Source organism: Pipistrellus hanaki (assembly GCF_964339955.1).
Source record: "Pipistrellus hanaki genome assembly, chromosome: 2".
Lineage (NCBI taxonomy): Eukaryota > Metazoa > Chordata > Mammalia > Chiroptera > Vespertilionidae > Pipistrellus > Pipistrellus hanaki.
In genome coordinates this window covers 197,910,962-198,046,675 of record NC_140504.1, presented here as the reverse complement: position 1 = coordinate 198,046,675, position 135,714 = coordinate 197,910,962, and the positions used below count along the sequence as shown (strand labels likewise).

Below are 135,714 nucleotides of genomic sequence, written 5' to 3'. Positions count from 1 at the left end.
TCATCATTGATGTTTCTATCTCCCCCTCCACCCTTTCCCTTCCTCTCTGAAATCAATAAAAATATATTTTTAAATAAAGTTGCCTAGAGAGTTCCCAGCTTTATGTTTGGGGGAACACAGTTATAAGGTGTCTATATAAAAATCTATATAAAATAAAATGCAGTCCTTATCATTGGCCCATGCCCAGGAGCTGCTGCTGCTGCTGGTTCATGGCCCACAAGGTGAATAGCAAGGGTCTTCCCCAGGCCTACAGTCGATTGACTGTGACAAGAAGAAAAACAGTTCAGATGTTCTAAATTAAAATCACAGTGGCTGGCCCTGACCAGTTTGGCTCAGTGGAGAGCGCGTCGGCCTGAGGACTCAAGGGTCCCAGGTTTGATTCCAGTCAAGGGCATGTACCTTGATTGCAGGCACATCCCCGGTGGGGGATGTGCAGGAGGCAGCTGATTGATGTTCCTCTCTTGTTGGTGTTTCTGACTCTCCCTCTCCTATCCTCTCCGTAAAAAATCAATAAAATATATATATATTTTAAAGGTTTTTTTAATATATTTTATTGATTTTTTTTTTTTTTTACAGAGAGGAAGGGAGAGAGATAGAGAGCTAGAAACGTTTAATGAGAGAGAAACATCGACCAGCTGCCTCCTGCACCCCCCCACCAGGGATGTGCCCGCAACCAATGTACATGCCCTTGACCGGAATCGAACCCGAGACCTTTCAGTCCGCAGACCGACGCTGTACCACTGAGCCAAACCAGTTTCGGCTATAACATATATATTTTTTAATAAAATAAAATCACAGCGGCTGGGGAGTGAGAGCAAGAGAACAGTTACCCTGCTAATAGCTGTGGCCAGCTCTGACAAAGAAAGGACTCCTCACGTTCCCTTCTATCTGTTCAAATTTAGGGCTAATTTCCAAGCGGCTATTTCGGGGATTATTTTTTTAAAAATATATTTTATTGATTTTTCTCAGAGAGGAAGAGAGAGGGATAGAGAGTTAGAAACATCGATGAGAATCATCGACCAGCTGCCTCCTGCACACTCCCCACTGGGGATGTGCCCGCAACCAAGGTACATGCCCTTGACCGGAATCGAACCCGGGACCCTTTAGTCTGCAGGTCGACACTCTATCCACTGAGCCAAACCGGTCCCGGCTATTTCTGGGATTATTGACCCCTAGGCCCTCTGCTTATTTACACGTGAACTTTCCCATCTGCTGCCCACAGCCAATCCACAGGGGGGACCCTTCTTCCCGGCAGACTCTGCTGAACTGGCCCCAACTGGCCCCACTTCTTCCCGGTAAATTCATTCCAGCTCCTGGGAACCTGTACTGGCTGCTCCCTCTGCTTCGAACTCTCCCTGGCGTGTCTGGTGCCTGATTTCCCTTCACCCGCCAGGGTCTAGCCCTCTCCGCTCAGGGCTGTCTAGTGTGCCCTCAGCTCCCCCCGCTCCCAGCCACCCTCCTTCACATCATCCCGATTCTTCTCCTCGGAGCGTGGAGCACAGTCTGCCGTTATTTACTTGTTTATTTGTGTGCGAGGGTGACCTGTGTGTCTGACCCACGACAGACGCTGAGGGAATGCTGTCCACATAGATATGAACAGACTAAATAAGCTGGTATCGGGAACAAACACCCCCTCCTGCTGCCCCTCCAGGGGGAAGCTGTTGTGCCAGCCACTCATGGAGGACTCGCCAGGGTAACATTTTCTGCCTCGATAGGGTTGTTGTCAGGATGAACAAGTGAAAGAACTTTGACTGTACATTGTCCCATAAACATTAGCCATTGCTACTATTTTTTAAATATATTTTTATGGATTTCAGAGAGGAAGGGAGAGGGACAGAGAGAGAGATAGGAACTTCAATGATGAGAGAGAATCGGGGATCAGCTGCCTCCTGCACGTCACCACCAGAAGGATTGAGTCCCAAACCTGGGCATGTGCCCCGATCAGGAATTGAACCATGACTTCCTGGTTCATAGGTCATGCTTAACCACTAAACCACAGCAGCTGGGCTAGCCATTATTATTATTATTACTATCATCATCATCATCATCATGGCTTCGGGCAAAAATGAAACCAGGGCTAGGGATGACCCTTAAAAGAGCAGGTAGTTTCTGCCTAGAATTCACTTCCTTTCTTCCCCCCTGGCAAACTCCTACACATCCTTCAAAACCCAGCTCGGATATTATCTCCTAGTTTTTTTCTGATTAATAAGAGTTTATTGAGCCAAAACCGGTTTGGCTCAGTGAATAGAGTGTCGGCCTGCGGACTGAAGGGTCCCAGGTTCCATTCCGGTCAAGGGCATGTGCCTTGGTCGTGGGCACCTCCCCGGTCGGGGTGTGCAGGAGGCAGCTGGTGGGTGTTTCTCTCTCATCAATGTTTCAAGCTCTCTATCCTTCTCCCTTCCTCTCTATAAAAAATCAATATATATTTTATTGATTTTTTACAGAGAGGAAGGAAGAGAGATAGAGAGCTAGAACCGTCAATGAGAGAGGAACATCGACCAGCTGCCTCCTGCACAACCCCCACTGGGGATGTGCCCGCAACCAAGGCACATGCCCCTGACCGGAATCGAACCTGGGACCCTTCAGTCCGCAGACCGACGCTCTACCACTAAGCCAAACCAGTTTCGGCAAATATATATATATCAATATATTTTTTAAATATATATTTTATTGATTTGTACAGAGAGGAAGGGAGAGAGATAGAGAGTTAGAAACATCGATGAGAGAGTCATCGACCAGCTGCCTCTTGCACACCCCCTACTGGGGATATGCCCGCAACCAAGGTACATGCCCCTGACCGGAATCGAACCTGGGACCCTTCAGTCCCCAAGCCGACGCTCTATCCATTGAGCCAAACTGGTCTCGGCAAATATATATTTTTTTAAAAAGAGTTTATTGAGCACTTTATGTGAGACCAGCTCTGGGCTTGGCTCTTTGATTTCAGGAAGGGCAGGGGCTGTTTTCCCGGGGCTCAGCGTGCAGAGAAAGCAGACCATGACCCAGGGTGAAGGGCATTCTGGAGGAAATCATCCTCGGATGAAGGAGCGCTCCCCGGCCTAGATGGGCACAGGGGACCTTGCAGAAAAGGTGGGCCTGCTTCCTCGGAAGCCTAGTCTTTAAATTTCACTTCCTGAAAGCCTCACCCCATCACTGGGAGGCCTGCCCCCTTCTTCCCAAACTCGGAGGTTCTGAGAGGTCCATGACCTGGCCACGCCCTCCCGCGCCCTCGCCAGTACCGGCTGTCTGTGGGGCGGCACTGCTCTCTGGCGCCCCCAGTGGGCCGCGTTGGAACTGGGGCCACCAGTACCCACTCCCGCCCGGCTCAGGGCCGATGGATACAGCCCCGCGGGCTCCGGCGGCTGCGAACTCAGAGTCCTGTCTGCCCGGTGGGGCCTCGGACCCTCGCGTGGCGCATCCTTCAAAGTCGCGATGTCGCCGCCTCTCCTCCGTCCAGACTGGGAGGCCGTGGGCGGGGCAGACCCCACGGCCGGGCAGGTGGGCGGGGGCACCGCGCGGGAGGGGCGTCGCCGGCGGGTCACCCGGAGGAGGGCGGATTCCTGGGGAGGGGGTGCGGAGAGCGGTGGAGGCGGGGAGGGAGCGGGGCCGGTCCAGCCGCCTGACCTTCCAGGGCACCCCGGGGTGCGGGCGAGGCCGGAGCGCGGGCCCCGGACCGACCTCCGCCCGCCGCCTGCCCATCCCCCGCGCCCCGCGCCCCCCGCCCCGCGCCCCCCGCCCCGCGCCCCGCGCCCCGCGCCCGAGCCCGGCCCGCTGCGCCCGCCCCTGACGGCCGCCGCCCCGCGCGGCCCGGCACCCCCGCCGGCGGATGTCGGGGGCCATCTTCGCGCCCCTGGAGGGCCCGGGCGCCCCGGACGCGGCGGGCGGACACCCGCTCGTGTGCCCGCTGTGCCAGGAGCCGTTCGAGCGCCCGTGCCTGCTGGACTGCTTCCACCACGTCTGCGCCGGCTGCCTGCGGGGCCGCGCCGCCGACGGCCGCCTGGCCTGTCCGCTGTGCCAGTGAGTCCGCCCGGGGCCCGGGCCTCTCTCCGGGGAGAGGGGCCGCCTGGGGGGACCCAGGGGCGGGGCGGGCCGGGCTTTGGCCCATGCTGCAGGTCAGATCCGCTGAGGTCTGGGGTTCCCGCCCTGGGCTCCCACAGAAAGTCAGGGGCCAGGGTGGATGTCACCTCCGGACTTCGTGCTACTGGAGCACCCCAACCGAGACGGCGCCAAACCCTCACTCAGGGGTCCCCGAAATCCCCCCCGGCCCTCACTCAGGGGTCCCCGGAAATCCCCCAGGCCCTCACTCAGGGGTCCCCGAAATCCCCCCGGCCCTCACTCAGGGGTCCCCGAAATACCCCAGGCCCTCACTCAGGGGTCCCGGAAATCTCCCAGGCCCTCACTCAGGGGTCCCGGAAATCTTAGGTCAATAGGAGCAGGGGATGCCTGCTGGGTCACGGGGCATGGCCGTAAACTCCCCGAGGCCCCGAGAGGGGCTGGAGGGCGGACTCTCGCCTGGTCATCCCAGGTCCCGGCCCCTGAGCTCCCAGGACTCGCCCAGGACGGGGTCAGAGTGGGCAGTGACTGGGATATTTATAGCAGATGCCAGCCTGCTGGGCGGCACCCACCCCCCACCCTATTTTTAGTTCCCGGCTGGAAGGTGGTGGGGGGTAGGGAGCCTGGGGAAGGGGCCTCTGATCTGGCTGCACCGGCTCCGCAGACACCAGACGGCGGTGAAAGGCCCCAGCGGGCTCCCCCCGGTGGACCGGCTGCTGCAGTTCCTCGTGGACAGCTCCGGGGCCGGCCTGGAGGTGGTGCGCTGTGCCAACTGCGACCTGGAGTGCGGCCTGCAGGCAGGGCCCGGGGAGGCGGGGCCTGGGCCTGGGGCGGGGCCTGGGGCAGGCAGCACGCCTGGGAGGGGAGGGGCGTGGGAGGGGCAGGCAGGGGGTGGGGAGGCAGGGGCCCCTAGGAGGAGGCAAGGGCGCCAGGATGCTGGCGGAGTGTACCCATCAGGGGGTCCTCCACCACCTCCTTAAGTCACCCCGGATTCCAAATGTAGGCCCTCCCTTACCGGTGGGGAGACAAGAGTGACCAGCCCACAGGCAGGTTAAGGCTACTTACTTTGGGGAGAGCTTCCTGGTCCCCAACTCAGAGTGGAGCTGAGAACCGGCAGGGGAAGGGGGGCTCACTGCTATCTGGGCAGCTGTGGGCAGCCCCCCAGCCCTAAGGGAGGTGGGGACTGTGTGCAGTGGGGCGGGGTGACCCTGCCCTGAGTCTGAGGAAAAGCACAAGGGGCTGGGGGCCCAGGGACTCTGGCGGGGGGGTGGGGGAGGGTAATTTCCAATTCCGGGAGGACGGCCCTACAGCTGGGAGGAGGGGGTGCGGGCCAGTGCTAGGACGGGTATGACGACCAGCTGGAGGTAAGGAGAGCAGGGAGGAAACGCCCTTGAATGCCAACGTCAGCACTTGTGCCTCAGCAGCCATTGTTGTGGTCAGTGCCATGCTGCCGCCTGTCCCTGCCCCAGACTCTCAGCCCGGGTCTGGCCTGGGAAAGGGAACCAGCAAGCCCTCACCCTTTTCCCCTCCCAGCCACCTCTGGCCCCCACGTGGCCAGGGCGGGCACCGCCTTTTGGCTATTAATGAGGGTGACAAAGAGGTCTACACTCACACACACACCCTCACACAAACACACACCTTTGTTGTAGGTGAAATGTTTTGCAAATGCGTTTCTGCCCTCTCTCCAACTGCATGTAACCGCCTCCCCTAGCCCATCCCAGGCACCTGTCCCATAGGGAGCCTCGTTCCGCCTCTGAGTCTCGGGGTTCTCATCTGTAAAGTGGGTACATTACAGGGTCTCATTGCATGTAAGCGCCGGCCGGAGCTGCGCGCCGCCTGGGCTGGGACTGGCAGGCTCCAGACGCGCAGCGACCGCCATCCTGCAAGGCGGGACGGGCTGAGGCTCCGGGCGGGGGGCGGGGGGCGGGGGGCGGGGGCTGAGCCGGCGCCGGGCCCGCAGGACGCGGACACCACCTACTTCTGCAACACGTGCGGGCAGCCGCTGTGTGCGCGCTGCCGCGAGGAGACGCACCGCGCCCGCATGTTCGCGAGCCACGACATCGTGGCCCTGGGCCAGCGCAGCCGCGACGTGCTGCAGAAGTGCGGTGAGTGCGGCGGGCGAGGGCGGGGGGCGGCCGAGAGGGGGGCACGGGCCGGCCCGCCCCAGCCTCACCCCCTCCCGTCCCCTCCCCAGCGCTGCACGCGGAGCCCTACATCATGTTCTCCACCGACACCAAGGCGCTGCTGTGCATCCGCTGCTTCCGGGACATGCAGGGGTGGGTAGGGGAGCGGGAGGAGGGGCGCGGGCGAAGCTCTGAGCCGGGCTCACGGGAGGCCCCGCAGGGAGAGCCGAGCGCACTGCGTGGACCTGGAGTCGGCCTACGTGCAGGGCTGCGAGCGGCTGCAGCAGGCGGTGCTGGTGAGCGGGTCCCTGCGCCCCCAGGACGGGGTTGGGGCGGGTCCCTGCGCCCCCCAGGACGGGGCTGGGGCGGGTCCCTGCGCTTGCCCCCAGGGCTGAGGCCGCCCGCCCCCAGGCCGTGAAGGCGCTGCAGGCGGCCACGCGGGAGGCCATCGCGCTGCTGCAGGCCATGCTGGAGGAGGTGCGGCGCAGCGCGGCGGAGGAGGAGGCCTCCATCCACTCCCTGTGCGGCAGCCTGCAGGTGAGGGGGTCCGGCAGCCACAGGCTGGGCAGCCCCGTGGGCGGTGACCCCGGTGCCCAGACAGAGGGCGCCCCCCAGAGCCCTTGTGGAGCTTCCGGCACCCGCAGGGCAGCCGGCCTTGAACTCCCAGGGGTGGGCCACAGTGGCCGGGAGAGTTCAGAGGGAAGCCGGGGCGGAGGTGGGTGGGTGGGTGGGTGGGTCGGTGGGGAAGGCAGGGGAGACAGGAATGACATTTATGGGGAGGGTCCTGGGCTCTCAGGCAGGGGGCGCTGCAGGGGGTGGGGCTGGTGTTGGAGAGGGCACCGGCCTAGCCATGTGGCTGGCCCAGGGAGTGGACGTGGTAGGAGGGAGGTGGGAGGGGGCCGGGCTGGGGATGTGGTCAGCGCAGCCTCCCCTCCAGGACAAGCTGGCGGAGAGGAAGGCGCTGCTGCTGCAGGCTGTGCAGAGGTGAGTCCCTGGCTTCCGCCCTGCCCCTCGGCGCCACACCCCTGGCTCACAGCCCCGGCCCATTCCAGGGAGCAAAACACCAGGTGCCCACCATGAAGAGGGCAGGGGGTGCAGGGCACGGCGAGGGGAGAGTGCAGGGGAGGTTGCTTCCAGCTGATGGGGTGATGGGACCCTGGGTCCGGCCCCCTGGGGGTGAGAAGCCCTCCCCCTGGAAGCTGAGGCCGCTGCCCCTCCCCCAGCCAGTATGAGGAGAAGGACAAGGCCTTCAAGGCGCAGCTCTCCCAGCTGGCCACACTGCTGCCCACCCTGCAGGTAAGGGACCCGGGCGCGGGGCTGGGCACTCTGGCACAGAGCGCCCCTCCCAGGCCGGGCACCGAGCAGTGTCCCTCTCGCAGGTTCACCTGGTCATCTGCTCCTCCTTCCTCAGCCTGGCCAGCAAGGCCGAGTTCCTGGACCTGGGCTATGTGAGTCCCCAGCCCCTGTGGGGCCTTCCCCTCCCACACGGGGCCTCCCAGGCCACCACCGAGGGCTGGCAGCCTGTCCCCTGGAGGCTGGACCAGGGTCGCTGGGCTCACCTTCCCCTCTTCCACACCCTCACCCACAAACTGGTTAGGCAACAGCTGATCCCATTCTAGGGGGAGGGTTTCCCACCCCCGGCAAGGGGCAGGACCTAGTGGTTCCATCACCCCCACCAGCTCTGGTGTGGCTCAGTGGATAGAGCGTCTGCCTGTGGACTGAAGGGTTCCAGGTTTGATTCTGGTCAAGGGCATATGCCTGTTTGCAAGCTTGATCCCCAGTAGGGGGCATGCAGGAGGCAGCCGATCAATGATTCTCATCATTGATGTTTCTGTCTCCCTTTCCCTTCCTCTCTGAAATAAATAAAAATACATTTAAAATAAGCCCTAGCCGGTTTGGCACAGTGGATAGAGCATCGGCCTGCTGACCAAAGGGTCCCGGGTTCGATTCTGGTCAAGGGCATGGACCTTGGTAGCAGGCTCCTCCTCAGCCCGGGTCCTGGTAGGAGGGTCAGGTAGGAGGCAACCAATCGATGTGTTTCTCTCACATGGACGTTTCTCTCTGTCTTTCCTTCTCTTCCATTCTCTCTCTCTAAAAAAAAAAAAAAAAAAAAAAAAAAAAAAAAAAAATCAATGGAAAAATATGCTCCGTGAGGAATAACAAAAAAATTTAAATAAAAAATACACCCTAGATAATAAAATCCTAATATGCAAATTGATAACCGAAGAAGTGACCAGCTGAACAACTGGTCGCTATGATGCACACTGACCACCAGGGGGCAGACACTCAGCGCCGGAGCTGCCTCCTGGAGGTCAGTGCGCTCCCTCTGGGGAAGCTGCTCAGCCAGAAGCCGGGCTCAGGCTGAGTGCAGCGGTGGTGGCGGAGCCTCTCCCGCCTTCGCTGCAGGGGGCAGTAAGGAGCAAGGGGTCCCAGACAGTGAGAGCCCCTGACTGCGAGAGGGATGTCTGACTGCCCATCTTAAACGGGAAAAATCGGGCCTAAGCCAGCAGGTGGACATCCCCCGAGGGGCTCCGGATTGTGAGAGGCACAGGCCAGGCTGAGGGACCCCCACCCCCAGTGCACCAGGCCTCTAGTATTTAAAATAAAAAAATAAGTAAAAGGACAGCACAGCCTGGAAGGCCAGTATAAGCCTCTGCTCCCCCAAAGGGCAGCGTCTAGTGGCGTCCAGCCACCCAATCTTTCCCTTGAGGCCTTCCCCTCCCTATGATCCTCTCACCACGCGTGTACACACACACACACACACACACACACACACACACGCTCACACACACACTCACATACACACACACGTTCACACACACACACTCTCACACACACACACATACACACACACACGCTCACACACACACACAAACACACACACGCTCACATACACACACACACACTCACACACTCACAGCCTGAGCGCCCCCCCCCCCCAGGAGCTGATGGAGAGGCTGCAGGGCATCGCCACGCGGCCGCACCGCCTCCGGCCCGCGCAGAGCAGCAAGGTGGGTGCGGGCGCCGGTGAGGGGTGCGGGCCGCCCCCATCCCCCACCCCGGTCCTGGCTCAGACCGTGTCTCCGCCCAGATCGTCAGCGACCACCGCGCTGAGTTCGCGCGCTGCCTGGAGCCGCTGCTGCTGCCACCGGGGCCGCGCTGCGCTGCGGGTGCAGGGGGCCCCAGCACGTGAGCGACACCCCTCCTGCCCCCCTTCCTCCCCCCCCCCCCCCCGCAGGGCTCCCCGGAGGCCCGGACTGGCTGGGCGCTGCCACCCACCGGGAGCCCGGTCAGGGCAGGACTCTGTCCGCAGCCTGGGCGCTGAGGGCATGGCAGCTGGGGGGGGGGGGGGCTCCCCCAGGCCGGACACCGGGAAGGAGTGAGGGGAGGCTGTGCCCAGGGCCGCGGGGGCCAGCCTGACAGTCTTGTATGGACCCTCCACATTGATCACCGGAGGGTTTAACATCCCCTGCGGTGTCACTGGTTCTGGGTGCGGATTTGCATCCGCTTTTCTGGGGCTCCCAGGGTGGTTCTGGGTGCAGTCTGGGGGGAGGGGGCTGGGGCCTGGGGGAGGGGCGGGGAGAGCCGCCCTCCCAGCCCCCCACCCCCATCTGCCTCCGCGCTGGCTCTCGCCCAGGTTGGCAGGGGTCTCAGGCCCCAAGGTGCTGGTGCCCAGCTGCCCCTCCCCGGTGGGGAAGCTGCTGGGGTCCCCGGTCCAGAAGCCCACGCTGCACCGGGCCATCGGCACCAAGGTGCTGCTGGCGGAGGGCGAGGACACGCCCTTCCTGGAGCACTGCCGCCGCTACGAGGACTCCTACCGGGTGAGGGCCTGGGGCCGGGCGGGAAAGGCCCTCCCCTCCTCACGGAGGTGGGGGTGGTCGGAGGGGTGAGTGGTGGGAAGCCAGCTCTCCTCTGAGCCCCGGGAGGCAGGGCCTGCGGGAGCCCCAGGCGCTCATGGGAGGCCCGCCCGCAGCGCCTGCAGGCGGAGATGCAGAGCCTGAAGGACCAGGTGCAGGAGCTGCACCGGGACCTCACCAAGCACCACGCGCTCATCAAGGCGGAGATCACGGCGGACATCCTCCGCAAGGCCCTGCAGGTGGACGCGCAGATCGCCTCGGAGTACGCCTCCGCGGAAGGCATGAGAGCAGCCTTCCAGGAGGTACCCCCGCCGAGGACCTCGCTCCCGGCGCTCACCCCTCAGCACGCACACGGCGCCCCCGAGACAGGAGGGGGAGAAGAGGGCATTGGCTGGTGCCCGGGGAGGGGGGAGGGGGGAGGGGGGGCGGGTCTTTGCTGCCTGGAACCCCGTGGACTGGCTGGGGTGCCTGTGGCTCTGGGTAGCTGGGGGACAGGAATGCCACCAGTGGAAATTCCAGCTCACACCACACGCATGCTCACCCTACTTTCTCTTTCAGATGTGGGCGGAGGCCTACCAGCGGGTGGCTAACGAGCAGGAGATTTACGAAGGTCCCAGGCGGCTGCTGCTGGGGGCACCTGTCCCGGAGCTAACCCACGTCCCGCAGGGCAGGAAGGCAGTTACCCACTAACCAGACACAGGAATCCCCATGCTCTTCCTTAGCCCTTGGTTTGGCCTCCCAGTTGCTAACTGGCCCCCACACGATGCACCTGGGGCCAGGATCCAGTGAGCAGAAGGCCCTCCCTCTCAAGTCTGACTCCGCTCTTTAAGGAGCGAAGTAGTGATGGGAGTGGTTGGGATGTTGCAATGGTGTGAAGCTGGGTGTGTGTGTGTGTGTGTGTGTGAGAGAGAGAATCTGGAGGCAGTGAGACCCAACGCTCTGGCCTTGGCCCCACAGCCCAGCTCTATGACCTCCTCCAGCTGAAGCAGGAGAACGCCTACCTGACCACCATCACCAAGCAGATCACACCCTACATCCGCTCCATTGCCAAGGTGAAGGAGCGGCTGGAGCCCAGGTGAGCGGGGTGGGGTGGGGGGTGTCCTCAGGGGAGCCCAGACACTTAGAATGTGTGGGAAAGGTGCCCCATACCAGGAAGAGCCCTCCATGAGGCCGCGTCCTGAGGTTTGAGCGGGGCACCTGGGTGGCCCAGGTGCTGGACCATCTGCCAAAACACAGAATGAGTGGGTTGCCCTGAGTTCCTGCTTCTAGGCACACGCTCTCCCGCCCTCTGGCTCTCGCGAGTGGGTCAGAGCAGAACACACTCTATGGGGGAGTGGGGAGGGCCCTCCGCTAACCCAGCAGGACATGCAGAGCGCAGACCTTCCTCTGTGCACGGTCACTCTGGACAAGGAGCCACACCGGCTCCCAGCACCAGGCAGGAGCTTCGGAAGGTGTTCCAGGGGCAGAGGGCTCCTCTGCAGGTCCTCAGTGTGCCCGCCTCTTCAATCATAGCCTGCAGGTGGCTGGTGGTTCTTTGCATCCGGTGCACAGGAGTCAGCCTGAGTTCTCCATCCATTACGCTCCTGGGGACCCATTTGCCTCATTCCTGCCAGATCTCCTGTGTTTTACATCTCATTTGCCTATTTTTTTTTCTCTGATTCTGCTTTATTGGCCTCCTAGCACTTTTTAAATAAATATATTTCTTATTTTTAAATATATATTTTATTGATTTTTCACAGAGAGAAAGGGAAAGGATACAACCAATGTACATGCCCTTGACCGGAATCGAACATGGGACCCCTCAGTCCGCAGACTGATGCTCTATCTACTGAGCCAAAACGGTTTCGGCTGCCTATTTCATGTTTTTAAAAATATATATATATTTCATTGATTTCAGAGAGGAAGGGAGAGAGATAGAAACATCAATGATGAGAGAGAATCATTGATTGGCTGCCTCCTGCATGCCCCCCACCGGGGATTGTGCCTGCAAAACAGGCATGAGCCCTTGGCTGAAATCGAACCTGGGACCCTTCAGTCCACAGGCCAACACTCTATCCATTGAGCCAAACCAGCCAGGGCCCTTGAGTGTTTGAGTTTAGCTCTTGTGCAGAGTGAGCTTCAGGACACGCAGTGGCGGCTCTGCTTCCTCTGCAGGTTCCAGGCTCCCGCAGACGAGGAGTCAGAGCAGCCCCAAGACCCGGGTGACGCCAGCACAAGCGACGAGGCGCAGGCCAGGTACGCTGCCTTCCCGCCCTGGGCGGCCGTCAGCTCATCCAGACACTCCCGCCGTCTCCGGAGGCCTGAGTGGGGCCTCCATGTGTAAAATAGGGGCCAGAGAGGTTTGTAATCTGGACAGTGACTCGCAGAGGACGGATGTGACTTTGATAGACGTGACCCACGTTTTCTAACCTTCAGTGCATGGTGGCTGCCGGGCCCCGACACCACCGAGAGCCGCCAGCACTCGGCCTGGCTCCTGGGCACTCACACGTGTGGCTCACGCCCAGGGGGCGAGGAGGAGCAGTGACTGGGGACCACTCTGGGAGCACTGCTGCCATTGGAGCCTTGGTGTTGGCAAACACTGCCGGAGGGAGGAGAGAGGGCAGTAAGACAGGCACAGGCACGGCGGGCTCTCCGCCTTCCCTCGGGGTGAGACGTGCCACGGGGTGGGGGCAGAGAGCGGAAGTGGAGGGTCAGAGCTGAGAGAGCCCGGAGCCCTGGCAGGTCTGCTGCCGTGGCTGGAGACAAGGCACGCGCGCGCCCACACACACACACACACACACACACACACACACGCACACCAGGCGCCACGGTTCGTTCCGATGCTTCAGGGGAGTGAACTGAGCTGCTGAGAGCCGAGCTGCTATGTCTGGGCAGCTACCTCTCCTCATAAGTGAACTCACCCTGAAGGCGGCCATCGCTCTGGCTCTGATGATGCGGTCGCCGTGCGGCCTCCTGCTCCGAAAGCCTGGGCCGGGTGGATGCCAGTGCTGGGCACGGTGAGGCGGGCGGCAGGGGGCGCCACAGGCTAGAGCTCACGTCCATGATCCTCCAGGAGTGACCCGGTGTGCGGGGCGGACAAGAGGGAGAAGACCTCAGAGCCGAGAGGGAACGGCCGGACCGCGCACGGCCTCACGGAAGAGCCTCCCCTGCAGAACAAAGATCCTCACAGACCCAAGGCGCAAACCGGGGGTGACGCCCCCCCGCGGAGGGAGCGCCCCGCCTAGCGGATGGGGCTGGTCCGGGGCGCGGCCTGTCAGCAGGTGGGTGAGCCGGGCCTGTGAGAAAAGCGCGCTCCCACCGCGATGTTTCACCAGGTGAAGGGGGATCGCTTATCGGCAGTAACACCCAGAAACTCTCCCGGGTCCTCATTTCAGTCCCGTGTTCATGTGACACAAAGTCTTGGTGCTCATCACGGGGACAGGGGATGAGTCCTAGCCCACATGGTTGTTCAGTGAAGGGACACCCAGCCCAACTGGTGTGGCTCAGTGGTTGAGCATCAGCCTATGAACCAGGTCACAGTTTGATTCCGGGTCAGGGCACATGCCCAGGTTGTGGGCTCTGTTCCCAGTAGGGGGAGTGCAGGAGGCAGCCAATCAATGATTCTCTTGCATCATTGATGTTTCTCTCTCTCTCTCTTCCTCTTTGAATCAATAATAAATATCTACACTGATAAAGATGCAAATTGACTGTCCCTCCATGATGCTCACCAGCCAATCAGGAGTGAGGACTCAAATTAACCCAACAAAATGGCAGGCTAATTTGCATATGCAGGCACGGAGAGGAAGACAAGGCTCCACCCAGGCGAAGACTGAAGGCTCCACTGTGGCCGGACAAGCCTGAAGGCTGAAGACTTGGCTCCGCTGCACCCCAGGTCCTGGTGCCGGAGGAGAACCGGTGCCAGCAGCCAGGGGAAGGAAGGCCTATTGCACAAATCTTTGTGCAATGGGCCTTTAGTTTTAAATAAATAAAGCAACATCCAGCTTCAGGCCTCTCCCTGGCCCAGCCCCTCCCCAGTTCCTGTGCTGCCCTGTGTCAGGATTACTGGCGTGCCCGGAGGGGCAGACCGCTCTGACGAGACTCCATCCTCAGAGGAAGCCAGTTTCTCCGGAGTCACAGCTCCACGGTTAACCGGGTGCCACTGGGATGTTCTACCCAGCAACCTGAGCACTGCTCAGCGAGGGAAACCCCGTGCCGGCCTCCTCCCTCCCAGGCGAGGGCTGGGCTCCAGAGCAGGTCCGAGGCGGGCTCCCCCCACAGCTCCGCGGCTCCTTCGCAGGCTGCTGCCTGCACCTGTGCTCGCCTTCTGCTGATTATTGAAGCAGATTCAGCAGCAACTTGTCTCTGCTAGCTTCCCATTCCTACACAGCACCCTTTCTGCGAGAGGAACGGAATGTTTTTTTATTTACTTTTTTTAATTTATTTTATTTTTTTGATTTTGTACAGAGAGGAAGGGAGAGAGATAGAGAGATAGAAACATCGATGAGAGAGAGTCATCGATCAGCTGCCTCTTGCACAACCCCCGCTGGGGATATGCCCGCAACCAAGGTACATGCCCCTGACCGGAATCGAACCCGGGACCCTTCAGTCCCCAAGCCGACGCTCTATCCATTGAGCCAAACCGGTTTCGGCCGGAATGTTCTTTAAAACGGAAAGTTGCCCTGGCTGGTGCTGCTCAGGGGTTAGAGCATCGAGCATTGGCTTGTGCACTCAAGGGTCCAGGGTTCAATTCCTGGTCAAGGGCACACATACCTGAATTGCAGGTTTGATCTCTAGCCCGGGTCTGGGTATGTGTGGGAAGCAACCAATTGATGTCTCTCTCACATCAACGTTTCTCACACTCCCTTCATTCTCTAAAAAACCCCAAATCAATGGGGAAAATGTCCTCATGTGAGGATTAACACACATAAAAAAGGAGCATTAACCTACAGGACCTAAAATTTAAAGTTTTGAGGCAAATGTGCCTGGAAAGTGGCATTTTAAGCAAATGCCCATCTCGTCAGAGGTTCCAACAGCCAGTGGCTTTTCTGCACCAGCTGGGCTTGCAAGTCAATATGCCAACCCCCTGGACCTGCCGCCTCAGGGTCTGCTGTGCCTGTGCCAAGACCTCGGGAGCCTGCAGGGAGCGAGCGCCGGGCACCACCAACTGCTCGGAGGCAGGACCGCAGCGCGGAGGGGAGGACATCGGCTGATGCTGTAGGGCCTCTCCTCTCTGAGCCGAGCGGCAGGGCCTGGAGCGGCCACACCCACACAGTCACACTGTTCTCCGTAATGAAGCCGAGTACAGTTTTATTTCAGATTTGGAAAGAGTATCAGTTTCTGTGAGAGAAAATCCAATTTAAAATATTTAAACATTTCTGCGTGTAGAAAGAAGAGTAGAAGAATTACTCCAGGAAGTTCTCCTCGCTAGGCCGGCTTCCCCAGAGCGGCCGCCGGTGGCCGGGCTGGGATGGCCAGTGCCCAGGCCGGGAGCTCAGAGCAGGTCCCACCGCGCGGCGATGCCCGGGCCGCCCACCCTGGCCACGTCCCTAAGCAAACACGGCGGGAGGGGGCAGCTATCTAAGGCAGTGGGTGGGAAAGTGCAGAGCAGGGACAGTGGGTAGCATCACGGTAACAGTGCACCGTGATGGAGCGACTGTTACCGAAGATGAGCTGTGGCCCAAGCCTCACTGTGCCACGCCTATGGATGCGATGTATTACTGGTCTGGGAATATTCCCGCCAGTCATCCCCGGTGCCGAAAGGCTGGGAGGGCCGGTGGCCTGCACTCTGAGGCTCCAGCAGCGCACCGGGAGGGCTGTGGGAGCTGCCTTCTGCCTCCCGCCCGGCCGGCTCTCCCTCGCCTGTGCGCTGCCTCACAGCGTTATTCTGCGTGGCGCCTGTGCCCCCGTAAGAAGCCGCAACGGGAGGAGAACTCTCCTGGCGGTTTAATTCCAGGGCAGTGGTATGGCCTTGGCCCAGGGAGCGTTGGGTGGGGGGAGAAGTACCCAGACAGCCTGCACCTCATTAACCTGATTCCCTGCCCTGCGGGCCGTCCTGCTACATCTGAGAGGTTAAAAATAACCGACAACCCAGGACCGGATGAAAGCCAGCCACTTGCCAAACCCTGTCCCTCCCAGGCTCACCTTCTATCCCGAGGTAACCGCAGGCCGGCCGCCCGCCCGCCCGGGATTGCAAAGGAGGGTGCCATGTTCTCCCCGCCTCCCCCTGCCCTGGAAAAGCCCAGCAGAATGCCAGCCCCCAGGCCTGAGCCCCTGAACTCTGGCAGGGGAGGGGAGAACAGATCATCACACAGCCCCCCCCAGAGCTGGGGCCCTCAGAGCCACTCTCGGCTGCTCAGGAGACAGATCCCCGGCCCAGGAAGTGTCATCAGATGTGGCTCCACGCGGCAGGAAGTTTACCTCAAGGAGCTGGGGGTGGCTGCCCACCCCCCGCATCCTGCAGTCCTAAGCGGAGCTGACCTCAGCCGGCGCGGCCCGGGGAACAGGCTGGCCGGACCGGACGGTGGCGTGGCCGTCTGACCACACGCCCTGCGGAGGCCCAGGGCGGGGGCTGGTCCTCACACCAGTCTGCGAACCCGCACCTCTTTGGTACATACAATGACGGAAGGACGAATGAGGCCGTGAAATCTAGAAATGAATACTATTTGAGTTGGTAAATGCTCTCGCACACACATTCCGGCATCTGGTACTGTGAACCGAATGTCCTTTTTGCGCAGGCTCACATGGCACAGATTCCAGCGTCCTCTGTCACCTAAGCGTTAAAAACGTGGGACGTTCTTCTGAGTCTTCACAACACCCCTGAGGTAGGCGGTATTGACCCCATTCTCGATGGGGAGGTCTAGGCACGGAAAGGTAGTGGCTCCTCGGAGCCGGGGGCCTGTGTTCCGTGGCGGTCCGGCTCCACATTCGCGGCCCGGCGCTGCCGCCGCCCTGCGCAGAGGGATCTCACAGACCACGCTCCTGTCTAGTCCAGGTTAAACGAGGGTCTTCACAGCTCTGTGTTTAGGCTCCTACAGACAGCCACTCTCCCTGAACTGGAAAGACAAAGCTAGGACTGACTCTCGGTCGGGACCATCTGCTCTACGTAAGACTCTCCCGAGCCGCCTGCACTGTGTGGCTGTGCGAGCGCTCACACCCCTCTGGAAGCCCGTTTGGAGTGGCAGCAGGGACGATGAAATTGAGAACAGAACATAAAAACCAATAGTTAATAGATTTGAATCAAACATAAAACTACACACGGTGGTAAAGGAAGAATAGACCCCAATGGGCACAGAGCAGCACTTCCCGTGTGTGACCAGGCCTCGCACAGAGCAGGCATCAGGAAGAACACATCTCGGACTGCCTGCCACCGACGGCAGCCCCACCGGGGAGACGGGCAGGGGCCCGGGGCACCTGGTGACACAGCGCCGCCGGCCTGGGTGTGGATGCTTCCTCTCTGCCAGGTAAGAGCTGGAGCTGCTGACGCCGAGCAGTCATACAGACAGGTGTGTAAATAGGATGACTATGTGGAGCGCCTCATCAGGACGTGTCTTTAAAACTGGACAGATGCTCATGGCCCACGGAGGATGGGATTGAGGAGGTTAGGGCTGTGCTGCTCGTGTTCCCGTTAAAATGTGTCTCTAATACTAGAAGGCCCGGTGCCCACGCCCCTTCCGGCGGAAGAAACCTGATTCTGAGTACGGGGTCCACCTCCCCGGGGCAGGGGGCTGGTTACAGCCCAAACCTGGCGAGGCCTCACGGGGCCGCTGGGCCCTGCAGCCCGGCTCGCCTGGCGCACTGCTGACATTGCTATTAATCTGCTCCTAGTTCACCTCATCCTCGTCCCACCTTGATTCAGCCGGAGAACAGACTGCTCAGGGAAGTTGGGGAGGGTCCTTTGGTCCTAAGGCCTCTGACCTTTGGTCTTTGGGGATGTCCCGAAGAGGAAGTGGTGAGTATAAAGTGGTTAAGAAAATCCATCCTGCACCGCGGCCGGCGGAGGCCGTTCTGTCCGGCTGCGCAGAGTGGAGGCGCCGCGCCAAGGCCCCGGGGTCATAGCTCCACCTTGACCCCCTTGATGAAGGGCAGGCCCGTGGGCACCCGCTTCTTGTACTCCAGGTACTCCTCGCCGAAGAAGTGGATCAGCGAGATCTCCTCCTCCTCCGTCCGGTCACGGAAGAACCGCCACACCGTCAGCGCGTAGCCCACGCCGCAGATGGGGTTGCAGAGCATCACCTGGTGGGGACACGGGCTGGTCAGGGCCGAGAGACCCACACTGTGCACAGGAGCGGCACCTGCTCGTCAGACCCACAGGACTCCCTGCCAAGGGCCCAGGAGACTCTCGAAAAAAACGAGATGAGGTGTCCAGCCGGTGTGGCTCAGGAGCTGAGCACAGATCTACGAACCAGGATTAAATTCCTGGTCAAGGGCACACATCAGGGTGGCGGGCACATCCCCAGTAGGGGGCATGCAGGAGGCAGCCGATCCAAGATTCTCTCTCAACATTGATGTTTCTCTCCCTCTCTCTCCCTTCTTCTCTAAAATCAATAAAAAAATATTTTTATATAAATAATAGACAGACAGATAGGACCAACAACCTTGCAAATACACCGAAGCCCACTGAATGGTACACGTGAACTGGTGGATTTTATGGTAGGTGAATTACATGGCAAATAAAAAAATAGTTGAAGAACACTTAAAGGAGGCCAGGGTGACCGCCGATACTTTACCTGGGTTCCGATACTCCAGTAAAACCAGCCCACGTAGGAAGGGTGCCGGAACCAGGCGTACACCCCGCTCGTCACCAGCGTGTGCGTTTCTGACTTCTCATTCTGCACCACGTGGTTGAAGTTGGAACCGGCCGTAAACATCGCCGCTTTCCTCAGGCATTCTCCGAAGACCACCATCAGCAGGCCCATGGCGCTGAGCCAGGGGACCTGCTTCAGTTCTGCAGGGGACACGTGACAAACAGACCTGAGTGCTCCCTGCGGATGCTTACACCGATGTTTCTCCAAGACAGGAACCAAGGACCGCGCTGGATGGGCAATCAGCATTTGTCATCAGGTTAAAGTTTCAGCATAAGCAAAACACACGCCCCTAAGTTGTGCTGTTCATCCATTTAAGGTGCCAGTGGTTGAGTGTTGGCTCAGGAACTGAGGTAGCTGGTTCGATTCTCAGTCGGGCACATACCAAGTAAGAGGCGTACAGGAGGCAGCCGATCGATGATGTTCCTCTCTCATTGATGTTTCCATCTCTCGATCCCTCTCCCTCCCTCTCTCTCTAAAAATCAATAAAAATATATTTAAAGGGCCAGCTATCCAGTTAGAGCACCACAGGAAAGAGCTGCTGGGCTCTCGTCCGTGCCCCCTGCCACACGCTCCTGTCCTTCCCCGGGGGACAAGGACCACCAAGGAAGCCCGGCAGGACCCGGCGCCCCCGCTCCGGCCACGCACTGGCTCCTGGAACTCCACTGTGAGGTTAACGTGCTGTGGGAGGGCCACCTGGGAGCAGGCCCCGGGGGCAGTGGTTTTTGCTAATAAATCTCCGTGCGGAATGCCTCAGCCACAGAAAAGCCATGGGTCCAAGTCTCCTCCGACTGCGAAGCCAGGGTGGCAGCCATCAGAGGGCGCACCGCGCTCAGCAAGGCTTAGCGCAGAGGTCGCCCTGCCCTCGGCCTGAACACCCAGAAGTGGACACACAGTCCGGGCCTCTGTAAAGAGCTTAGCGAGGACTGAGGTCAGAGGAGATCACCGGGAGATTAGACCCGAGAGGAGCCCCCGGACTCACTGCCATGACGCCTGCGTGGCGGCCGCCCCGCCCCTGGGCGGGCAGGCACTGACCTGGCCAGAGCAGGTTCTCCAGGGTGAACTCGACCCACGAGGACAGGGCCGCCACAGTGTACTCCAGGCTGTGGTTCAGCAGGAAGGAGTCCAGGGAAAGGCTCTTGGGGTTGTTGACCGCCGTGACCAGGTACTCGGAATAGTGGAACAGGGACAGCGAGCACATGTACCTGCTCACAACCAAGGAGAGAGGGGTGCAACTTGAGTTTTGGGGGAGAAATTTTAAAAAGAGATAGAGGTAAGCGGGGGCAAAGGATCGCCACCATTCCCAGTACAGGTTCCGGGCTGAGACCGCCCCCGGGCCTATGAGGAGGCCCGCACCCCGTCTGAGGGTGGGCCTCAGGCTCCCATGTCACGCCCTCAGGTTTGCAGTGACTGGCTTTTATGGGTTTTTAAGATTCTTTATTGCATTTATTTATTTATTAGAGAGGAGAGGGGAAGAGAGAAGCATCCATGTGGGTTGGCTGCCTCCTGCACACCACTTCAGGCATGTGCCCTGGCGGAATTCCATCCAGCCAAACCGGCCAGCGCACAGGAGGCCGCCCACCCAACCGACCGAGCCACACCGGTGGGGGCAGAAGGGGCTTTTAAAGGAACTACACTTTTGATGTCATAGGCAAAACAAACAAACAAGTGGACAGGAAGGCACGATGGGTCCTTCCGCCTTTTTAAAATCACACCACACACAGTAAAACATGAAAGCGGGCCCTGGCTGGTTTGGCTCAGTGGATAGAGTGTCAGCCTGTGGACTGAAGGGCCCCAGGTTCAATTCTGGCCAAGGGCACATGCCCGGGTTTCGGCCTCAGTCCCCTATAAGGGGCATGCAGGAGGAAGCCAAATCAATGATTCCCTCTTATCCTTGATGTTTCTTCCCCCCCCCCCGACCCTGCCCACTCTTTTTCTCTAAAATCAATAAAAATACATTACAATAAAAAAGCTTAAAAAAAAAGAAAGTGGGAACTAGCAAAATAAAGTAGCAATGTATGTCAAACGTGCACACACACACACACACACACACACACAAACTGAATCAGTTCCAGCAACAACGAATGAGACGATCCGTGCTGATAACAGGAGACAGCGAGCGCCCTTTACCTGGAAGCCGGGTGCTTATCTAGGTCAGGCCAGAGGCTCAGGGGCTGAAATCAGCGCAGGGAACAGTCCCAGCCTGGCCGTGAGGGGTGCACTAGGTGTGACCTAACAGAAAGGGGAGATCCAAGGGCCCCCTCCCCCAGGAGCCACAGCAGCCGCCGCTGCAGGTGTGGGCACCTGTAGGGAGGGTGCCAGGGAGACCTGCTTCTGACCGACCAACGGGCACCAGTGCTCCAGGTCCCAGGTGTAGGAACCAGGTGGGAGGCAGACACCTGGCTTTCACAGATCCCTACCGAGCAGTGGCCCTCTCGGCCGCAGGCTGAGGCACGGGGCCCGCACAGCTCCCGGCCAGCCAAGGGGAGACACGGGTGACGGAATGCCACGACTGCCCTCTGCTCTGCCACCCTGGCCTCAACCCCGCTGCTCCGAGGACCCCTTACCAGCCAAAGTGATCCCAAGAAGACTGGCTGAAGCTCAGCAGCACCCCGCAGCCGAACACGAAGCCCAGGAAGCAGGCTCGCACGGCGATCTGCAAGAGACCGGAGCCCTCACCGGCCGCTCTGCTCCGGGACCGCGGGCCGGGCTCGCACCCGGTCTGGTTAACAGCCCAGCCCAGCACTGCTGCCGGTGTGGCCTCGGGCAGTTACTTAACCTCTCTGGTCCCCCTTTCCCCATCTGTGCAACAGGGATGACAGCAATACCTACCTGTTAGCACTGCCGGGAGGACTGCCCGTGAGCAGCACTTAGGAGCACAGGCTAGATAAGTTTCTGCGGCCATTACTAGTGATTGCTGCTATTATCATCCAGGGCTGTGGGTAAGCTGTGACCCTAACTTATTGGGAAGGTTCTCCCGGGCCCCTGCAGCGAGTCCGGGCCGAGCACCGGGCACTGCGCCCGGCCCCTCCACGGAACTGCGGGGCCTCTGACCTCGGACTAGCCAGCGGGCAGGTAGGTGCCCACACCTCAAATTACATAAAAAGACTCGGGATTTTAACCAGACTGGGTGCTCCCTGCTCACCCCACGCGCCTCCGCCGCAGCTGCCGAACCGCACCAACTGCGATTCCGCACCCGCCCCGCCGGGGCAGGGCCCGGCCCCGCGCCCCTGAGCCCGGCGAGGCCGGTCCCCGCTGCCGCCCGGTGACCCGGCCACGGAGCGCTCCGGGGAAGGAGCCCCTCTCCGGGCCCCGCTCCCCGCCCCGGTCCGGCCCCCGAGGGCGCCGCCCGCCGGCCCCCGGCCCCCGGCCCCCGGCCCGGCACCTGGTAGCGCGGCGGCCGGTACAGCAGCAGCAGCAGCGCGTTGAGCCCGGCCACGTAGAGCGCCAGCGCCGTGCGGCCCTGCAGGCCGGCGCGCGTGAGCAGCGGCAGCGCCAGCACCGAGGCGCCCAGCAGGAAGGCGGCCAGGCTGAGCCGCGCCTCGGAGCCCGGCGGAGCCCGCGCCGCGCAGCCCGCCATGGCGCCGGCGGCGGACAGCGGGCGCGGCGCCGGCCGTAGCCCCGGGAAACCCGCCCGCCGCGCCTGCGCGCCCGCCGCGCCGCTCCGCCGCGCCGCCGACGCCGGCCGGGAGGAGCCGCGGGAGCCGCGAGCCGCCGGGAGCTCTCGCGATATCGCCGCGCTGCCGGGCTGCGGCCGGAATTTGGAAGGAGCACCCCGCTCCTAAGCCCCGCCCCTCCACTAGGCCCCGCCCCTCTCGCCCCGCGGACACGCCCCCCTCTCGCGGCCCCGCCCCCCGGCCTCCCGGGCCCGCGCGGCGGCCAAGGCCCCGCCGAACTCCGGAATCCCCTGAAATGCGGAGCGACCCCACCCTCGGCGGCCCCGCGCACGCCGCCCCCAAAGTCTCACCTGCAGCCGCTCGCGGGGCCGATCCCATCCTCCACGTCTAGGGGTCCGCACGCGGGGACCGGGCGCGGGGGTCCCCACCGGCCCTCAGCGGGGCCCCATGCCCCCTGGAGCCCCCGCAGCGCCGCCTGGGGACCTGCCCGTGGGCACCCTAAGCGCGGAGGACCGCCCACTTGGTCGATGGCGGAACAATCAGGATGATGCTACGTTTTTAAAAGGTAGAGATCAGGACTTGACTGTGTGATCTTGATTTCCTTTGGGAACAACAGGATCATTTTTGTGATTTAAAATGATGGAAATAGAAGCCAACACTATGTAACGGCGGTTATCTGCAGGTGGTAAAACTCCGGGCGACTTTGATTTTCTTCTTTATAGGTGTTTGTATTTTCCATATCGCCCACAATCAACTTATAGTACTTTTAAAAAATATTTTTCTTGATTTCAGAGAGAGAGAGAGAGAGAGAGAGAGAGAGAGAAAGAGAGAGACATCAGTGATGAGAATCATCCATCGGCTGCCTCCTGCACACCCCACACTGGGGATCGAGCCCGAAACTCGGGCATGTGCCCTGACCGGGAATCGAACCCTGACCTCCTGGTTCATAGGTCGATGCTCAACCACTGAGCCACGTCGGCCGGGCACCTTTTATCACTTTTATGATCAGAAATTGTCTTTTACTTTTTAAAGGGTTAATAGTGCCTCCCCGTCCCCCGGGAGCGAAGAAGCAAGGGTGCAGGAGAAAGGCATGTCCACAAAGGACAGAGAGCCTGTGGGGGGTGGGAGTGAGGAGGCAGCAGGTAAGGACGAGAGAGAGGGGCCCCGGGGAGAGGTTAGGGGAGGGCCGCGGGGCAGAGTCTGCCTAGGTCGTGGGGCCCCTGGGACCTGGCAGCCAGCCTGCTGCTGGAAAGGAGAACAGGGCGTCTAAGGGTAGGAGGGGGGTGGCACAGCGGCGGGATAGGGGACAGGCCCCAGGGGAGCGGGAGCCCGGAGTCCTGGGCCAGACGTCGCTGAGGCCGGGCGGGCTGTGAGCTGCCATCATCCGGGTCCCACTCTCCTCTGTGCCCACAGGACCCGGCGGGCCGCCTGGCGGGCCGGCAGCTGGGCTCAGGGAAGGATGGAGCCGGCACTGGAACCCGGGCCCAGGCTGCTGCGGTCCAGCGTTGTGACCTTGGGCAAATCAACTCTCACAGTTTGTGTGAAATGTAAAATGTTTCTGTAAAAACCAGGGGTCCTGATTTCACAGGCCTAATGCCATGTTCATGTGGTGCGCAGAAGACAGGTGCTAAACTCGGTTAGTTAGAATTAAAAGGAGTTTTAATGCTTTAAAATCCAAAGTCGGCCAGCGCCACGTGGGAAGGAGGCCTGGGTTTATGTTGAACCCCTCTCCTGCCTCTGCCCCAGTTTATCAAGGTCTCCCCCAGACTCAGGACTTCCCCTTGGTGCCAGGAAGCCTTGAGGCCACTAGGGGGCGCTCATTTCATCTTCGGTCCAGGGGGTGAGTCTGGCCCTGGGGCAGAGCTGCTCTCTGGAACCTCCACGCCGAGCTACGGCCCTGGATCCCCCCGGGCCATCCCCACGCTAGGGGCACAGAGAATGGGACTCACACTGGAGGGCCTCCCCTCTCCTCTGCCCATCACTGCCCCTAAACCCTACAGCCCCGCCCCGGAGAAGTTGAAAAGAAAGGGGGAGCAGTCCCCTCCTGCACAGGGCCAGTCGGAGAATTTCTAAAAGTCACTGGAGTGGCTGAACTTATCAGGGCCCACGGGCCAGTGATGGAGGAGAAAGCAAAGCAAATGTATTCACACTGACACTGACATCGGCCCAGAGAGATACACACAGACACACAGAGAAACAGACAGACACACAGAGAAACACACAGACACACAGAGAAACAGACAGACACACAGAGAAACACACTGACACATAGAGAAACAGACAGACACACAGAGAAACACACAGACACACAGAAACAGACAGACACACAGGAATACACACAGACACACAGAGAAACACACAGACACAGAGAAACAGACAGACACACAGAGAGACACACAGAGAAACACACAGACACACAGAGAAACACACAGACACACAGAGAAACACACAGACACACAGAGATACACACAGAGAAACAGACAGACACACAGAGATACACACAGACACACAGAGAAACTGACAGACACACAGAGAAACACACAGACACACACAAACCAGCTTTCCCTCCGGGAGGAACGTGATCTCACACACCCACCCTGCACCCAGCGCCCCGGGTCACCCCCAGCCCACAGAAAATGGAAGAAAATGCAGGAAAGCTGCTCAGCCCCGGAAAGCCCCGCTACCTCTTCTTGTAAATAAGCATTTGAATGTGTTTTGTTCTAAGCGGTGCGGCCGGCACAAAGGGTGCTCTTTCCCCTGCAGGAGGGCCCTCTCTCCGCCCTCTCCTCCAGCCGCCCGCCCGCCAGCGGGGCGGCTCCGTCCTCAGCCCCCGCCGGGGTCCCTTCGGTTCAAAAGAGCCCTAAGAACCACTTGACTTCTCTCAGTTAACCTGCAGGCTGAGATAAAAGTAGGGTTCCCTTTCTTCAACAGATTACTAGTTCTTTTTAAAAATATATTTTATTATTGTTGTTTTTTTACAGAGAGGAAGGGAGAGGAGGAGAGTTAGAAACATTGATGAGAGAAACATCGATCAGCTATTTCCTGCACACCTCCTACTGGGGATGTGCCCGCACATGCCTTTGACCGGAATCGAACCTGGGGACCCTCCCGTGGGTAAGCCGATGCTCTATTCACTGAGCCAAACCGGTCAGGGCAAGGATCACTAGTTGTTGAGCAAGAGAGAGTGGGCTGCAGCAGTGAGCTGCAAGGCTAGGCCTTACCCAAGCACCTCAATCCACATCAAGCTCGGCACCAAGTAGGAAAACGTCAGGGAGGCGGGCCGGTCCCCGACCTCTGTGTGTGGGTCCCCGGTCATGGCTGTCACTCACAGGCCTCCTCCAGTTCCCATGGGAAGGTGGGAGTGAGGCTGTCCAGAGTGGCTGCAGCCCTGCGGGGGGCGGGGAACCCTTGGATCTCCGAAAGCTTTCTCTTCCCGCCCTGGGCCATTCCGGGCTCCAGGCACTCGGGCCTCCTCTCTCTAGTCTGGAAACGGGTGAGTGATGGTAATTTACGAGCACATCAGCCCGGAGTGCAGAAGTCAGGCCGCACAAAGCACCGGGTAAATATTTAAAGATCGGAGCCCCAAAGGGGACGGCACAAAGGCGGGGACAATGGCTCTCCGGAATGCTCCCCCAGGGCCGGCCGGCCGGGGTCCCAGCCTTTGTGCCTGGAGGACCCTTGGCGGCGAGCGATTGGGAGCCCCAAGCAGCTAAAGAGAGTCAGACAATCGCGGCCTCTCCAACCCCATCCGGAGACAATTGGCTGATCATTCCAGCGCTTTCGCTGTGTGCCCAGAGTTAATTACATGGAGCAATCCCTCCATTCCGCTTTGAAATGCATCTGCGCGGGCGGGGCCTCCCCGCCAAGCGGCCTTTGCAGCACTCACCCGTGATGGGGAGGAGGGGGAGCGGGCCTGGGCTGCAGGGGGGAAGGGGTTCCCACCAGGCAGGAGGTGCCCAGGCCTGCAAACCCCTCCCACCTCGTGTCCACACCTGACTCGGTCTGCAATTTTTATTTATTTATCTACCTATTTATCTATTTGCTTGTTTATTTATCTATTTATTTGTTTTTGTTGTTGCCGAAGTCAAGAAGGCCAGCCCAGTTGGCAAGGGTCAGTGGTTGAGTGTTGACCTCGGAACCAAGAGGTCACAGTTCCATTCCTGCTGGGGGATGTGCCCGGTTTGTGGGCTCCATTCCCAATGGGGGGGCATGCAGGAGGCAGCTCATCAATGATTCTCTGTTGTCATTGATATTTCTCTCTCTCCCTCTCCCTTCCTCTCTGGAATCAATAAAAAAATATATTTTTTAAAAGTCAAGAAAGCCTGGCCGGTTTAGCTCAGTGGATAGAGAGTCGGCCTTTGATCTGAAAGGTCCCGGTTCGATTCCGGTTCAATTTGGTTTCCGGCACATCCCCGGTGTGCAGGAGGCAGCTGATGCTTGTTTCTCTCTCATCGATGTTTCTGATTCTCTATCCCTCTCCCTTCCTCTCTGTAAAAAATCAATAAAAATATTTTTTTAAATCAATAAAATATATTTAAATAAATAAATAAATAAATAAACGTCAAAGCCAGCTTTAACCGGTTTGGCTCAGTGGAAAGAGCGGGCCTGGGCTGCAGGGGGGAAGGGGTTGGCCTTCGGACTCAAGGGTCCCAGGTTCGATTCCAGTCAAGGGCACGTACCTTGGTTGCGGGCACATCCCAAGTGGGGGGTGTGCGAGAGGCAGGTGATCAATGTTTCTCCCTCATCCATGTTTCTCTCTATCCCTCTCCCTTCCTCTCTGTAAAAAATCAATAAAAATCAATATATATTTTTTAAAAGTCAAGAAAGCCAAAGGAGAGAAAGGAGGGCAGAGACCCCGTGCTCTTGGCCTTACACGCCCAGCGTGGGGAAGCAGGGCCCCGTGGTGCGGCACATCTAGCTTCGGAAGGACTGTGCTCCCTGAACGAGCAGGCAGCCTCGGCCCTGCCCACCCCCACCCCCGCGCTCGGCCTGGACCCGGATCCCAAAGACCAAGGGGCTGGTGGCCCACAACCCCGCTTGCAGAGCCCGGCCTAAGGTGGCCCAGCCCTTCTCTTTGTCCCGAGTGCAGTCTGAGAGGACTCGGGGTGAACCCTGGCGCACCCCCACCTAGGAAACGCCTCCCCCGCCCCTGCGCGCCTCGCGGGCCCGGCCTGCGGGGTGTGCGTGGGCCTGGCCAACAGCCAGGAGCCGGCGGAATGGAGCCCCAGCCCGGGGTGGGGAGGGCTCTCGGTGGAGACCCGTTTAGGACCCTCTCCCAGGGCGTCCCTCTAACTTAGCCGGGAAGTGGCTGCCCACAGGAGCCCGGATTGGGGTCCAGTGGGGAGGGGTGAGGGTCGCTGTCTGCGAGCCCGGAGTCTAGGGAAGGGGAAGCGGGGAGAGTAGGTGGATCAGCCCAGGCGGCAGGACCCCGGCGAGAGGGCGTGCGGAGGGCGGGGTGCGGGCTCGGCGGGCGCGCCCTCTGGGGGTAGAGGTAGGGGTGGGGTGGGGTGGGGGTGGAGGTGGTGTGGGAGTGGGGTGGGTGTGGGGGTGTGGGTGGAGGGGGGGCGTGTGGGTGGGGTGGGGTGGGGCCGCGGCGGCTCGGATGGGGAAAGGGCGGAGCGGGCCTGGAGCCCAGACGCCCGCCGCCGGCCTCGCCCCGGCAGCCCGAGCAGAACATTGCGAATTAGAGCATTTTGCGGTCAATTTTCCACCCGTTAGGCCCCCTGAGCCGCCCACGTGAGCAGCCGGACGCTCGCGCCGCAGCCGGAGAGGAAGCCGGCCGGGGCGGGGGGGACGGGGGCGCCGGCGGCCCTAACTGGAGGGGGCGGCCCCGCTCCCGCCGCGGCCGGAGGGCCCGCCGCGGGCCATGGGGCTGCTAATGGCCGAGTTGAAAGGCGCGGCGGCGGCTCCCGGGCGGGGCGGTGATGGAGGACAAATTGCCGCGGCCGGGAGCGGCGGGGGGGAAGGGGTGCCCGGGAGCGGAGGGGGAGGGGGGGCGGAGTGTGGGGGGAGGGGTGCCCGGGAGCGGCGGGGGGGGGGGAGGAGTGCGGGGTGTGGGAGGAATGGGTGCGGGGGGGGCGGCAGGGGGAGTGCGGGGTGTGGGGGGAAGAGGTGCGGGGGGGCGGCGGGGACGGGGCGCCAGGAGAGGCGCGCGCCCGGTCGGGCAGATGTGCGGCAGCTGGAGGCCTGCGCGGCGGGGCGCCCGGAGCTTGGCCCGGAGGGGGCGCGGCTCGGTGGGGCGGCACAAAGCCCTCCACGCCCGGCTGCCCGCTTTGTGCCGCCGCCCGCCCGCCGGGGCGCCTGTGCGCCGTCACCGCCCCGGAGCGCGGGGGCGGGGGGGTCGGGAGCCCGCGCTTCAAAGCCGCCCGGCGCGTGTCAGCGCCTCCGTCCCGCCTGCCCGCCGCGCCCGGCCCGGCTCGGATCCGGCCGGGGTCCCTGCGGCGCGGGGTCCCTGCGGCCCGGGGTCCCTGCGGCGCGGGCGGAGAGAACCCTGAGCAGCTGTCGCTGCAGCTTCGGCCGGAAAGGAAGGCCGGGCGCCCTTCTCCTCCCGCCTGGCGCCTGGGAGCGGGGCTGCCCCGGCCGGGCCTTCCACATCTCCGGGCGGGGCCTGCGGGGAGAGAGGCCCCGCTGGAGGGAGCTGGGGGGCCGCCCCCCCAGGCGGAGCTCTGCGCAGGCCAATGTGTCCATCCCTCTGCCGCGGGCTCCACTGCGGAACCCCAGTGCACAGACACTGAAACAGGCTGAAACAGGCTGGGTCCAGGACCCAGTGTCTCCCCCAGACCTCAGCCTTCCGGTCAGCCTCAGCCCCTGCGGGCCTGCTCCTGGGGCCACGCCCAGGCCTGCCCGAGTCCTCGGGGGGCCAGCCACCAGGCAGGCCCTCCTTCCCTGAGCTCCGTGGTGCCGGAATAATGAGAAGAGGCTGGGGTCCCAGACCTGCAGAAGCGCAATGTCGCTCCCCCAGGCGGGAGAGGTTCGCAGAGGCTGAGTCCCACCTGCCCCGCAGCCCGCACACCCCGCCGGCGGGGAGGCTGGGAGGCTGGGCCCTGCGGGCAGGCTGCACGCTCTAATGGGACACATGTCCCTGAGCAACCCCTGGGGCCCGGCCTGCGCTGGCTTTGAGCGGCCACAGGCAGAAAATTGCTGCATTGTCCGGGCATTAGGCCACCACGGCCGGAGCGTGAAGCCCGTGGGAGGCCTGGAGGCGTGCTCCGGCCTCCGCATCTTCATCAGATCTCCTCAGGCCGAGGCCCAGCTCGGTGACAGGCGCTGGCAGGGCTCGGAGCTGGCTGGGCCTGCGCACACCCAGTGCGACCCCAAGAACACTCAGAGGCAAGAGAAGCAGGACGAAGCGGCGGGCCTGGTGGAGGGGCCCAGAGCTTGGGGACACTGGGAGGGACAGTCATGGGGGGAATGGGCCTGGAGGGGACCCCAGACGTAAGAAGTGGTGGGATGAGAGGGATAAGGGAAGACTGGGGCAGGGGAAGGGGGTGCTGGGGAGGGCGGAGAGGCCCTGGGGCAGAGCTGAAGCCTGGGCGGCGGGAGGGGAGGGGCAGGGGGAGGTGGAGAATTCACTCCGTGTCCCCCTCTCTTCCCCTCCCGCTCAGGGGTCCTGGAGCCCCTCATTGACATGTAAACGAGGGGCCCCTATAAAGGCTGAGCCGCCTCCCGCGGGCACGTACGTGACAACATGGGCACTGAGCCCGGGCCCCAGGGCAGCTCTGGGGGCCCCGCGGGCAGATTCCGAAAGGTCGGGGTGCTGAAGAGCTCGGGGTGGGGGCTCTGCCCGCCGGCAGGGGCAAAGGGCGAGAGGGCCGTGAGCCCGCCCTCTAACGGCCCCTGGTCCGCAGATCTCCAAGCCGCTGATGGAGAAGAAGCGCCGCGCGCGCATCAACCTGTCGCTGGAGCAGCTGCGGGCGCTGCTGGAGAAGCACTATTCGCACCAGGTGAGCGCGGACCGGTGGCGGGTGGCGCGATCCACCCCTCGCCCCTCGCGGCCGCGGGCTCCCCGCTAAGAGCCCTCCCCGCCCCCCGCAGATCCGAAAGCGCAAGCTGGAGAAGGCAGACATCCTGGAGCTGAGCGTCAAGTACATGAGGAGCCTCCAGAGCTCCGTGCAAGGTAGAGGGGCCTGGGAGGCTGGGGGGGGGGGGGACCCCTGGTACCCCAGGGCCAGATCGCAGAGGGGCGGGTGGAGAGGAAGGCGCAGGGAGGTTTGGGTAGCAGAGGAAGAGGAAGGCGCAGGCAGGGGGCCGGCGGGTGAGGCGGGGCCAGACCACTGGGGGCGGGAGGCGGCGGAGGCGGGAGGGCTGCGGAGTTGTAATCCTAGTGGAAGGCGGTCTGGACGTTCAGGCGGCCTCGCCTCCCGCCCCTCCCTGCTCTTCCTTTCCCCTCCCCGCTTCTCCCCTCCCTTCCTCCCTCTTCTCTACAACCCCCCCCTTTTCCTCCTCCTCTTCCCCCTCCCCTCCCCTCTGCTCCCCTCTCCTCAGGGCTCTGGCCGGTCTGCAGCGGCGCCGAGTACCCGCCGGGCCCCCGCGGCTGTCCGGCGGGCGTCAGCCAGCTCCGGCGGCGCGGGGAGGACCGCGGCGGGAGGACGGCTCCGCGGGGGCCGCCGCGCGCGGCGGGCAGCACCATGGACAGCGCCGGCCCCCGCCCCGAGGCGCCCGCGCGCTGCGGCCCCTGCGCCCCCGCCACGTGGGCCCCTGATCCGGGTGCCTGCGGCTCGCGGGGCCCGCCACCCCGGCTCCTCCTCCCCGGCCCGTCCACCGACCTCCTGGCGCCGCAGCCGGCGCCCCGTCACTGCGCCCAGAGCCCGGGGCCCTGGCTGCGCCTGTGGCGGCCGTGGTAAGGCCCAGGCGTGGCCTCGGACTCCGGGGTCCCCCGTCCGGTCTGCGGCGCAGACACAGCTTGGGGCGCGCCCGTGGGACCACCCGGACCTCAAACGTCCGTCCCGGCCCCGCGGGGAGGGTGGCCGGGGGGTGCCCGGTGCCGGAGAAAGAGCGCAATGAGACGCGCGGAGCCTCGGTGGACCCGGGTCTGCGCTTCTAGGCAGCATCTGCCCCGGCCCCGGCCTCACCTGCTCAGGCGGGACCTGCGCTCTCCTCCTCCCGCCCGAAGGGGCCGGGCGGTGTCCTGGGCGCCCCTCCCCAGGCCCCGGCGGCAGCCCGCCCCGCCCCGTGGCGCCGCGGTGGGAAGGCCGCGCCGGCGGCGCGCAGAGCAGACCCCTCGCGGCGAGGAGAATCGCGGCCCCGCCCCGGCCCATTCAGCCGCCTGAGGACGCCCGGTTCCCACCGGCGCAAAGGGCGAGGGGCCCCAGCAACCCCCGCCCCGAGCTTCTCTGCCCCCACGGACCCCACCCCCTCCGCGCGCAGCGCCCTCGGAGCTCCGCCTCGGCCGCGAGCTGCTCGCCCACCGCCCCGCCCAGCCGGCGCCCTGCCCGCGCGGCTCCGGGGGGCCCAGCGCCGGGCCGCGCCTATTTGAGGGGGGCTGGGAGGAAGCCGAGCTCCTCTCCGGGGAGGGCCCCTTTCCCACTCGGCACAGACCCCGGCCCCGGCCCCGCAGAGCCCCGCCTCCGGGTTCCGGGCCGCCCAGAAGCCTGCGTCCTCCCACAGCCGTCCTCCCACAGCCCCCGGAGGGCTGGCACCTGTTCCCGGGGTCCCAGCACGCGAGGGGGGCCTGGGGGTGCGGGACGGGGTTCTCGGGCTGTGCCCAGGAGGAGATTCTGACACCTCCTCCCCAGTTTGAAATAAATTCAGAATAAAGACAGTGCGAACCTGAGAAATGGGCTCTCCTCTATCCCATGCGGCCCACTGAAGTGCAGCTTTTTGAATTGCAAATAGCAACTTTGTCTAAAAATTTTATCCTTTTAGGCTGCCCCTGTGCTGCTCGTGTGCTAAAAACCCACACAGGTCAGATCATCGCGGGGAGAGCGCGGCCGGGGCCCCCACCCCGGCCAGCCGGGTCTCGGGGTGAAGGTGGGGGCGGGGTTCTGGGCTGTAGGGGTTTGGGGGCGGCCTGTCCGGGTCTGGGCTTCCCACCTTCCTCCATGTGGCTGGTGACCCCAATACATCCTCCGGACACCAGGTGGCGATCTCGCATCGCAGACCCAGGAAGCGGCTTCCAAACCCCAGCCCGGGCCAGGGGTGTGGTCCCCCCACACTCTGTGCCACATCCCGTGCCAGTAAGAAGGGGCAAGCCCAACCCCCAAGAATGCCGCTAGTAGAGGAATTCGAGAGACACGTTTGGGGGCAGGCGGCCAGGTGGGTGCTGTTAGATCCTAGGGAGGTGTTTCCGTGAAACCAGCATAGAAGTGCGAGGTGCAAATCCCAGGAGGTTTTATTGGGTCTGTACAGAGAGAAATGCTTAGTTGTCAAAAACCAAAAAACCAAACGGATCCCTGGCTTTGGGCTGGGGGGGGAGGGGGAGGGGTATGAAGACAGAACCCTCCCCCTTAAGCCCAGGGTCAGGCTGCTATCAACGCAGCCGCAGGGCCTGGGGCCGCACAAAGGGTGAGAGGGATCCCGCCCCCAGGGCCCTGCGCTTGGGGTCCTCCCTCTTATCTTTTGTAAAAACCAGGAGTAGAGAGACTCTGGGGTGCCAGGCCCCCCTGTAAGTATTGCTGCTGGATAGGAAAGTAAAAACCCCAAGGTGGCCAATGGGCCAGCCTGAGGGGGGAGTGGCTAGCCGACGACCTCACGATGGGTCAGTCCTAGAAGGCACGCAGTACTGGCCAGGCTGGACAGCAGTCCCCTGCCTTGCTCGCCCGTGGCCACCTCAGGGGCCTCGAGGCAGAGATGGAGCCAGGCAGTCCCTCCTCCCCCTCCCAGTGGCCTCCTCTGGGGCCGGGCCCAGTCTGGGGTGTGCGGAGGGAGGCCTGGCCCCAGGAGGGGCAGGGGCAGAGCGGAGGGAACGTGAGCAGGCAGGCTCCGTGCTGGCCCCGGCCTGCTCCAGGCTTCCTGTGTCCGGGCGGCTGCATGAAGGCCGGGGCCAGGGCGAGGCAGCCTCTGCACTGGCCCTGTCTGCCACCCAAGGTCACAGCTGCTCCGGCCTCTCCTCAGCCTGTGGCCAGGTGCTTCCCCTATGCGAAGCCCAGGCCTGCGAAGGGTCTGCCAAGAGGGAGAGCAAGGAGCCCTGTTCACGGGGGTGGGGGGACCCCGGTCAGAAGCCAGGCCTTAACCCCAGAACCTGGGAGGCTGTGGCCACACCTGTAGGCGGGGACGGGCAGAGTAAGGAAGCCCAGTCTGTCCCACCAGGCACCCACGCTTCCGGGTGGTAGTCAGAAGTGGCCACCGTGTGGGGACAGGCAGTGAGGACATAACAGTGGCGGGTGTGTGTGGGTGTGTGTGTGTGCGCCAATGGTGAGGAGGTGTGTGTTGTGCTTTAGTTGGGTGTGGGGTGAGTGCCCAAGGGGCCAGGGCAGAGAGCAGGACGCCTCTCCTGCCCTGTGCACTCCGTGGTCGGAGCGTTGGACCAGCACTTCTTCGTCCTGAGAGTGACCTGGTCACCTGCCTCACGGGGGGACGCAGAGGCAGGACCGGCAGGGAGGCTGCTCTGAGCTTGGACTTGGGCCCGAAGACCCTGTGCTTAGACCTCCGCGCCCACCGCAGAGGCGGGACGGGTCAGTGCCGGGTGGAGAGCAGCGGTCCGTGGCTCCCCTTCCTGCAGAGCGGGGCTCTCTTCTGTCTGGGGGGTCCTGTTCTGGGGCTCCCCTCCTGGAAGCGCTGGGCACGTGCAGAGCCTCCTTTGCCCAAGCCCAGTGACCAAGCGCCCAGCACCGCAGCCAGGGCAGCTGTCCCTCCGAGCAGCGACCACATCATCCATCATCCCGGGACGATGCTTCGCCCCAGGCCCGGCCCTGCCTGAGCCTGGGGGCAGCGGGCATCTTTGGTGCTTTGGCCCCAGGGCGGCCTAGGTCGCCGAGCCCAGCGAGTCCGAGTGCAGCGTGACGTAGCCCGAGGACTCGGACGGCGAGCTCAGGACGCTGCTGGCGCTGCCGCCGCCGCCCGCCGCGTGCAGGCCCGCGGGCTCGGCCCACGACGCGCTCGGGACCCTCTGCAGGGGCCGGGCGTGCGCATGCGCGGCCGGGGGCGGCCCGGGACTGCGCTGCGCGCCGGGGCCGCCAGGGGGCGCCGCGTCCTCGCCGGGCGGGGCGGGGCCCGGGGCGGCGGGGCCCGGGGCCGGCGGGCGGCGCAGGGCGTGCGGCTCCCGCTCAAAGGCGATCAGCGCGAAGGCCTCGGGCAGCCGCGAGGCGGAGGCGGCGCGGGCGCCGGGCCCGGGGCGGCGCGGGCTGCCGGGGGGCCGCGGCGGCAGCAGGCTGTCGGCGGAGCGGCGGCGCGGGCGGAACGGGGGCGCGTCCTCCGGGGCCCGCGGGCCGTCGCGGCGCCGGTGCGGCCGCAGGGCGGCCAGGGTCTCGCCGGAGCCCCAGCGCGGCAGGAAGGCGGGCAGCACGGCCCACAGGCCCGCGTCCTCGTGCGAGAAGCGCCGCGCGGGCGGGACCTGCGGGGACGGCGGGTTAGCGGGTGCCCCTAGCAGACCGGCCACGACCCACACCTGACCTCACACCTGACCTTTAAGAGCAGGTGCCAGTCCCTCTGAGGCCCAGTGTCCACCTGGGTGGTGAGGACACCCCTGAATTGGGGCGCCGGGCGGACACTCCGGAGCCCCGGGGACCGGGCAGGGCCCAGGGTGCCCCCCGCACAGGTCCCCCTCGGGCTGCCCGGCTGGAGGTGCAGCCACCGGGGCTGGCAGGCTGGAGAGGCGCTCAGAGGGGAGAGGCCCGGGACCAGGGACAGGATGCCCGCCCGCCCCTACCTGCAGGTACTGCATCTTGTCCTCCTGCAGGGGCGCCAGCGGGTAGAAGTGGGCCAGGCCCCCCTCCAGCGGCAGCTCATAGCTGGCCATCGGGTCTAGGGCCACAAAGTCGCCCCCGCAGCTGTAGTCCAGGGAGCCCTCCAGCACCAGGTCCTGGGGCAGGCCCCCCTCCAGGCTGGTGTCTACAGGGCGGGTGAGGCTTAGGGTCAGGGGTCAGAGCAACCCGAGGGTACCGAAAAGCCAGCCCACGGTCCCCCACAGGCACACACAGGGCAGAGGGCTGGTTCGGGGGAAAGAGGAGGGGCAGGGTCCTGGGTACAGATCCTGATTCCCCACCTTTTCCAGCTGTGGGGCTGGGGCTGGGGCTGGGGAGCCATTTTCTTGTCAGTAGGGGTGCGGCCTCAGGGCTTAAGTACCCACCAGGGGCTGGCACATAGCAGGGTCTTGGCTGAGATGTTCGGGGATGTTTGGGGCTGACAGTGGGACCTCAGTGCCAGGGGTGGCCGCCTTACCGTTGTTATCCCAGTGACTCCAGGGGCCGCCCCAGGTGCCCCCTCCTCAGGGGCCCTCTGGGGTCCTCACCGTCGTCCGAGTCCTCGCCGCTGGCCATGAGGGCGGCGCACTTCTCCCACACGGCCCGAAGGTCGGCGCGGTAGCGGGCGCAGGCCCAGAGGAACACGGGCAGCAGCAGGGCCTGGGCCACCGAGCACCACAGCACGCACAGCACCATCCAGGGCGCCGCGGCGTCCGCCCGCAGGCTGCTGACGCTCACCACCTGTGGGCACAGGCTCGCCTGGCACCGGCAAGACCCTCCACCGCTTCCCCTCCCAGACTGTCCTCCCGTCTGCGCCCGCTCTGCGCCCGCTCTGCGCCCGCCTGCCCTTCTGCGCCCGCCTGCCCTTCTGCGCCCGCCTGCCTGTCTGCGCCCGCCTGCCCGAGGGAGGGGGTGGCGGAGACAGCGCTAGACTCCGGGGCAGGAAGGAGGCAGAGGGAGGGCGGGGTCCCTGCCCGAGAGCTGCTGGCTGCCCGGTACAGGCACAGCCGGTGTGCCTGGCCCCGGGCCGTGTGCCAGCAGCCTGGGCAGCCCGAGGACAGAGGGTCCCGCTTCCTCTCTGGGGGGAGGAAACGGGCGTGGAGAACTAGGTTTCCAGCCGCCCAGCTTGGGGACCGTTCTGCTCACTTCTGCCCTGGCCTCCCAGCCCTGCCCTGCTCTGGGGGGTTAGGCCGCGGGCCCAACTCCCCAGCAGGCCCCCCAGGGCAGGGCCAAAGCCTCACTCCGCACAGCCTAGGACCTGGAGCCGTGACCCCATTTCCTGCCTGCTGCACTGGCCCCACTCAGCTGGGAAAGTCCGGGGAGGCGGCAGGAAGGCCTGGCTGAGACGTCCCTGCGGTGTCCCGCCATGTCCCTCTGAACCTCGTTCCCCAGGCCTTTAAGTGAGGATGGGGATAACGCCCCACCCCCCAGGATCGGGTGTGAGGACCCAAGCACCTAAAGCCCGCAGGGCACCTGCCGGAGCCCCCACCACCCCGGCTCACCCACCAGCACGGGGAAGCCCATGAGGCAGTCGTAGATGAAGACGATGGCGGCCACCAGGCCGGTGACCTGCAGCGAGGTCCTGGCGGGCTCGGAGCCCTCGATGGAGGAGCGGCGCTTGCCCTGCGCGTCCTCCACCACGATGGCGGGCACCGTGAAGGCCCGGCGGCCCGCCCGCGCGGCCAGCGTCTGGAAGAGGGCGATGGCCGTGCACACGGCGCCCACGGCCACGCTGCCGCCCACCAGCAGCAGGAAGCAGACGCCGAAGCCCAGGCCGATCTCGGCCGCGATGAAGCGGCAGCCGTGGGCGTAGAAGCGCTCCCTCGTGTCGTGCCAGCCGACGGCGGGCAGGGCCGCCAGCACGAAGGACACCATCCAGATGCCCATGACCGTGTGCACCGCCTGCTTCTTGGCGTTGCTGAGCCTGGCACGGGGGGGCGGGGCAGAGGGAGCCGTGTCACTCACCAGGCCTCGGGGCGCCGGGGCCCCCGCGCCCCCGCCCGCCCGCCCGCCCGCGCCCACGCCCACGGGGCTCACCTGTAGTTGACGGGCCAGCGCACCATCCACATGCGGTGGTAGGACAGCGAGGTGACGGAGAAGCAGGTGGCCAGCGTGAGCGTGTAGAAGGTGGACACGAAGACCTTGCAGAGGCCCTCGTTCCACTCGTAGCCGGGCCGCTGGCGCCGCAGCTGCACCACGGCGTAGGTGGCGATGGGCACCGCCACGTTGAGCATGTGCGTGGCCGCCAGCGCGCACAGCAGGAACTCCAGCGGCTTCCACTTCTTCTGCGTGGCGCCCACGCTGAGGATGCCCCACGCGTTGGCCAGCAGGGAGAGGCCCCCGCACGCCAGCCAGCCCACGGCGCTGCCCGGCGGCCGCTGCTCCTCACTCATGGCGCATCTCCGTGCTCACAGCCCGCGGCCCGGGGGCACCAGGGACCAGGAGCATCTGCGGAGTGGGGGGGGGACAGTGAGGCTCAGCGGCTCTCCCTGTGGCTGCGGGGTCCTGGGGAGGAGAGGGGAGGTGCCCAGGTGCCATCATGTTGGCGCCTGCTTGGGTTGGGCTGCTCCCGCTGTGGCCTTCTGCCTGTCCCCGGCCCCAGGGCCATGGGGAGGTGCCTGATGAGTGCGGGTTCCTCCCTTCCTGCCACTCCTTCCAACCACCTGTGCCCTCAGGGAGCCAGCAGGCTGGCTCAGACGGGCATTCTTGCCAGCGCCCTGGCCCTGGCTGGCAACAAGCCCTCTCGCCAGCAAACGCCCCAGATCCCAGGGCAGCCCTGGCAAGGCCTTCCCTGTGCCTGGGAGGCTGAGTTCCCTCGACCCCTGTGCGAGGGAGGGGTGACAAGGCCCCGTGTTCCAGCCGCTGATTCCAGCGAGGCCCCTGCACCACGGCCTCCGCCGCCACAGGACGAGACCTCTTCCCGGAGGGCACGGGGTGCTCGGGGTGGAGGCAGTCACGTCACAGACGCCGTGGGCGCAGTCCAGGGATAGGCCCGGACCCAAGAGGAACTGCCGACGGCCTGGACAGGAGCCGGGAGAAAGGATGGTGGCAGGAGGCCTGTGTCTGGAGGTGCAGTGTCTGCCGGAGGGCTGGGCAGGGTCCCTCCCGCCCCCTCGCCAGCCCACAGCCCTCAGCTGCCTCCCGTGGGGAGTGCTGGCCCCGAAGGCCCCCTGGCACAGCGGGGAGCAGGCAGCGCGGGAGAAGCAGCCGCTGCCTGAAGGCCCACTGTGCGCTCCGCCTACACTTGGCCCTTCTCCCCCGGGAGCCTGCTGAATCTCACTGGCCGCACTTCTGGCCCGACACCTGCGGGTGCCTCCTGTACCCAACACATCACGTGACCCCAGGGCCTGGCCCAGCTTGGGAGGGACAGGCCACTGCGGGCCCCGAGCACGGGCTCGGGCTGCTCTGGTCTGTCTGTGGCCTGAGCCCAGGACCCTGAGGGACCTGAGGGCTGTGTCCCCCGCATTGCGGTGTCTCTGTGGGCCTGCCCGGAGCCCCGGCCCAGCGGGGAGGCCACTGGAACTCACCCCGGGGCTCGGGGACCTCTGGGGCCGGGACCTCCTTCTCCACAGGAGGCGTCTGCGGGCAGATGGCCTTCCTTCCCCATCCCATGTCGGCCCCTCCACCCCCTACTCCCGTGTCCAGCAAACCTCCCCGACCTCAGCGTGCAGAGACCACCGTGTGAGGGATGGGCTGCCAGACTCCACGCCAGCTCCCCGCCGGTTACTGCTCTCCGCTGGGCCCCTGTGCTCATATCTGCAAGCTGGGCATGGCAGCCCCCGCCTGGAAAGCCTTGTGGGTGGTCAGTGAGCTCTGCCAGGGACGTGCTCAGCAGACTCTCGCCATGCAGACGCCTGCACCAAAGCCCCCAGCTCGCGGCACTGCCTCTTAGGGGTGGGACACTGAGCATGGCGGGGTGGGTGACCCTCAAACCTCAGGCGGACCCGCTGACTCCCCACAGCACTTGGGACAGCCCAGCTTTGGGGGTGAGGTAGCCACAGGCCATCCCCAGCCCCACGGGGCGCCTGGCAGCCTGCTGGGGGCCCAGAGCAGGCGGAGTGTGGGTGCCCCCCTGGTCCAGAGACCGCCATCACCAGTGAGTCTCGCCATCAGACAGGACACTGGGACCAGCATGCACTGTGGGCCAGCTCCTTTCCCATCTGCACAGCTGTGCCAGCTGGCCAATGGGAGGCCTTCCCTGGGGTGTCCACACAGCTGTCTGACCCTGGGGCCTCATGAGGGGCGGGGAAGGAGCCACAGGCTCCACGGGCACAGCCCTTCCCGTGCCAGGTGATCCCCTGGCATCACAGTGGCTCCCTGCAGGGCGCGGCGGTGTCTGCAGGCGGGAACGCACCCTGGGTGGAGGAGTTACCTTCCCATGAACAGGCACACACCACCCTCTGAGCAGCGCCAGGGGTTCTGTGCACTGACAATGTCATCGTCCCCATTTGACAGATGGTCAAACAGAGGCAGGAGAAGGTAAAACCATTTGCCCGGTTTGTTATGTGCCTGAGCGGGCGGAGCCTCATCTGGATACACCCAGGCTGCAGGTTCCACCTCTGCTCAGGGCGCATACAGAAGCACCAGTGAACGCATAGGTGAGTGGAACACAAGGCCAGGGTTTTCTCTCTCTCCCTGCCTCTCTCTCTAAAATAAAAAAATAAAATAAAACCCTGACCTCTCAAACCCCAAAATGCTCAAGGAACAAATCATTATTATTATTATATTATTATTTTGTTCCTCAAGTTAAGAGGGCTTTTCCGAGCCTCCTACTTCTGCAGGGTGGGCCCTGCTGTGCCCATACTGCAGAGGGGAACACTGAGGTTGGCAGCCCGTGCAGAACAGGGAAGGCAGTATGAGGGCCGCTTTGGGGCCCTGGGATGGGAGCGCAATGGCACCGGGTGAGGGTGGGGAGTGTGTACCAAGCACTCAGCGGGGGCTGGCTCTGTGGAGGGAGGGAGTGGTGACCACAGAGCACACCTTCCTCACAGACAGGGGACATCCGGCCGCTCCATTGGGGTCCGCACCCAGGGCGGGCAGCCTCTCCTGCATCACCCCATTGCATCCCGCGGCGTCTCAGGATGGAGCTCCGGCTGCGCCCGGTTACCTAAGGGCAGGCTGACCCCCCTCTAAGGGCAGCTGCACCCCAGGCCGGGACCACGGCGGGACCACGGCCTGACGGCGCCCTCCCAGGGGCTGCGGGCGGCCGTGACGTCACGCCCACCGGCCAATGAGGCCGCGCGGCCCCGGCCGGATTGCGCAACGAAGACCGAGAACTTGAAAGGATTCCCCGGCCCCGGCGCCCCGCGCTCCCCCTCCGCCCGCATCCGCCAGGCCCGCCGGCCCAGCGCGACCCGCCGCCTGTCCGGCCCCCGCGGCCAGCCCTGCCCGCGCCGAGGGCGTGTCCGGGAGCCCCGGGAGCCGGGCGCCGGGCGCGGGCCGGACCGCGGTCCCCGGAGCACCCCCCCACCCCCGCCCCGGCGCTGCTCACCCGGGGGCCGGGGAGGGGGACCGGCCTCTGGCGGGTTAACTCCCAGGCTCCCCAATTGGGGGTGCGCAGCCCTGAGCGGAGCCCGGGCCCCTCGGACAGACGCTGCGACCGACCACCGCGGACAGCCGCTCCCCGCCCGGGTCCCTCCCGGGTCCCTCCCGGGTCCCTCCGCCCGGGTCCCTCCCGCCCGGGTCCCTCCCGCCCGGGTCCCTCCCGCCCGGGTCCCTCCTGGTCCCCCAGCCCGGGTCCCTCCCGCCCGGGTCCCTCCTGGTCCCCCCGCCCGGGTCCCCCCGCCCGGGTCCCTCCTGGTCCCCCCGCCCGGGTCCCTCCTGGTCCCCCCGCCCGGGTCCCTCCCGCCCGGGTCCCTCCTGGTCCCCCCGCCCGGGTCCCCCCGCCCGGGTCCCTCCTGGTCCCTCCCGCCCGGGTCCCTCCTGGTCCCCCCGCCCGGGTCCTCCCGCCCGGGTCCCTCCCGCCCGCGCCGGGCGGCTGCTCACCGTGCGTTCCCGCGTCCGGGGCGCCCGCCCGCCGCTCCCGCCTCCGGCTCTGGCCGCGCCTCCCGCGCCCCCGGGCCGAGCGCGGGCCGCCAGGGCGGGCGGGGGTGGCTGGCGGCGGGGCGGCCCGAGGCCCGGAGCATCCCGGCGGCCGCCGTGGCCGGAGCGCCTGCTGGGCTCTGCGCCGGCCGCGGTCCCGCCCCCCGCCCCCTCCCGCGCCGTCCGCGCCGCCGCTCCCGCCGCTCCCGCCGCTCCCTCTGAGGCCGGCGGGGGCGGGGACGGGGCGGGGGCGGGGCGGGCGCCTGTCTCCGCCGGGCCTCCGCGCCGCCCCTCGGCCGCCCCGCCCCAGCTCCGGGTGGGTCCTGGGGAGAGCCCCCATCGCCGCCCCTGGGCGGGGGCGGGGGGGGGGGGCACACTCTGGCCTGACTCTGAGGACCCAGCCGGGCGGGAGGCTCACATCGCAGGTGAACAGGGGTGAGGAGAGGAGCAGGCGCGACTCCTAGGAACTGGGGAGTCTTTCAGGGCCGGCTCCGCGGCAGGGTGGGGAGGCTGGGTCAGCTGAGGGGCCAGGGGCTGCTGGGGGCTGTCCCTTCCTGGCTCCGGCTCATAATGTTCTCAAACCCACTACTGACTGCGCAGCCAGGGGAGGCCAGGCCCTGCATTCAGCACCCCTGACCCCCCCCTTCCCCCCCAGAGCTCCCCCATTAGTGCTCCTGAGGGGGTACAGGTGCCACCCACAGGCCGGGGGAACTCTGGGGGTAATCCAGTTGGTCCCCTTGATAGGGGCCTCTGGAGACCCTTGAGTCCCGAGAGTGGCCACTGGCCTCCTGTCCAGGCAGAGAACCCACCTGCCTCTTCAGGCCGCCTGTGGCCGCCACACCTGTGACCACCACACCCTGGGCCAGAGCCTGGAGCCACTGGCGCTGCCTGGCTCCGGACCCCCTGGCCCAGTAGCTGGGACGTACCCGTGAGTGGCAGCCCTGTGCCTGGAGGAAGGCAGGCACCTGCCCAGGACAGTTCCACAGCCTGACTCCTGCCCGTGCCACTCCAGCCTGGTCCACACCCTTAAGCAGCGAGCGAGGAGCAACTCCTGGGGGAGGGGCTGGCGGGGACGGGTGGGGGGACTTGGAGCCAGTCCTCTGCGGCGATGAGGGTGTGTGCACAGGGAGGCTGCAGTGAAGGGGGGCTGGGCGGGGGCCATGTGCTCCGCGTGTGTGGCTTCAGGGTGGCCTGGGCAGAGGCCACCAGCAGGGGGGCTGGCAGGGGGCATGGCGTTCCTAAGGCAAACAGGCCATGTCGTCCTCCCAGCCTCGGGTCCCAGGGCTGCCCGAGGCCTGTGGCCGCGAGAGCCCACCCCCGGCCCTGCTCCCCGCTGAGGTCCGAGTGCCCCTGCCCGGGCTCCCCGCCGGCTCCGCGGGCGCAGAGGCAGGTGGGCGTGGGCCCCACGGCTGCCCTGGGGCCTCGGGCCGAGTGCTCTGCCAGCCTGGGCTCTTCCCATCTGCCTTAGGGCGGCCTCCGAGTCCTAGCCCCGGGCACTGCCAGTCTTCTGGAGGCTGGCACGGGGCGTGGTGGGCTGGGAGGCCCTCAGGGGCTCAGCAGGGTGGGCTGCTGTGGCCCGTGGCTCCCCTCCCCCCCTCCCAGGCAGGAAATAACCCGTCAGCGGGCCCAGGGCCCGAGACATTCCGAAGCTCTTGGCCCGGGCTCTGCACATCTGGAGCCCAGTTCCTCTCGGGCCTCGGGGACGAGCTGAGGGAACTCCTCCCGGCCCAGCTCCAGCTGCTGGGGGAGGGGCCGTTCTCAGCCGGCGGGACGGCGGCCCCCGCAGTGGCCTGGGCGCTTTATCTGCCCTGAGGCGGCTGGACTGGGTGCAGACACAGATGTACACAGATGTGCACACGGGCTGTGCACGCACTCAAGCGCCCACCCTCACACTGGTACTGCTAACATACCGGCTCCCAGACCCTCACCCCACAGCCAGCCCCCTCCCTCCCAATGGCTGGGGCGTTCCTACATGCGCCGCGGGCCTACAGGCGGCTTCTTGCCTCTTGCTCTTGAGGAGCCCAGAGGCCGCCGCTGGCGGAGCCCAGCTGCCCCTGCTCATAGCCCCTGCCCCGGCCCCCCCCCCCCCCGTCCCAGCCACGGAGGCCACGCAGACTCAGGGCGTCACCTGCAGGAGGAGCCAGACCTCGGGGCCAGGACACGGAGCCAGGGCCGGGAACAGGGCTCTCCTGGGAGTGGGTTGCTGTGCCTGAGCGTCCGGGGCGCCCAGGCACCGGCGGCCAAGGGGCTGGGGCGCTGTCAGGCGGGGGAAGCTCAGGAAGGCAGGCGGGCGAGCCCACGGAGCCCCGAGACAAAGACCACCGGGCCGAGGTCCAGCTGAACAGCAGCTTTATTGGGGAGGCTGGAGTCCTGGCAGGCCGCGCTGCGGGAGTGCTCCCCAGCCTCGGGGATGTGGGGGGCGATGTGAGCACGGACACGGGATATATAAATAAAGCTTTGGTGTATATTCAGGAAGGCAGGTTAACACTGCGAGACGACACTGCACGCCACACCAGCTCTCATGGGGAGTGGGTTTTGGCCAAGGGGTAATTTCTAAGTGACGGGGTGTGGGGCTGCTCCGAGCCCAGCGGAGGGAGGAGGCGCCTAGGCCTGAGGCTCCACCTGGCCCTGCCGCTTCGCCTTCATCTGCAGGTACCGCCCTTTGCCTTCCTCAAAGCGCTTCTTCTCGTCCTCGGTCTCGGGCTGTGGACACAGAAACAGCAGGTGAGAGACAGCAGAGCCCAGGGCCCACCCAGTCCGCTGGCCGCCTGGGACCTCCCGGGCGCCCAGAGAGGCCTGTCTGCCAGCCGTGCCCCCTCGAGGGCCGGGATGCCTCCAGGGAGAGCGCTGCAGAGGGGACACAGGAGAGAAGACAGCGGGCACCTCCAGTGGCCGTTCCCACAGCCACACCTGGTCCTCGGTAATGAACTTCAGCTGATCTGGCCGTGGAGGGAAGCCCAGAGCGGAGCCGAGCGAGGGGAAGGGAAGAGGTTTGCTCCACAGAGGATGCCGGCTGCAGGCAGTCCCGGCCCCAAAGGACAGTGGGACAAACGTGGCCACGTGGCCTGGGGAAGGCCATTTCGTTGCACTTTGTGGGCACGGACGCCCAGGAGGTGGCACCGAGGACTGCGTCGCCTTGTCTTCCCTTCCTCTGAGCAACTTGAGAAGCAGGTCCCCACACGGAGGGGCGGGGCCAGCTGCCAGCGGGTTTGCAGGGGCAGCGCTGGCTCAGGCCTGCTGACCTGGGAGGGTGACCGGCGCCCCCTCATTCAGGAGCGGCCCAGCTGCTCACTGCGGGGCCCCTGGGCGGAGGGGCAGAGGGCACTGCCCGAGCCCACCTCCTGCGCTCAGTGCTCTCCGCGGGCCGCCTGGCTGGGATTTAGGATTAAAGAGTCGCCTGGTTCCCCTGGGAAGACACCGGAGTCTGAAAGCCGCCCTTCACCACAATGACACGCCGGCGGCTATTTCCAGGCCCGAGGTTTTAAGACGGCGTGTCGGAGAGAGCAATCCCCCAGGACGAGGAGCAATGTCAGGACCAAGCGGGGGGCCCCCCTGCCCCCCAATCTCCTCAGAAACCGGCAGCCAGGTCCCCGGGTGGGAACCTCGGAGCTGGCGGCCTGGAGTCAGTGAGCTGACAGTGAATGGATGAGGGTGAGCCCGCAGGTCGGGGCGTCCCGTCTCGGGGGCGTGTGGAAATGGCTTCCCAGGCCCGCTCCTGAAGTCCTCCTGCTGCTCTGCTCTCATCTCCGGCTGACTTTACAAATATATATGCTTTTACTGATTTCAGGGAGAAGGGAGAGGGGGAGAGAAACATCCGTGACGAGAGAGAATCGTCACACCAGGGATGGAGTCTCCAACCCGGACCTGTGCCCTGACCGCGAACTGCACTGTGACCTGGTTCAGCCCGGAGCCCGCCGGCCGGGCTGGCTCTTTAAGACGGAATTGGAGGCCCTGCATTGATGGGAAGCCACCAGGGAAACACGCCAAGGGCTCTGTGGCTCAGGGAGCTGGGCGGGGCTCAGGAAGGGCGGCGAACGGCCCTGCAGAGCTGACGTCATGAGCTTAGGTGCTGGCACCAGGGGCAGGCAGCTGGCACTGGGGCTGAGGAAGACCCCAGGGGTCACCTCAGTCTCTGCAGCCATCACTGTCCACCTGTCCACCGGCCGTCTGTCCATGCCACCACTCCGGTTCTTTCTCTTGGGCGCATGTCACTCTTGCACGTGTGTCCCCGACTCCGGACGGAACATGGGGCCCTCCTGAGGGTCTGTGGCTACATGTGCTTGGCCCCTCACAATAAACATGGCCTCTGGGTCAAGGCTCTGAAAATCTTGAAGGTAAACCTGCTGACTTTGTGTAATCCGATTCCCAAACTGACCTGGCAGGGACCCCTTTCCTAAGAAACCCTTCTTGGGAAGTGCTACCCACCCGCTCCGCCATCAGCTGGCCAAGCGGGCCCTCAAAGTTGGCCTCGCCGGGCAGCGGCAGCTCTGCCAGCCTCCAGAATTGGGTCACTTTAAACAGGCCAGCAGGGCAAGGCCAGGGCACAAGCTGAACCACCTGGGACCCCACACACCACAGACCTTCCTGGGGGGGCTCTTCATCCTGCCCAGCCCAGCCCAGCCTCCCCCCAGGGCCAGCTCAGGGGACCTCCAGCCTCCCTTACTTCTCTCTTCTGCAAAATGGGCCAGTGTCCACCCCACAGGGTGCTGTGGGGACCAATGTCCTCCTAGCTTGTCCCTGTCTGACATCAGGAGTTAAAACTCAATGCAGCCCTGGCTGGTGTGGCTCAGTGGATAGTGTCAGCCTGCAGACTGAAGGGTCCCAGGTTCGATTTCTGTCAAGGGCACATGCCCAGGTTGTAGGCTCAATCCCCAGTAGGGGGCGTGCAGGAGGCAGCCGATCTATGATTCTCTCTCATCATTGATGTTTCTATTTCTGTCCCTCTTCCTTCCTCTCTGAAACCAATAAAAAACAAAAAGACACACCTCAATGCAAATGGCAGACTGTACGTGCTGAGTCTCAGGAAAGCTGTTCTGAACCACGGCCGCCTCGGAGGCGAGGGCACGCTCCCCAGTCACGGCCGGCAGAGGGAAGGTTCGGGGCGGTGACCCCAGCAGAGGCCCGCAGGGTGGAGGGAATGCTCACTCAGTAAAACCAAGAACCGTCAGCCCTCGGCCGAGCCTTCACTGCCTCCCCTGCATGTATGTCCCCGCAGGCACACGCCTCCCGGCATGTATGTCCCCGCAGGCACACGCCTCCCCTGCATGTATGTCCCCGCAGGCACACGCCTCCCCTGCATGTATGTCCCCGCAGGCACACGCCACCCCTGCATGTATGTCCTCCCAGGCACACGCCTCCCCTGCATGTATGTCCCCGCAGGCACACGCCTCCCCTGCATGTATGTCCCCGCAGGCACACGCCACCCCTGCATGTATGTCCCTGAAGGCACACGCCACCCCTGCATGTATGCAGGTACATGCCTCCCTGTGCATAGGCGCCAGGGACTGCCTCCGAGAGTGGACATAACTGGGCAGGTTCTGCACTGCAGGGAGGGGCAGCCGTGGCCCCAGGACGAAGCCCAGCAGTGAGGGAGTGAGGGGCCACGCGCGGGGGTTCCGGGAAGGCCCTGACCCAGGGTCCCCAGGGTCTCTGTCAACAGCAAACGGCAGAGCCAGGGCCACCAAAAACCAGCCCCAGGGCAGCGTGTCAGGCGCTCAGGGCAGGCCTGGGCAGCGCCCTTTCCCGTGCTGTTCCCTCGTCTGTCCGGTGAGAGTGGCCCTCCCTGTCCACGTGGCCCCGAGGACCAGGGAGAGCGCCCACGCGGCCCCAATGGCAGGCTCCAGCACGCGGTGCCCGGCAGCGGCCGGCGATCTGCCACTGGGGTGACCTCAGGAGGCCCAGGGTCCTGGGGGTCTCCTGCACACGAGGAGCGCTGGCCCTGCAGCCGCCCAGAGCAGGAGGCCCAGGCCCAGGCCGGTCACGGCCCGGTGCTCCGGGGAGGCCGGCCACAGCCCGGTGCTCTGGGAGGCTCAGCCACAGCCTGGTGCTCCGGGAAGGCCCAGTGCTCTGGGGAGACCGGTGGTGGCCCGGTGCTCCGGGAAGGCCGGGTGCTCCGGGAGGCTCAGCCAGTGACCAGAGCCCTGCTGCCTGCGGACACCCTGACTTCCGCCGTTTGGCACCGGCCGCACAGACAGGACCGCCGCCTGGACGGTGTGATGTGAGCTGGGGGGAGGCGGGCTGGTGGCCCATGTTGATGATGACGCACTCTTGTTTTTGCACAAAGGTGAATTCCTACCGCGAGAGAGGAAAACTGACTACTAGACAGAGGGCAGCTGCAGCCCAGGAAGCACGGCCCTCCCCGCCCCGGGCAGAGGACACAAGCTGGGGTGAGGGGCGGCGGCACAGCGTGGGTCTGGGGGTGAGAGAGGGCCCCGTGGCACCCGCAGGGTGGGCACCTCGCTCATCTCCCTTGTCCCACCTGCTCCCGAAGCCCGCTCCCCACCAGACCACCTAGCCGACGGGCCACTCCCCCTCAGCACACACATGAGCCCCAAGACTCTGGCTGCGTCTCTCGCTGGAGGAGGGGCAGGGCGAGGGGCAGGCAGTTCCTGTCTGTGCTGCTGGCGCCAAACACACCAGTCCTGTGTCCGCCCCGTGGAAGGGGACACGTCCCAGCGCCAGGCCCACAGCTGCTCGGACCCATCCCAACACCCATCAGCCAGGATCCAGCCTCAAACAGAACCAAAGTTGCCAGTGATGGGGGAGAAGCAGCTGGCTGCACTGGACACGAAGTCCCTGGAGGAGGGGTGGCTGGGCTGGATGTGGCCGCCTGAGGCATCAAGCCACCCCAGGGCGCTGCACCTCCAGGTGCTGACAGCTGCCCCTGGGAGGTGTCTGGCGGGGCAGTTCATGAAGATGGCCAGGGCAGCCTAGCCCCAGGGAAACGGAAGCACAGGGCGGGCACTCAGCCTCCCCAGGCGAACAGCCCGCCTGCCAAGTGACTAGGAGGGTCCCCACTCCCCGCCGGGTGTGGAGCTGAACAGCGACACATGGCTCCCGCACACGCACACACCCCGACCCACGGCCCAGCTGCCAACTCCTCCCAGCCGCAGCCGGCTCCCTCCATCCCAAAGTCAATAAACACCCAGTTGCTGGTTGTTGCTGTTTTTAAGGGAGAGGAAGGGAGAGGAGGAGGGAGAAGGGAAGGAGGAGGAGGAGGAGGGGAGGGGGAGGGAGAAAAGGCTCCTTGTAGGGAAGGAAATCACTGTTTCCAGGGCCTGAAGCTGGGCACGGGGAGGGCAGGGGCCACCGCAGTCACCCCACCAGTGTGAGCAGGTCCACAGCTGGGGGTCCCCGTGCACAGGCCGGGAGAGGGGACAGCAAAGGGGCACAGGCAGCTCAGGGCGTGGCGACCCATTCCCCCGGCACAGGCCCAGAGCGCCTGCTTTGGAGGGCAGTGAGGGGTGGAGACAGGCGCTGGCCCCAGGAGCTGGCTGTGCCCCTCAGGGTGCTGCCCGCCTTCCCAGGCCAGCTGCTCCCGCTGACATGGGGACTCGAGGTGACACACGAGGTGCTTTCTCCCCCGCGTGGGGGTGCTCCTGGCTCCGCCACAGCTCAGCCCTGGGGGGGCGGCTCCGAGGCCATCTTAAGGGGGCAGGGCCTTTGGTGCCTCACACCCGCCACAGGGACAGGAGAAAGCGCTCCTCCTGGCTCAGGGGCCCCGTGGCCACAGGGGCCTGGGCCTGCTTATCCCCTTCCACCCTCTCCTCCTGCAGCTGCTGCCTCGGCTCCTCCCGGGGGGGGGGGGGGGGGGCGCAGGCGAGGCCTGTGGCTTCCAGAGCCACCAGATGCCTTCACTCCCACCCTCCGTGCGGAGAACACGCATCGCAGCTCGGCGCCGAGGGCGGTGGCTGGTTCGGCCCTTGGCAAAGCGGTAGCTTGTCCTTTAGTGACTCGTGGGGAGTCTGCCTGGTGCAAAGGGTCCCAGTGGTGACAGCTCCCCCAGAGCGGACGCAGGCCGTGCTGATCAGACAGCCACGCGGCACACCCTCCCCGGCCCTCACGATGGAGACACCGGGATCATGGACAGCCACGCAGGCACTGGGAGGTCTTCAGCCTGGCGAGCGCGCGGTGGGAGGCAGGCGGGATGGGCTCGGGCCCGGGACCCACCGGCTCACAGCGGCCGTGGCCCCGAAGGGCCCGCCTCCCGGACCCTGAGCTCCTTTGGGAGCATCTCCACGGGCGGCGGTGGCCCGCGCGCTCACGCTGCCTCATCGGCCTGTCCTGCCGCGGTCCGAGGCCAGCACGCCGGGGACACGGAGTGGGCTGAATGGATAAATGGTCACAGAATGAAGACCAAACAAGAAAGCCCGCACTCCAATCCCAAACCGTGCGGTGTCTGTGCCACCGGTGCTGTGCTCAGGGGCCACACCTCCGGGCTCCGCCATCCCCACTCCCAGAGGTGGCAGGGCTGGCGCTGACGCTGAGTGGGGGTTCTCAGAGTGCCCAGGGCAATGGACCCTCAAGGGGCATCTGCAGAGGGACACGTTCCGCTGCCAAAGGGGGTGGAGGGTCCGGGCTCCCGGCCGAGCAGCGGAGAGCAGCGGGTGGGAGTGCGGCTCTCACCTGCTCCCGTGGCCCCCACTCCTGGCACCAGGGGAGGCGGATGCGGGCCCTGAAGTGTCGAGCAGCAACCATCCAGCTGACGGAGCAGCTTCAGGGATCCAGCATGTCCCACCACAGGCAGGTCTGTGCTGAGCCTCCAACCCAGGAGGCACGGCGGTCAAGGAGCGTCAGGACCCTCCGGTCCGACTCCCGGAGCACCGAGCAGGCCCACGCCAGGAGCAGACCATCTGTCCCGGTCAGTCCTGCCGCCCAGCCCGTCTGTCCGAGCTTATTCAGAGGGAGCGGTCACACATCCCCGCCGCACAGAGTCCAGAGCGCTGCGGCGGAGCCACTGGCCCAGCCCGCGAGCCCCGTGTGGCACGGCCCTCCCATGCCCTGGGGGTGGCATGTGGGTGTGGAGCAGCCTGCTGTGGCCTGGAGAGGGGGTGGCTGCCTCGGCTGCTGATGCTTCTTCGTCAAGAAACGGGGCCGCGGGAGGACCCAGGGTCAGGCCGGGCCCGGGGAGCGGGGAGCTTCCTGTCCGGTGCATCACCACGACAGCATGAGGACAGCCCGCAGAGCACCCACAGCCGTGGGCTCCAGCGGGGAAACCGAGGCTCGGAGACAGGGAGGGGCCCGCGGGGCCGGGCACAGAGTCCTGCAGGAGGTTCCGTGGCCCGAGGTGGCCATTCCGTGACTGTGGGCAGTCGCCTCCTTGGTCAGCAGCGGAGAAGCGGTGGTGCTCGGACACCCGCTCCCGGTGGCCCATGTGGTCAGGAACCAGGGCTCCGCCCGCAGCTAGCGCACAGGGCTCAGCACAGGGACCCGCGTGGCCGGCCCAGGCCCGAGAACCCCCACTCAGCGTCCATGCCAGCCCGCCCGAGCGGCCCCACCAGTGACCCCAGAGCTGCAGAGCTGCTGAGAGTGCCCAGCACACGTGACGGTTCCTGGTGGCCCTGCCGCCCAGCGGCCCGTCATGGCGGACCGAGGCGAGGGGCTGGCCTGGCTGGAGGGCTCACATGTGACAAAGCAAACCTGCGAGGGCTGCCCCGAGGCTGCTGAGCGATCAGCCTCACGGCGGCATCTGATCCCATCACGATCCACGGAAGCTGCTGTTCTCCAAACCCAGATCCTCCCCGAGCTTGACAAGACTCTGGGCTCCTCAATGCCAAGGGCGGGAGCGAACCCCCGTGTCCGCGCTTCCTCCTCGCACCTCGCCCTTGACGTCTCCCGGGACCCTCAGCCCAGCAGTCACGGCTGGACCGGACGGCACTTGCTGTGGCTTCAGCACAGACGCCACTGGGTTCTCACACTCCTGGGGGGACACAGCCCCCGCCCCCCAGGCTGACAGATCATCCACCGGAGGTGCCAGGCTCCCAGGGAGCCACTGGGTGGCTTCCCGTGTCCCCGTGCACAGCCACTTTCAGCCCGGATCAGAGGGCACGGCCCCAGGGAAGCCGGTCAGGGTGGCAGGGCGGGGCCTGGCCTGGGTCAGAGGGCGCCTGGCTCCTCGCTCTGCGTGCGCCTCTCCTGATAAGCAGCCTAAGCAGCCGGGAAGTGCCGGCAGCTGCAGGGAGCAGCGCCCGCCCTCCACACCCGCCACCTCCGCATAAAATATTCACAGGAACCTCCAAACAGCACCGCTGCCTCCTCCGTGTCAGCGGCCCTGGGGACGGAGCTAAAAATAGGCAGGAGCTTGAAGAACTGCTGACAAGGGGGGAGGCGGGGGGAGGGAAGAGGCGGGGGGAGGGGAGAGGCAGGAGGGAGGGGAGAGGGGATGTGGGGGAGGGCAGGCTGGCGCTCAGGCCCACGGAGCACACGTGTCTGAGACAGACGACACTCCCCCCGGAGGCGGCTGAAACCCCTCTGGGAGGGACCCTCCTCCCACAGAAGCTGTTTCTATGAGCACCGGGGCCCAGGCCCTCAGTGAAGGCAAAGATGGCCGTTAACTGGTGAGGATGGGCCCTGCCAGAGCAGGAGGCGCGGTCACCGCCGCTGGCCCCTGGCACTGAGGCTTCGGTCACCTTCCTTCAAGCAGGTGTCACTCCCCATCCCCTTCCTCCTCCTCACTGTGCCCAGCACCCCTCCTCACCTCCTCACCATGCCCAGCACCCCTCCTCACCTCCCCACCGTGCCCAGCACCCCTCCTCACCTCCCCACCGTGCCCAGCACCCCTCCTCACCTCCCCACCGTGCCCAGCACCCCTCCTCACCTCCTCACCGTGCCCAGCACCCCTCCTCACCTCCCCACCGTGCCCAGCACCCCTCCTCACCTCCCCACCGTGCCCAGCACCCCTCCTCACCTCCCCACCGTGCCCAGCACCCCTCCTCACCTCCCCACCGTGCCCAGCACCCCTCCTCACCTCCCCACCGTGCCCAGCACCCTCCTCCCCACAGGCCGGAGCCCCGTCAGGCCGTCCACAGGTGGCCCAGCCCAGGGCTGCTCTGGCTCCGTGAAGGGCATGGGTCCCCCCACAGAGGCCCCCAACCACAGGCGCTCCACGGAGACCAGACCCTGGGGCGAGGCCCTCCTCCCGGAGCCCACAGCCTGTGAGCCCCCTGGTGGGGCACTGCCTCCGCCAGCTGAGTTCTGGGGGTGCTGGGGAGCGGGCGTGGCGGGGGCACCTCCGTACTGGGCTGTGGTGGGCACGGCAGACCTGGCCAGAGGAACTGTCAATCATTCACTCAGCAGGAGCCTTTTCAAAATGAGACATCACCCCCTTGGCTCTCTCCGGTTTGCCCACTTGGGGACCCGGTGTCACTGGGGGCGCAGGTGCCTGACTGCCCGCCCCCCCCAGCCCTCGTGCCTGTGCTCCTTCCACCGGCCGGCTCCTGGTCCCCCACTCCAGGCCCGGCTGGGTGCCCTCTTCTCCCTCCGTATGAACGTTACAGTGTCCCCCAAACATCTCCCTCCTGCTTTCCCTTTGCCCCCATCACGCTCTACTCCCCCGTGGTGACTGCCTCTTCCCCGTGGGCGTACCCTCCAGAGGAGGGTCCGGGAAGACAGTGAGGAGCCGCTGACATAAATCAGCTCGGGGGACCTGCCCCTGCGTGGCCCACGGGAAGCACCTGCCCGATCACAGAGCAGGACTCCGGCCTGACAGCAGGGCAGGCCCACCGAGGGGGGAGGGACCTGCGGCTGCCGCTCCGACTGTCCGCGAGGGAGCCAGTCCGGCCGTCATGCCGGGCCAGACCGGGTTCTAACTGACGCGCACGCGCTAGTCCACAGCGGGAAGGAGCCCCGGTGCGGGAAGGCCCTCCCCGGAGGAAACATCGAGAAAGAGTGGAAGGAGCTGGCTCCATGCCCACCTGCTCGAGGCTGTGCAGGCAGAAGAGCACACGCAAAGGCCCTGGGGCAGGAGTCTGGGGCTGAGGAGCAGAGGAGGCGGCCGGGTGGACCAGCCCAGGCCCGGGGCCGCTCAGGTGGCGAGGGGACGAGTCTGATTGGTTTTAACAAACTGGACGGCTGAGTGCAGAGGCGGAGGGAGGGCGGCTCGGGGCTGGGCACAGGGCCTGCGGGGAGCAGTGCGGGCCGAGGAGCAGAGAGAGCAGCCAGATTCCGGCATGAGGTGCGGACACAGGAGGAGGGGTTTCTCGGGGAAGTAAGACCTCAGTGTGGCTCAGTCGGTGTGAGACGCCTGCAGAGGCCCAGTGAGAGAGGCAGAGCTGGCAAAGCCGAGTGGGAAGGGACAGGGCGGGGCCTGTGGGAGCCTCATGCTGGGGGGAAGGGCTGAGGGGGTCCCGGGTGAGTCATTCCAAAGGCAGGGAGAGGCCAGCGAGATGAAGACGGGGACGGGGACGGGGACGACCTTGGATGTGGCCACCCTGCTGAGCCAGAGGCCGGAGGCCTGGGAGGAAAGAGGCCCAGGACCCTGTGTGGCGGGACTGAGCACACAGGGCGGAGGGGCCGGGGCAGCCTTGCGCACAGTAGGACGCATGCATTTTTCAGAGCGCTCCCACTAAGTGCCAAGGCTGTTCCAGGCCTAGAGGCCCATCAGGAGCAAACCCGGCCAGCTTGGGGGAGACGCTACCAGCTGAGGACCGGCTCCCCGTCCTGCGGGGGCCGGCTCCAGAGGAAGCAGGCGGTATGGGAGCAGGGATGGCGTGCTGGGCGGGTGTCCTCTGAGGAGGGGACAGTGGGGCTCCGGTGGGGCGGGGAGTGGGCTGGGGGGGGGGGGCAGGAGGTTAGGTACACGCACCGGGACCCAGCGGCTCTCAGCAGGGAAGGGACCCGATGGCACAGCTGAGCCGGCCCCTGTGCTGAGGCAGGAGGGCGTGGGCAGAGGCTGTGTGCCCGGTGCCACCAGACGGGCAGGGAGGAGTGAGGGGTGGAGCCTGGGCTGTGGGCTCAGGGACTCAGCTGCCCACGCGGACTGGGCGGGGGGTGTCAGGGGGAAGTCATTACGGGCCCAGGAGCCCAGCCTCTGTTCAGATAAACAACCCCAGCGAGCCCCGCCCGCCCAGCACCCAGCGGGTCCCCATCGGCCCATCTGCAGCCTCAGGTGAGGTGAGCGGCCAGTGACCTGCTGGGCGGTGCCCTCCCGCCGGCCAGAGACGGTCAGCGCCGGTGCGGCCCAGACCCCCGTGAGGAACCAAATGGCCTATAACTGGTGAGAAACCACAGCCATGGACACGCTCGGCTGCCCCGTCTCTTCTGCGCACCCGGCAGAGCCCAGCCAGGCGCCGAGGCAGCGCGGGGTTGGGGGTGGGGGTCCCCTGCCTGAGCGCCGGGGGGGTCCTCCCTCCAGCACAGGTGCGGGCAGGTGTGCTTAACACGGAGTTACCCCGAGAGGAGCCCAAGCGGGGCAGGAAGGGCTCACCCTCTGAGGCCCTGGCGGCTGACCTGCACCCAGCCCGGCCGCGGGCTCAGGGAGTGGGAGGAGGCCTCACTGCCCAGAACGGGCTCGCGGGACTCAGTCTCCCTGGGAGCCCAGGGAGGGGCGAGGGGCACTCACCAGGAGCTGGGGCACCGGCAGCGGCCGGCCGTCCTGGCTCAGGGACACGTAGGTGAAGAAGGCACTGGCCGCCCGGTAGCGCCGCCGGGTGTTGTCCACCACGGGGTCGGCGTCCACCAGGACCTCGATCTCCATGGACTTATTGCTCGTGAAGGTCATGCGCCCCGAGATGGTGATGACGCAGCCTGCGGAGGGGACAGCGTTAGGAGGGCGGGACGGTGGGACTGAGGCCGCTGAGACGCTGGTTAGGCAGCGCAGGCCGCTCATCGCTGGGACGTTCACACGGCAAACGTCAGCACCGCACGCTCCTCAGCGCAGGCCCTGGTCTCACTCAGGGAGAAGTTCGAGTGGCCCCGGCCCCCGCGAGGCAGTGTGTGCGGGGCGGGGGTGCCTCCCCGCTCCTGCCCCTCAGGGCAAGCCCCACCCACCTGTGGGCAGCCCTGGGTGCTGGCTCCGCCCTGAAGGCTAAGGCCAAGTCTGCAACCAGCACTGTCCACGCTGTGGCCTGTGTGCCCACTGGAGGCACAGGGCTGCTCCCCACGCTGCTCTGAGCACCACTAGGTGCTGCTCCTTCATGTCCCACGGCACCCCCTCCCCGCTGCCATGTCCCAGTGCCGGTCTGAACGGCTCATGCAGTGGGTCGGGCCAAGCTGCCACACTGACCCGAGTCCTGCCTCCCTGAATGCCTTCTCCAGCCCCGCACACAGCCACCTGCGTCCAGGCAGGACCTGTGGCCCTCCCTAGAGGACACCTGCTCAGAGGCCCCGGCCTCACCCTCCCGCGGTCTCCCCCGTAGAGTATGGCTGAGTCTAAGTCACGTAGCCCCATAACCGTCCCGGGTCCTCTCCCCCTCATCCCCACCGCCGCCTCCACACCGCCCAGGCCCCGGCTCACGAGCATCCGCCTGGCAGGCGCTTCTGCCCCCCTGCCTCCCCCTAACCCTTGCCCCTCACGGAGAGCCCCCGTGGGGACATGAGCGGGCCAATGTTGGGCCTCGGGCCTGGCGTGGCAGGGGGAGGCGCTGGCACAGCCACGACCACCTCATGGGCTCAGGACCACGCGCAGCACTAGCCCTCGGGACACCTGCCCCTGCCCCTCCCCCATGGCCTCCCGCTGGCCCAGCTCAAGGAGGTGCCTGCAGAGTGGCTGCACTGCTGGGACCTGCTCCCCGAGAGCAGTGCCGGCTGTGGGGCCCCTCAGGGTCCCCCCTGCAGACATGTTTAGAGACCCCACCAGACAGACAGGTCGGGCAGCGGGGCGACTGTTAGGGGAGTGAGCGGGCTACAAGCAGAGCAGTTATTCCAGGTTATAAAGTTCCAGAACGTTCCATGCCACATTCCACGGCATACTTACAGGGAGCTCTGCGGGTCGGGCACAGCCATTTCTGGGGAAGGAAGGCCACGTGGTCAACGACGGTGGCATTGGGTGGGGGACAAGGGGACAGGCACCCCGGGTCGTCCTGGTGACGGCCAGACTGGGACTGATCAGCCAGGCCCCGGCCCCGAGGACCCGCCCAGTCCCCGCCGCCCGCAGCCAGACCCGCGCCAGACCCGCGCCAGAGCCCGGCTTCCGGAGGGCGAGGCCAGCTCCTCCGAAGGGACGGGGCTGGGGCCTGCCTGAGTGTCTCTGCCTCAGGAGGCAATCAGTTCTGCCCGTAAGGGGCACCGTGGGCGGCCGGGTCTCGTGACACCGCGTGGGGACGCTGACACTCGGGCCCAGCACACGGAGGACCGACCCGGGAGGCTGTGCTCAGTGCCTGTCGGGGCTGCCCCAGGCGGAGGGCAGACGCGGCCTCGTTCACGCCTGTGGTGCAGGCCCGGAGCGCGGCCAGCTCCCCCCGGGCCCAGATCACAATGGGCACCCGTCTCGCTGGGCTGGGGAGGACACGCCCGGCCCGGCGGTGAGTGGGGTGAGGGTGAGAGCCAGGTAGGGGGGCTGCGCCTGAACCCTCGCCAGTTTGTCTCTCAGTCACTGCTGAGCTGCCCGCAGTGCACGGCCGGGCAGCTGGCAGTGCCCACCCCTCCCCCAGCGGGGTGCCAGGGTTGGAAAAAGCAAACTGCTCTCACCAAGACCGAGAAGTTGCCAGATATTTCAAACGTTAAGAGCAGCTCAGGTTTAAGCTCCGAACAGCCAGGGCTGTGCACTTTCTTAAAAGGCACGGAGACAGCGTGTCTCTTACTGACACTCCCAGCGCCCTTTCTAGAAGGCTCTGCGTTCCCGTCTGCAGAGACCATTCTCCACAAGAAAACGCAGCTTTAGGTTCCCGCTTCCAAACCACCACACCTCAGGGCCCTGCTTTCTCCTCGCCCGCTCTGCCCACTGCCTTGGCATGTTAGCGGCTCCATTAACAAATGCAGAAACGGAGCAGGTGCCTGTAGGAGCGCAGGACGTGTGTGTGGGAGGGAAGAGGGGATGGAGGCCTCGGCCCGTGGAACCGGATACAAATGCACAATTCTGTGTCTGAGGCGGCACGGCCGGGGCACTGCCAGCGCTGAGCCCTCCACGTGGACGTGACTGTGGATGTGACTGTGGATGTGACCGAGAACAGAGCTGTGGTGCAGACCAGAGCCCACCCCTCTGGGCCGTCCCTCGAGGACACAACAAACACGGCGTGACAGGCCCCCCGGCCCTGGACAATGCCCAGAAACAGGCGGGTCCGCTGCCATGTTAGCTCTGCCCCAATTCCTTCTGCCAGAACACGCCACGGCCCGAGAAACAGACGGCCCTGCTCCCCGAGGACCCGGGGGCCAGCCCCACCTCCCCCTCAGCGTCTGCAGGGACCCTTCCTTGGGGGAATCTGCCAGCCATCTGGCTGCCGTCAGAAAAGACCCTTCCCCCGCGTTTGGACAAGAGGAGCTCTGAGAAACGGGAGTCTGTACCAGGCCCCACGCCGGCTGCCCGTGCCCAGGCCGCTGAGCTGATCCCCAGACAAGGCTCCTCTGACGAGTCCCCGGTGGTCCTGTGGAGCCTGAAGTCCGGTCCCGTACTCCCCCGGGGAGTGGTTCCGGACAGAGCGGCGTGGACCCTTCCCGCGGTCACCGCGCCCCCGTGGCCACGGAGGACGAGCCGAGGACCAGGCTCGCTCGCTCGGGGCAGATTCCTTTCCGGAAGCCCCGAGTCCCAGGAAGCAGCCTAACTCGCTCTCGATGCCGCCAGACAGGGGAGGAGACCTCTGCCCTTCCCGTCGCCACCCTAGTGCCCCCCAGGCTCAGGTGCCAGGCGTGTGCAGGGCGAGCACCCAGGGTCGGGAGGCCTCCGCGGCTCGGACAAGGCCTCGCTCCGCCCACGGGCTGCTTTCGCGGTGAGGCTCTTTCAAATCAACGCAGCCTGACCCCCCTGAACCCGTGAGGCTCCTTCTGGGGGTGCAGGCCTCACCCCAGGAGACATAGGACAGAACGGCCACGTGTCGGGGGGGACACTCGCTGCTCACCTTCATGCAGCACGTGAGCCGGGCCGGGGACCTGCCCGCACAGCCACATGGAGGCCGAGACCAACAAGCTTCCCGGCCGGTCACTGGGCCGCACTGGTGTCCAGCACGGCCAGCACTGCCCTGGGCTCCTCTGCACCGGCCCTGCCGCTCACCCACCGGCGCCTGCTCCTCCGATGCGGGCTGAGGGCCAGGCCACAGGAAGCCCACATCTCCGCCGCCTCCTCGGGTGGCGCTTTAAGAGCCGAGCTCCTGCCGCTCCAGCGGGACGAGGGCTCCCCCCACCGGAGGGACGGGTTCACCGGACGGAGGAGTTGTTCGGCGAACCCTGGGCTCAGAGCTGCCCCCGCACAGAGCGGGCGGAGCGGAGGCTGGCCGCCTGCCTCCGGGCGGATGGCAGACCTGGCCGGGCCGCTCTGGGGGAAGCAGAAGCGAAGGCGCCGGACAGGCCCTGAGGCAGCGTTACCTTTCCTGATCTTGTCGTGGAAGTTGATGGCGTCCACAGAGGCGGTGACGATGTTGGTCTTGCAGTGCCGCGCGGCCACGATGCCGGCCACCTCGTCCATGAGCTTCATGGTGACGCCTGCGGGGAGAGGCGCGTGGCGGTGAGCCGGGCAGGACTGCTCCCCCCGGAACACGTGTGAACACGGAGCCCTCCCCTCCCCCCGCGGGGGCTGCACGGCGCGGGGGCCGCACGGGTGGGGGCAGGGACCGTGAAGCTTCCTCAGGAGCTTTATAAGATTGCTTTTAAATGTTTTTATTGATTTTACAAAGAGAGGAAGGGAGAGGGAGAGCAAGATAAAAACACTGATGAGAGAGGAACATCGATGGGCTGCCTCCTGCATGCCCCCTACTGGAGATCCAGTCTGCAACTGGGCAAGTGCCCCAACTAGGAATGGAACTTGGGACGATGCTCAACCACTGAGCTACACCAGCTGGGCCTTCAGGAGCCTCTGATAACTACCCAGCTGAGGTTCTAGGTCAATTCCAAAGCCAGTCCCTTTTCCCGCCCTCTCCAGACATCCCCTGCCAGGAGGGTTTCCTTCCGGGGGGCCGAGTGCTGGGAGGTGCGGTGGAGTGACCCCTCGAGCTGCTGGGGATGGACAGTGGAGCCGCTGCAGCCACGGGGAGGCGCGGGGGAGTCCCAGAGGCTGTTCCCTCCCCACGAGGCAGCGCCCGAGAACGGGAAGCACGGCACCTGCGTGCAGATCGAGTGACGGCTTCACACAGCCTGACAGGGATGACCCCACTGACGTGGGGACAAAGGACTGAGCCAGCAGACAAGAACCGACACGCTACAACACGGATGAACCTGAACACACGATGCTGAGTGAGAGAAGCCAGGCACAAAGGCCAGACGCCGCGTGACTGCATGTCTGCGAAGTGCCCGGGACAGGCAGGTCCAGAGACAGGAAGTGGATCCGTGGTGTCGGGGCTGGGGGACGAGGTAGTGCGGAGGGAGTGGGTAGTGGGTACGAGTGTCTCTGTGGGGACATGACGATGTTCTAAGCGGCTGTGGGGGCAGCGCAGTGACTGCACTAAAACCAGTGACGTGCAGTGTGACTTGGAAGGTCTGTGAGTTCCACCTCCTGAAGCTCTTCCAGAACCACAGCCAGAAAGGCAGGCGGCAGGTGCTCTCCCGCCCGTGTTTGACAGAAGCCCGACAGCACACCTGCTGGCGCCCGACCCCGCCTTGCACCCAGCACAGCTCAGCAGTGCGCGCTTCTTATTCACCTCAACACGCCCTTCGGTGAGCTGAGACTGCTGCCCTAGGAAAGCAGCAAAGGGCACTGATCAGCCCACAGCCACCCAGGACAGAGGTTCCGGTCAGGGCAGAGCCAGCCCCTGCCCCCCCCCCCGGGAAAGCGGGCTCCCAGGGGGGCTGGGAGGGGCCTGGCAGACAAATGCCCACTGCTCACCCCCCACCCCCACCCCTGGGACGAGGCCGAGCCTCCAGCCTGGGCTCGGCAAGCTTTGAGGAACTGCCAGTTTTCAGACATCGGATCTGTGCCACCTCTTCCCGGTGGGGACAGACCCCGTCACGGAGCCCGGAGCCCGTGCTCCCGGGCCGGCGGCGGGCGCAGAGCCTCACAGGCAGCGGGAGCCGCCGCTGCCCAGCAACGGGGAGGCGGCGGCTGCTCTCCTCACCGCGTTCGCACCTCTGAGCATTTCCAGATCAAAGGGTGTTTTCAATGTGTGTCTTTGACTTAAAAAAAATAGGCTTCCACAATTGATCGATGTTCTCATCAATGTTTCTAACCCTCTATCCCTTTCCCTTCTTTTCTGTAAAAAAGACACAATAAAATATATATATTAAAAAAACACACACAAAAAAACAGGCTTCCACTGCCACGGCTCCCACGGAAGGAGCCGCTGAGGACCACGCGCTCGGCCGGCGGGATGGTGAAGGGCCAGCATCCCCACTCTCCCCACCGACAGCCAGCTCAGGCCCGGGCCCCTCTGCAGGGCGCAGTGGGCCTGCCGGAGGGGGAGGGGGAGGCCCGCCGGGCAGCCGCGGGGCGGCATGGCGCTGCTCCGTGTATCACAGCGGGAGCCGGAGGCCCAGAGGCCCCACAGAGCTCCGTGGGCAGCGTGGGGCGAGGGCACAGGGCACAGGCAGCGAGACGGGCTCGGGCGGCTTTCCTGTCTGCGACCACAGAAATGGACCTCGAGCCCGTGGCCATGTGTGTGGGCAGCACACGGAGTGCGGGAAGGCAACAGCCTGCGCGGCAGCTCCAGCCACCAGGAGGCGCCATGGACTGGGGGTCTACTAGGCAGGAAGGAGGCGGGGAGGGGAAAGGAAGAAACACGGGGTTGGAATGGACGTTCAGGACAGAAAGCACAAGGACCCTCTGTTCCTGGAGGCAGCCCAGTGAGGACTGAGGGCTGAGGGGAGGAGTCAGAACCAGCCCTGGGAGCTGGGGTGCCGCCCATTTACAGGGGGCATCGCTGTTACTGAGAACACGCAGGGCCGAGGGTGCCAGAGCGCGGCTGTGAGTCCAGGGGGGCGGGAGCCGTGAGCAGCCCCGGGCCAGCACCCAGGCCCCACACCCAGGCCCCACACCCAGGCCCCGCACCCAGGCCGGCACCCAGGCCCCGCACCCAGGCCCGCACCCAGGCCGGCACCACGTGTGACAGAAGCCCTCCGTGGGATGAGCCCTGGAACCCACCGGATCGCCCGTTGGCCGCGGGAACTGGCGGCGGAGGCGCAGGCCTGCGGCCGGGCGCTGCGCTCCCCGGTCACGGGAAGAAAACAAGCCTGCGTGGCCAGACATATGGACAGACACGGCACCAAAGGGTTCCGGGCCTCACAGCCGACAGCTAACCGTACCTCCACCGCACTGAGGGGCCTATGGAGGCTCTTCCCTCCCGGCCCGCTGGCTGGCGGCGACCTGCCCTGCCCCCCCCCACCCCACCCCACGCTAATTCTGGCCGGAGTGTGGGCCGCCTCGGAGGTGAAGGGAACGCAGTAAGTGCAGCCATGGCGACGAGCCCCGCGGTGACCGGCGGGTCACTCCAGGGGCCGGAGGGACAGCCGCCTCCGGAGACCTCTGGCCTCCCTCCCAGCTGCACACGGACCTGCGGGCACCTCTGTGCCCGAACGAGGGCAGAGGACATGGAGGTGGTTAACAGAGATGACTTTGGGCAACTGACAGGCAGTGCGGTGAGGATGGTAGGTTTCTAACCTCACACCGTCAACAGCGGGAAGTCTGTGAGGCCGGCAGGCCCAACGCGTGCGAGGAGAATGGCGGTCATGGGGAGGAGGGGGGAGGGAGGAGGGAGGAGGGAGGTGACTCGGCTGGGGGTGCCCAGAGGCACCGGGGCAGTGGGGCTTGGGTGGAGCGGCGGAAGCAGAAAAGCCGTGGGCACGTTCAGGGAAACAGAGTCACAGGTGACTAAAGGGAGGCCGTGGTGTGGGAGCAACACTGACCTGGCTGTGGGGGTCAGGGCGGGGAGTCCCCAGGTGGGACCAGGACGCAGTGAGGGTGGGGAGGCAGGCGGGTGGTAGGGCTGAGGGCTCAGCATGCACAGCCTGTATGTGGTCGTGAGGACCTGCCGGGGATCGGTGGGGACCACGGGGCGGGGGCAGGGGCACCACCCCGCCTGGCACATGGCTGTGTGTGGAGCATCTATAGCGTGGCTGGCGGGGCGGGGCGGGCACACACGGCCACACTGAGCTCAGCAGCACCGCCCACCCCGTGTCACCACGGCTGCTGTGGCCCGGCGCTGGCTGTGGACGTGGCAGCAGCTGGGATTTCTGACAGGAGAGGCCCAGGCCGGAGCCCCCGCGCAGGGGAGAGGCTTGCTGGAGGAGGGGGGAGGAGCAGCTGTGTTCTGTCAGAAGCCATCTGGACCAGTTCCATAGAACACTGGGGTTTAAAATAATTTAAAATAGAAAATGACGTGCCGAAGAAATAGCCAAGGCTGAGAAAGCTCAGGAGGGGGAATTCCACTGACATTGGAGTCCACAGGGCCAACCCCCAGGAAGCCCCCCCGCCCCGCGGGGCCGGCCAGGCCACCGGACTTGGGAGTGAGCGTGTCTCCGCGCGTCCTCAGCTGGCCCCGCGCAGGGACTGCCCGCCCCGTGGGCACAGCCAGGAGGCCAGGCCGGGGAGCCAGAGGGAAGCCCGGGGCCAAGGGCAGCCCGGGGCCACAGCAGAGCGGACGCTCAAGACAGTGAACCCGGCACAGACACCACGGCAAACCCCACCTTTTACCAAATGACCGAAGTGACGTTTCATGAGACAGTTAAAATGTACGACATAAAAGCACATTTGAAAACAAACATACCTACAAACAAAGACGAGAAAAAACGGTTTGTCTATTTCAGGCGAGTTATTTTAAGTATTATTCACCCCGCAGGCTGCTACCTTGCTGGATTCTCGCATTATCTGAGTTAATTTTACACCGGGACCCGGTTCTCCGGGTGTGTGTGCCATCTGCGAAGGCAGACAGCCTTGCTCCTGTCTGCCAATCCCTGTGCCTGGCAATGCTCCCTCTTGTTTGGCTGCAGCGGCTAAGTAGCCACAACAGTGCCTCCCGGGGAGGGGGGGGGGGCTGCCTCGCTCCTGGGCTCGGGGAAGGTCCTCCCAGGCCTCGGATGCGTTTCTCATGTTCAACTGAGTCCCATCCTCAGGGCGTGTGTCATGGGGGATGGGGTCTGGGTGAACCTGTGGGTGTGGACTGCTGCATGTGCCTAGCCCACCCTCATGCCCGGTCCCTCAGCCCTGCAGCTCCGGGGAGGGAGCAGAGGGACGCGGCCTTGAGGAGCTGAGAGCCAGGGCCCAGCGCCCTCAGAGGAGGAGGGAACCCCGCCCAGTTCACCCAGAGGGCAGACGCCAGAGCCAAGCTGGCACCTGTGATTTCCAGCCACGCAGCACTGCCAACACCTGTGTGTGCCTGCCTCGCCCCTGCTCCTGTGGAATCAGTGGCCACGTGCCAGACGACAGACTCGGGAAGATGAGGCCGTATGGAGCTGGCAGCGCACACACTTCTTAAACCACAGGAGCCAGCATTCCTGGATCACATGGCGCAGCCTGGGCGCTGTGGGGGACAGGAGCTCCGGGAGCTGCGGCCCGGGTCCCGGCAGGTCTCCCCGCCGGCACTCACTGCGCCTGCAGGGAGCAGAGACAGCTGGGCGTGGCCTCTGCACCAGCACGTGCGATGGCAGAGATGCCACTCGTGTGAACACCCAATGTGTGGGCGACATAGCAATTCCAGCCCCGAGTTCCGCCCGGTCTGGCCACTGGCGCTCGCGGGGCTGCAGGCTGGTTCTCTGAGTCCCAGAAGCAGGGGCTTCTGATGGTTAGGGGGGAGGGGAGGCCCACTCCCAGGGGAGTAACTGAGAGCCATACTGCGCCCAGCAGAAAGGCCCTCTGATTGTCACAACATCCATGGGCCTGGGAAGAACTGTTGGTTATAACAGACAGCTGCCCAGACCAGAGCTCAGGGCACCACAGCCAGCACCTCGTTGGAAGAGGAAAGCAATCACAACATGGAAAAAGTAGACAAGAGGATCCGTTAAAAGGAAATGACCTTTAGAAATACACCAAGTCAGGGCCATCCTCGATTCTGACAGGCCCAGGGCCCATTTTCCCAGCTCACCTCTCATTCATGGAGCAACCCGAGCGCATGTGCCTCTCTCACTACGCGAGGCCCGGGAGCCAATACGATGAATAAGATAAATATCAATGCACTCCTGCAGCATGGGGCCATTTGTGCTGGGTTTTGAAGGATGAATAGGAGTTTTCCGAGAGGAGAAGAAAGGAAAGCCCAGCGTTCCGGGCAGGTGGAAATGAAAGGGCAGATGAACAAGTGCCCATTCTGCCTGGGAAGCAGGACTAGCTCCGGACACCCGAGCAGCCCAGCTTCCGGCACCCACACACCACGCCACATTCCGCCATTGTCTGTGTCACTTCCTGATCCCCTTATGCTTTTCCTTAAATAAGCTTGTTTTTTAAAGTTTTCTTTAATGCCATCTGAAATGATAATACCCATTAACTTAGGAGCTTGATGTGATACTTAAATTTTCCCTAAATCACAAAAAGTAATTACACATTATTCAAGTAACAAGTTCCCTCCGAGAACCTGGGTCTAATAAGTCCTCTTGTGTTCCCGCCGTGTTCCCCCAGCTAGGAGCTTCAAGGCGTGTGTTGTTTGAGCTGGAATCTGACCAGAGGGAAACATAAATGCAAACGTCAGCAGCAGGAACGGCTCTCATTGGCCACTCAGCTAGGGCGTCCTGACTCTACTCCTGAGGACTGGGCGTCCCCTCAAGGCCCGCCAGCTGCTGGCTGAGCTCCGGGTGGGCTAACTCTGTTAGGACACTTCCATCTGACTTTCACTCCCAATCCTACAAGCAGGCACCAACAGTGCTCAGTGCTTGCTATGCAACTCCTAAGTCTGCATGTGCGCTTCCCTGAACGAAGAGCCTGACTGGTCAGACAGCGTGACTTCCCGGGGTCCGCAGGGCCTGGCGAGCGGGCGGGAAGGACGGCGACAGCCCGGGACCCTTACCTCCGTGCACAAAGCCGTGCAGCGTGCAGTCCGAAGGCCCCACCAGGTGGATCAGGCTGGACTGGCTGTAGCTGACTGTGTTCGGCTCTGGAATGGAAGGAGGCAGGTCAGGCTGGGACAGACAGGCCGCGGCCGGACGTGTGACCGGGCCGCCACACCCAGCGTGGCAGGGTCCCCGGGGCTGACCGAGGCTTAGACCTGGGGTCTCCGAGGAAAACTGTGGCCGCAGAACAAGCTGCCGTTGGCACAGGGGCAGGCTTTCGAGGACTGATCAGCCGCTCCGTTAGCGGCCATGACGTCACCCTCGGGGGAGTGTCCCCGCAAGGCCCTGCCCCGGCCTCAGGCGGCCACTGAGCCCCTGGCGGCGTGTGCCCAGGGCTGCATGTGACTCTGGCAGGATGCTCGCCGCCTGGCTCACTGCGGGATTGTAACGGCGCCAACAGTCTTTCAGGAATCTGTGTGTGACTCCCAAACGTGGCAGCTTCCACTCACCCCGCACCACCTGGCCTGGGAGGCCTCGGGCGGGAAGACCAGCATCGCTGAGCCAGGAGCCGGGGCAGAGGCAGAGGCCCGCCCGAGAGGCCCCGTTGGCAGCTTCCCGTCCAGCCTGCCTTCTGCCCGTGGGCAGAGGGGTCCTCGAGTGCGGGCAACTCCACCAGGGGGTGTGGGTATCATCAAAGGTCCTGGGAAAGGCATCGGTGTCCCTGGGACAGTGGTCAGTGCAGACGCCTGTGGCCTCGGCCTCAGGGTGTCCAGACAGCTGGGCTGGCGGCGGGCATGCTGGGCCTCAGGACAACATGGCACCCGCGGCCCAAGGAAAGGCCAGGGCTCTGCGAGGCCCAGTTCCAATGTCACGTGTGTTGTGAGGGGCGGTGACAGTCCCTGCAGGTGAGGGGCACCCAGTGCCACACCCACCTCCAGCCTCAGGGGCTGCAGGTGCCCAGACCCTGCCCGGCGACCGGGCGAAAGGGCACAGCCCAAGGAGCCAGGAGGCTGCCCGGACCATCAGAGAGCCCAGCCGGCGCTAGGCCGACCCGTTCTCAGGGCCTGGCCCTTGGCCATGTGTGGGCCCACCTGTTGGCTCGGTCCCGCCCAGAAGGACAGGAAGGACAGGAGAGCAGCCACACACGGCCCCACCCTGAGGGCGTCTGTGCAGCAGGGGCTGTAAGGACTCGGGGCGCAGAGGCTGGAGGGGACACCATGACCTACTTTGGTGCGGTGGACGGTCTGTTAAAGCAGGGCCGCCTGGACGGGAAGGAGGAGGGACAGGAAGGAAGGCTGCGGCCCAGAGCTCTGTCCCCGACGTGAGGGAGCTGCTGTCACTGTTCCCCGGTGGGAATCACTCACACACACACACACACACACACACTTATACACACACACACACAGACACACACACACACAGACATACACACACACACACACACGGAGCCAGTTCCTGGGTGGGCAGGGGAGCCCATGTGGGCTCACAGGCCCCGGCCATGCTCGGCCGAAGCTTCTCCTACGGGACCACGGCCGGAGGCCTCTGGGGACTTGCCTGGCCCCCCGGTCACCCCAGCTGCATGTGTGACAACACACACGTGTGGGAAGGGCTCGGGGTGGCACACTAACCCCAGGAGGACGCTCACTGCCGGCGGGCGACAGCCACAGCCCCGGAGCCCGGTACCTGGGTTCAGGCCGGGCTGCACGATGTCCCCGTTCCTCCACTTGGTCTCCATGCGCTCCAGCTTCTGGGCCTCGTAGCGCCGGCGGCCCTCCTCCTCCTGCTCCTGCCGTGAGTACTGCGGGGCGGACAGGGTCAGCAGCCGCCGCCAGCCCTCCCTCCTCTCCCCGGCTCCCCTCCTCTGACAGCACAGGGGTCAGCGGCTGCCACCAGCCCTCCCTCCTCTCCCCGGCTCCCCTCCTCTGACAGCACAGGGGTCAGCGGCCGCCGCCAGCCCTCCCTCCTCTCCCCGGCTCCCCTCCTCTGACAGCACAGGGGTCAGCGGCCGCCGCCAGCCCTCCCTCCTCTCCCCGGCTCCCCTCCTCTGACAGCACAGGGGTCAGCGGCCGCCGCCAGCCCTCCCTCCTCTCCCCGGCTCCCCTCCTCTGACAGCACAGGGGTCAGCGGCCGCCACCAGCCCTCCCTCCTCTCCCCGGCTCCCCTCCTCTGACAGCACACGTGTGTGTGAACGACAACGTCACAGAGACGGAGAGAGCTCAGGCCGCCGTGTCCCCCATCACATCCGGCCCAGGACTCTTTCCGCCCCCGGTGTGTAACAGCTCTATGTGCTTTAAACCTGACAGCAGTCTAAAGAAAGGAACAGTACTTCCCCCGCTTGCTTATCAACATAACAAATTCTGTGGCATCTGAAGTTGTCAGTAAAAACAACTGGGTTGGGATGGTGACACGTGATGTGGCTAATGCAGCGCCAAGGGCTTCGTGGGGAAGGGAAAGCGAGGCGGGAACACCATCTCTGCCAAGGCAGTCCCTGCGCCTCCGGCTCTCCTGGCTCCTGGTCCCAGGGCCCGTTAGTGCAGCAGGAGGATGAGGAGCTCCGCCTGGGAGGCTCGAGCCCAGCCCGGCAGCAGGAGGCGGGAGGGGCGGAGGGCGGGCTCCGGCTGCAGCGTCGGCACATTCCCGTCCACCTGGACCCTGCGGTGGCCTGACTGGAACAGGGTCTGCGCGGTGTATGAGCGGAGCTCACACCAGAGCACATGGGCCTGAGTCAAAGGACTCGTGTTTGCATGAGAAATAAGGAGACTCTCACACACACACGAAGGGCCATGTGACAACGGAGGCAGGGACTGGAGTGATGTGGCCACAGCCCAGGAATGCCAGGGGTCAGTACTGTCTAGTTCGTTTCGTTATTTTAAAAACATGCTCTACAGACACTCACGGCAGGGAGGAAGCGGCCGTGCGGGGGCAGGTGCCACGAGGGCCCAGCTCTGTCTGCCTCTAGCCCTGCTTTCTCCTCGCGGGAACGTCCAGGGACACGGAGTTACAGGAGGAGGAGGAGAGGGAGTAATTGTGGGAAGGACCCCGAGCTGCCCACTGGCCCTGCCCACCCCGGGGGCCCAGGAACAGACATGACGAAGACTCTCCGTGCACAGCTGCGTCTGCCCACGGCAGCCACCGAGAAGCCCGGGGCTGTCTCACCCCCAGGTGCTGGGGCAGAGGGACTGGGGGCAGGCTGCCGGGGCAGGTGTGTGGAGATCTGGGAACAGAAACCTCGTGGCATTGGAGGTGGAGGCTCCCTGCCTTCCGCTCCCCCTCCCCCCACATGGGAGGGGAGATACTCGCACCTCCAACAGGAGCCCTGTCCACCCTCCGCTCCCGCAGGAGGGGGCTTCTCCTCGCCTGCAGCCACTCAGCCAACGAGCAGCAGCCACACTGTGGACTCCCAGTTCCCCCAGTGGATTGTTTACAGCAGCCCCCCGTTCCCCCCGCTCCCCCCCCATAAGAGCCCGCCTCTCCTTTGTTCTCGGACTGTGGGGGGCTCCCCTTTAGACTGTATGTCCCAAATGGCCACTGTTTGCTGTTCCTGAGTAAACCAGTTTGGGGAGCAATGTCCAGCTGTCTGTCTGTCTGTCTGTCTGTCTAAGGTCAACAGGCGGAAGGAGCCCTCACCAGGCATGGCCGTCACCGGCCTGCTGTCTGGTCAGGGTGGGATAAAGGGCCTGGGAGGAGGGCCCGGGTCAGGCCCGTCACCCTCACACCCCCAGCCTGAAGGAAACCGCGGAGACAGGGCCACCCTCCCGCCCCGGGCCCTCCCGGACGCCGGCCATCTGCCCCTGAGAAACGCAGGGCCTCCTTACCACCACCGGGGGCACCTCCAGGACCTTGTCCACGTTCTTCAGCGACAGGGGCACGTACCACAGCGTGGCCTTGTTGGTCAGCTTTTTGGTGCCTTCGGAGAAGAAAGCCACGGGTGAGGGCGCCACTGCCTGACCCCTGACCCCAGGCCCTCAGCCCTGAGGTGCAGGCGAAGACCCCAGCAAGGGGACCCTCCCCACAATCCTGCCGCTCGCAAAGGCTGCTGGGAAGACTCCAGATCACCTGGTTTACGAGTGTGTGTGTGGGGGGACGAGAGGGGCCTGTCAGCTTTCTGGCACTTGCTCACACGGAGGCCCCAGACAGGCTGTCTGAAGGGGGTAAACAGAGGGCAGAGTGGGGCTGCCCATTGCCGAGAAACTCGGGCCAAAAGAAACCACTTGGCCTACCCCCTCTCTTGTACAGGAGGAGCCTGATGCTCAGAGAGGTCAACGCGTTTGCCCAGGGTCACACAGCAACTCAGTGCCATTCAGAGTTCAGACCCAGGCCTCCCGGGTCCCAGCAATTTCAGGGAAGTATTTGCAAGGATGCCTTTTTAAAAATTGCCTCTTATGCTTGGCTGGGGTGGCTCAGTGGTTGAGCATCGATCTGTTCCTGGACAGAGCACAGGCCTGGGTTGTGGGTTCCATCCCCAGGAGAGGGCATGCAGGAGGCAGCCAGTCAGTGATTCTCTCTCATCACTGATGTTTCTCTCCTGCTCCCTCTCCCCTCCTCTCTGAAAGCAATACGTTGTTTTAATCGCCTCTCCGCGGGAGACCCAGCGAAGGGAGAGGCAGCGGGGAGCAGCCCAGCGGTGCCTCGGGGCCCTCCAGGCGCTCACTCCTCACAGTTCCTCCGGACCCGCCTCCCCCAGGTGAGTCCGGGGCTGCGGCTTCCTGCCCTGGACCAGCAGCGCCCGAGGGGGTTGATTAGATCCATTAGAACGAGAGAGAGAGAGAGAGAGAGAGAGAGAGAGAGAGAGGCCACAGCACCGGGACGCAGGTCGGCGTGCGGGAGCCACAGGGAACAGGGGAATCTTGTCCCTGCACTTGGACGGAAAGTGAATCTGACAGCCTGCTTTTGGGAATAAAGACTTCCTGTCTGACTCAGCTAGCGCCCGCCTGACAAGCTGGTTTCCATGGAAACCCGAGTGGCCCTCTTCTAGACCCAAATGAGCACCATGGAGCAAATGAGGCAAAACACACTAATTGCACTTTTCCCATCATTTACTGAAACCATCAAAGCAGCCGCAGCGTCAGAAACGTCTGTGTCAGAATCCGAGGCGCTCCCGCCCAGCTCCTTTCCGGAGAGCCCACGGCCGTCACCCGGGAGCCGGATGTTGTGACAGGAGCCGCGACGGAGAGCCGCCGCCGCCCGCCCGCCGGGGTGCGCCGCTCCAGCGCCTCCGACAGGCAGCGCCCAGGGGGAGGGACACAGGACGGGGTGAGAAACAGAGATCAAACAGCTCCCATTCTGCCTGCCTGCCTCAGTTTCCCCACCTGTCAGAGCTCACCGCCCTGGCGGAGTTCCTGGGGGCCGGGCACCATGCTGGGCTTCGGGGGCTGCGGGGGACGGGCGGCCACTGCCCGGTCCCCAGAGGGCTCACACCCAGGGGGCACATCCAGCCAGGGAGGCCTTGGGAGACCAGGGTCCCAGAAAAGAGATGCAGCCCGACCCAAACACGGGGGCCCAGGCGGGCATAAGCAGGGGCGGCTCTCTAGCAGGTCCAGGGCAAGAGGCTCGGAGAGCTGGCAGTGCCGGCCTGGCTGAGAGGCCCTCGCTCTCCTCTGCGGGCAGCTCCGGGCCTGAGTGCCATCTGCAGGTCGGAGACGGGAGCGGGCGCTCAGGGAGGTGGCACCCTCCTCAGGCAGGGCTGTCTCCTCGCCCACTCTGCCCTCACGCCAGCGCGGGCTCCGTGCCACCGCTGGGACCCACAGAAAAGGTTCCTGTGAGGCAGAGCCGCCTGCCTGTCGGGCTGGGCCACTGGGCCCTGGCTCAGCGGGAGTGTCCGGCGCTCACTGTGGCCGGGCTGGCCGAGCCACCATGTCACAGTGCCCCCGGGGCTGCTGCCCTGGGCGCAGCCTCCTGCCCCGCCCTGAGCTCTGAGCCCAGCGCCGCGGGCAGCCTCAGCGAGGGGGGGCGGTGGGAGGAGGGCGAGGCCCAGGCAGCGCCTCCTCCAGAACGGGAGGGGCTCGGCTCTCCGATGCCTGGGTGCGGGCGCGGGGCGGGGGGCGGGGGGGGGGTGAGCAGCCGGGGATGGAGGGGCCGTGTTCTCGGCAGCAGCCGGGCTATAAAAAGCAGCCGGTGCCAGTTAGAACCACAGCCACGCTCCCCTGCAGCGCCCAGTGGGAGGATGAAAACGGTTTCCATGGTTACCACACCCAGGAAGAGAATATTCGGATCAAACCAGAGTCAAGGGTTGCCCTGTGAGCTCCAGCCTAAACCTCTTGGGGCAGCGGAGGGGGGAGAGCAAGAGGCACAGGGGAGAGGCAGCAGAGGGAGCGGAGGGCACTTGTGGTTGGCATGAGCTGCCAGAGGCAGAGCGGGCAGGGCTCCCCGCTCAGACCTGGGCTCGCTGCCCACACAGGCGGTGCCCTCTCCGGGCAGGGCACCTGCTCACTTTGCGGGGGTGCGAGGACCAGCCCCTCCCCCCGCACTGCCGTCACAGCCACACACACACACACACGCTCACCTGTGAGGATGTTCTCGGACATCACGTGCACCTGCACCTCCACCGAGTGCTTGGAGGTGTAGGTGATCTCGGCGCTGACGTGCGCCACCTCGCCGATGCACATGGGCGACAGGAAGTCCGTGCGCTCCACCCGGGCCAGCACGGCCACGCAGCGTTCCTGCAAGACCGGACCCCGTCAGCCCGCCGGAGCCCCACCCGAGATGCGCCCCAAACTGCCCCCAAATGCGACACAGGGAGGTGGAGACGCGCCCCGGACCCTCCGGAGATGGCGCCGTAACCGCATGGTGGAGCTGCGCCCGGCATTTCCTTTTCCCAGTTTTCCTACGAAACACGTGTCACTGGCCTGATGGCGGTGAGAGGACGCGCGTGCTGGGGTGGGAAACTCGGGAGCAGACAGGGAGCCGCTCCTCCCCACGGATGGCCGCTCCTATTTGGGGACCTTCCTGTCCTGCCTCTTCCCTGAGAACAGGGGTTCACTGGCTCCGGAGCCGGGACCCGTCCTGCAGCTTCCACCCTGAATGACTGTGTGAACCTAAACTGCACACTCACGCCCTGCTTCTCTCAACAGCGGGAAGGACCTGCCGGGGACACAGCTCCCAGCACCAGTTCTTTTACTGGAAGTGCTTTCATCTGGCAACCGGCAGCCCATCCTCATGCCCAAAGCTCAAGAGGAACCGAAGGCCCAGCCCCCGGACGCTCCGGTGACCACAGGGTCTACGCCCCCTCCCCCACAGGAAGCTCATCTCCTGGGACGAGGGGCTCCCTCGCTCTTCTCCAGGATTGCCTTTTCCCACTCGCCATGGCAGACAGAGCCCCTGGCTGGCTGGACCGGAACCCCACCCGTTAACTGTACGTAATTCAGTGCGGAGCATCCTTTGCCTGGTTTTCTGAGGTGGGGACCGCGTCCCGCGTGGGCGGACAGACACGGTGCCGTCCCCAGCACCGCTCAACAGCCGCAGCACCTGGCCTGGCCCTGCCCTGCATCACGATGCGAAGGACACCCTGCGTCGATCGAGGCCGGGGGTCCTCGTGGCCACTCAGCGCTGAGCGCCGGGCTCCCCACGGGAGAGCAGCCGCCCACCCACGAGCCGGCCAGCAGCACGGGTCTGACTGGGGGAGGGCGGGTCTGACTGGGGAGGGCGGGTCTGACTGGGGGAGGGCGGGTCTGACTGGGGGAGGGCGGGTCTGACTGGGGGACAGGGGGAGCCGGCCCGTCAGGCCCTGGCCCTGCGAGGCTGGAGGTGGAGGCCTGCATCAGGCCTCAGCAAGGCAGGGATCAGGATGACAGCAAAAGGGCCATGCCTGCTGTCCCCACTCCGCCCCCCCACACACACACACACAGCAGACACACACACACACAGCAGACACACACACACATACACGTACACACACATTCACACACAGACACAGACACACAACACACACAGACACAGACACAGACACACACACACACAGCAGCCCCTGGCAGCACAGCATGGCAAGGAACACAGGGAAGTAAGTTTGTGTGGCTACAGCACCACCCACTGGCGGAAGGCTGGAAAAGCAGCTCAGAGGCGCGGGCAGGAATGAGGCGCCAGCTTGCAGAGCTGCGGGCGGTTACCTGTGGCATGGATATGCCACACAGATGCCACACACATCAGTGTCTTTAGTGGGACCGCTGGCTTCTCGCACACGCACACGTGGGCCATGGACAGACCTGAGCTTGTCTCCAGCTACAAGGGCAGGGCCTTCCTCACAGCATCTGCGGAGCAGGCCCGGCGCTGGTGCGTGGACAGAGGAGGGAGGAGTCATGCCCTGGCCTGGTGTTGGTTGGAGGCAACGCCACACGGCGTGGCTGCTCTGAGGAGGGTGGTGTGGGGTGGGGTAGCTTCAGACAGGGGACGGTGAAGGCATAGGGTGGGCACCCGGCAGAGGGAGAGCAGGGCCCAGGCCGGGGCCTCTCTGGAGGCGTCGGGAGACTGAGCCCACACATCCAGAGCTGCCTGGTCTCTAGCAAAGGGCACTGGTGCTCGTCCCGGGACCAGAGCACCAGTGGGATGGCCCCTCTCAGCACAGACCCGTCCAGAGCACGCAGGCCGGCGCGGGCACCTGGGAGCCTCGGGCCTGCTGCTCCCAGTGGGAAGGCCACATAGACCTTAAGCCTGGTCATCTCCCACTAAAACACGAAGGTGGGCAGCCACTCGGGATCCCTCCACGCCTGTGACAGACCCTGGCCGTGGTGAGGTGAGGAGGCCTGACTGGGAGCGGCTGTTTCCGGGACCTGGCAGGCGGGCACATGCAGCGGGTGGAGCCCAGAGTGACCGACATGCCCGCGGGGAGGGAACCTGCCCCCGGGGAGGGCACATGCCCGCGGGGAGGGCACATGCCTGCGGGAAGGGAACAGGGGGCAGCAGAGGCTCCAGGCTCTGAGCCTGAACCTCGGCGGCCGCCTCCCAGAGGGAGACTGGAGCAGCAGCCTGGGTGGGCCTGGGGGTCTGTGGGCCCTCAAGGTCAAGGGGACAATGAAGCACCTGGGGGAGCCAGGCCTGGAGATGGAACCTCACACTGTGAAAGCCACAGGCTGGGTGAGACCACCAGGCGGTGTGAATGGGGGTCCCCGGTCCCACCCAGAGCCCAGCAAAGCCCCTCAGAGCCCAGCCCCAGCCTCTGCAGCTGCCCTGGGCTCACAGCCCCCCCTGAGCCTGGATGCAGCTCCCTCTCCTGGGACCCCAGCCCAGAGGCAGCACCAAGCCGACATGTCCAAGCTGTTCCCCTCACAGCCCAGCTCACTCCAGGGAAGTGGGGGAGGGGCCAGGGCTCAAGGCACGGGTTCGACCAACCACTGCCTCCCTCTGTGGCCTCCCTGTGCGTTCGTTCCTGCCCTGGGCAGTGGGGACAGTAAGGGCAGCTGTGTCTCGGCTCCGTGAGGCCCACACAGACAGCACTGACAGCGGCGTCACACTCTCCTCCTCATGCCTCAGTCCTGGGGCTCCTCCCCCAATTCCCAGCCTGTCCTGTCAGCCTGTCCTGGACCCTGAGTGTCTCCCTCGGAGGGTCTGCCAGGCACCTGGCCCCCATCCCAGCCTCAGCCCCCCAGGCTCAGGCTCAGGCTCAGGCTCTCCTCCCCATGGCCACCAGAGGGCGCGCTCTGAACGGGACAGATTGGCCCCAGAACTCCATGGGCACCAGGGTACATGCAAACTCCTAGCCAGGCAGGGAGCCTCCTTCCCCGCCCAGCCACTCCCATCACCCTGAGCCCAGGCCCCAGGCCATGTCCACACACACACACACACACACACACACACGGATCTGCCTCTTCCCAGCACAGTGGAGGCTACCTGGGCCAGGGGAGGGGCCCTCAGGCACACAGAGCCACACGCTTCCTGCTGGCCCCAAGGTGACGGCTGTGGTGCAAGACAGAGCGCCCCCACCCCCCGCCCCGCACCCCAGGGTGGCCTTTCCCACGCCGGCAGACTGCAGAGAAATGCCAGGCCCCACAGACCTGGGCGAGGCAGTCGTCCCTGCAATGAGGGCTCCCCTGTGGGCGCCTGGGGCTTCTCGGGCACCAGGGCTCAGCCAGGGCCGGGGAGGAACAGGCCAGGGGGTCTGATGTCCACAATAAACTGCCACCACGCGGCGTGGCTCTGAGGTCTGGGCTCCAGGAAGATTCTAGAAACCACGACTTCCAGAAAGGAGGGCAGGCCCTCAGCTCAGTCTCTGGTCCCCTCTCCGCCAGCTGAGCCCCACCCAACGGCATCCCAGGGGCCCTGCCTGGTGACCGGGCCGCAGCCTCCGGAAGCCCCAGGCCTGGGTGCGGGGGGGGGGGGGGGGGGGCTCCCACCACACTCCCCTCTGACCCCCAGTGGCAGCGCCCCCGTCCTGCCCGGCGGCCGCTCACCCCGTTCTGGCTGTTGCAGTGCCGGGTGCTGATGATGACGCCCGCCTCCTCAATCATCTTCAGGATGGTCCCGCCGTGCACGTTGCCGGCCACGTTGGCGTCGTCGGGCCGCATGATCCTGGGGGAGGGAGAGCAGGGAGAGGCCTCTGGGAGGGCGTCCTCTGAGCAATGACAGCCGCGGGGGGACAGCCCTCCACAGGGGGACAGCCCTCCACAGGGGACAGCCCTCCACAGGGGGACAGCCCTCCACAGGGGACAGCCCTCCACAGGGGGACAGCCCTCCACAGAGGGACAGCCCTCCACAGGGGACAGCCCTCCACAGGGGACAGCCCTCCACAGGGGACAGCCCTCCATAGGGGGACAGGCCCCCACAGGGGGACAGCCCTCCACAGGGGACAGCCCTCCACAGGGGACAGGCCTCCACAGGGGACAGCCCTCCACAGGGGGACAGGCCCCCACAGGGGGACAGCCCTCCACAGGGGACAGCCCTCCACAGGGGACAGGCCTCCACAGGGGACAGCCCTCCACAGGGGGACAGGCCCCCACAGGGGGACAGCCCTCCACAGGGGACAGCCCTCCACAGGGGACAGGCCTCCACAGGGGGACAGCCCTCCACAGGGGGACAGGCCTCCACAGGGGGACAGCCCTCCACAGGGGACAGGCCTCCACAGGGGGACAGCCCTCCACAGGGGGACAGGCCTCCACAGGGGGACAGCCCTCCACAGGGGGACAGCCCTCCACAGGGGGACAGGCCCCCACAGGGGCCGCCGCTCCCAGAGGAGGAAGAGAACTCAGGGGTGCTGACCTCATGGGCCAGGGAAGCGGCTGTGGGGTCCTGTTTCCATGGGAGAGAGGGGGCAGGGGGGCTGCCCCTGGAGCACTGACCAGGAAGGGGTGGTGGTGGGACCTTTGAAAAGGCAGCGAGATGTTGGCACGGCCCCTCCTAGTCCCCATCCCCCAGCAGAGCTGAAGGGGCACAGGACACAGGCTGCAACCCCTCCGAAGACAAACAGACCTGGGGCCACCACCAGGGGAAGCCCTGAGGAGCAGCTCTGAGAAGTGAGAATGCAGCGGGCGGACGCTGCCCACAGCTGCCCCGGTGCCCACGGGCCCGCCCTCACCTCCCCCGGAGGACGGCACACCCTGGCCGCGGCGGCCCAGGCAGGGAAGCTCCACGGAGCCTCCGAAACACCAACAACCATCGCTGGATGAGCGAGTAACACACGTGTACACACAATGGAACAGCCATGAAAGGAGATGCTGCTGTTTGCCACCACTCAGATGGGCCTGGAGGGCATGATGCTGAGTGAGGTAAGTCAGACCGAGAAGACAGACCCTGTGTGTCCTCACTCACATGGGAAACCTAAAACCTCTAAATCAAAGGTACAGAGAAGAGATTGGCAGTTGGGGGGCGGGTGGAAAATGGGTGAAGCATGCCCTCGTCTACCAATGGGAGCTCAAGTGGGCGCAGCCGGATGGAGGCTGGACCTGTCCATCAAAACTCCCCGTGCCCAGCTGTGCTCTGATGCCGTGATGCCAGGGCAGGGGTGTATCTGACAGATGTCTCCACCCATGATTAAACCAGGGATGTCTAAAGTCACTCTCTGCAAAGCAGGTCATGGTTCGATTCCAGTCAAGGGCACATGCCTGGTTTGCAGGCTTAACTCCCAGTAAGGACCATACAGGAAGCAGCCGATCAATGATTCTCTCCCATCATTGATGTTTCCAGCTCTCTCCCCCTCTCCTTTCCTCTCTGAAATCAATCTACATATATAAAAGGCTAATATGCAAATTGTCCCCTAGGGAGTTCAACTGGGAGACTGGGAATTCGATCGCTCGCTCTGAAGTAGCAGGGGGCGGCGCAGAATGGAGGAAGGCCCCGGCCAGCAGCCGGAAGGCCCCAAAGAGCCCTGATTGCCGCCTGGTCTAGGGGCCCTATCTGTGTATGCATTTCACACCGGGCCTCTAGCATATATTAAAAAGGACAGGCATATAGACCAATGGAGCAGAACAGAGACCCTAGAAATGGGCCCACACTATTACAGTCAATTAATATTTGACAAAGGAGGCAAGAACCTACAATGAAGTAAAGACAGAGTCTCTTCAACAAACGGTGCTGGGAAAACGGGACAGACACATACAAAAAGATGAAAACAGACACCAGGCATACCGGAGGATCCAAGATGGCTGCTCGGGTATACACCTAGCCGCAGCAGCTCACAACAATTTCAAGGGAATACAACTAAAATGTAGAGTGGACATTGCCCAGAGCTACAGGTAGTCGACTGACTGAAAACTCTACAATAGGAAGGAGGGAGAAAACCAGAAGGAAAATCAGAGGAGCTGAAAAAAAGCCTAAGGTACGGAGACATGCGGCGCGCTCGCACGCACGCGCGCGTGGAGAGGTCGCAGCCGGAGAGGAGGAGAGGGCTGGGTGCTGCCCGGCGTTCCCTAGCAGGAAGGAAATAGAACCCCCAGCCTGGGCTGAACCCCAGAACCGGCAGCGCTGAGCCCCAAGTTATGGGCCAGACCCTGGGGACCCAGGCTCCGGCAGGGGGAGACAATCCCGGGGGACGGCGAAAGGCGGGGCCCCCGGAGTCGCGCGCACATGGCGCACATAGAACTGAATGTTGACTCTGATGCTGGATTACCCTAGCAGGAAGAAACAAAGCCTCCGGCGGCGGCTCTGAGCCTCAGTCCAGACCGCCCCGAACTCCAGGTCTGGGCCAGTCCCTGGGGACCCAGGCTCGGGCAGGGGGAGACGGAGCTGTGAGGTGGAGTCCTGGGAGCGCGGCGAAAGGCCGAGCCCCCGGAGTCGCGCACACTGTGCGCAGAGGACAGTCTGTTGACTCTGATCCTGGACTCCCCTAGTGGGAGGGAGAAAGAAAGCTCCAGACTGGAGGAACGCGACGTGGAGCAGGAGCCCCTGCCGGACACCGGCCAGCCGGGCGCCAGCAAGGAGCCGGGCGACGGGGCCCCCAGGGGGGGGGGTGCCCCTGAGCCTTTGACTGCTGAGCTCGGGCCACGGAGCCAAGGAGAGGGGCTGCTTCCTGGGCGGCACCGACCCCGGCAACAGGCTGGAGCAGCGCGGGAGCTCGCGGAGAACAAAGGGGTGCCACAGGCCAACCTGCTGAGCTCCCAGGACAAGGAGGAAGAAACCAAAGAAGTTCTCAATGTGAAGAAATCAAGTGAGAGCAAATGATAGTAAAATTACTTAAGAAAGAATACAAAGAAGATCTTGAAAAATCAAAGACTAAGTCAGAACTCAACGCACCAGCCAACATTGCAACATAAATGCGTTTTTGTTTTTTTTTTAAAAAAAGAAAAAAAAAAAGAGAAAAAAGGGACAGAATGTTGGAACAGTGGCGACCAGGCCTAGAGTGGCCAGGCACAAGGCAGTGGCAGCTGGGCCCGGAGCAGCAGTGGCCAGGCCCCAGAGCAGCGGCAGCCAGAACAAGAGCATCAACGGCCAGCACTGGAGCAGCCAGACCTGGGGCAGTGGCAGCCAGGCCTGAGGCAGAGGCGGCCAAGCCCAGGGTGGCCAGTCCAGGAACACCCAGACACGGAGTGGCCGGGCCCGGAGAAGCCGGGCCCAGAGCAGCCGGGTTGGGAGCAGCCAGGCCCAGAACAGCAGTAGCCAAGCACGGAGCATCCAGGCTGGGAGCGGCCAGGCTCGGAGCAGCCGGGTCAGGTGCGGCCAGGCCCGGAGCAGCGGCTGCCAGGCTGGGAGCGGCCAGGCCCGGAGCAGCCGGGTCTGGTGCGGCCAGGCCAGGAGCAGCGGCTGCCAGGCTGGGAGCGGCCAGGCCCGGAGCAGCAGCTGCCAGGCTGGGAGCGGCCAGGCCCGGAGCAGCCGGGTCTGGTGCAGCCAGGCCAGGAGCAGTGGCTGCCAGGCTGGGAGCGGCCAGGCCTGGAGCAGCGGCTGCCAGGCTGGGAGCGGCCAGGCCCGGAGCAGCCGGGTCTGGTGCGGCCAGGCCCGGAGCAGTGGCTGCCAGGCTGGGAGCGGCCAGGCCCGGAGAAGCGGCTGCCAGGCTGGGAGCGGCCAGGCCCGGAGCAGCCGGGTCTGGTGCGGCCAGGCCCGGAGCAGCGGCTGCCAGGCTGGGAGCGGCCAGGCCCGGAGCAGCCGGGTCTGGTGCGGCCAGGCCAGGAGCAGCGGCTGCCAGGCTGGGAGCGGCCAGGCCCGGAGCAGCCGGGTCTGGTGCGGCCAGGCCCGGAGCAGTGGCGGCCAGGCTGGGAGCGGCCAGGCCCGGAGCAGCAGCTGCCAGGCTGGGAGCGGCCAGACCCGGAGCAGCCGGGTTGGGTGCGGCCAGGCCCGGAGCAGCGGCTGCCAGGCTGGGAACGGCCAGGCCCGGAGCAGCAGCTGATAGGCTGGGAGCGGCCAGGCCCGGAGCGGCAGGGACTGGAGCAACCGGGCCCAGAGCAGCCAGGTTGGGTGCGGCCAGGCCTGTAGCAGCAACAGCCAAGTCCAGAGCAACTAGGTCGGGAGTGGCAGTGACCAGACCCGGAGCAGCTGGTTGTGGAACGAACCAGAGCAACAGAGGCCAGGCCCGGAGCAGCCAGGCCTGAAACAGCTCGCTCCTTGCCTGTCCCTGCCCACGGCTGCCTCTCAGACATGGCTGGAAACTTTTGCGGGAACTTGAGGGTCTGCTGAATCAAGTGATGAAGGCTTAGATCTGGATGTGTTGAGTTAGTATAGCGCTGGGGTGTTGATCTGTGAGTGCCTTGGGTGGGCCTGGATGAGGCTGGTTGACCTATTTGGAAATGTCTTTTGTGTGAAGTGTATCATTGGGCATGTGGAGGTATTATTGATATGAGAAAATGCTAAGTAACTGATTTACTATCTGAAAAGGGATTTACTATCGGGGAAAGGGAGGGAGGAAGAGACTGAACATAAACTGTGCACCTATGGATGAGGGCAATGGGGGATGGGGAGGGGGCAGAGGGTGGGGTGGGAACCTGGTGGAGGGGGGAAGAAATGAGGAACCTTTGTAATAATATGAACAATAAAGATTGATTTAAAAAAAAAAAAAGAAAAAAAGAAAAGAAAACAGACACCAACTTACACAAGAATAAACTCAAAATGGATAAAAGTTGATATATGTTGTCAGCTAGGTTCAAATAAACTCATTACATTTTACTAAAAAAAATAAAAAAGAATAAAAAATAAAAAAGAATAAGCCATGAAACCATAAGAATCCTAGAATAAAACACAGGGGTAAAATCACAGATATGTCACATAGGAGAATTTTTGCTAATATATCTCCTAGGGCAAGAGAAAAAAAATAAACAATAAACAAATGGATGACAACAAAACACAAGGCTTCCGCCCAGCAAAAGCACCACCCCCACAATGAAAAGGGAGCCCACAGTGTGGAAGGACATATTCCAATGACAGACTGATGAGGGGTTAATTTCCACAACATATAACATACTCATGCCACTCAACAATAGGACAAACACTCTGATAAAAATGGGCAGAGGACCTGCACAGACACTTCTCCAAAGAGGATATTCAAATGGCCAAGAGACATATACAAAAATGCTCAAAGTCACTATTCATCAGAGAGATGCAAATTAAGACGACAATGAGGGATCACTCACACCTGTCAGAATGTCTACCCTCAACCAACGACAGTGCTGGCGAGGATGTGGAGAAAGGGGACTCTCGTGCACTGCTGGTGGGAATGCAGACAGGTGCAGCCACTGTGGAGAACAGTATGGCGTTTCCTCAAGTTAAAAATGGAACTTCCTTTTAACCCAGCGATCCCACTTCTGGGATATATCCTAAAACCCCGAAACTCCAGTCAGAAAGGATATGTGCACCCCTGTGCTCACAGCAGTGTTGTTCACAATAGCCAGGCTCTGGAACAGCCTGAGCGGGTAAAAGCCGTGGGACATTTGCGCCACGGAACACTGCACAGCTGTCAACAAGAGGGATCTCTTACCCTGGGGACAGCATAGAGGGACCTGGAGACTATTGTGCTGAGTGAAACAAGCCAGTCAGAGAAAGACAAATACCTATCATTTCACTTATATGTAGAATCTAATGAACAAAATAAATTGACCAATAAAGTAAGACCCAAAGCCTGGAGACATGGAACAGACTGACATACCTCAATGTGGAGGTGGGGGCATGAGGAGAGACAAACTTATATACTTACCAGGGGCCCGGTGCCTGAAATTCGTGCACAAAGGGGTGTCCCTCAGCCGGGCCTGCACCCTCTCCAATCCAGGATCCCTAGGGCAATCCAGGACCACTGGTTCCTAACCACCTGCCTACCTGCCTGCCTGATCACCCCTAACCGCCTCTGCTTGCCAGCCTGATAGCCCCTAACAGCTCCCCTGCTAGTCTCATCACCCCCTAACTGAGTCTCAGGCCACTGGGCAGGCGCCATTCCTGGCTTGCCTGAGCCTTGGGCCAGCCCTGGGCAGCTGGGCAGCCACAATCCACAGCTTGCCTGAGCTCGCAGCCACCATCCCTGGCTTCCATGAGCTTCGGGCCAGCCCTGGGCAGTGGCAGCTGCCATCTGCAGCTTTGTCCGAAGGATGTCCGGAAGGTCTCCGGTCTAGTTAGCATATCACCCTTTTATTTATAAATATGCACAGCCCATGGGCTCGGGCAATAGGGTGGTGAAAACCGGGGAGTGGGTAGGGGCTGGGCGAAGGGAGGCAAAGGGGGAAATGGCAGACATCTATAATACTGTTAGCAATAAAATATATATATTGAATAAACAAATAAAACAAAACTATTACTAAAAAAAGAAGAGGGGAATTTGGACCCACAGGGAGAGGCCCATGACAATGGAGGAGACTCGGGCAGTGTGTCTGAGGAGGAACGGGCGTTGCCAGCCAGCCCTGCCAGCGCCTGGATTGGGGGCTCAGGGCCCCCAGATGAGAGCATGCATTCTACTGTTTTACCATATGTTACCTGTCTGCAGCCGTGTTATGACACCCCCAAATTCACACAGCCTGTCCCCTCTGCACCCCTGTTCCACCCCAGAAGGCAGCAGCCTTGGTGGCCGCTGCGCAGAGGCTGACCCCTGCCCGCCCCTCGCAGCTCCCTGGGCGCGGGCCAGCATCTGCTCTGACTGGGAAATGTCAGCGCTAAAATTAACACGGCTGTGAGCGCCATGGCAACGGGCGCCGGCCTGTTTATCCACAGCGAAGCAAAGCATCCATCTGTCACAGGAGGGCAGCAGCACAGCCCGCCCAGCGGGTGCATCTCAGCTTCCCGGCACCCCAAGCCGCGGCCCGGGCCCTGAAGGCCAGCCGGGCCCCAGGGCACAGCTCCCAGGACCCCCCGCCCCCCGATGGCGGATGGCGCTGGAGGCTCCCTGGTCCTGTCCCCTCGGAATTGGGCTCAAACCAGAGAGGCAACCACAGCCCCTCGCCCCTCCCGGGGGGCACAGGAGGGCTGTGGAAGGCCCCGCAGGCAGGCTCCGCACTGGGCCTGAAGGAGGGCGGGAGGAGAATCGGGGTGCCGTTCCCGGCGGGAAAGGTGGGGCAGGAGGGGCTCACAGCAGACGGCTGACCTCGGGTCTGGAGGGCCAGGGGCACGTCTGCCCACGGGGTCCGATGGGAACGCACTGCTGTCCTCTCCACGTGGCCGCTCCGAAGGTTCCGGGAAAGTCCCCTCAACCCCCCGAGACCCACCACCGGCCCCAGCAGAGGCAGGGCTGGGAACAAGCCTGGGTCCTCCGAGGCCCCCCGGCAGGGCCTGGAACCAGGGGCCCTGGGCCGAGGCCAGCAGCGCAGCCGCACCCGGCACAGCCATAGACCCGCCGGTGACCACGGACAGTGAGACCAGGAGGACAAGCTGCTGCGGTCCCCGCCCCCCGGTCCCGGCTCCGCTGTGATGGACCCACTGCAGCGCAGGTGGTCTCTGGAGGCGGGGCTCCTGCCCTGGCTTAGCTTACCCACCAGCGGGACTGGGCGGGAAGCCACCACCCTGACGGCCACAGGACCACCTCCTTCCCCACCTGCCACAGTGCCCACCCAGGGCGCCAGCGACGGGAGGTCCGAGCTGGCTGGGAAGCGAGCGGCTGGGACACCGAGGGCCAGGGAGGCGGGGGCATTGCAGCTGGCATCACTGAGTCACCTACCCTCCCACCAAGACCCCATCACCGCTTCCCGCGGGCAGGGCTCCAGGGAGCGCCCTGGCCTCCGCGCTAAGCAGTCCAACCAGCAAGCGGCTGCCTGGCCCTTCTGAGGAGCTGACCAGTTGTCATGGAAACCTCACTTTGTAAATAATGACAGGGAAAAGTAAACCTACAAGCCCTTCGCTGCCCTGTCAGGGAGCACGCAGCCCCGGACCCTGGGGCCTCTGGGAGGCCGTGGGAGAGGGCAGCCCTGTCTGTGTGGCTCTCAAAGGCCAGGCCCTTCCACAGCATCCGCACAGGCGGAGGGCGGAGGGCTGGGCCAGTGCGGCTCAGGGGGAGGCGTGCCGACAGGTGCTTGCCCAGCTTCCTGCCCAGGGAGCTGGCACCTGAGAACTCCCCAAGGCCACCTCCCAGCCCCAGGGAAAGGGGGGGCGGTGTCCGCCAGTCCAGCTCCCCTCGGCTGCCGCGCCCCCCCCCCTCCCGTCCCCAACAGCCAGCCTCACTTCCCCGTCCCGCACGCTCAGGTGTGTCGGCTGCCAGGAGGGGCCCATCCCGCCTCCGGAAGGGCCTCCCGCCTTCTCCTGCCACACCCTGCCCTCCGGGCGTCGGGAGGAAGGCAGTCCAGGGAGGGTGGCCCTGGGGCGGGTGAGAGGGGCCGGGCGTGTCCTGACCAAGGCCGCCAGCGCCCCCTCCGCAGGGCCTCTGCCTGGGAGCTGCAGCCCGCAGTAACACGGAAAGCCCTTGTGCACGGACTTTAACACGGAAAGCCCATGTGCCAGGGAGGCACGCTGCCGGCAGGAGTGAAGGAGCCAGTCCTCCCAAACCTGCCGTCCTGCCTGGCCCTGGGCACCACTCCACGGCCTGTGGCAGGTCTGGCAGGTGCTGGCAGGAGATAAAGTGAGGACAGGATGCCGCGCGGCTGGGAAGCACGCTGCGTTCCCCCTCACAGCCCATCCGCGGGCACACACTTCCGCTTCTGTAAGGGCCGCGGCCCCAGCGCTTCCTCAATCCAGACCATCATCTGTGCCCTGCCCCACGCCCCACCCTCTGCCACAGACAAGGGAACCAGACTGAGCTCTCACAGCCCTGGCTCCTGGCGCTGCCCCAACCCGAACCCAGAGCCGGTGCTGCCGGCGGGGAGGGCAGTGGCCAGGCTGCCTGGGCTGGGCCGCAGGGATGCTCAGAGCCGGACCACCCATGTGCTCCCTGGGAAGTCAGGGCCTTCCCCACCCCCATCCCTGAGTCCCTCAAGTCCCTGTGCGCCTGGCCTGCCCCGGCAGCAGCCGCCCTTCTTCCTGCCGCCACCCCCCTGCACCCCTCCCTCCCCTGAGCCCAGAGGCCTGCAGCGCTGCTCCCAGCAGTGGGCTCGGCGCCCCCAGGAGGCCGCTTGCTGGGTCTGGTCAAGTCCAGGATCCCCTCGGGCAGAGAAAAGGCCCCAAGGCCTCGGGGCACCCCAGAACCAAGTGCCTAGAGAGCTGAGCTCTTCCCCACCTGGTGGACCAACCAGGGTCTCCCCAGTTTCTCGTAGCCCCCCAACTCACGGCTGGGTCTTCTCCCTGGGAAAGGCCTCGTCGACTCGCCTCCTGAGCACCTTCAGGGACAAGCTGCGCCGGAGCAGCAGCCTGAGCATGGTCTCCGAGTCTGCTCCTGGCCCTCCCGCAGCCACAGCCACAGCCGTAACCACAGCCACAGCCACAGCCACAGCCACAGCCAGGCGACTGGAGAGGCCCCGGCCCAAAGCGGTGCCCTTTGGACTTGCCCCTCCCTGCGGTGTGGATGCCGGGCCTAAGCAACCCTGGCTTCTCCTCTCGGCATGCCCAGCACACCTCCCACCCCGAGGACATACCGAACCATCCTGCCACACACCGTGCATGCCTGACCTTTACCTACCCAGAGAGCACAGCCACCCAGACCCTGACACCCCAGGGAGCACAGACACTGACACCCCAGGGAGCACAGCCACCCAGACCCTGACACCCCAGAGAGCACAGAAACCCAGACTCTGACACCCCAGGGAGCACAGCCACCCAGACCCTGACACCCCAGGGAGCACAGACACTGACACCCCAGGGAGCACAGCCACCCAGACACTGACACCCCAGGGAGCACAGCCACCCAGACACTGACACCCCAGGGAGCACAGACCCTGACACCCCAGGGAGCACAGCCACCCAGACACTGACACCCCAGGGAGCACAGACCCTGACACCCAAGGGAGCACAGACCCTGACACCCCAGGGAGCACAGCCACCCAGACACTGACACCCCAGGGAGCACAGACCCTGACACCCCAGGGAGTACAGACCCTGACACCCCAGGGAGCACAGACCCTGACACCCCAGGGAGTACAGACCCTGACACCTCAGGGAGCACAGCCACCCAGACACTGACACCCCAGGGAGCACAGACCCTGACACCCCAGGAAGCACAGCCACCCAGACACTGACACCCCAGGGAGCACAGACCCTGACACCCCAGGGAGCACAGACCCTGACACCTCAGGGAGCACAACCACCCAGACACTGACACCCCAGGGAGCACAGCCACCCAGACACTAACACTGGGCGCTTCCCTTCGCTTCCCACAGAGCCGTGTGCTCACAGGCAGCGCTCCTGTCTCCGGCACCCGTGACGCTGTGTGTTCAGGACTCACGACCTGGCCCTGGGCCCCAAGGTTTGGTTCTGTTCCAGCCAGCGTACTGGGCGGGGACACTCCTGGGAATGAACCCCAGCTGAGGGGGAGCTATGTCACTTCCTGGCACTCCGGTGAGGAAAGGTGAGGGGGCACTGATGCAAATCATACGTCCGCTGATTTATCGTTTTGTTCCACGTGGTCATTAGGAAAATAGGTGAGGCAGACGCTGCCCCTAACTGTGGAGGACATTTTGTCTTCAACTGTCCAGAATGCATATTCTGCTGCTCTGGGGTGAAATGCTCTAAATATATAAACACAACAAAATAAAAATCACAGGAAATAGGAGTTGAAAGAGATCTTGGAAATTAGCTGGTTCGAGTCCCAGCTTCCACCTGTGAGGAGAGTGGGACTGCGGGAAGGAAGCCTGGCCCGGCTGAGGACGGGCGGGATGACAAAGGGCACGCACAGAGCTGGGTCGGAGGAAGAGCTGCCGAGGGAGAAGCCATAGACACACTGCCCTGCCCGGCCAGCGGGGCTCAGTGGCTGAGCATCGACCTATGAACCAGGAAGTCCCAACTGAATACCCAGTCAGGGCATATGCCCCGGTTGCAATGGGGGCCATACAGAAGGCAGCTGATCAATGATTCTCTCTCATCATTGATGTTTCTATCGCTCTCACCCTCTCCCTTCCTCTCTGAACTCATAATAATAATAATACATACGTACTGTCCTTGCTATCAAAACACCAACCAGAGAAGAGGGAGAGCAAGATACTAAAAACCTATTTGAAGAAAGAATAACAGAAAACTTCCCCTTCCTGATGAAAGAAATAGACTTACAAGTCCAAGAAGCACAGAGAGTTCCAAACAAGAGGAACCCAAAGAGGCATCATTATTAAAATGCCAAGTGTTAACGACAGAGAGAGAATCTTAAAAGCAGTTAGTTACCTACAAGGGAGCACCCATACAACTGTCAGCTGATTTCTCAACAGAATCTTTGCAGGCCAGAAGGGAATGGCAAGAAATATTCAAAGTGATGAGTAGCAAAACCTACAACCAAGATTACTCTACCCAGCAAAGCTAACATTTAGGATTGAAAGTCAGATAAAGAGCTTCACAGGCAAGAAAAAGCTAAAGGAATTCATCACCAGCAAACCAGTATTACATGAAATATTGAAAGGCATTCTCTAAGGAGAAGGAGGAGGAGGAGGAGATGGAGGACAAGCAAAAGGAGGAGAAAAAAATATTTTTAAAAAATATGAATAAAATAGCAATAAACACATATATGTGAACAATTAAATCTAAAAATCAAAACAAACAAGGAATCTAATGAACAAAATAAACTAATGAATAAAATAGAATCAGAGGCATGGAACCAACTGACGAATCTCAGAGGGACGGGGAGTGGAGGGGTTGGAAAAGATTAACCTAAGATTTTATATGCAGGAATGCATTACTCATGGACTCAGACCACAGGGTGGGGAGGGTGGAGTGGGGCAGGAACTGGGTGGAGGGGGACATGAGGGGAAAGGGGGGACATATGTAATACTCTCAACAATAAATATTTTTGAAAAAGAAAGAAAATCCATATATAACTTGTTGGCCCAACAGCAGATTGAAAACACTAGATGAGCCCCAGCCATTTGGCTCAGTGGTTAGAACGGTGGCCCACAGACTGGAGGGTTGAGGGTTCAATTCCTGGTCGAGGGCACATACCCTGGTTGCAGGTTCATCCCCGTCCTGCGAGTAGGAGGCAACCAATCGATGTGTGTCTCTCTCATCGATGATTCTCTCTTTCCCCCTCCTCCTCCTTCCCTCCTAATTTCTATAAAAGTCTATGGAAAAAATATCCTCAATTGAGGATTCAAAAACACAAATGAAAACACTAGATTTTCGTTCAGAGAGTGCTCCCTATTACAGCCCAAACCGGAACCAGCTCCCATGCCCACACGCAGGCGAAGGGACCGCGTCCGCCCTGACCAGGAGCACTGCTCAGCTCGAGAAGGGGACGGACTAGCCGTCAGGCGGCAGCATGAACCAGCCCCGAAGGAACACATCCTGGGCCTCCATGTCACAAGCTCTAGAAACGTAAGCTGCTCCTCAGCCTCGGAAAGGGCTGCTGGTGGCCGGGCTGGGAGGCGGGAGGGAGGGACTCTCACCCGAGGGGCGTGCTCCTGGCTTTAATAGTGGTGAAGGCTGCACAGTGTAGACATGTGTCAGGTTTATCTGGTTACTCAAACGTGAGCAGTTACAGAAATTACACCTCAGGAAAGCACTTAGGTAACTATACCTCCCGCCCTGCTGACGCCTGCAGAGAATCCGTTGTTGGCACATGCCGTGGGCTCCTCCCTTAGCCGCTGGCATGAGGACACCCCGCTGGGACCCAGCCCACTGCCCCAGGAGGTAACACTGTCCCCCGGAGCCAGCGGAGCTGGTGCCCCAACTCCCAGCCACCAGCATTGTGCGAGCCCAGCAGTCAGGAGGGAGGCAGCAGCGCCCTCTGGAGGGAGCTCGTCACCCGAGCCCTCCCGGCCCAGCAGGCAGGCCCCAGGCGGTGTCAGTGAAGGCCTCTCACACCGGGACTGGCAGAGGCCCTGGTGTGCAGAGAGCTGAGGCCCAGGTCTCCCCGCCACAGCAGGATCACCGGGAGGGCGCCCAGACTCCCCAGGGTACGGAGGACACCTGAAGGCACCCGGGGGCACCGGGCCTGAAGGCCATGGGAAGGAGTCGCCCTCAGCCCTGAACGGGCCGGGGGAGAGGAGAGGGACCCTCAGCCTCTCGGCCCTCCCAGCATCCTGGGCATGGAGCAGCCCACCCGCCCAGCACCGCCGCAGCCACGTGCCGGTGCCCGGGCGCTGTAGGAATGCCAGGGCAGCTGACCCGGGACAAGGCCTGAAGTCCGGGTCCTGGTCGAGGCTCTGCCACACTTGCCACATGCCCCCAAGGTGGCCAGTTTCTTCCCCTGGAACAAGGAGGCTGACGCGGGGCCGAGAGACCCCCCCCCCACACACACACACCTTGTCTCCCACGCCCCCAGACCTGGCAAAGCCCCCGCAGCTGAGCTCCTGGCCGCCCTGGAAGGGAGCAGCCAGGACGCTGCTAAGAGAACCCAGGAGAGCCTCAGGCAGGAGGAAGGGCTTACACAACACACGCTGATTTAAAAAATGACAACTTGTATTCAAAATGCACGCAGATCTCCTAAAACTTAACCATAACCGGCAGCCCCGGAGGAAAACGGGCAAAGCCCTGAACACGCCCGTGGAGCAGCGAACGCCGCGGGCAGGGCAGCTGCACGCCCCTCCTCCAGGACCAACCGAGCGACCGCTCAGATCCGAGAGGCCAGCCTGGGCAGCAGCCGGACAGGAGCCTCCGGCCAGGAGTCTGCGGAGGAAGCCGCGTGGGGAGGAGGGACTGCTCGGAGGCGGCGCTGGCGGACGGCTGGGCCACACCCTGTGCAGCATGCCCGCTAGGTCCTGCTCGAACCGGGGTCCTGGGAGAGGTCCCGGAGGATGACGGTCGGGGGTTAGGGGCTGTGACACGGAAGCAGCAGAACCGGAGGGACTGTGGCTTCTACCAGGGTTCGAGGCGCCGGTGCAGGGCGCTGTGGTGCTGTCCTGTTTGGGGGCTTAGACACAGGTAAGCGTCTGTTACCCAACCGAGGAGCCCACTGCCCACCTCCTGCCCACTGCGGGCGGGGACGCAGGCTCTGAGCGCCTCTGCCCTGCGGCACCGCCGGGGAGGAAACTGCCGGGAGGGCACCGCCAGGGACACAGGGCGTGTGGCCAGCTGCTCTGTGGGGATGCGGGAGCGGGAGCAGGAGGGATCGATGCGTGTTCTCGTGGTGCAGGGCGTGCTCTCTATGATAAAATTAAAGAATTCCTCAACATTGGGTGTGAGGCAGCTCCTCCGGAGATTACATTGAGAAATGCAAATATTTAACTTATTAAGTACATAGATGACCTAGCTGGCATTTGTACACAGTGTGAGTGTGTTATCACTGCCGGTATTTTCTAAGTGGCAATTCTGCAATGAGGCACAAGCTGTTCAAGGAGTTAAATACTGAGTCAGCCCGGCCAGGTAGCTCAGCGGGTAGCGCGCTGTCCCACTACCCTGAGGCTGCAGGTTTGATCCCTGGGCAGGGCATAGGCAAGAGTCAACCACTGAGAGCATAAATGGAGGAGCAATAAATCGCATTTCTCCTTCTCTCACGTCAATAGATTAAAAAATTAAAATAGATAAAAATAGGTTTCCTTCAAACTCACTTTAATGAGAGTTTATTTATAATTAGTGTATGTTATTTCTATTAAAGTCCTTATGATGAAAAATCAAAATGTATCATGTTAAAATATAAGAAATGAAAGTATGTTCTTTTAAAAGGTTATTCTTTTTTTAAAATATATTTTTATTGATTTTTTTACAGAGAGGAGGAGAGAGGGATAGAGAATCAGGAACATCGATGAGAGAGAAACATTGATCAGCTGCCTCATGCACCGCCCCACTGGGTATGTGCCTGCAACCAAGGTACAAGCCCTTGACCGGAATCGAACCTGGGACTCTTGAGACTGCAGGCCAATGCTCTATCCACTGAACCAAACCGGTTAGGGCTAAAAAGGCTATTCTTAAAAACAAAATAAAATTAAGAATAAAATAAAATAAAGATAAAGACTATTCTTGTCCAGCCAGCGGGGCTCAGTGGTTGAGCGCTGACCTATGAACCAGGAGGTCACGGTTTGATTCCCAGTCAGGGCACAGGCCCGGGTTGTAGGCTCGATCCCCAGTGTGGGGTGTGCAGAAGGCAGCTAATCAGTGATTCTCTCTCATCATTGATGTCTCTTTCTCTCTCCTCCTCCCTTCCTCTCTGAAAGCAAAAAAAAAAAACCCATATTTTAAAAAGAAGAAAAAATAAAAGAAGAGCCGAAACTGGTTTGGCTCAGTGGATAGAGCATCGGTCTGCGGACTGAAGGGTCCCAGGTTCGAATCCGGTCAAGGGCATGTACCTTGGCTGCGGGCACATCCCTGGTAGGGGGTGTGCAGGAGGCAGCTGGTCGATGTTTCTCTCTCATTGACGTTTCTAGCTCTCTATCCCTCTCTCTTCCTCTCTGTAAAAAATCAATAAAATATATCTTTAAAAAAAGACACTCAGCACCACAGGGTCATAGGCGAATTGCAAACTGCAGCCTCTGCGCCCCACGGCCAGACTCCACGCTGAGGCCGGAGCAGGCGGAGCGGCAGGAGCTCACCGGGACCCAGGCACGGCCGCCCCTTTGGAAGGCATCTGGTCATTTCCTAACGAACCGAACAGCCTCCTAATTACCTATATTGCACTCTACAGTCCATTGATTATACTAAAATAAATGTAAAAACTTAGTAGGTACATGGAAGCAATTAAAGCAAAATCAAGTCAAAAAACTGTCATGGACAAAAGCCCACCATCTCCAGAAAAACCGTTATGCTGGCTCCGGCCGCAATGGCAGCGGCCGCGGCCGGGTAACTGGTCAGGGAGGCGCCCCGGGCTGTGGTGTCGCCGCCCGGCGGGCTGGTCTCAGGCGGCACAGGCCAGGGGCGCTGTCCTGAGGCAGCACAGAGGGTCCACCACACAGACCCGCTCCCTGAGGAGCTGGGCCCGGAGGCCCGGAGAGCCATCAGGCGGCAGAGCTCTGGATTCCGAGGCCACACGGAGCGAGCAGGCCCGGGGCTTGGAGGACCCAGGAAGGTGCCACTGGCTGGGAACAGGGCGCACATCGCTACCCGATCGGCTACACGGCTCGGGTTTCCACCCGCACGGCGCCCACAGGCATCGGAACACCGAGCTCAGCCAGCTGGGGGAGGGGGCGGGAAGCCTCCTCCAGGCAGGCGGGCGGGCGGGCAGGCGGGCACACCTCCAGTATCCAGCGTGCCCCCTGCCAGGGCCGGGCCGGGCGGCCAGGACAGCGGGGAGGGGCCAGAACCACGCCCAGTGCCCCCCAGCCCCTCATACACTATGCCCCTCCAGGAGTTCTGTGGGAGAGTCCCTGGAAGGCCTCCTCCGAGCCTAGCACTGGTGGCATCTGGCACGCTCCACTAGGCACCCCGCTCAGAGAAGCACTCAGCCTGAAGCCAGGTTTGGGAGACACACCGCACCCTAGACTTTACCCAAGCCAGCCACGGCGTTTCCAGGCAGCGGGGGCTGGCACGGTCTCCATCACCCGCCCTCCCTTACACAGCGTTCGCCCTCGGTCAGGCATGTGATGGGGCACAGAGGAGAGCCCTGGGTTCTAGTGTCCACTGTGCTGACCTTGGGCAAGGCACTCTGCCTCAGTTTCCCCACCTGTAGCACAGGCTGAGAGCTGCCTGAGTGAGCGTGAGGGTGAGGATGCAGGAGGAGCGGGCCAGGGCTTCTCCCCGCAGCGGTGGATGCTCCGCGCACACATCGTGGCGGCGGCGGGGAAATGGTTTTGTGAAAGCAATTCCTTCTCCCTCGACGTTAACTCCCAGCCGAGAGCTGCCTCCGGGGGATGGAAATTCCGTTTTCTGGCATTTCTGACGCCCAATCCAACGTGCCTGCAGCGGCGGCGCAAGCTCAGCACGTGCCCAGCAGATGCACCCGCCCAACTGCCGTGATCCAACACGTCTCAGACGGCCACACGCATGTTCCGCAGGAAACATGGGGGCAAACCTCGGTGGCCTTGGATTTGACAATGGTTTCTTACTATGACAATAAAAGTACAAGCAACCAAAAAAAAAAAAAAGAAAGAAAGAAAAGGAAAGAAAAGAAAATTTAAGCTGTTGGACACCAAAACTTGGACTTTTGTGCTTCCAGAGACAGCATCGAAGTGAAAAGAGCCCAAACCACAGTGAGGCTCGCTCACACCCGTCCGAATGGCTGTCATCAGAAGGCAGCGCAACCCTAGCCAGTGTCGCTCAGTGGATGGAGCATCGGCCTGTGGACTCAGAGGTCCCGGGTTCAATTCCAGTCAAGGGCATGTCCCTTGGTTGCGGGCACATCCCCAATGGGGAGGGTGCAGGAGACAGCTGATCCATGTTTCCCTCTCACTGATTTTTTTGACTCTCTCCCTTTCCCTTCCTCTCTGTAAAAAAAAATCAGTAAAATTTATTAAAAGAAAGAAAGAAAGAAAGAAAGAAAGAAAGAAAGCAGGCAGCGCCCAGGTGCTGGGTGAGGGAAGGAGCGGCCTGAGGGACGGCAGCTGGTGCAGCCTCTGCGCCACAGCCCGGGGCCCCCACAGGCCGCCAGGTGCCACAGGAGAGCAGGGAGCCTGGCACGTGGCACAGGGCTCTGAGACACACGGTTCCGGGCCACGCCGCTTCCGGCCACCGAGCACATGGCGCACTTGTCTCCTCCTCGAGGGCACTTGGGAGTGAAAGCTCCACTTCTCCTCCCTCCGGGTGAGCAGCTCACACCACCCGCCAGGAAGCAGGGCACAGACACTCCCTCGGTGCCCTGTGCCAACCACACCCGGACGGACGCAGTCAAGGAAAGGCGTCTCATCTGGCTCCTGAGCACAAAGCTAGTGACCCCCCAGACCCCCTGAAACCCCACCTTGGGAGACAGGTGCGACCCCAGGGCTCTCTGCGGGCACCAGGCTCCCTTCCTCCCGGTGCATCACTTTTCTCCCCAAACTCCAACGCCCCCCCCCACACACACCTGCCGCGGGGAGCAGCAGGCAGTGGTGGCTCCTCCAGGCTGCCCTGGTCCAGCCTCCAGGCCCTTTCCTCTCCTCTCCAGGGGGCCCCCGCACCCCGCCCTGGCTCGCCGCCTTCCCGTGGCCCGCTTCCCGGGAGCCACGCAGCCCGCGGACCACGCTTTCCCGTGTTTCCCGGACCCAGGAGCCAGCCTGGCTCTCCTGGCCCATCCACCCTAAGCCCGCCTCACTTCCTGTCCGCTTCAATAAACATCGCAGTCCTTGGGCTCCTATTGCGAAATCCTTCCCAGACGAAGTCAAGAACTCACACGCGACTGGCCGTGCGGAGGCAGGTGGCTCGGGGCCAGGGGGCAGTATGACCTGGCAATGCCTCTTCTGAGCTGGTGGGGGTTTTGTTAATCCTCACCGAGAACATTTCCCCCCACTGCTTTTCAGAGAGAGGAGGTCGGGGGAGGATAAGAGAAAGAGAGAGAGAAACATCCATGTGAGAGAGACACATCAACTGGTTGCCTCCCCCACGCTCCCTGACCAGGAGTGGGGAGAAACCACAACCCAAGTATATGTCCTTGACTGAGAATCAAACCCTCCTCGACCCTTTGGTGTGGGCCGATGCTCTAACCATTGACCCACACTGGCAGGACTGGGTTGTTTTTTAATCCTCACCTGAGAATACGTTCTCATTGATTTTTAGAGAAGGGGGGGAGAGAAAGAGATTTTTAAAAACCCATGTGAGAGAGAAACATGGAGAGGATGCCTCCCTCAGGTGTCCCGACTGGGGGTGAACCCGCAACCCAGATACATGCCCTGACCGGGAGCTGAGCCCGCCACCTTTGGGTGTACGGGATGATACTTGCACCAACCGAGCCACCTGCCAGGCCCTGCTTCTGAGTATCTACCTGAAGAAAAAGCGCTCACTAAAAAGACACGTGACCATGGCCACGCAGTGCCATTCAGAGCAGCCAGGCTGGGAGCAGCCGGTGTCCACGGGTTAAAGGGCACTAAGACGCGGTCACGTGCACAGGGGATATGCCGCCGTGAGAGAGGCATCCTGGGAGCAGACCACGCCTTTCCGCCCCCCCCATCTCGCTGGCACGTCAGTCACCATCACCTTCCTCGCTTCCAAGCTCTAGGGCCCTTCCTTTGCCTCTGCAACTCGCTTCCTAAGCCCATGTCTTCTACCAACTACTTCTCCCATATCTGTGATGTTATAGAAGAATGTTCTCTCTTTTTAAAAGATATCTTTATTGATTTCAGAGAGGGATTGAGAGATAGAAACATCAATGATGAGAGAGAATCATTGATCGGCTGCCTCCTGCACACGCCTTACTGAGAATCCAGCCCGCAACCAAGGCACGTGCCCTTGGCTGGAATCGAACCTGGGGCCCTTCAGCCCACAGGCCGACTCTCTATCCATTGAGCCACACCGGCCAGGCGGAAAGGTGCTTTTCTGTCAGTTACACCTGGGAACAGAAACCACTGGCCAGAGTGGGCGTGGCCACTGCCAGAGTGTGAGGCCTTGGGAGGACATCATCGAAACAAAGCAGCGCGCGCTCTCTCTCTCTCCCCCCCCCCCCAGAGTTCTTCTCTGAAATTTTTTTAAAAAAATGTTTTTTAAGTGACAAGACAGCCCACTGAATGGGAGAGAATCTTTGCAAATCATACCGCTGAGAAGAAACTTGTATCTCGTACACTATCTACAATAGAAGGAATTCTCCACCTCAAAATAAAAGTGAGGGGACTTATAATCTGATAGAGCACCCGGTTCATCTGAAAGTACTCCCAGACCTGTAAGTCCTGGAACACAGACTCCGGGAACAGGGCTGAGCTTTCCGCGTCTCCTTTCCCAGGCCGGTGCACCCGCAGGCCGGTGACCGGAGCGAGTGAGGAGGAGGTGGCCCGCTGTGGACAATGGTGCCCGCGGGCAGAGCGTGAAGCACGGTCAGGCCGACCCCACCAGGAGCCACGCCGCCCCTCCTCACCGGTGACCGGGAACAATGGCTGGTTCTGCCGGTCCGGGACCGCTTGTAATCACATTCCGTTCCCAGCCTCCCCGGCCCAGCGGTCGGCAAACTCATTAGTCAACAGAGCCAAACATCAACAGCACAACGATGGAAATTTCTCTGGAGAGCCAACTTTTTTTAAACTTAAACTTCTTCTAACGCCGCTTCTTCAACATAGACTCGCCCAGGCCGTGGTATATTGTGGAAGAGCCACACTCAAGGGGCCAAAGAGCCACATGTGGCTCGCGAGTCGCGGTTTGCCGACCACTGTCCAAGCCCACTCCCCAGTGGGACCGGCCCCGCACCTGCTGGAGGACAGGTTGGATGCTGTGAGCGCCGTCCTCCTGGTTGGCTGGCCTCTCTGTAAGCCTCAGGATTCCACCCGCCTCCGTTATTGGGCATCGCGACAGGCAGCCGAGCCCACCGGGTTTCCCGGTCACCAAAGGACAAATAAGCCCAGTGAGAGCAAGTGGAGAGAACAGACGTTTCTCCTGAGCTCACAAAAGGTACGCAATCGTTAGTCATCAGGGAAGCTCAGACCAAACCACAGTGCGACGCCACTTCCCGGCCGCTAGGGAGGCTGAGACCCAAAAGACGGACAGCGGAGTGCTGGGGGAGCGTGGGGCCCTGGTGGGCTCTGAGGCTGAGGCTGCTGGTGGGAGCGTGGAGAGAAGCAGCCTCCGGCAGACAGACGGCAACTCCTCAAAGGCTAGCACAGCCGAAACCGGTTTGGCTCAGTGGATAGAGAGTCGGCCTGCAGACTGAAAGGTCCCAGGTTTGATTCCGGTCAAGGGCATGTACCTTGGTTGCGGGCACATCCCCAGTAGGAGGTGTGCGAGAGGCAGCTGATCGATGTTTCTCTCTCATCGATGTTTCTAACTGTCTATCGCTCTCCTCTCCTCTCTGTGAAAAATCAATAAAATATATTTTTAAAAAGGCTAGCTCTGCGGGCAAAGGAACAGGTTCATGAAAAGTGACCTCCGGTGATCTTATCCTAAGTTTCCAACGGGCAGGGGGCAGGTCACGGTGGTGTCCGCCTCAGGCCTGGAACTCCCTGTGCTGTGCCTCCAGGCTCCCAGACTTCTGAAATTCGGAAACAGTCTCCGGCCAGACCACCCTGAACGCCCCATCTCGGCTGAAATGCGGAAACAACGACCCTGGAGAGAATACAAGCCCTCAGGGAGCGCTCATCTGTTCCGTATCCCGTACTCCAATCCTGCCTTGCCTTCCCTTCACGGAATCTTCCTCTGTTCCTTCCTAACGTAAACCATAAAGGAACTGGCGTGGTTCAGTGGCTGGGCATCCACCTGTGGACCAGGAGGTTACAGTCAGGCCACAGGCCCAGGCTGCAGGCTCCATTCCCAGTGTGGGGGGTGCAGGAGGCAGCCGATCAATGATTCACTCTCATCACTGATGCTTCTCTCTCTCTCTCTCTCTCCCCCTCCTTTCCTCTCTGAAATCAATAAAAAGATATTAGAAAAAAACGACGACAAAAACTGCCTCCCTGACAGTCATCAGTTTGGCTCAAATAAAATAACAAAATTCTCTACAGGTTTGAATGTTTCTTACTTCCACACAGAATTACCATATGACCCAGCAATTCCATTCCTATTTGGCCACATTATCCCCCTTCCCGGGAGCCAAGGCTCCGAGCCAGCAGCTGGCCGCCCACAGTTCCGTGCAGTTTGACGAGGAGGAACCAGTGAGCACAGACTCCACCGGAGGCCTGTCACCGAGGCGCCCACCTCGGACGCAGTCACAGGTCCCGGAGCACGGTGATGTGGCTGTACGTATTATTTTTGTTAATCCTCACCGAGGCTATTCTCCCATTGATTTTTAGAGAGAGAGTGGAAGGGAGGGGGGAGGGACAGAGAGAGAGACATCAGTGTGAGAGAGACACATCTATTAGTTGCCTCCACAAACGCTCAACAGGGTATGCGCTGGATACACTTGGGACCCTTCAGTCCATAGGCAAACGCTCTAATCACTGGGCCACGGGCATTGATCGGGGGGGCCCCACCCCCTCCCAGGTAGAATGATCTGCTGGAGCCGGCATCACCGGGCTCAGGTCACCCTACCTCACAGAGTCAGGGGGTCCAATCTTGCTCCCAAAAGCGCGGACCGGGGCCCAGCACGGCGGCCCCAGCCCTGCGGAGCCCCGGGGCCCCGGACCCTTCCAGGCAGGCGGCCGCCTGGCCGAGAGCCCGCGGAGGCGGAGGCGCGGCGCCCAGGCCAGCAGCTTCATCCCGCCAGAGGCCCGTTCCCAGTCCCTCTGGTCTCCAGCGGCCCTGCCTCCGGGAGCTGGGCGGGTCTCCAGAGGCCTCGGGGTTGCCCTCCCTCGGCAGCAGGGCCTACAGGATGCTCCTGGCTGGCAGGCCAGCGATGCAAGCAGAGCTCATGACTCAGCCTGAAGTCACACAGCCAGGCAAATGAGGCAGAGAGCAGGGCCCGGCCAGCCAGTGGGGAGGAAATAGGTGGGGCTGTACCAAAGCCACCAAGAACGCTGTGCCAGGCGGCAGCCGCACCCACAGGCCAGAGATACTGATCAGACAGGCGAGGTGAAGGGGTCTGCACTGTGGGTAATGCCAGCGCCTGGCCGGGGCTTTGCCAGCCAGGGCACCCACTTCCGGGAGGCATCCATCCGCTTCAAGCATGATGCCAGCGGGCTGGAGGCTGCAGAAGCCCGGCCTCGCCCGCCAGGTCCTTTGTTTGAGATCGGGGCTGATTTCACTCTGACCATCTGAGCCACTTGTTCTTTCCTCTCCGGACTCTAAGTTCTCCCTCTTACCTCATCGTCCACCGCAGCGAACACAAAAAAAGCAGAACCGGCCAGCCTCACGCTCAGGCTGGCCCCCTAGCTGGCCCGCTCCCCCTGCCCCACCCCCCGACCTCACTGAGGCCTGCTGCGCATTTCCAGATCCTGTGAGTAATAACTCTCAAAGTTCCCCGATGGTTATCACTGAATGACATTTGGCAATGGCAAGAACCAGTCGCAACACTGGTGTCTGATAGGCTGAGAGAGCAGGAGCCACCAGGCCTCTGGGTAGGAGTAACCAGACGGGGCTGGAAGACACCACACACACACACACACCCACCCACCCGCTGACACACACACACACACACACACACACACCCCGCTGACACACACACACACACACACACACACACCCGCACCTCCCTCCCCACCCCCCGCTGACACACACACACACACACACACACCGCCAGCGGCTGTCAGGGGGCCACAGGCGGCAGGCCCTGGGTCTGGGCTGCAGGGGCGGAGGAGTGGAGACACACCCACAGGCCCAGCTTCAGGAGCGGCTCTCGGCTCTCAGCTCCCAGCAGACGCGTTCTCCTTTTCACTTTAATTGTGGAAAGCACCAAAGGGTTCTGTGAGCAGAGCAAAGGAAATGGCTCCCGCCCCACCAAACAGCTCCAACAATCGGCTCTGCTTCCTCTGCCCCCACGCTCCCCTTCCACAGCGTTCGAGAAAACGTCAGACGTCACAGCTGAGCATCCATACACCCCCACCCCCCGCCGGTCCCTCTAAAGATAAAGGCCTGCCTGGCCGCTGGCTCAGTGGCTGAGCGCTGACCTGTCAACCAGGAGGTCAGGGTTCAATTCCCGGTCAGGACACAGGCCGGGTTGTGGGCTCGATCTTTGGTGTGGGGCGTGCAGGAGGCAGCCGGTCAATGACTCTCTCATCATTGATGAATTTATCCCTCTCCTCCTCTCCCTTCTTTTTCAAGGAAAAAAAAAAAATCATACGTGTGTGTGTGTGTGTGTGTGTGTGTGTGTTTAAAATAAACAAAAGCTAAAGACTCACTAAAATACAGTATGAGTCCCTTAATATCATAACCATCAAGGGACTACAAATGCCTCGGGAATGTTTTAAAGCTGCTGCTGGGGATTTTCTCTGCAGGGGCAGCCTGCGTGTGAGCGGCTTCCTCGGTGACTCAGCTGTCAGGAGCCAGGATGCAGGGCAGCGTGCCCTCGCAGGACCCCCTCAGGAGACAGCAGGTGTCCGGGTGTCACAGGCCGGCCCCTCCGGCGGAGCCCCGTCCCCGAGAAAGCGCGCGTGGCCTCTGGGGGCAGGGAGCTGGTCAGGTGGTGCGGCCGCTGGCCCACTTACAGGAGCCTGGAGAGCCAGCAGCACAGCCTCCCAACCACAGGCGCTGCATTGTTTTATGGAATGTTCCAGAATGCTACCTCCAAATGTGGTTTCTGTAAATTAGGTTTGTTTCCATTAATTCCGCTGCAAACCCTATTCAGAGCCCAGAAAGTCCAACCCCACGGCGTACTCCCCTCCAGCCCACGCACCAGTGTCACCGGCGTGTCTGCTGAGGCCGGGCCGTTCCCGCTGTCCTGGCCCAGCGAGCCCCTGCCTCCAGCACCTCCTCCTGCACCTGCATCCGGAGCCATGACCTTGCAGCCTGCACATGGCCTACCCACAGAGGGCTCCAGGCTGCTGGCCTGGGCCGTGCCACGGCCCACCTCCATCTACAAGCTGGCTGCGGTCCCCAAAGAGCCTGCACGTCCCTGAGGGAGCCACACCGCTCGCCCACCCCTCCAGCACCCAGCACCTGCCATAGGCCACGCCCTCAGCCGGACTTACACAAACACAACACAGACCTGCCTGGGGTGAGCCGTGGAAGACAGGGCGTCAGGGCGCCTGGCAGAGGGCACCTCCAGCTGGCAGAGGGCATCCTCAGGCGGCCTCCTCAGCCAAGTCTCTGGCTGTGAGCCTCACTGGCCCCGGGGTAAGTGACAGAGCCGGGCTAACACTCCACACACTGAGTGCGACCAGGACAAGTGCAATTTGCTAACTAAACGTCAATTATGATTCCTCAAAGCAAACCAAAGGAAAAATGCTCTTCTGAGAGTTTAAATGCCGTCCCCAAACCTGCATCTGTAGGGTGGGGCCAAGAGGAGGAGGGGCAGCGCCCCACAGCGGCCTGGCCACCCAAAGCTGGACCCTCAGCGGTCGGGGTTCCCCCTGTGAGCCTCGGGGCGCCCTCTGTGAGCCTCGTTCACGTGGGCAATGCCGGGCTCTGTGCCAAAGGGTTCATCCTGTGATCTCCAGCTCACAGGGTTAAGGAAGGTCCTGAAGGTGCACACCCACATGAGGCAGAGTGGGATTCGAACCCAGGACACTGGCCTCCTGAGCCTGCGTCCCACTTTTCCCACAAAAAGAGCTGCCATTCACTTTCCAGGAGCCAGTTGTGCTGCCAGGTGCGGATGCACTTTCTTCTCTTTAGCGCCCAGAACCACCCACGAGAAACAGGCAGAGGGTGGACACATATCCAGGCCTGGGGCTGCAAAGCTGGCGCTAACCACTGCCCTCACCAGCCTTTAGAGCCCCTATCCCTTCGACACCTCCTTCAGGAGCCAGAGCATTAACTACTCTTAACTGTGTAGGACGGTGGGGCTAGGGGCTAGGGGCGCTCTCTCCGAGGGACTGGGGAGCCCCCGGGCAGGGACCGCATTCTCCAGGCCCTGTCCCTCCTCAGGGCCCTGCTCCTCGGAGCTCAGTGACACTCGGTAAGTTCACGGGCGTGGCTGTCCGGCCGGGAGGCTCCTCTTTCCAAACAGGGGTCAGCTCAGGTGTCCTTAAAGGGCCCCACCCCGAGGTGGCCGCGCTCCCAGTGTTTCTCCCGGGGCTTCTCCGGGCCACGTCCTCGTGACCTCAGCCTCATCACGGCCTCCACTTTGGCAGTTGTTCTGGGCACGGGAGCCGCCTCAGCCAGGTATCCCGCCGGCACCCTCAGCCCGGTATCCCGCCCGGCACCCACAGCCCGGTATCCCGCCCGGCACCCTCAGCCCGATATCCCGCCCGGCACCCTCAGCCCGGTATCCCGCCGGCACCCACAGCCCGGTATCCCGCCGGCACCCACAGCCCGGTATCCCGCCGGCACCCTCAGCCCGGTATCCCGCCGGCACCCTCAGCCCGGTATCCCGCCCGGCACCCTCAGCCCGGTATCCCGCCAGCACCCTCAGCCCGGTATCCCGCCCGGCACCCTCAGCCCGGTATCCCGCCAGCACCCTCAGCCCGGTATCCCGCCCGGCACCCTCAGCCCGGTATCCCGCCAGCACCCAGCCAGCTCGGCCAGAGACATATGAGCCGTGACTGTGCAGGGGTCGCCCGGACAGCATGGCGGTGGGCAGGCTGTGCACACGTGAGTCTGAGCTACTGAAATCCAGCACCTGCTGAAGCTGGGGTTTTCTAAATAATTATTTTCAAAATTAAGTGTATTGAGGTAACATTGATTAAGAACATTATATAAATTTCAGGTGTGTTTTTATTTTATGTTTAATATTTTAAAGAATATTTGGTTTTATTTTATTTTTTATTAATTTTACCAAGAGGAAGGGAGAGAGAGAAACATTGATTGGCTGCCTCTCGCATGTGCCCCAACTGGGATCAGATCCACCCTTTTTGGTAGAGGATGACGCTCTAACCAACTGAACCATGCGGCCAGGGCTAATTATTCATATTAAATTAAATTTATGGGGATAACACTGGTTAAGAGCCTTATGTAAATTTCCAGTAAGAAGCTGGTTTTTAAAAGACGAGTATATACGGAACTGCTATTCATGCCCTGGTGGGTTTAGCTCAGTAGACAGAGCGCTGGTCTGCGGCCTCAGGGGTCCCGGGCTGGATTCCGGTCAAGGGCATGTACCTTGGTTACAGGCTCCTCCCCAGCCCAGGCCTGCTCAGGGCATGTGCAGGAGGCAACCGATCTATGTGTTTCTCTCACATGGAAGTTTCTCTCTGTCTTTCCCTCTCTCTTCCACTCTCTCTAAAATCAATGGAAAAAATATTCCCAGGTGAGGAGGAAGAAAGAAAGGAAGGAAGGAAGGAAGGAAGGAAGGAAAGAAGGAAGGAAGGAAGGAAGGAAGGAAGGAAAGGTACTGCTATTCATCAGCATCAGGAGTGAATAAAAGCCTGGCGCTCCACGCAGACTGAAACCAGACCTCTGCTGGGGAGGAGGGGGTGCAGTGGAAAGAACTGTGCTGGGGACAGAGCCTGGTAGGAGCCGTCCCGGCTCTCGGGGTTGGATGACCTACAGAGGCACTGGGTCTCCCGAACTCAGCCTCCTCCTGACACAGCCGGGTGGTGAGACCCGGCCTCCCTCCCAGGGGAGGTGGGCAAACCGAGTGAGGCGAGGGCTATGTGTGCAAGCCCTGGGCACAGCACGGACCCCAAGGTCACCCAGCCCGCAGGGGGCCTGTCTCCAAACATCAGACACTCCTATTGTTTCTGCCCCTGGCACTGGGAGTGGGTGGGGCCCAGACAGACCCACGGCCAGTAACAAAGCAATGGAGCAAGGCCCCCCAAAGATCCCTCTCCCCAGAAAAGCCAAACCTGACCTTGAGGTCAGTAACGGCCCTGGGCTGGGCTGGGCCAGAAGGAGGTCTGCGGTCAGGGCGCCCCACGGAGCCAGCGCTTACTCTCCCCGGCAGATGTCAACATCCACAGGAAGCTCATTTGGGCTGGACCCAAGGTCAGAGCGATGTCCAGTGTGATATCCAGCCCAGACCGAGGCAGGAAGGCCCTCGCTGCCAGTGGTGCCTGCGCAGGACAGGCCCTGCTGCAGGCCCGGCGCCAGGGAGGCCGCCCGGGCCCTGCCCACCCTGAGCTCAGGCTCAGGGACCCGCGGCCGCTCCCGATGCTGCCCCCGGGGATGGGGAGCCACCGGAGGCCGCCCTCCGTCCTGGCAATGAGCCAGCTCCCCGCTCCGCTTCCTCCGGGGCCTCCGCACGGGGCCCGGAGGGAGCGGGGTGGGAGCTGCGGGCCCCATTGTGTGCGGTGCTGCCAGCGCCGGGCCATCCCCTCCCTCAGCTGCTCCAGGGGGAGGCATTCCGTCCCTCCCGTGGGCGCCGGCTCTCCCCAGACCCGGGCAGGTGCCCGAGGCGGGACCGGACCCCGCAGCCGCCGCCCACGGGGCGCCCATCCCGGGGCTGGCCGAGCTCCGGACGCCGAGCCGCGAGCGAGCGGGCCCCCGCGCCCAGAGGGCCACCGAACCGGGGCCAGGGGGCCTGAGGCGGCCGGGGCGCCGGCGGCGGGGCGGGGCGGGGCGGGCGACACTCCGACCCCCGCCCGGAGCCGGCGCCGCCGATTGTCCCGCAAACGGCCCGCGTGGCCGGCGCCGCCGGGGCTGCGCGGGGGCCGGCGGGCGGGGCGGCGGGGGCGGCGGCCGGCGCTGCGGCACATCCCCGGGCGCCCGGCCGCGGGGGCGGAGGTGAGGGCGGGCGGAGCGGCGGCCGCTGAGGGGTCGGCCGGAGGCCCGGCGGCCGGTGAGGGACCGGAGGTGGCGGGCGCGGGGCAGGCCGGGCGGGGTCCCGGCGCCCCGGCGCCCCGGCCGCGCTTACCGGCAGATCTGGATGGCGGACGGGGTCTCTCCGGTGGGGCCCGACATGCTGGCGGCGGCGGCGGGCGGCCTCCCGAGCGCGCAGGTGTCCGGCAGGCCCCGCGGGGAATGAATGAGCCCGGGTCGCGCCATGCCGAGGGAGGGGAAGGGCGGGCCCGGCGCCCGGGGGCGGGGCCTGCGCGCCGGCGGCCAATCGGACGCGGCCTCCCGCCCAGGCCCCCGCCCCGCGCGCCCCGCCCCCCGGCCTCTCGGGCCTCCCGTGCCGGCGGCGGGGCGCCGCTTCCAGAAGGTTCGGCGGCGGTTGGGCGGCGCCGGCGAGGTGGGGCCGCGTGGGTCGGCCTCGCCCCGCGCGGCGCGTGTCTGTGCGGGGGCTTCTGGGGGCTTCCGGCCGCAACGCCCCGCCGCTCGGTCTCTGGGGTGTTCCTTCGGGTCTCGCAGGCTAAAATGAGCCCCGAAAAGAAATAGTAAATAAAATAAAATAATAAAATAAAATAAAATACAGCCGAAACCGGTTTGGCTCAATGGATAGAGCGTCGGCTTGGGGACTGAAGGGTCCCGAGTTTGATTCCGGTCAAGGGCATGTACCTTGGTTGCGGGCACATCCCCAGTAGGGGGTGTGCAAAAGGCAGCTGATGGATGACTCTCATCGATGTTTCTAACTCTCTCTCTCCCTTCCTCTCTGTACAAAATCAATAAAATATATATATTTTAAAATAATAATAAAGTACAATACAATAATTAAATTAAAATTAAATAATAAAATAAAATGCACCCGAGAGGAAGTGGGAGGCGGCTTCCCGTGGACCGGCGTGCGGGCCGAGCTGCTGTGCGGGTCCCGCGGGGAGGCCCGGGGCTGCACCGGCCGGAGAGGCAGGGCCCCGGGGCCTGGGTTCTGCAGAGCCTGAGGCTGCGGGACTAGCGGCTCCCATTTGTCCGCCGTGGATGGTGCGGCTGCCCTCGGTTCCGGAGGATGGAAATGGGGAACCAGTCCCTCAGCAAACTCACCCTGGGTTCTTCTTACCCTCGGCTGGTGGGCTTACAGGATCCCTCTCCGTACAGTCTCTCCTTCCCATTTTGGGGTGGGGGGGCGGCGTTCCTACTTTCTAACCCACTGGGCCACGCCCATCCCTCTTGGAAAAACTTCTCCCGCAGCTGTTCATACAGGCACCCTCTCCCCCACCCTCCCAGCGCTCAGGAACCCACTCCCTCTGGGTTTTGAAATTCAGTTGTCGAGATCACGAATTCCTTCCAAGTTGCTAAATCCAACAGTGCAGGTCAGAAGCCGTCTTGCGTCACCTCCACCAACGCTAGCACCCCCACACCTCTCCTGAAACGTCTCTCCTTTGCCACCCTCCCCCCCACCCACACACACACACTCCTGTTCTCCCGGCCACGCCGCTCCGCCTTCCCTGCGGCCCTCTGGGCCCTGGGGAGGGGCAGAGGTGCTCGCACTCGAGGTCCCCCTGTCTCGTGGCTTTGGGTCCCATCTATGCGATACCTGCCCCACACCTGGGGCCCTGGCCCCTCCCCGAAATCCCAGACTCCGGTGCTCTCGCCTAGGCCACAGCTCATTGGGTTGTGCCGGGCTAGGGTTAGGGTTAAGGTCAGGGTTAGCGTGTGTGCAGGCATCTCATGCTCCCTGGGACGTGTGCTGCTCACAGCCTTCCCGGCTCAGCGGGTTCAAATCCCAGAACTCAGCTCACCTGAGAGTTATTCTGGACACTCTGTCCCTCTCACACTGATCGCAGATGATTGAACCAGCGGGGGGGGTCACCTGCTGGTTCTGCATTCAAGGTAAGTCTAGCATGGGGTGACCGTGGCATTCGGAAATCTGCCATACATCTGGCCTCTGCCACTGTCCCCCTGGTCACTGAGCTCCAGCCGCTCTGACCTCCCTGGTTGTCCTTCAAATATGCTGGGACCACTCTTCCCCAGGGGCCCACAGAGCTCACCCTCAGTTCTTTCCTCTAAAATTACAATTCACTGTCTGGCCAGTGTGGCTCAGCGGATTGTGCATCATCCCACACACCAAGAGGTCACTGGTTTGATTCCCCAGTCAGGTCACATGCCCTGGCTGCTGGCTCCATCCCCAGTAGGGGGCGTCCAGGAGGCAGCTGATGGATATTTCTCATCGATGTTTCTTTCTCTTCCTTCCCCTTCTCTCTCTCTCTAAAAAAATAAATAATAATAATAATAATAATAATAATATTTTTAATTACAGTTCCTAACAATGCCTTATCCTCTCCCCTGGTTTATTTTTCTCCTGGCACTTAATAGCATTTAACGTATACTTTACTCACCTATTTACTGTATCTCCCCCAACTGGAATGTGTGTTCCAGGCGGGCATGAGTTTTTCACTATTTTGTTCATTGCCATATCCCAAGTTCCTAGAAAAGTGCTTAGCACATAGTAGGTGCTCAATGAATATTTTACAAATGATTGGCCCAGTAGGAAGCTTCCAACAGAGATATATTTAACAGCAGCAGATATTTAATTTGCAAAATCTCTTTGGACTAGAAACAGTATCCACAAACTGTCATCTTAAAAACTTAAATATATTGCCAAAGCCGGTTTGGCTCAGTGGTTAGAGCGTCAGCCTGCGGACTGAAAGGTCCCAGGTTCCATTCTGTTCAAGGGCACATCCCCAGTGGGGGGTGTGCAGGAGGCAGCTGATTGATGTTTCTCTCTCATCGATGTTTCTAGCTCTATCCCTCTCCCTTCCTCTCTGTAAAAAATCAATAAAATATATTTTTTAAAAACTTAAATATATTATTTAAATAATTTCTTCTAATATTTATGGAAAGATACTAAAGAAACTGTTAGAACCGGTAACCTTTGGGGAAAAGGACTAGGAGGTAAGGCCTTTACTTTTCATTTCTATGTTTTTGTATTTTTACCATCTAACAGCTCATGTGTTTTATTTTATTATTTTTTCAATATGTTTTTATTGGTTTGAGAGAAGAAGGGAGAGGGAGAGGGGAATAAAAACATCAACAATGAAAGAAAATCATTGATCTGCTACCTCCTGCACACCCCACACTGGGGATCGAACCCACAACCCAGGCAGGTGCCCTGACCGGGAATCGAACCATGACTTCCTGGTTCATAGGTCAATGCTCAACCACTGAGCCACACCGGCCGGGCTGCTCAGTATTTTCTATTTTCATGTCAATAGGAGTATCAAACATGGAGCTCTGAAGTAGGAAACTGATTGTTACCCCCTCTTTGGAAGGTAGCTAAAGACAGTTACTGAGGTTGAAGATAACCCTACCCTTTACCCAGCAGTTTCACTTCTAGGCATTCTTCCTGTGTCTGAGCAGTGTGAGTGCACCCGGACCTGCTTCCGAGGGGTTCACAGCCACACTGTAACGACCCCCAACTGGCAATGACTCAAGGCCCACCCTCGGTGGCTGGGCCGGTGAACTGCAGTCTACTCGTCAGTGGAGAGGCCGGTGGCCATGGAGATCCATGGAGTTCACATACGTGTACGTACAACAGGGAGACTCGCAGTGCTGAGGAAAGAGGGTCCAGGAGGCAGCTGTGCTGCTGCCACACGGGAGGAGCAGGACCTGGCGGGGCTGAGGGAGAAGGGGACGCGTGTGCAGGGGAGGAGGTACCTGGGGTAGCGCCGAGGAAACCAGCCTGGCAGTTCCTCAATAAGTCACCGGCAGAACCCGGTCTGACTCACAGCCCCGCCCTGGGTGTGCATGGGCAGGAAGCAAAGCCCTTATCTCCGAGAGAGAAACGGCTCTCCGGCTCTCGGGCTCCAGGCAGGGTTTTCACCACAGCCCGGTCCCAGGCCGCCCCGGTCTCCTGCAGGTGATGGACGGAGAGGTGAGCGCACAGTCAGCCCTCTGCCTCCGTGGCTCACCCCGTGGCGACAGAAGACTGACCGCCTGGCTCTTCGCTCCCCTGTGCCTTGGTTCTCTTAGGGGGAGCGGGCATGGGATGGGGAAACAACAATATTTGCCCCATTGGATTTGCGTTAAGTTTGAATTTATAACTCAGGAGACATCCTATCTGATAAAGAGGGTATGCTAATCGATCATCACTCCGTCACAAAGATGGCTGCACCCACAGCTGAGGCCAAGTTCTCAGCAGGAGCCTTAGGAGCAGTCAGCAGGAACCTGAGGCTACGCCCTCCCCCGCCCCTGGAGGGCTTGACAGGGGACCTCAGACCGTGCCCCCCGCCCTGACATCAGGCTGGGGGACCTCAGGCCACCCCACCCACCCGGTGCCAGGTCAGGGGACCTCAAGCCACGCCCCCCAGCCCAGCAGGGCTTGACGGGGGACCTCAAGGTGCACTTCCTGTCCTGGTGCTGGGCTAGGGGACCTCAGGCCATGCCCCCTCCCAGGTGGGGCCTGACAGGGACTTCAGGCCACGCCCCCCACTCTGGCAGCAGGCCAGGGCACCTGAGGCTGCGCTGCCCCACCTGGCAGGGGTTGAAGGGACCTCAGGCTGTGCTCCCCACCCAACGGGGTTTGACAGAGGATCTCAAGGTGCACCCCCAGTGCTGGGTAGAGGGACCTCAGACCACATCCCCACTCAGTGGGGCTTGACCGGGGACCTCAAGGTACTCTTCCCATCCTGGTGCTGGGCTAGGGGACCTCAGGCTGCTACACCCGCCCAAGCACCAGGCAGGGGACCTCAGGCTGTGCCCCCACCCCAGCACTGGGCCAGGGGACCTGAGGCTACGACCTCTGCCTAGGGGGGCTTGACAAGGGTGGACTGGTCGGGTCTGGATCTAGCCCAATGGGGGTGGGGGCCGGCCAGGTCTGGGTCTCATGCAATTTTGAGGAGCATGTAGGTGGGCAGAGACTTGACTCTGGGTCCCGTGTTGTGCCCAGACTCTGACAGGAGGAAGGTTTTCATATACATTTTACTAATTTTCTTTCATCTCTGACACTTCTATTATAGAGAAAGGGCAAATAGCAATATTAAAATATTTCCTCTAATTAATTCCCTTTTAATGTGCACGAATTTTGTGCACCAGGTCACTACTCACTTATAACTCAGAATGTGGAATCTAAAAAAAGGCAGATCACCCTAGAGGGTTTGGCTCAGTGGATAGAGTGGATAATCACGGATTAGCTGCCTCCTGCATGCCCCCTACTGGGGAATGAACCTGCAACCTGGGCAGGTGCCCTTGACCTGCCCAGGTTGCAGGTTCATTCCCCAGTAGGGGGCGTGCTGGAGGCAGCTGATCCGTGATTCTCTCTCATCATTGATGTTTCTCTCTCTTCCTTCCTCTCTAAAATCAATAAAAATGTTTTTAAAAACATTTTTTTAAAATATATTTTATTGGTTTTTCACAGAGAGGAGGGGAAGAGGGATAGAGAGTTAGAAACATTAATGAGAGAGAGGAAAATCGATCAGCTGCCTTTTGTACACCCCCTACTGGGGATGTGCCCGCAACCAAGGTACATGCCCTTGACCAGAATCGAACCCGGGACCTTTCAGTCCACAGGCCGACGCTCTATCCACTGAGCCAAACCGGTTTTGGCTAAAAACATTTTTAAAGGCAGACTCGTAGAACAGGAGAGTGGTTGCCAGGATGGGGGGAGGGCGAAGGTGGTAAAAGGTCTGAGGATCTAGTGGAGAACACGGTGGCTCCAGTTGCTGGCACTACATTGCATCATTGAAATGTGCTGAGCACAGCGTGCTCTCCCTCGTCCTTCCCACGCTTCTTTCCCCCCCCCCCCCCTTACCTTTGCCTTCTCTCTCCTCAGCTCCCAGGGCCCTCCCACCTCCCTGACCTGCTTCCTGAGCCCACGCGGCCTGGCCGGCTCCCTTCTGCCACCTCTGTTTCTCTCCGGTCAAACTTCCTCTTACGGTTTGAAAGCACGATTCGCTAAGAACAAGTCATTCTCTCTGTGAGGAAAACAGAAGTGGGTGGTCAGGTAGAGGAAAGCAAGGCAGTGCTGGTGACAGAAAAGAACGGTCCCCGCCCAGGGCCCGAGCTCCGTGTCCCAGCACCAGGGCTGTGGTTCCATCTCCCGTCAGCCCACGGACAAGAAGCACCAATCAACGCGTCAATAAGGGGAACAGCAACCCATGTTCCCATCCCCCCTCCTCTCTCTCTAACGTGGATAATAAACAAACCAACCACAGTGGTCCCTCTGGAAGGGAGGGGGAGGGCTGTCACCACGCGCGGAGTGAACAGGTTTCCAGTGACCTGTTCAGACCGCAGGCACGCGCCCCGCGTTGTCTATCTGTTCAGAGGCACAGCTTTAAGGTACCTGGGAGGTGGGACCGCGGACCCGGTTCCTCTATCATTTTAGGGAAGTGTGAGCCGGATGGCTACGGGCAAGCCGATGTGGGTGAATTTCTGCATCCCTGTTCTTCCTTTCCCACCAGCCTCACGGGGGGGCCTGGGGTGAGCCGCTCCGTCGGTGAGGTCCTCAGAGATGGGGCGGATGAGGGATGAGATGCAGTCGGCGTTCCAGCTGTTGGTAAACCCAGGGCCTTGACACATAGCGAGTGTCCCAGTTTAAGCAGGAAACCTGGGCTTTGTGTGCGTTTGTATTTCTAACTCAGAGCTACGAACCAGAGGCCTGAGGAACGCAGGGCACGTGCCCCCCACCTGGGCCAGGGTGAGGCCTCGGCAGGGGGCAGCCTGGTCCAGACCTCTTATACTGTCCCCTTCCCCCCATGGACCCCCCGCAGGCTCTGGGCTAACTCTCACTCCTCCGGCCTTGGTTCCCTTATCCAGAGAAAAGGGGAGACAATATTATAGTATTTGCCCTCGGGCATGGAAGGAGGGATTAATTTGATGTCTTGGCACAGAGCCGGGCTGTGGACTAGCTCTGGGTGCAGACAAGCTGCCCGGGGCGGGTGCTGCAGGAATGTGTGACCCGAGGGATGGGGTCACCTTGGACAGAGCCCAGGAAGAAGACTCCCACTAGTGCATGCTGGGCTTCCGGCTAAAGGGCCTGCGGTTCTGGGGGCCCTGCCCCCACCCCAGGGCTGGGACGCAGCCAGAGGGGCCGGGCCTCTGCTCACAGCTGCTTCTTCTCACGTTAATAAGCTGTGGCTGTTTTCCCGAAGCCGGGGCTTCCTCTGAGAGAGGCCGGCCCGAGTGCACTGCGGGCCCAGGACGCTGCCGCAGGAGGCGGATGTGGAGCCGGCAGTGCAGCCCCGGCTCCCAGGGGCCACGGTGGGCCGCTCCGGAGACGCCCTGCCCTCAGCTGCCCACTCTGCACACCTGGGGCCCAGCCCTGCGCCGGCCGCCGGCTCCGTGGGTGGAGGCTGTCCGTGCGCCGAAAGGTTGGGGGTCTGATTCCAGCTGAGCGATGTTCTCTCACGTAGAGGCTGTTCCCTCTGTCCTTCCCCTCGCTCTCAAAGTAAAAAATAAAAATCAATTTAAAAAATGAGTCTTCAGGTGAGGATTTAGAAAACACCACGCCCTAAGGCTGTGGCCCCAGAATGAAGGACTCCAAGGAAAACTAAAACGGACCCTCAGTGAAGAGCAGACCGTAAGCCAAGGACAAACGGGTCATCCTGCGGAGAAGAGCAGCAGCCTGGGGTTTAGGACAAACATAGATTCTTCCCGAAGAAGCCCTTAGCCCTGGCTGGTGTTGCTCAGTGGATAGAGCATTGGCTTGTGGACTGAAGGGTCCCAGGTTGGATTCCGGTCAAGGGCATGTACCGTCCCCAGTGGGAGGTGTGCAGGAGGCAGTTGATGGGTGTTTCTCTCCCATCAATGTTTCTAACTCTCTATCCCTCTCCCTTCCTCTCTGTAAAAAATCAATAAAATATATTAAAAAAAGAAAAAAAAAAAAGAGACCTAAAAGGGATCCCCAGTCTGTGACCCCTTTGCAGAGCGGACTGTAGCCAAGGACAAATGGGTCATCTGCGGAGAAGAGAAACAGCCTGGGGTTTAGGACATAGATCCTTCCCAGAGAAGCCCTTACAGTCAGCTCTGCCACGCCCGGTGGGTGAAACCTGCGGCTGGAAGGACAGCCGCGCCCGGTGCCCGGTGCGGGCACTCCGTGGGTGAGGGAGGTGCCCCTGCGGGCGCCACCTGGCGCCTCACCCTGAGCCTGACGCTGGCGGCTCCCCACAGGGGCCGAGCGCTTCCTGGAGGCGCTGCCTCCCCTCCCCGCCCCTGCCCCACCTGCCCAGAGGTGACTGAACACCCCAGGAAGGCCCTCTGCTCACACTGTGCCGGCGCTGATGGCACCAGCCGCGGAGGCAGGTGGCTCAGCCTCTCACACCCCCGCGGGCAATAAATCCGGGGCAATTACAGTTCCCAGGCCCGGAGAAAGGGCTGGTTTCAGGCCTCGGGTAACTGCCGTGGGAAGAGCCCGAGCGCCCTGGTTGGCTGGAGACAGAGCCCCATCACCGCAGCCTCCGCCGGAGCCGCGCCCGGAAAGGGCTGCTCTCCAACCAGCCGGCCTGGCCGGAGGCGGGGGAGCCTCTTCGGGCACTCCCTGCTGTGCGGCCTCAGGAGAGTTCCCTGCCGGCTCTGGGCCAGCACTTTCCTCCTGCCTTCGGAGAGCATTACTCTTCTCCAGCTTTCCGATGTCCCGCCGCGGGCTTACCCATCACTCCGATGGGAGGTGGAGGTGCTCTCTATAATGGATCTGACCGTCAGTTTTTACTTTGTCTATCGTTTGAAGCCCAATTATTGTACTAAGCCCATGTGCAATTGGGATTTCTGTCTATATATATATATATATATATATATATATATATATATATATATGTGTGTGTGTGTGTGTGTGTGTGTGTATGTGTGTGTATATATATATATATATATATATATATATATATATATTTTGATTTTACCGAAAGGAAGAGAGAGAGAGAGTTAGAAACATCAATTAGAGAGAAACATCGATCAGCTGCCTCCAGTACATGCCCTTGACTGGAATCAAACATGGACCCTTCACTCTGCAGGCTGACGCTCTATCCACTGAGCCAATCCAGTTAGGGAGACTTCTGTCTTCTTGATAAAGTGACGTATCATCAGGAACTGTCCCACTTTATGGTTGATAACATTTCATGTGTGAAATGTATTTGTTTGATATTAAAGCGGCTACTCCAGAATTTTAATTAATGTTAATATTATTATTATTATTATTATTATTTATTAATCAGGGCTCTCCAGGGTGACAAAACCAATTGGCTGGGTTTTGTCCAACCAGCAACCCGTGCGGAAAGGTGGCTGGTTGGATTTCAGGTCAGGGCACATGCCCAGGGCCTCAGGCCTGATCCCCAGTAGGGGAAGCGGGGGTGCAGGAGGCAGCCAATCCACGTTCTGCTCTCACATCGATGTTTCTCTCTCACCTGCTCCCTTCCTCTCTCTCTAAAAATCAGTCTATATTTAGATAGATGGATGGAAAGACAGACAGACAGATAGATGATATTGGTTATGAGATTATAGGAAGTGGCTGACGTGATGATTATGGGGGCTGAGATGTCCCGTGATCTGCTGCTCTCTAAGCGGGAGACCCAGAAAAGCTGGTGGTGTGGAAGAGAGAGGGACAGACAGAGAGAAACTTCCATGTGAGAGAAACACATGGATCGGTTGCCTCCTGCACATGCCCTGAGCAGGCCTGGGCTGGGGAGGAGCCTGTAACCAAGGTCCGTGCCCTTGACTGGAATCCAGCCAGGGACCCCTGAGGCCGCAGACCAGCGCTCTGTCCACTGAGCCAAACCCGCCAGGGCATGAATAGCAGTTCAATATATACTCGTCTTTTAAAAACCAGCTTCTTACTGGAAATTTACATTCCTGGGTTTTTCCAGAAGCGACACCTGGGTGATGACACTGTGATGAGTCACTGTTCGGAGCATCTGCGTAACTCCGGGACTGATGTTTGTCAGAGGAGTAAACACATGCTGTTCCATAAACACACGAGGGCAGGAGAGTCGTTCAAAATGCCAGCAAGGTCCGAGCGGGTTCATGAAGCAGCAGGAAGTGGTACAACCGGGGGGTTTCAGGGTCCCAGGGCAGCCGCTTGGAGACACGGCGGCGTGTTGTGCGATTCCACAGAAAACATCCACAGCTTTCTGAAAAGGTGGCTTGTTTTCCAAACCCTCCCTTTCCCAACTACCGTACGTGTTTTTGTTGTTGTTCATCCTCAGCCGAGTACATTTTTCCATTGATTTTTAGAGAGAGTGGAAGGGAGAGGGAGAGGCAGAGAGAAACATCGATGTGAGAGACACACATGGCTCAGTTACCTCCTGCACACACCCCGACCAGGCCCAGGGAACCTGCAACCTTCAGTCCTCAGGCAGATGCTCTATTTACTGAGCCAAACTGGCTTGGGTGAACTACGTATTTTTTTTTTAAATATATTTTTATTAATTTCAGAGAGAGGAAGGGAGAGGGAGAGAGATAAGAACATCAATGATGAGAGAGAATTATTCATTAGTAGATGTCCCACACTGGTGATTAAGACAGCAACCTTGACATGTGCCCTGAACAGGAATCAAACCTGGTTCATAGATTGATGCTTGACCACTGAGCCACACTGACTGGACTTCAACTATATATTTTTACTAGCGGCCCAGTTCATGAAATTCGTGCACAGTAGGGTCTCTAGGCCTGGCCAGCGGTCAGGGCTGATCTGGGGCGCAAGTGGTGGGGCGATGGGGGGAGATTCAACAACCCCGGGAGAGGGGGAGTGTCCCTCAGCCCAGCCTGCACCCTCGCCAATCTGGGACCCCTCGGGGATGTCCAGCTGCCAATTTAGGCCTGATCCTGTGGGTCGAATGGTTGGACATCCCTCTCACAATCCAGGACCACTGGCTCCCGACAGCTTACCTGCCTGCCTGCTTGATCGCCCCTAACCATTCAGCCTGCCAGCCTGCCCCCAACTGCCCCCCTTTGCCTGCCTGATCACCCCCAACTGCCTCCCCTGCTGGCCTGCTCACCCCTAACTGCCCTCCCCTAGCCTGGTCGCCCCTAACCGCCTCTGCCTCGGCCCTGCCACCATGGCTTTGTCCAGAAGGACATCCAGAAAGTCTCCCGGAAGGTCTTCCAGTCTAATTAGCATATTTCCTTTTGTTAGTATAGAGGCCTGGTGCACGGGTGGGGGCCGGCTGGTCTGCCCTGAAGGGGATCCCAGATCAGGGTGGGGGTCCCCCTGGGAGTCAGGGCTGGCCTGAGTGAGGGACTGATGGTCTTTGCAGTCTGGCCAGGCCTCCATCGGGGTGAGGGTCCCCGCTAGGGGGCGTGGCTAGCCTGGGAAAGGGGCTGAGGGCCCTTTGGGGGCGGTATGCAGGCCAGCCAAGCCCCTGGCTTTGTCCGGAAGGAAGTCTGGAAGGTCTGTGGAAGGTCTCCGGGTCTAATGAGCTTATCACTCTTTCATTAGTATAGATGAGGCTAGATTTTCTTCACTTCCTTCAACCAAAACACATATCACAACTCTGAGTGCAGAGGCAGACCTGGGAGCCAGGTGCTTTGGGGATGCAGACAGCAAGGAGATGTGCAAAGCTACAAAATAAAGCCATCCTGCCCTACCTGGTGTGGCTCAGTGGATAGAGCGTCAGCCTGTGGGTGGAAGGGTCCCAGGTTCAATTCCAGTCAGGGCACAGGCCCGGGTTGTGGGCTCAACCCCCAGTGTGGCACATGCAGCCCATCAGTGATTCTCTCTCATCACTGATGTTTCTCTCTCTCTCTCCCTTCCTCTCTGAAACCAATTATCCTACCTAATAAAAGAGTAATATGCAAATTAATCACCACTCCGCTAGAGCCACGCCCATCAGCCAATCAGAGTGAGTATGCAAATTAATCCCAACCAAGATGGCTGCAGCTATTATACAATGAGCAGTTGAGAGGCTTGGGTTTCCCAGGCATTAGAGGGGTCCCAGATTGGAGAGGGTAGGGTGCAGGCTGGGCTGAGGAACAACCCCCCCACCCCATTTCCTTGCACGAATTTCCTATATAATGAGAGAGGAATATGCTAATTATCTGTTATGCCCTGAGGCATAATGACCAATCACCTAGAGACAGGTTTTCTTAAAAAGCATTTCTGTGTGTCTGGACTGGGATCGCCCCCCTGCAGACAGCCCTGGTTTGCTGTGATTTACATTTTTTGTTCTGAGTAAGGGTTCCTTTTCATGCTAAGTCTAATACCTACTTTTATGTTTGTTTGTTTTTAAATATATTTTATTGATTTTCCACAGAGGAAGGGAGAGGGATAGAGAGCTAGAAACGTCAATGAGAGAGAAACATCGACCAACTGTCTCCTGCACACCCCCTACCAGGGATGTGCCCGAAACCAAGGTACATGCCCTTGATCGGAATCGAACCTGGGACCTTTCAGTCCGCAGACCGACGCTCTATCCACTGAGCCAAACCAGTTTCAGCTACTTTATGTTTTCTTACAAAGGGTCTCCAAGTGCAGTCCCCGCGGCACCTGGGCCTGCTCTGGTTTCTGGGGTCCAGAACAGCTCCTCGTTCTCTGCAGACTTTGTCCTGGGCTCCTTAGGGTTTCAGCATCCTGAACACCACGCAGACCAGCAGGGGGGCACCCATTCAGCCAGTCTCCCTTTCACAGGTGGGTCGGTGAGCAGCCGCAGACCCTGCTCTTTGCTGCCCTCCAGTGGATCTCCAGTGACACAACACCACACACACACACACACACACACACACACACACAGGGCGTTCCCTCAGGTGCCTTTCTCACGCCACCGAAACCTTTCAGAGCTTTATGACAGATGCTTTCCACACCTGAGCTTTGCCAGCGCCTCTCAAAACCCAGAGTGAAACCAGTTGCTCACGTGGAACCCACAGTTGGCGGCTGCCTTCACCCCCTTCACACGCCAGGGCTGCTCTCTGCAGGGCTGCAAGGGACATGGGCACAGGAACACGCACTGGCACGCACGTGGGGCGCGCGCGCGCGCACACACACACACACACACACACACACACACGGCGCCCAGAGGCAGGGCCACACTGGGAAGGGGTCCAGACAAGTAGTAAAGCCAAGGAAATAACCACTGGGCCGGCTAGAACAGCCTGGCATGTTCTTAGAGTCAATCTGGCCTCGACGGTGGGAGGAGGAGGTGGCGCACGGGAAGGGGAAGAGCCTTGGATCCCGCCGCCGGCTTCTGGGGCTGCCCTGAGGCATGATGGGAGGTTCTGCAGACCCAGCTTACTCTGCTCCTGCTCCAGGCGAGCCAGGGGAGACTCAGCGGAGTCTGGGCTTCGTGGTTTGTAGATGTTTCCTAGAGCAGTCTCCTTGGCAACCCACCTTTATCACTGACCGTGGACAGGAGACTTGACCCCGGGGGCGGGGGGGCGGCCCAGCCTGAGGCTCCCAGGTGCTCCAGGCGCTGGCTGTCACCCACTGGTTTGTAAGAACCCAGGCCCTTCCCTGCAACTAAGCGTGCCAGCAGTCAGTCCTGGGGCCGTCACAGAAAGGGCCATCAGCTGGGCACCACGTGGGCCTTGCTAAGAATCATGGGGTGCTCCTGAGTGGGGGGGGCCTCCCTCCCGCACCAGAAAGGCCCGCTGGCCCTGTGCCCACCTGGGGCGCCACACAGGCTCCGGGAACAGCAGGGAGCTGCCAGGAAGCAGGCGTGCACAGGTGCCTGTGGAGGAGGCTGGCTTCCGTGTCACAAGCCCAGCCTGAGTGCCAGCAGCCGCCGGGGCAGCTGGTGCCCCTCCCTGCTGGGCCCAGAGCCTCACCCACCTGGGCCTGCCTCCGCTCCTGCCAGGACAGGCTGGCTGCCAGCTCTGTGCCCAGAACGCCTGACCCTGTGTCACTGGCCTGTCTGCACACCTCCGCCCGCCTGCTCCCAGCACAGCCTGGCAGAGGGCAGGTCACCGAGTCACAGAGCTGGGACCGGCCGAGCTCAGACCAGGAGGTGGCAGGTGCGGCCAGAGGAGAGGGGCCTCTGGACGGCCAGGTTCAGACGCTGCGCCCGGAGGGAAAGCTCTTCCTGTGGGACAGGGAGCTGCAGTGCACCCGCCTGGGGTGTGGGCCTGTGGGTACCTGCCCCCTCCTGGCAGCTCCGCAGAGCAGTCCCAGCCTGGGGCGCCCGGCTCTCCACACCCTCCCCCCTGCTGTCCTGGGAGCCCAGGCCTGCGGAGCAGAGAGTCTAAGTCAGTGGTCGGCAAAAGGCAGCTCTAGAGCCACATGTGGCTCTCGAGCTGCAGTTTGCCGACTACCGTTCTAAGAGATGTGAGAGCCCCCGGTGGGAGTCGGGGCGGAGGCCAGGCTGTCCAGGGGTCAGTACCTCCTGGTCTGGTCACATCACCTGCTCCTCAGCCCCCCGTGGTTCCTGAGCTCCCCGGGTGCCCCGTGCCTTGGGGTCACAGAGGTGCACTCAGTCCCCGCCTGCCCTCCAGGAGCTTCCAGGCCGGTCAGCTGAACCCACAGAGGCGGGGGGGTGGGGTGGGAGGGGGGAGGTAGGACAGGACACGCTGCTGGGGGCTCACCCAGCTGTCTCAGCAGTGACTTCTTTAAAATGTTTTTATTGTTTTTTATTTTTTTTATTGTTTTTTAGAGAGAGAGGAAGGGAGAGGGAGATAGGAACATCAATGAGAGAGAAATATCCATCAGCTGCCTCCTGCACACCCCCTGCCGGGGATGGAGCCCACAACCCAGGCAGGTGCCCTGACCGGGAATTGAACCGGCAACTTCTTGCTGCTGGGATGGTGCCAAACCACTGAGCAACACTGGCCAGGCAGCCGTGACTTTTTCAATAACACCCACAGCTTCCCACGTCGTAACATCCAAATTGGTGCCAACGTCATCCCCCTCCCCCAGCTCCGTCTCTGCCCCCAGTGCCCTGGCCCTCCACAGGCTGAGGGGGTAGGCCCTGGGGGAAGACTCATTCGTGAGGATGCTCAGCGGACCCTCAGGAAGGGGTGGGAATAGGACCGAGTGGGGCTCCCGCCTCGGCTTGGGCACCCACTCCCGGCACACACTCCCGGGACCCACGGCCCCGCCCTGAGTCTTTGCAGGCTCTCCCAGCTCCCACCGGGAGGAAAGCAAAGTCTGAGGAACAAGCGGCTCCCAGTGACCAGCCCCGGAGAGCAGCAGAGCAGGTGCGAGAGCAAACGCGGGAAGGTGCTTCCTGGCCCCTCACCTGCAGCCCCGCCCTTGGCTCTGCCACAGTGACCGGTCTGGCTCCCCTCCCGGCACTGCCTCTGTACTGGGCTCCTCGGGCCGCAGGGCCCACCCCTTCCTCACGCCTGGCACATAAGCCAGGTTAGACTGATGCTCCCCCTGCCCACCCAGCCATGCCCCAGCCTGCGGCGCCGAGCCTGGCTGCCTCCAGGCCCTGCCACTCAGGCTTTGGACAGGAGGGCCCAAGAGGGCCCAGGAGGGGATTGCTCCCTGCCCGCAGAGCCCTCAGGTCACTGCTCCGGTCTGCCCAGAGGCTGCCCAGCAGAGCTGGCGAGGCGGCGGCCCAGGAAGGGCCGGGAGGGCAGCGACCAGCCGGAGCAGACGGCTGCACCTGGCTGCGGGGAGCTGGGCCAGCCCTGGGATCGGGCTGAGCCCAGACAGGTGTGCCGGCTGCAGGGCGCTTGGGCTGGTCCAGGTCTGCAGCCGCCGACACCGCAGGGGTGGGCTTCCTCCTCCCTGCGGCCACGCCCCCTTCTCCTGCGGCCCAGGCACCCTCAATGGGGGGTGGGGGGGCAGGGAGGCGGGCTTCTCCCCTATTTCTTCCAGCGGAGTCCAGGGCCTGCAGTCTGGGCTCAGAGCTGGGGCTGCAGGCTGCGGCCTGGCCGTGGCTGGTCCCTCTCGGTGGACAGGCAGCGGCCACCAAGAGCTTCCTCCATCCCCGGGCCGTCAGCGGGGCTGTGGACTCGCCAGGGCTACCAGGGCGCCGCGGGGACACGCAGGGCGCGGGGGTGGGCGGCGCGGAGGGCGGGGGGGCCCCCAGGCGTCCTCGGGGCGCCCGCCGGCGGGGGAGGCGGCCACTCTCCGCCGCAGGTGCTCCAGCAGCCGGCCCAGCGCGGGCTCCAGGGCGCCGCAGGTGGGCAAAGCGCTGGCCAGGCAGGCGCTGTAGCCCTGGCGGAAGCCGTCTGAGAGCGCTGCGGGGCGGAGAGGCGCGTGAGGCGCGGGGTGCGGGGCGGGGCGGGGAGAGGCGCGGGGTGCGGGGTGTGGGGTGGCGGGCCACTCACCGGGCGCCGCCGCGGGGCTGGGGGGCGCGGGCAGCTCCCGCAGGAAGCGCACCGTCATCTCTAGGATGTCCGCCTTCTCCAGCCTGGAGCAGCCGGAGCTCTGCGGGCGGCCACAGGGAGAGGGACGGAGAGACGGACATCAGGACAGATCCCCTCTGGCCGGCCGGCTGGCTGTCTGGGCCACCTCCCCATCCCTATTCCCACCCCCCCAGTCCCATCCCCACCCCCCCAGCCCCATCCCAATCCATCCCCACCCGCTCCGGCCCGCAGCTGGGCGCGCTCCAGGCCCGCGGAGGGCCCAGCTGCCCGGGACCAGTCCCACCTGCGCTCGGCCGACCCCGGGCGCCCGGCGGGGGCCCCCTCGCAGGTTCCTGGGGTCCAGGCGACCAGCGCCCCCGCCCGCCTCGCTCCGCGCGCTCCCTCCCCCGGTTCTCCCCCCACCCCCACCCGCCCGGCGCCCCGTCCGGCGCCCCCTCACCTCCAGGCCGAGCAGCGGCCGGACGAGCGCCCGGAGCCCCGCAGGCTCTGGTTGATGCGCGCGCGGCGGCGCTTCTCCAGCAGCGGCTTCAGGCTCTGCGGGCGCGGAGGCCGCGGTTATGGGGGGCGGGGACCGCGGTTATTGGGAGCGGGGACCGCGGTTATGGGGGGCGGGGACCGCGGTTATTGGGAGCGGGGACCGCGGTTATGGGGGGCAGGGACCGCGGTTAAGGGGAGCGGGGACCGCGGTTATGGGGGAGTGGGGACCGCCGTTATGGGGGCCCGAGGCTGCGGTTATGGGGAGCGGGGACCGCGGTTATGGGGGGCGGAGGCCGCGGTTATGGGGGAGCGGGCACTGCGCACAGCGCGCCCCCGCCCCGGCCCTCCGGCCCCGGGCCCGATCCTACCTTCCGCAGCTCCGACGGCGGTCGCACCCTCCGAGGCAGCCCCATGCTGGACGGGGAGGCGGCCCGGCTGCGGCCGGCGCTCCGGAGACGCGGAAGGTGCCGGACCGCGCAGTCCGGGCCGCCGCCACCGGCTTTAAGGAGGCGGTGTCGCCGCCCGCCCCGTCCTGCCCCGCGGAGTCCGGCCGCCCGCGGGCCCCGCCTCCGCCTGTGTCCCGGCCCGGGAGCGGGTGGTGAAGGGGGGAGGGAGAGGGCAGAGCCCCGGGGACCTCGCTCCGGCCCCTCGCGGCCCATCCGGGCGGGGGCGCAGGCCCAGGGGCCCCGGAGCCCCGGCGGGGGGGCGGGGGCGGCATCGCAGCCTTCGCTGCCGGGACCCGCTGCCGCCCCACCAGGTCCAGCTCCGCCCTCTCCTTTCATTCACTCATTCACTCATTCATTCATTCATCCATTCACTCACTCAGGTTTAGCACCTCCCCTTTGGGAGCTCCCAGGCGGGTTTCTCCTCCCGGGAGGGGCTCGCCCGCCCCCCAGTAGCTCTGCGGACGCGGGTCCCAGCGGCGGGGAGAGAGGTCTCGGCTTGCCCAGGCCGGGCCGCCAGGGCTCTGAGGACGCCTGGGGCTCCCAGTTAGAGGCCACTGGTCCCCGTCCTCGGTTCTGGATGGTAAACTGAGGCCCGGAGGAGCCCGGGAAACCCAGGGGCCCTCGGAGCCCATTTTCTTTCCATCCGGCGCCGGCTCCATCCCCGTCCCCGCCCGCGGGGCAGCCGGAGCCCAGCGGCGGGGCAGGCAGGGCCCAGCGGTGGGAGGCGGGGCCCAGGGGCGGGAAGCGGGGCCCAGCCGCGGGGCAGGTGGGGCCCGCGGGGCAGGTGGGACCCGCGGGGGAGGCAGGGCCGAGCGGCGGGAGGCGGGGCCGAGGGGCGGGAGGCGGGGCCCAGCCGCGGGGCAGGCGGGGCCCAGCAGCGGGGCAGGCGGGGCCCAGCGACGGGGCAGGCGGGGCCCAGCGGCGGGGCAGGCGGGGCCCAGCGGCGGGAGGCGGGGTCCAGCGGCGGGGCAGGCGGGGCCCAGCGGCGGGAGGCGGGGTCCAGCGCGGGAGGCGGGGCCCAGCGGCGTGGCAGGTGGGGCCCAGCGGCGGGAGGCGGGGTCCAACGCGGGAGGCGGGGCCCAGCGGCGGGAGGCGGGGTCCAGCGCGGGAGGCGGGGCCCAGCGGCGGGAGGCGGGGCCCAGCGGCGGGAGGCGGGGCCCAGCGGCGGGGCAGGCGGGGTCCAACGCGGGAGGCGGGGCCCAGCGCGGGAGGCGGGGGTCCCGCGTTCCGGCCCCAGCGGCGCGGGCTGCCTTCTCGCCGGTGGCGGTTGGAGCCGCGAACGGGCTGGGCGTTCCCCGTCCATCTGCTCCGGCCGCACCCCCAGCCGCTGGCGGCGACGGCCGCGGCGAACGGCTCCGCGGCCCCCTGGCGGCGGAGGGCGGACCGCCCAGCCCGGCCCGGAGGAGGCTCCCGGGGGCGGAGCCAAGCGGCGCTGTCCGGGGTGCTGACGGCCCCCGCCCCGCCCCAAACCCCACTTCCGGCCCCATTCTTGTCACTCGCCCCAAATCCTCCTGCCTCCTGCTCCCCCCAGCCCGGGCGAGAAGGCCAGCGCGTAGATCAGAAGGGGGGTGCAGCCGAAACTGGTTTGGCTCAGTGGATAGAGCGTCGGTCTGCGGACTGAAGGGTCCCGGGTTCGATTCCAGTCAAGGGCATGTACATTGGTTGCGGGCACTTCCCCAGGAGGGGGTTTGCAGGAGGCAGCTGGTCGATGTTTCCAACTATCTATCCCTATCCCTTCCTCTCTGTGAAAAATAAAAAAAAAAACATATATTATTTTTAAAAAAGAAAAGAGCCGAAACCGGTTTGGCTCAATGGATAGAACGTCAGCTAGGGGACTGAAAGGTCCCAGGTTCGATTCTGGTCAAGGGCATGTACCTTGGTTGCAGGTATATCCCCAGTAGGGAGTGTGCAAGAGGCAGCTGATTGATGACTCTCTCTCATCGATGTTTCTGACTTTCTATCTCTCTCCCTTCTCTCTGTACAAAATCAATAAAAATATATTTAAAAAAGAAAAAAGAAAAGAGCCAAAACCGGTTTGGCTCAGTGGTAGAGCATCGGTCTGCAGATTGAAAGGTCCCGGGTTCAATTCCGGTCAGGGGCATGTACGTTGGTTGCGGGCACATCCCCGGTGGGGGTTGTGCAAGAGGCAGCTGGTCAGTGTTTCTCTCTCATCGACGTTTCTAGCTCTCTGTCTCTCTCCCTTCCTCTCTGTAAAAAAAAAAAAAAAAAAAAAAAAAAAAAATCAATAAAAAATATATTTAAAAAAAAAAGAAAAAGAAAAGAAAAGAAAGGGGGTGCAAGCAGCCTGGGCGAGGGGGCCCTCGGGCCTCCTGTCCCTGTGCAGCTCGCAGAGGGCCGTCACTATGGAGGACGTGCTGCTCGCCAAGCACAGGACCCTCGCGTCCATTAACCCCCAATACAGTCCTGATTCGGAGAATAAATAAGTCAATATGTTTGGCCTGGCAGGGCCTGGGGGTGCCTGAGCCCCTTGCATTCTTTTTTTAGAATATACTTTTTATTGATTTTTTACAGAGAGGAAAGGAGAGAGATAGTTAGAAACATCAATGAGAGAGAAACATGCCTCCTGCACATCCCCCACTGAAGATGTGCCCGCAACCAAGGTACATGCCCTTGACCAGAATCGAACCTGGGACGCTCTGTCCACTGAGCCAAACCAGTTAGCCCCCACCCCCCTTTGCATTCTTGAGCCCAGGGATCCAAAAAGGACTGTGGCTCCCTGGCTGATGTCCCACCTGTCACTCTCCCCCACCCCAGCCACATTGGCCCAGGCAGTTCCGAGCCCACAAGCCCGCCCTGCACCAACCCCTGCGTTCTTGCTGCGAGTCCCTGATACTGGCTCCTGGGGAAGGGGCTTGGGGGGAAGGCTCTTTCTAGAATGCCCCCTCATGCCTGTGGGCCACCATCTGAGGACCTGTGGGGGACCAGGAGAGCCGCCTGGGGCATGAAGGACTTGAACTGCAGCACACGGTTTCAGTCATGGAGGAGGCTTGGGGGTGGGGGGCACCCAGGACGAGTCATTTCAGCTCCTTGTCCCGGCAGCACCCTGCCAGTCTCAGGCCTCAGGGTGTGTCTGTCACTGGGGGAGCTGGAGGAGGGCAGCCTCGTGGGCACACGAACCAGCCAAGCACGGAGATTGCCCAGATAAGACTCCTCCCTTCCCGACAGGGGAGGGTGGGTGGGTGGGAAGAGATCAAGCAATGAACTTGTGTGCATATACGCATAACTCATGGACACAGACAATAGGGTGGTGAAGGCCTGGGATAGGAGAGGGTAGTGGGAGACCTGGGAGAGGTCAATGAGGGGGGAAAGAAGACATATTTAATACTTTCAACAATAAAGATGTAAAAAGAAAGAGAGAAGCCCTAACCACTTTGGTTCAGTGGATAGAGCACCGGTCTGTGGGCTGAGGGGTCCCGAATTCGATTCCAGTCAAGGCATGTACCTTGGTTGTGGGCACATCCCCGGTGGGGAGTGTGCAGGAGGCAGCTGATCAATGTTTAACTCTCCATCCCTCTCCCTTCCTCTCTGTAAAAAAAGAGATACAATTATTTTTTTTTTTAAATAGAGAGAAAATAAATGAACACTTGAAAACTATTGATTTTATTAACCAACTAGAGGCCCGGTGCATGAAATCGTGCACAGGTGGGGTCCAGCCAGCCCACCCCGATCCAGACCCAGAGGCAGGGACCTCAGGCAGATGGCAGGCCAGCCCTGCCCCCTGGTTCAACTCCCAGTCAAGGGGGCAATTTGCATATTAGTCTTTTATTATATGCCACCCCAATCTATAATAAAAGTGTAATATGCTAATTAGACTGGACTTCCTTCCAGGCGAAGCCAGGGCTGAGAGGGAGACCTGGGTCCAGGGTGCCAGAGGGAAGCTGGTCCTGGCAGCGGGGGGAAGGGAGCCTAAGCCTACTCTTGCACGCATGTCATGCATCAGGCCTCTAGTAGATTTAATGAAAAACAAAGGCAAGCCATCCGGCTCAAAAATAAACTAAAATGAAAGCACAATGTAGCAACCTGTCCTAAGAAAAACAATAAACTACAAAATGTGCCAACATTAAAAAAAAAGACTCCTGGCTTCCCTTGTCCACAAACCAGAGTGGCCTCAGGTCCCGTGGAGGGAGCAAGGCCGGTCTGGCCAGGCGGATGTCCCTGGCAACCCATCCCCACACGGGCCCAGCGCCTCTGGGGGACCAGGGCCTCTGGGGGACCAGCGCCTCTGGGGTACCTGCTCCTCGGAGCTCCGAAGTCATCGCACAGCGCCACCAGGCGGCGGCCGCGGGAAAGTACGCGTGGCCGCCGCGGAATCCCACGCTGGGACCCGCGGTTCCCGGAGGCAGCTCGGCCGGACACGTGAGCGCTGCCCCAGGCGCTGCGGGGACCAGCCTGGGCCAGGCCCCGGGGGCGGCAGGGAGGAGCGGGGGAGGGGAAGGCAGGGCACAGACTGTTTCAAAGTCACAGGATGTGCCGACTCCCTCCCACGGGCTGCGCAGCCCGCGCCTTCGGGGGCCCTTCCGCGTGTCCAGCCGCCTGTGCCGCCTCCCGCTCCCGACAGGCTGCTGGCCACGCAGGCGGGAGGGATGACCCACGTGCTCCCCCGGCCAGCAGCCCTCCTGGCTCTTCCTGCGCCCTTTGAGGGGTCCCGCCCCGCTTTCCTGGTGGCTGCTCTGCGCCCTCCCCACGCCCTCCCCCTGCATCCCCGCTTTCCCTTTTCTCCGCGTGGCAGCCACGGGCCCTCCAGCCCTGGGTTAACTCCCCGCCCAGATAGCAGCTCTGGTGCTCCCTGTCCCGCATTCTGGATCAGAACCCGCGCTCTGGATCAGAACCCGCGCTCTGGATCAGAACCCGCGCTCTGAATCAGAACCCGCGCTCTGAATCAGAACCCACGCTCGGGATCAGAACCCGCGCTCTGGATCAGAACCCACGCTCGGGATCAGAACCCGCGCTCTGAATCAGAACCCGCGCTCTGGATCAGAACCCGCGCTCTGGATCAGAACCCGCGCTCTGAATCAGAACCCGCGCTCTGGATCAGAACCCGCGCTCTGGATCAGAACCCACGCTCGGGATCAGAACCCGCGCTCTGGATCAGAACCCGCGCTCTGGATCAGAACCCGCGCTCTGAATCAGAACCCGCGCTCTGGATCAGAACCCGCGCTCTGGATCAGAACCCGCGATCTGAATCAGAACCCGCGCTCGGGATCAGAACACGCGCTCGGGATCAGAACCGGCGCGCACCAGGCCTGGACCCGCCCTCCGCCGGCTCTGAGAGCAACTCTGGCGTCCGGTGGGCTCCAGGGCTGAGGGCCCAGCACCTGTTGCTCCCATGGGGCTGGGCCCAGAGCCCCGGGGACTGGGGCCTGCTCCTGCCTGGCCTCTGCCCTTGTGGTCCCCCTGCCTGGACACCCCTGTCCCCCAAACCCAGCCCGGACCCTCCTCAGGGGGACCTTCAGGAGTCCAGTCCCTGCGCCTGTCCCCTCCGCCAGGCCCGCAGCCCGGGGCGGGGCGCGGGCCGGTGGGCGGGCGGGGGCGGGGCGGGGGCGGGTCCCAGGCTTAAGCCCGGGCCGCGGGGGCCGGGCCCCAGAGCGCCGGAGGCGGAGCGGAGCGAGCGAGGGACCGCGGAGCAGGAGCCCGGCCGCCGCTCCGCCTCCCCACCCGCCGGGCCCCGACGGCCGCGCCACGGCCTCCGCCGCGGGAGCCCCGGGAGCGGCGCATGGCGCCCGGGGGAGCGCGCTGAGCGCCATGGCCCTGGAGCAGGCGCTGCAGGCGGCGCGGCAGGGCGAGCTGGACGTGCTGAGGGCCCTGCACGCCGCCGGCCGCCTGCGGCCCTCGCTGCGGGACCCTCTGGACGCGCTGCCCGTGCACCACGCGGCCCGCGCCGGCAAGCTGCACTGCCTGCGCTTCCTGGTGGAGGAGGCCGCGCTGCCCGCCGCCGCCCGCGCGCGCAACGGCGCCACCCCGGCCCACGACGCCGCCGCCACCGGCCACCTCGCCTGCCTGCAGTGGCTGCTCTCGCAGGGCGGCTGCAGGGTGCAGGTGGGTGCTCGCGCCCCGGTGCCCAGGCTTCCTCCCTGCAGAGTCTGGCCTGCAGCCCCCCTAGGCTCAAGCGTGGGTGAGGCTGGCACCTCCCCACTGAACCTGCGTCCAGCTCCTCCCCGGGCCAGGGCAAGGTGGCTCCTGGGTTCAGTAAGCACCAGGGCAGATGCCCATCCCGTCTTGGCCGCTGCGGGGCGAACACCCAGGTGGTGGGGAACCAGAGGGGCTGGGGCAAACCACTGACCCAGGGGGCCCGGAAGGTGGGGGTGCATGAGGGCCTGGACACAGAATCAAACCCAGGGGCCCCCCCATTATATCTGGAACTCCAGGCTGAGGCAGGTGTTCCCAAGGCCCCACCTGGTCTCCCGGCCCCGGCTGGTGGGAGTCTGGCTCCTTCTGAGCTAGAGAGGAGGTCGCTCAGGCCCTGGTGTGACTCTCCTGCTGGCCACAGGGCACCCGCAGGTGCTGGGCTGGGGGCTCAGGGCGCTCCCACCCCCGTGGAGCTGCCAGTCTACGGGGCAACACACAGCAAACCCACAGGCTGAAAAGCTAACCAGGCACCCCCAGGCCCTGCAGGGCCAGCGATGGAGCGCCTCGGGGAGCAGTTGGGTGAGGTGGCCGGGAAGGCCCCCCTGAGGGGGACTGAGAAGGAGGAACTGGCCAGGTGCTGGCCAGACAGCTGCCGTCCAGCACAGGAACAAGGAGTGCCCAGCGCTGCGGCCCGCACGTCCTGTCCTGGGGAGGGGCAGCGTCGGGAGTGGGTGAGGGAGGAGAGGCCGCCAGGGGGTCTCAGGGGCTGGCGTTAGGAACCCAGAAGGTGCTCTGGCTGTGGGACAGCTGGCAGGAGGAACAGACCTTTGGGAATGACCACTGGGTCCCGGGATGTGGAAGACGAGGCCGAAGCACCTGAGCTGCGGGCTGTGCCCTGAGGGGGCCAGACCCCTGCCCCCCTTTTGTTCTCAGGACGAACAGCCCCCCTTCCGCCCTTGCTGGGAGATGGCCCGGCCTTATCTCCGCTCCGTTATCAGAGTTCCTGGCACGTGGCCCCTGCCCCCGCCTGGGGAGGTGGCGTGCCTCCCTGTCCCGGTGTCCGGCCCTGGCCGGAAGCCGGCCTCGCCTCTCAGAGGAGGCGGAAGAGCAGGTGGCCTTGTGCCCGGCTTATCTGGGCTTCCGGTCCCAGCCCCGGGGCGGGTGTGGGGAGGACACCTCCAGCCCGCCCTGCTCCGCGGAGAGATAAGCAGACGCAGGGTGCCGAGGCCGGAGCTTCAGGGACAGGCCAGCGCCCCTAAGCCCGGTCCTCTTCTTACTGTTACCCCCCCAGGCCAGGGCCAACAGGACCCCCTGGAGCTGCAGGCCCCCAGCCCCAAGGCCAGGAGGGACCGAGGGCCTTTCTCCAGAGCTGGGCTCGGCACATCCTTCACTGTGGTCCTGCCCGGGTCACCTCTGGCCAGTCCTGTCCCCTGGGCTCAAGGGACACACTGAGCCAGACTGCTCCCGCCCGGACATCCAGCACTCAGAGGGTCTCAGCGTCCCCCTCCTCTCCTGGGGTTCACTCCTGCCCCTCTGACCTCCTCACTGCCCACCCCACTCCCGGCCACAGCCAGTCCCCCTGCGCCTGCCCCCCAACCTCGAGGACCACCAGCCGCCCTAGGCTCCATGCCCTCCAGCCCCTCGCTGCTGCTCACCTCTCGCTGCCCACCTGTGCCCACAACTGGGCAGAGGGGCCCCATGCCCACCACTCACTACTGCCCGATGCCCTCTCCACTCCGTCGTCCCACATGCACCTCCTGCCTGCCAGCCTCTGCGTCTCAGGGATGGTCCTCCTCACCCAGCCCCGCCCAGCACCTGCCACCCCTCCCACGCAGGCCCACACCTGGGAGCTCACAAGGACACATGGCACTCTGACCATTGCCCCACTCCCTCGGAGTGCCTGGGAGAGGGCTGCCAGCATTGGCTGACCGCTCAGGCCCTGCCCACTGCCCCGCGGGGCGGGGCGAGAAGGCAGCCTGGGGCAGGGCTGGGTGTGCTGGGAGGCGGCCGTTCTCCCCGCTCACTTTGGGTTGTTAAAGGAGCACCGATGGGAGAGCCTCCCCATGTGACACCTGGGGGAGCGGGGCAAGCGCTGGAGGCAGAAGGTGCCTCTGACCCCGATGCCAACCTGGTGCGGCCCCAACAGCCCACTTCCCTGCCCAGCAGCTCTCGCTCCCTCACCCATGCATTTCTGAGCGCGTGGGTGCCAGGCACCGGTCTCCGAGGAACCCCGGAGCGCCTGGGGGACAAGGTGCCACGTCCGGAATGCCTGCGCTGCGGGCACTCCGCCACGGCCTGCAGTGCTCAGAAAGCCCCGGGCACGGCTTGTGGCGCCACTTTGGACCGCTAGGTGCCCGAGGACAGAGCTGCCCTAGGGCCGGAGGGAGGCGGGAAGGGCCTGAGCCAGAGATGGGGCAGGACAAGACCCTGAGACTGCCCTGGCCGGTGTTGCTCAGTGGATAGCACGTCGGCCAGCACACTGAAAGGTCCCAGATTTGATTCTGGTCAGGGGCACGTGCCCAGGGTGTGGGCTGGATTCCCAGTGGAATCTTGCAGGAAGTAGCCGATCCATTATTCTTTCTTATCAGGGATGTTTCTCTCTCTCCCTTCCTCTCTCTCTTTCTCTTTTTCTTCCTTCCTCTCTGAAATCAATATATATATATATATATATATATATATATATATACACACACACACACATATGTCTCTCCCTTCCTCTCTCTCTTTTTCTTCCTTCCTCTCTGAAATCAATAATATATATATATGTATATATATATATATATATATATATTTTTTTTTTTTAAAAGACAGTGGGACTAACGGACCCTCCTCCCGCAGGACAAAGACAATTCCGGTGCCACGGTCCTGCACCTGGCCGCCCGCTTCGGCCACCCCGAGGTGGTGGACTGGCTGCTGCGTCACGGCGGTGGGGACCCCACCGCGGCCACGGACACCGGCGCCCTGCCCGTCCACTACGCCGCCGCCAAAGGAGACTTCCCCGCCCTGAGGCTCCTCATCGGGCACCACCCTGAGTGAGGACGCCCCTCTTGGTGGGGGGGTGCCGGGGGCTCCGGTGCTGGGAGTTTGCCATCCCCTCCGGCATCTGGGGGAGGGGCCACACCTGGAGCCAGGGGGCCAGGCCAGAGGCAGCTCCTGCCCAGCCTCACTGCCACGCGCCCCAGGCCCTGCAAGGCCCGGGCATCCAACCCAAGGTCTCTGCTCCCCCGTGCTCCCAGCCTGCAGGGTGCTCCCTCCAGCCCAGCCTCATTGGCTGCTGTGCTCATTGGCAAGGCTGTTGTAAATGGGGGGGGGGGGGCGGTAAGAGCATCTCCTAAACCCCAGTCAGGAGGCGATGGAGGAGGAGCCTGGCACTTAGCCAGAGGTGGAGGGAGAGGGCTGCCCCCCCAGACTCCTCCCCCAGCCCCACAGGTCCCCCCCCCAACCAGGCCATCCACAGAGCAGCTGCTCATTCCCTGTGGCCCCTCAGCCATTCCTGATACAGAGGCGCTGGGTCCCACACCCCAGAGGCTCTGCTGATTGGCTGGGCTGAGGAGCCCTGAGCAGGGGCTGGGGCTCCCCGGGGCGGGGCAGGGCAGGAGGAAGAATGGGGCTCAGTGCACACAGGGGAGGCGGGGGGGGGGGGGGGGGGGTTAGGGAGGAAGGGCCAGGTCTTTGGCAGCTGGGGAGACAGGAGCCCTGGGGGAGAGCCGCCCAGACATGGTCCGAGGGGGCACCAGTGGCCCAGGGCCTGGCAGGTGGGTGACCTCTGTCAGTCCACGTGGGCGCCTAGGACATGAGCGGCCTCAGAGGACCCGCCTAAGGGCGGTCACTAGGCGAGAGGGTCACCCCCGGCTCACTCCTGAGGCACCGCAGGGCCGCCGGCCACCAGGGGGCGGGGGCTGCTGCCCTTGGCCTCGGGCAGGTGGCCGCAGCAGCAGCCTCGGGCCCAGCACATTGGCGTGGGTGTGGGCAGCCCCCAGGCCCGGCCGTGACCTGGCCGAGCAGGAGGCTCCCTGGCCTGGTCAGTGGGGGACCAGGGGCCACGTGGACACGGGTCCTCACCCCTGTCCCAGGAACTCTGCTTCTGGACAAGCTGGGGTTCAGACTTAGAGCAGGAGGCCCCGAGACTCCTGAGAACGGCTCCCGGCCTGGCACCGTTGGCACCAGGGCTGCGGGGCTGGGACCAACCCTGCGAAATGGCCCCCCACCGGGGCAACTCCGATGCTGCTTTCCCTCCCCCCGGGAAACCAGAGGACACAGGGGTCCTGTGAGGGGAGGGCCGGCTCTGGCCAACCTGCACCACCTGCCTCCCCCTCCCACATAACGGGCCCCAAACGCCAGGCTGGCGTGATGCCAACCTCGCCCAGCAGTGAACTGGAAGGGCCTGCCCGCCCTGGGAGTGTGAGAAGGACCTGAGGCGGAGGAGGACCTGAGGCGGAGGAGGACCTCAGGCGGAGGAGGGTCTGAGGCGGAGGAGGGTCTGAGGCGGAGGTGGAGGCGGGGGTGTGGGGGGAACCCCAGGCAGGCTGAGCCCCTCCTCACCAGGAGCCTGGGGAAGGCCCCGACTGTGCCATGGGACAGCCTGGGCCTGGGAGCCTTGGGGACACTGCCCCCTCCCAGGCCCTGCAGGTGTGGCCGGGACTGGCTGGTGGGTGCGGCTCTGTCCAGGTGGCCGGGACTGATGGCGCCGGCCCCCAGGCCACCGTGACTGTCAGGGAGGTGACAGGGGGCTGACTCCCTGGCTGATAAGAAGGTGCTTTTGTGCGCTCGCCAGACAGGGCTCAGGCGGGAGGGGTGGCTGGTCGTTGGGTGGGCACTGCCGGAGCGGAGGTGCAGACCAGTGCCCACCAGCAGCCTGTGGGGATGGAGACTCCTGCTCCCCAGCCTGGGGGCTGGCAGGGAGCTGGGGGGGAGGGGGAGGCTGGGACTGCTCTGGCTGCAGGGCGCAATCAGGGGCCCAGGCGGCGGCTGGAAGCCCACGCCCGCGTGAGCCTGGCTGCTGTGGAGCCTGTGAATTATTCACGAGGCTCAGCTCTCCCTGCGGGGGAGGGCGCCGGCTCCAGCCCTCCCGGGAGAAACCGGATCCGCCGGGAGCTCGTGGCCTGGGGCCATGCGGTGACAGGCTCCGGAGGAGCCGGAGGGCTGAGGGTCCAGGGAGGGCCTGCCAGTGCCGGGCTGCACTGGGGGGCAGCGAAAAGGGCTTGAGACCCCAGGAACACCTACACCCCCACTCCACCCCTCCTCCAGTCTATCCCAGTCCACTGGCCAAATTCTCCCAGAGGCCAAGGACTGGCCCCAGCGGCCTTGGGGTCTGCTGTCCTGGGGACCCCTCCCCTGAGCCCTCTGCAGAAAGGGGGTCCGTACGCTGGAGGCACCGAGGCTGACAGGAGCTGGCTGGGTCGTCCGTCCTGGCCAGGAGCATGAGTGGCTGGTGGTGGGAGCCAGTGGGGACAGACTGGGAAGTGGGAGGAGCAGGGCCCTCAGGGCGCCTGACCACCTGCCGGGAGGGTCCTGGGGCCCCAGAGCCACCAGGCTCAGCCAGGCCCCCTCCCCGCACCCGAGCTTGAAGGCTGGGACCTGGGGGGTGGGCTCTGGGCCCGGGTCAGAGGTTGGAAGTGCCCCGGCCAGGAGCCAGGAGAGGCCAGTGTCTCCCAAAAGCCGGCACCAAGCACCAGTGTGAGCCTTACAGCCATCCAGGCAGGGCCCTGTCATCAGCCCATTTCACAGGCGGGCTCATCCCCCCGTGCCAGGCCAGAGTCTCAGGGCCAGGGACTTCCAAGTGCCTCGCGGAGGGACAGGTGCAGAGAGGGCGTCTCGTGGCCAGCGGCCAGCTGCCTGCTGAGGTCCCCTGGCCGCCCCTCTCTGTTCTGTCTCCGGGGACTCCGGGCTGCTGCCACAGCCCCGCTGGAGGGGTCCAGGCAGCCCCCGTCGTGAGCAGGGAGCCGGGCTGCTCACCCCTCAAGAACCCCAGGGACTCCCCCTTCGAAGGCAGAGGCTGTGCCGGGCCTGGGTGTGCCGCAGGCGGTGAGGGCTCCTTTATTCTGCCACCACGCCCAGGTCTGCCTGGTGCCAGCTGAGGTCCTGGGCGCAGGGCCCGGGTGGAGCCTGGGCTGGCACATCCACGATGGGGACCTTGACCCAGCTGGAGGCTCTGAGAGAGGAGGGCCCTGGTGGAATAGGGGGACCCCTCTCCGTGGGGACAGCCTCCACATCCACCAGCAGCGCCCGGTCCCAGCCGTGAGACCTGGAGCCCGGCGGCTCGCCCCGCCCTGGCCCTGCCCTCCTCCTCCCAGCTCAGCACACCTTTGGGGACCACCAGTCTCCCCATCACTGACAGGGAAGCCACTTCCTTACATGGCCCAGCGACCCTCACTCTGGCCCACCCTCCCCGCCAGCTGCTCCCCCATCGCCTGCTCTGCTCCCACAGGCCAGCGCCTGCGGCTTCGCCCTGGCTGTTCCCTCGCTCAGAGCTCTTCCCCGCAGCGCCTGCCTCCTCTGCTCCTCTTTCTCTCTCTCTCTCTCTGTCTCTCTCTGTCTCTCTCTCTCTCTCTCTCTCTCTCTTTCTCTCTCTCAGTGCGGCCTTCCTGAGCACCTTCAAACTGTAACACACCCCACAACACACACTCCCTCCCCATCTTCCCCGCTCCCTCCCTGGCCTGGCATTGCATCGGCGCCCCTGTGTCTGCCTCCGCCAACGAGGCAGACCTCGCTCCCCACCCTGTGTGCCAGCGCCTGACACTGGTTCGTGTTTGTTACGGGGTGAGGCCTCTGGAACCCAGCTTTCGGCCGGCTCTCAGCGTGTGCGGGCCAAGCCGCCTGGCCCAGGCCCAGGCCCCGCGGCGGGCAGAGGAGGGCAGGGTGCGGACTCCAGGTGCACGCGGGAGAGGGAGGTGCCTCGGGGCCAGGCAGCCTTGGAGCCGGGAAGTAGATGGCCTCACCGGGGAGTGCACTTAGAAAGGAGGCCCTGGGGCACCCCCACATTTGGAGGTGAGGCAGGCAGAGGCTGAGGACCCAGCGCAGGCAGGTGTTGGGGGAGGGGCACCGATAGGCAGTGGCCACGTCACGTGAGGAGGGGTCACCTCCAGGGTTGGTAGCGTGGCCCAGCAGGCGGGCGAGGGGATGGCAGGCCACCCCCATAGGAAACACAGCGTCCCAAAGCTGCTGCTTCTGTTCTCCCGCAAGAGGCATGGAGAGGCCAGGCAGGTGTCACGCCCACTTGCCATATGTGGAAACTGAGGCTCGGAGGGCAAAGAACTCTGTGCAGTGAGCTGCAGAGTCAGGGGGTGAGCAGAGGCCAGGGCAAAGGGCAGGGGCTGGTTAGGGGGACCGCCCCTCCCCCCACAGGTTGTCCCTGAGGCTAGAATTGATGGGCTGGATCAGGGTGTCCCCTGAGACCCCGCCCCACCCCTCTAGGCAGTGACTCCTGCTTGGTGAGGCCTGGACACCCCCAGCCAGCAGCGCACCCCCCAGGGACACAGGGAGGCGGGGCCTAAAAGGCAGCATGGCGCCAGGCGGTGCTGAGGCTCCCGGTCGGTCGGATGCCGCCTCCGCAGCACGATGGCTTTGAGAAGCCAACACACAAGAGGCCAGACCTTGGCGCAGGCGGGAGGGCTCAGCCAGGCTCCTCCCACACCCGGGTCCTTCTCTGCCTCACTTTCTCCCTCTGTAAAAGGGGGACAATGCTGACGCCGCCTCCTGAGGGCACTTTATAAGGACAGAATGAGAGCGTGTGCCTCATGCTGACCACGGCCCTTGGAACAGAGAAATCACTCACTAAACGGCCCCTGCCACCACCGCTATCAATGACGGCCACTGCTCCTCCCCCTGGAAAGCCATCTCTCCATCTCTACTCCTCCTTTCTCGCCTTACGCTCAGGCAGACTTCTATAGCACGAGGGGGCCCATCCTTCCGGCCTGCGGGCTGAGGCAGGAGAGGGTAACCAGGCTAGGACCCCCTCGGCCATCCTGGCCCAGCAGCAAACCTGCCTGTGTGCTGGGGTCACCCGGGCGGGAGCTGTCCCCCACTCGGGAGGACCCGAGCCAGAGGCTGAGGTGCTAACTGAGCGTTCACTGAGCGCTCGCTCTGCACCCGGGACTCTGGCCGAGAGCGCCGGCCGGTGGCCAGGCAGGAGGCCCAGGGCACGTCCGCCCCCTCCTGCGGGGTCCTGCTCCGTGCCAGCTTCTC

At 63.0% G+C, this 135,714-nt stretch overlaps 7 protein-coding genes across 13 annotated transcripts in view; 3 read left to right on the top strand and 4 right to left on the bottom strand.

The window, feature by feature from the left end:
- The first annotated feature begins 3,713 nt into the window (after window positions 1-3,713).
- RNF207 (ring finger protein 207) lies at window positions 3,714-14,015 on the top strand. The gene is made up of 18 exons (XM_084875785.1): window positions 3,714-4,014; window positions 4,715-4,847; window positions 6,011-6,155; window positions 6,245-6,326; window positions 6,394-6,469; window positions 6,585-6,710; window positions 7,111-7,157; window positions 7,397-7,469; window positions 7,553-7,621; window positions 9,116-9,184; window positions 9,265-9,362; window positions 9,811-9,994; window positions 10,147-10,332; window positions 10,589-10,640; window positions 10,988-11,105; window positions 12,185-12,265; window positions 13,083-13,290; window positions 13,706-14,015. Exons 1-17 carry the CDS (start codon window positions 3,824-3,826, stop codon window positions 13,252-13,254), a joined length of 1,902 nt encoding a protein of 633 aa, XP_084731911.1. The 5' UTR covers window positions 3,714-3,823; the 3' UTR covers window positions 13,255-13,290; window positions 13,706-14,015.
- A 2,633-nt stretch (window positions 14,016-16,648) lies between these two features.
- Window positions 16,649-22,481, bottom strand: ICMT (isoprenylcysteine carboxyl methyltransferase). Its single transcript, XM_084875836.1, has 5 exons — window positions 22,196-22,481; window positions 21,378-21,466; window positions 19,846-20,015; window positions 18,736-18,953; window positions 16,649-18,241 (listed from the first exon to the last, which is right to left on the bottom strand). Exons 1-5 carry the CDS (start codon window positions 22,388-22,390, stop codon window positions 18,059-18,061), a joined length of 855 nt encoding a protein of 284 aa, XP_084731962.1. The 5' UTR covers window positions 22,391-22,481; the 3' UTR covers window positions 16,649-18,058.
- Window positions 22,482-22,557: 76 nt separating this feature from the next.
- On the top strand, window positions 22,558-32,029 carry HES3 (hes family bHLH transcription factor 3). The gene is made up of 4 exons (XM_084875851.1): window positions 22,558-22,992; window positions 30,275-30,370; window positions 30,462-30,543; window positions 30,912-32,029. The coding sequence occupies exons 2-4, from the start codon at window positions 30,290-30,292 to the stop codon at window positions 31,268-31,270; spliced, it is 522 nt and encodes a 173-aa protein (XP_084731977.1). The 5' UTR covers window positions 22,558-22,992; window positions 30,275-30,289; the 3' UTR covers window positions 31,271-32,029.
- Window positions 32,030-32,739: 710 nt separating this feature from the next.
- Window positions 32,740-42,310, bottom strand: GPR153 (G protein-coupled receptor 153). Of its 4 annotated transcripts, none has more exons than XM_084875807.1 (6): window positions 42,214-42,310; window positions 37,304-37,714; window positions 36,773-37,190; window positions 35,815-36,007; window positions 35,233-35,414; window positions 32,740-34,917 (listed from the first exon to the last, which is right to left on the bottom strand). In XM_084875807.1, exons 2-6 carry the CDS (start codon window positions 37,657-37,659, stop codon window positions 34,330-34,332), a joined length of 1,737 nt encoding a protein of 578 aa, XP_084731933.1. In that variant the 5' UTR covers window positions 37,660-37,714; window positions 42,214-42,310; the 3' UTR covers window positions 32,740-34,329. The 4 variants fall into 4 exon arrangements, with proteins under 4 accessions (XP_084731933.1, XP_084731934.1, XP_084731932.1 ...); XM_084875808.1 differs by having other exon boundaries at window positions 37,304-38,285; window positions 42,214-42,278; XM_084875806.1 differs by lacking the exon at window positions 42,214-42,310 and adding an exon at window positions 41,252-41,452 and having other exon boundaries at window positions 37,304-38,285.
- Window positions 42,311-43,619: 1,309 nt separating this feature from the next.
- Window positions 43,620-104,542, bottom strand: ACOT7 (acyl-CoA thioesterase 7). Of its 4 annotated transcripts, none has more exons than XR_014794300.1 (10): window positions 104,391-104,542; window positions 75,652-75,769; window positions 71,775-71,931; window positions 69,088-69,179; window positions 66,956-67,070; window positions 65,290-65,376; window positions 58,739-58,855; window positions 56,199-56,229; window positions 54,846-55,030; window positions 43,620-43,990 (listed from the first exon to the last, which is right to left on the bottom strand). XR_014794300.1 is itself a non-coding variant. In XM_084875832.1 (9 exons), the coding sequence occupies exons 1-9, from the start codon at window positions 104,519-104,521 to the stop codon at window positions 43,892-43,894; spliced, it is 1,101 nt and encodes a 366-aa protein (XP_084731958.1). In that variant the 5' UTR covers window positions 104,522-104,542; the 3' UTR covers window positions 43,620-43,891. The 4 variants fall into 4 exon arrangements, 2 of the variants coding, with proteins under 2 accessions (XP_084731958.1, XP_084731957.1); XR_014794301.1 differs by lacking the exon at window positions 104,391-104,542 and adding an exon at window positions 98,099-98,347; XM_084875832.1 differs by lacking the exon at window positions 56,199-56,229.
- A 13,658-nt stretch (window positions 104,543-118,200) lies between these two features.
- Window positions 118,201-121,915, bottom strand: HES2 (hes family bHLH transcription factor 2; the record flags this gene model as incomplete). The annotated part of the gene is given in 8 exon segments (XM_084871327.1): window positions 118,201-118,430; window positions 120,177-120,239; window positions 120,242-120,391; window positions 120,482-120,581; window positions 120,960-120,997; window positions 121,000-121,054; window positions 121,366-121,482; window positions 121,548-121,915. Coding segments are annotated over 8 exon segments (921 nt in total). The 5' UTR covers window positions 121,716-121,915.
- A 5,143-nt stretch (window positions 121,916-127,058) lies between these two features.
- ESPN (espin) overlaps window positions 127,059-135,714 on the top strand; it is a 29,738-nt gene continuing 21,082 nt past the window's right edge. The window contains 2 exon segments of the mRNA XM_084875780.1: window positions 127,059-127,500; window positions 130,369-130,562. Of these exon segments, the coding sequence (XP_084731906.1) occupies window positions 127,207-127,500; window positions 130,369-130,562 (488 nt within the window). The 5' untranslated portion in view covers window positions 127,059-127,206.

Excerpts from the sequence above, each read along its gene's own strand:
- HES3 (XM_084875851.1), top strand. The coding sequence starts at position 30,290 with ATGGAGAAGAAGCGCCGCGCGCGCATCAACCTGTCGCTGGAGCAGCTG. Across the intron at positions 30,371-30,461 it reads AGAAGCACTATTCGCACCAG|ATCCGAAAGCGCAAGCTGGA; the intron begins GTGAGCGCGGAC and ends CGCCCCCCGCAG. Across the intron at positions 30,544-30,911 it reads CCTCCAGAGCTCCGTGCAAG|GGCTCTGGCCGGTCTGCAGC; the intron begins GTAGAGGGGCCT and ends CCCTCTCCTCAG.
- GPR153 (XM_084875807.1), bottom strand. The coding sequence starts at position 37,659 with ATGAGTGAGGAGCAGCGGCCGCCGGGCAGCGCCGTGGGCTGGCTGGCG. Across the intron at positions 36,008-36,772 it reads TCATGGGCTTCCCCGTGCTG|GTGGTGAGCGTCAGCAGCCT; the intron begins GTGGGTGAGCCG and ends CTGTGCCCACAG. Across the intron at positions 35,415-35,814 it reads CGGCGAGGACTCGGACGACG|ACACCAGCCTGGAGGGGGGC; the intron begins GTGAGGACCCCA and ends CCCGCCCTGTAG.
- ICMT (XM_084875836.1), bottom strand. The coding sequence starts at position 22,390 with ATGGCGGGCTGCGCGGCGCGGGCTCCGCCGGGCTCCGAGGCGCGGCTC. Across the intron at positions 21,467-22,195 it reads ACCGGCCGCCGCGCTACCAG|ATCGCCGTGCGAGCCTGCTT; the intron begins GTGCCGGGCCGG and ends GGTCTCTTGCAG. Across the intron at positions 20,016-21,377 it reads TCTTGGGATCACTTTGGCTG|GTACATGTGCTCGCTGTCCC; the intron begins GTAAGGGGTCCT and ends GGTTGTGAGCAG.
- ACOT7 (XM_084875831.1), bottom strand. The coding sequence starts at position 98,265 with ATGAAGCTGCTGGCCTGGGCGCCGCGCCTCCGCCTCCGCGGGCTCTCG. Across the intron at positions 65,377-66,955 it reads GCAGCCCGGCCTGAACCCAG|AGCCGAACACAGTCAGCTAC; the intron begins GTACCGGGCTCC and ends CTTCCATTCCAG. Across the intron at positions 55,031-58,738 it reads CCACGACAAGATCAGGAAAG|GCTGCGTCATCACCATCTCG; the intron begins GTAACGCTGCCT and ends TCCCCTCCGCAG.
- RNF207 (XM_084875785.1), top strand. The coding sequence starts at position 3,824 with ATGTCGGGGGCCATCTTCGCGCCCCTGGAGGGCCCGGGCGCCCCGGAC. Across the intron at positions 6,156-6,244 it reads CGACGTGCTGCAGAAGTGCG|CGCTGCACGCGGAGCCCTAC; the intron begins GTGAGTGCGGCG and ends TCCCCTCCCCAG. Across the intron at positions 7,158-7,396 it reads CTGCTGCAGGCTGTGCAGAG|CCAGTATGAGGAGAAGGACA; the intron begins GTGAGTCCCTGG and ends CCCCTCCCCCAG.